The 137,687-nt window shown below is 52.4% G+C and overlaps 6 protein-coding genes and 1 long non-coding RNA gene across 23 annotated transcripts in view; 5 read left to right on the top strand and 2 right to left on the bottom strand.

Moving 5' to 3' along the window:
- The first annotated feature begins 1,014 nt into the window (after positions 1 to 1,014).
- PPARD (peroxisome proliferator activated receptor delta) lies at positions 1,015 to 74,293 on the top strand. Of its 2 annotated transcripts, XM_070585958.1 has the most exons (9): positions 1,015 to 1,210; positions 5,020 to 5,103; positions 44,106 to 44,291; positions 57,791 to 58,021; positions 67,750 to 67,904; positions 68,695 to 68,833; positions 70,130 to 70,332; positions 70,510 to 70,960; positions 72,014 to 74,293. In XM_070585958.1, exons 4-9 carry the CDS (start codon positions 57,892 to 57,894, stop codon positions 72,259 to 72,261), a joined length of 1,326 nt encoding a protein of 441 aa, XP_070442059.1. In that variant the 5' UTR covers positions 1,015 to 1,210; positions 5,020 to 5,103; positions 44,106 to 44,291; positions 57,791 to 57,891; the 3' UTR covers positions 72,262 to 74,293. The 2 variants fall into 2 exon arrangements, with proteins under 2 accessions (XP_070442059.1, XP_070442058.1); XM_070585957.1 differs by lacking the exon at positions 44,106 to 44,291 and having other exon boundaries at positions 1,050 to 1,210.
- Positions 74,294 to 78,869: 4,576 nt separating this feature from the next.
- On the top strand, positions 78,870 to 89,450 carry LOC103552598 (E3 ubiquitin-protein ligase makorin-1-like). 2 transcript variants are annotated; one of them, XM_008522700.2, is made up of 8 exons: positions 78,870 to 79,001; positions 83,688 to 83,807; positions 83,990 to 84,260; positions 85,777 to 85,893; positions 86,044 to 86,216; positions 86,333 to 86,443; positions 88,690 to 88,834; positions 89,050 to 89,450. In XM_008522700.2, the coding sequence occupies exons 1-8, from the start codon at positions 78,931 to 78,933 to the stop codon at positions 89,185 to 89,187; spliced, it is 1,146 nt and encodes a 381-aa protein (XP_008520922.1). In that variant the 5' UTR covers positions 78,870 to 78,930; the 3' UTR covers positions 89,188 to 89,450. The 2 variants fall into 2 exon arrangements, with proteins under 2 accessions (XP_008520922.1, XP_008520923.1); XM_008522701.2 differs by having other exon boundaries at positions 83,990 to 84,237; positions 85,790 to 85,893.
- Positions 89,451 to 91,360: 1,910 nt separating this feature from the next.
- FANCE (FA complementation group E) lies at positions 91,361 to 101,851 on the top strand. 3 transcript variants are annotated; one of them, XM_070584438.1, is made up of 10 exons: positions 91,363 to 91,806; positions 94,198 to 94,831; positions 95,418 to 95,462; positions 95,755 to 95,823; positions 96,117 to 96,260; positions 96,685 to 96,808; positions 97,033 to 97,111; positions 98,487 to 98,553; positions 99,642 to 99,767; positions 101,301 to 101,851. In XM_070584438.1, exons 1-10 carry the CDS (start codon positions 91,559 to 91,561, stop codon positions 101,400 to 101,402), a joined length of 1,638 nt encoding a protein of 545 aa, XP_070440539.1. In that variant the 5' UTR covers positions 91,363 to 91,558; the 3' UTR covers positions 101,403 to 101,851. The 3 variants fall into 3 exon arrangements, with proteins under 3 accessions (XP_070440540.1, XP_070440539.1, XP_070440541.1); XM_070584440.1 differs by lacking the exon at positions 91,363 to 91,806 and adding an exon at positions 91,824 to 92,717; XM_070584439.1 differs by lacking the exon at positions 99,642 to 99,767 and having other exon boundaries at positions 91,361 to 91,806.
- On the top strand, positions 101,622 to 107,417 carry RPL10A (ribosomal protein L10a). The gene is made up of 6 exons (XM_008522699.2): positions 101,622 to 105,217; positions 105,510 to 105,584; positions 105,674 to 105,754; positions 105,996 to 106,144; positions 106,764 to 106,936; positions 107,216 to 107,417. The coding sequence occupies exons 1-6, from the start codon at positions 105,213 to 105,215 to the stop codon at positions 107,384 to 107,386; spliced, it is 654 nt and encodes a 217-aa protein (XP_008520921.1). The 5' UTR covers positions 101,622 to 105,212; the 3' UTR covers positions 107,387 to 107,417.
- Positions 107,418 to 111,781: 4,364 nt separating this feature from the next.
- TEAD3 (TEA domain transcription factor 3) lies at positions 111,782 to 133,552 on the bottom strand. Of its 12 annotated transcripts, none has more exons than XM_070584442.1 (13): positions 133,241 to 133,552; positions 123,701 to 123,947; positions 121,651 to 121,715; positions 117,999 to 118,061; positions 116,905 to 116,916; positions 115,919 to 116,056; positions 115,760 to 115,809; positions 115,145 to 115,206; positions 114,450 to 114,583; positions 114,102 to 114,275; positions 113,791 to 113,931; positions 113,561 to 113,713; positions 111,782 to 113,368 (listed from the first exon to the last, which is right to left on the bottom strand). In XM_070584442.1, exons 2-13 carry the CDS (start codon positions 123,843 to 123,845, stop codon positions 113,255 to 113,257), a joined length of 1,251 nt encoding a protein of 416 aa, XP_070440543.1. In that variant the 5' UTR covers positions 123,846 to 123,947; positions 133,241 to 133,552; the 3' UTR covers positions 111,782 to 113,254. The 12 variants fall into 12 exon arrangements, with proteins under 12 accessions (XP_070440543.1, XP_070440542.1, XP_070440550.1 ...); XM_070584441.1 differs by lacking the exon at positions 116,905 to 116,916 and adding an exon at positions 117,764 to 117,820 and having other exon boundaries at positions 115,919 to 116,074; XM_070584449.1 differs by having other exon boundaries at positions 116,905 to 117,820.
- Positions 133,553 to 134,197: 645 nt separating this feature from the next.
- Positions 134,198 to 137,687, bottom strand: part of TULP1 (TUB like protein 1) — a 12,401-nt gene continuing 8,911 nt past the window's right edge. The window contains exons 14-15 of one of the 2 annotated variants that reach the window (XM_070584454.1): positions 136,375 to 136,546; positions 134,198 to 134,787 (exon numbers count right to left, since the gene is read on the bottom strand). In XM_070584454.1, coding sequence (XP_070440555.1) covers positions 134,654 to 134,787; positions 136,375 to 136,546 — 306 coding nt within the window. In that variant the 3' untranslated portion in view covers positions 134,198 to 134,653. Of the gene's footprint in view, positions 134,788 to 134,973; positions 135,251 to 136,374; positions 136,547 to 137,687 lie in introns of those variants that run through there. The other variant, XR_011529697.1, reaches the window with a different exon arrangement.
- Positions 136,540 to 137,687, top strand: part of LOC139077303 (uncharacterized) — a 5,276-nt gene continuing 4,128 nt past the window's right edge. Inside the window, exon 1 of the long non-coding RNA XR_011529698.1 lies at positions 136,540 to 137,687. This exon is cut by the window's right edge and continues 2,585 nt beyond it. This is a non-coding gene — a long non-coding RNA (uncharacterized lncRNA).

A 137,687-nucleotide genomic window follows, 5' to 3' on the forward strand; every position in this document is an offset into this window, starting at 1 on the left:
CGAGTTTCATCTCTACATTTCCGAACTGTGGCACTGCAACAGCCCAGCCTGGCAGAAGCAGGAGCTCAGAGGCAGAGATACTTCGGAGGATAACAATCTCCAGAAATTTGCAGAAATCTTAGGGAAGGCTTTGACTTTTACAATCCATTCTTATTTCCATCTTAAAGGGCTAGGAGGCTGATATCTGAACTACAAAAGCAATGCAATTTCATCCGAAATAGTAGGAAAAAAAGAGAAGCAGAAAAAGAAATTCATTCTAGTTCTACCGGTCAGATATCTGAGGGTGTGGCCTGAGGAGTGTTATGCGGGCGAGAGGTGAGAGGTAATCTTTACCTTTAAGACAGTGGAGAGGAGGGAGTTACCCGGTTGATCGTACACCTGTGAGTCAAGCTTTGTTCATAGCCAGATGAGGAACCCACCCTCTTCCTCCAGACAGCCTCCCAGCTGCTTAGCACTTTTTTTTATGATATACCTGAAGGGAAAGGTTGGAATAACAGGTCCTTTCCAGGTCCTAACGACCTGGGTTAAGAAGCGAGAACAGAATTGTCTGCAAAAGTAGGGAGGATGTTCCCCATTTAGGTGGGCAGTCGTATTCGATAAGTACATGGGAAGATAGGTAAGAAGTCCAGAACCATAAAATTCTAGTTGCAAAAGCCTCTTGATGGAGGATAGGTCTTTTATTAAAATTACAGGCAATGGAGTCTGGAGACCCGGGTTCTAGCCTCATCATTGCTTCTCACTGCAAGTCACGCACCTTCTCTGGGATTGTTTCTTCACTGGAAGGATGAGGAGGCTGCATTAGCCAACCTCTACGTTCCCTTCTAGCTTTAAATTCCGTTTTGTGATACTTGCCAGACTCGTTCTACTGGCCCCGACGCTCCCACCCGGCTCCTCCCACAGCCGCCGCGCCCGCATCCGGCACCAGAGGGCGCTGCAAGCGGGTCCAGGGCAGCGTGCGGTGGGCGGAGTCGCAGAATCAGCGGTCTCTGGGATGCGCGGTGATTGGCCGCGGCAGGGCGGAAAGGGGCGTGGCGGAGGTGGGGCGAGCTGCGCGGTGACGTCGCCCTGGCGGGGGCGGGGCCGGGCCGCGCAGCGTGTGACGCCACGGCCGCCGCGGAGCCGGGATTAATGGGAAAAGTTTTGGCAGGAGCCGGAGGATCCTGCGGAGCCTGCGGGACGGCGGCGGTGGCGCGGGAGGTGGCCGGGACAGGTCGGTCCGCGCGTCGGGGGGAAGCGGGCAGGCGGGCAGCGGAGGGGAGCGGCGCGCCCGGGCTGAGGCGCCCACCAGGGCTGGAGTGCAAGGCCCGGCGGGGAGTGGGGTGGGCGAGAGGCCGGGGTCCGCGGACCAAGCCGCCGGCGCTCCGGCCCGAGCCGGTCCGCGCCCGTCCGTTGCTCTCCTGGCGCCCCGCCCCGCTGCCCCTGCGCCCCCAGCCGTCTGGACCCCCATCGCTGTTTGTCCTCCCCCACGCGACTCTGTGCCCCCGCTGTGGGCCTCGTGGCTCGGTCTCCTCCCACTTCTGTGTTCTGAGAGCCCGGTCTTCGGCTTGGGGTCCTCTCCCACTCTCCTTGGCTCTGACCTCTTCCTTCATCGCATCTCTAGTGTCCCCACATCCGTTGCCCTCTCTACCCAGGGTCTGCCTGGGGATCTTCTCTGTCCCCCTCCTTAGCCTTGTCTCCTGCCTTCGTCCTCCCATCCTTGCCCTCTCAGTCTTTGCTCTGTTTTCCCAGCCCTCACCCCTCCTTTTCCCCGTTGCCTGGTCCCTCTCAGGATCAAGGCTCCCCGTCGTCTTCCTCACGGTGGTATTAAGCTTTTTCAGCCCCGTGCCTGCAGTCTCTGTCTCCCTAAGCCCCTCTTGTCCTGGCTCTTCCCAGAGGTCGTGTTTTTGCTCCTCTCTTTGATTTCCTTCTTATCAGTCCTGTCCCCTGCATTCTTGTCACCGCCCCCCACCCCCTCCCCTCCCAGTTCCTTGCCTCTGCTTCAGGGAGAAGCATTAGCTGCATACACGTCTCTGCTTTCCCTAGACCTGCAGTTGAGGTGCCCGTGGGGTGGGATGGGGGTGTTCAGCTTCAGACTGAAGTGAGGGGCTGAATGTCTGAGGTATGTCTGTGTGGGAGAATTTACTGGGGTGTTGCATGAGGGATGATGTCCCATTTTAGATCATTTTTCTAATCACAGCTTTAATGCTTCCCCTTTATGGGTCTGTTGACTTCCAGGAACTCTCAGGGAGAGACCGGCTGCTGAGTTGGGTGTGTGCCAGGGGTAGCTGGAGGCGTCATCCAACTGTTTTCCCCTTCCAGGAAACAGGGCTCTGTGTCTTTCCTCTCTGGATGTTTCAAACACATTTGAACTCTGATATCCTAGTCTACCTCAGCCCTCATTCTCACCCTCCACCCTATGCCCGATCCCAAAGAGCTAAGAGAAGTCTCTAGAAGCTGTGCTCCAGAGAATGCCTTTGGTCCTCAACCTGTTTCTTCTCTACTGGCTCCAGAACATTTTTTCCTGTTTGAGTGTTGAAATAGATTGCCAGCCGATAGCCCTGGGGCTGGCAGTTATCTGTCCCTTTTATTATTGGTGGCTTGCACCAGCTGCTGATTTTCCCTTGCGCATCTCTGACCCACTGAATGTGTCAGGGCCTCTGGTATCAGTCACTGAGCAGGTTCTCTTGAAGATTCTTCTCCCTCTGTTCCCCTTGGGAGCTTAATTTCCTGTGGATCCAAGAGGGAGGATGACACTGAAGTTCTGTTCCCTTTACCTGGGCGTAGCATGGGACATCAGGTCGATATCTGCCTGGGCAGGTTGTGAGGCTGCATTCGTTAGTCCATGTCAGGGAACTTGAGTTGCTTCCAGCCACAGAGATCATCCTCTCTGGGGCTGGAGAGCCCACCACCTCTGTGATGTGTCTGGGTGTTTAACCTTCTTGCCAGGCAGAAAGCTCTTTTCAGATGCCTTCAATTTGAGCTCCTTTATTTGGCGCTGGTCCCCTAGAGAGAGCTTCAGGAAATAGCATATCCTCTGTTTCTGCCCAATCTGATCTTGGAGGATTCTGAAAGCGTGACCCACTCTCAAGTTTAGAAATGAAGGCCTGTTGTTTCACCTGGCTCTGGGTTTCTAGGTCTCCTCTTTTGAGGATCGTGCTCTCCGTCTTTGAGCCAGAATTGCACACAGAGTTGGCATCCTTCAGGAGCTGTGGTGGAGAGCCAACTGAGCCAGCTAGACGAGACTTTAAAGTTTTGGAATCCTCTTGTGCACTGACCCTTTTCTGTGAGAGGAATAGGATCGTGGATGGCTGAACCAGTCCCCTTCCCACTGACCCTGGGCCCCCTCCTAAGCAGCACTTGGAGGGGATTTGGGCAGAATGGACCAAAAGGGGTCCCTTGGTTCTCTGAGGAACATCCCTCCAGAGTTTAATTGGTCATCTGATGAAGCTGAGGTGGTGCGTTTGGTGGGAATTGGTTTAGTCTCTGGCTGCCCAGGGCTTTACCTGGCTCTCCTGCAGTTTGCTCCATCTCTGTCTGTGCTAACCCTTTAGTGGTACCCTCCCCCGAGGCGGCAGGTGAGAAGGGCTTGAGGAGAGGGCAAGCCCAGTCCTTGCAGAGCAGCTTGGGCACCAGCAGCCCTGGCCAGAGAGCTTCTTGCAGTTCGTCCACCCTTGTCTTCTGCCTGGTAGTCATGAGTATCGACTACCAAGTTCCCATTCAGCGGTTTTTGCAGGGCCTGGGTCAGCTTGCCTCTCCTTTTCAAAGGTGCGGGCAGATAGGCCCCTGACGTTATTCTACGGATGGTGTAGCCCGTCAGCTCCTTAGTTTAGCAAACGAACTGCTCTTTGGTTTGTCTGCCTTTCTCCTTGCCTTACCGCCACTGCCTGCCTCCTTCCTTGGTGTATGCCTCAACCCACTCAGGAGGAATTGCCCTTACTCGGCTTTCCAGCCCACCTGTGGTCCCTCAGGTCCCTTCTCCACTACCTGGTACGGCCATTGTTGGGCACTGGCTGGGAAGCTAGAAGGCCTCTGCTTTGGATAGACTGCAGCAGTCCTAGCTGTCCTTTGTGCAAGCTGTTCTCAGGGCCTGCAGATCCTGGCGTGTCCTGCGACAGTTCAGCTCTTCTCTCTCAGGAGGAGTTGGACCAGTCTCTTCTAAAGGCTTCAGCTGTGTCCTGTCACCGAGGCCCACCTCCCAGGGTCTTCCCTGCCAGTTGGGAAGCTAAACTGGGGCTCTCCTCCACTGCCTTCATAGGGCCTGGAAATGCCAGGAGTCACCTCACTGCCCAGCATTGTCCACACTGGGACACACTTTCTTCTTCCTCCTTACGCAGCGTCTCCATGGACTTTGTCCTGCCAGGCTCTTGCTTGTGTCACATCAGAAGTTCTGTGCGTGATGCCCTTGTCTGTGCCATGTTGTCCCAGATTGCCCAGTGGCGGCTGCTTGTAGATGGTTTGGTGTCCCTGAGTGTTTTTCTGTGGCTTTGAATCCAGGGGGAGGAGCTGCTTGCAGCAGCTGGCTCCCACGGTGTCAGAGGAGAGCTGGGCACTTGCTTGAGCTTGGCAGGGAGGAAATGCCCCTCGGATCAGGTTTCAGACACGTAAGTCTTCTTCCTTGGCAGATGATTCCGGGCCTTTATAACTCAGGCTGGTGATTAGGGTGTGACTGCAGTCCTGTCTCCATGGGGCTTTGGTCAAGGAATCAAGGGTGACTCAGGGCGTCTCCATTTATGAGCTGCCACCCGTGGAGGGTGTTGGGCTCCAGCTCCTTTACCTTACCTTCTGCGCCGCCCTGGTAAAATCAGCAAAGCCAGTATCTGCCTACTTGGAAAGGAGCAGACTCCTTCCAGGACTGGGAAATATTTGCTGACTCAGGCTCAGAATCGCATCTCTGAGTATGTGTGTGAGGGACGGAGGAAGAGCCAGCTTGCCTTAGGAGCACTCTTTGAGCTCTGATGTTTAACTCTAACTTATTAGAGCTGCTTTTATGACCACTGGTGCCTCTCAGCTAACGATGTTGGGTGTCTTTCGATCCTGCAGTGTTGCCTGGTGTTTGGGGCATGCACATGGTACTCACGCAGCGGCTTCTGCTCACCAACAGATGAGGACAGATGCACCAAAGAGGTAATCTTTTTTCCTTTCCCGGGGCCTCTGACAACTGACTGACATGTCTCAGGTTTAGGATCCTGGCCTAGATGATGAAATCATTTCACCAAGGCGGAGTCCCACATCCCAGGTGCCTGTCATAGCACCTGCTACTCATCACGTACATAGTGGGCACTTACTAAATAATTATTGAATGTCACTGTCTTACATAGTTTTTTTGGGAGTATTTAGATTTTTACCTTTACACCTACTAAAACATAAACGCCACAAAGGCAGGGACTTTTTTGTTTTCTGTTGTGTCTAGGACAGTACCTGGCACAGAGGAGGTGCTAAATAAGTATGGAATGAGTAAATGAACAAACTTTCTTTTTTGCCCATATGAGTGTCACAAGGATCAGGCCACAAAGATCATGTCCATCATTCTCTGTCATTTATGCAACAAACATTTTTGAATGCCAGACACAGTACTAGGCACTAGGGAAGTGATGATAGTAGAAATGCAGATTCAGTTCAGTCCCTGTCACATGGGTCTGTAGGTTACTGGCGACTATGAGAGCTGGGCATAATACATGGAATTGCTTCTCTCCTGGGGTAGCTGGTCCTCACAGAGGGTGAACAGTGCTCTGGGCTTCCCATCGCCATTTCCCTGTTTGTCCTCAGGATGCCTGGTAGGTTTTGTAAACTCTCAGAAAGGGAGCTCCAGGGAATTTGATGTTCATTGTCTCAACTATTTGGGAGGCCGGGCTATGGCGGGGTCCCTGCTGGGGGCCAGGGGAAACATGGGGCTCCTGTCTCATTTGTTTTAATCTCTGAAGTTCGGTGGTTCCAGAGCTGTTTATGGGCTTCACTTCCCTTTCTCTGCCTTTAACACTCTGCGGGTTTTCCTGTTGCCAAACAGGGTGCTGAGCCCATGTGTCTGTCTGTCTGTGGGAGTCAGGTTGTTTGTGGATCTTGCAGGAAGGCCTTAGGAGGGGCCCCTCCTGTCCTCAAACCAATACCAAGTCCTTTCGTCTGAAGGAAATGTGAAGGAGGAAGGAGGGGGTGGTGGGGGCTTCTGAGGTTCCCTGAGAGGGGTGAGGTGGAAGTGCCCCCTGTGCAGGAGAGCTGCTGAATTGAGTTGGTTGCTTTGTCACCTGTTTGAGCAGCAGCTAGCGACAGTGGCAGCATGTCCCGTGGTCAGTTTTCCAGTTCATCCCTGAGCTTTGAGCTCCCAGTCCCAGCTAGAAGTTTGCTTTCTTAGTTTCCCCTGGCACAGATGAAGCTATAGCTTTGTCAGACTGTTCGTTGTTAATCTCAAAAAAAACGGTGGCATTGCCATCTTAGTCTTCCCCCTGTGAGGCACTTTCGGTGGCCACGTGCTGTGACAAATATTTCACATCTGATCTTTGGCTGCCCCCATGCTGCAGGTATGTGGAACCTAGTTGGGGAGAGAAGACATATGCACAGAAAGCTTTTTAAAATATTAGAGCGCTGGTGGGTCCTAAGAACATGGTGCTGTACAAGGGTACCCACTTAGAGGAGCAAGTTGTCACTGAGGCTTGGCTTTGTCCCTGAAGAAACTGGGTTTCGGATTGCTCCTTGGAAGTAAGTTGGTTAGTTTTGAAGTCAACTTTCTAATATTGTAAAACAGTGATTCTCAAACTTTTTGTCCTCAAGACTCCTTTACACTCTTAAAAATTATTTTAATTAATTAATTCATTTATTCATATTATTTATTTATTTATTTTTGAGGAAGATTAGCCCTGAGCTAACTACTGCCAATCCTCCTCTTTTTGCTAAGGAAGACCAGCCCTGAACTAACATCCATGCCTCTACTTTATATGTGGGATGCCTACCACAGCATGGCTTTTGCCACGCAGTGCCATGTCCACACCTGGAATCTGAACCAGCGAACCCCGGGCTGCCGAAGCGGAATGTGTGCACTTACCCACTGCACCACTGGGCCGGCCCCTACACTCTTAAAAATTATTAAGGACCCCGACAACTTTTGTTTACTGTATTAGAAATTAAAACTGAGGAATTAAAAGAAATCACTAGTTTGTTACTTCATTTAATATAATAATGATAAACCCATTACATGTATCATAAAAGACATTTTTAATGAAAAATAGCTGTTTTTCAAAACAAAAATTGAGAGAAAGGGGGGCAGATTAGAGAATGGTAGGGAGAGAGATAAAGAGGGGGGAAAAGAAGAGGGGAAAACAGCAAAAAGCATTTGCAGGAGGTCGAGATTGGAGGAACTACTTGAGGCTGAGAGAAGGCTCTACAGGGACTACAGTGTTAGCAAAAAGCAGGCTCCTTCTGTGGCTCCTGGGGGCCTGGCTTCTGGGTTCTAGCACCTCCGTCTTGCCCTGTCTCTGGAGCTCCTTCTGTCTGGGAAGAGGCCGAGGGAAGAGCTGGAGTGGCTTTCGTGCTGGGCAGACCTGGGTGTGTGACTCTGAGCTCTAGTGTGTGGGTTCACGACTTAATGATTAAAATGAGCCTCAGTGTGTGCTGGTTTGTCCCCGTCCTGCTGAGTTTGGTTCTGAGGTGAGGAGCTGGGAAGAAATGCCTTTCAGAACCAGTTCCTTCCCGGATTGACAGGCTGTGGTCCCGAGAGCCCAGCCTCAGAATGGGGAGCTGTCACCTTGTGTTAAACAGTTTTGGCATTCTGGCAAGTGCGTGGTCAGCACCCCTGCTTTTCTTTTGAGCCCAGTCTTCAAAGCCTAACTTCCACCCAGCCTTGTTGTCCTCTCAGCGGCTCTCCTGAGACCATTACTGAATTCTCCACAGCTAATAGCAACACAGCTTTGGAAGAGTTCTCTCATGAGGAGGATGCTGAGGGGAGACTCCCAGGTGTGTGGGAAAACCACCTCATGCTTAAGTTTATTTCTATATTGTTATACTAATAGGAATCTTAAAACGGATTTTCATTGCTTTCATTTGTAATTTGCCGTAACTCCTGGATCCGTGTCACTGCTTTTGGCACGTCCTCATCCAGGAGTCGTGACCTCGGCCGCAGAGTTACTTGGCTGCCGCTCCGGTGGAAGTGCAGGCCAGCTTTGCTCTCCCAACAGCAGCGCTCGCCAAGCAGGCTGCCCTGTGTCTGCGGGCCCACTCTCTCCTCACAAACAGGCCATCCTGAATTTGCCAGAGTGAGCTCTACTCATCATCCCCTTTTCCAAACAAGCAAGCAAGGTGTGGTTTTCCTCAGTTTCCCTGAATTGCCTAAAACATTTCCTTGTTCATAATTCTCACTTTACTTTCTTCGCCGCCAGTTCCGTTTCCTCTAGCACAGGGTTTCTCAGCCCCAGCACTATCGACATTTTGGGCCAGGTGATTCTTTGTTTTGTGGGTTGTCTGTGTGTTGCAGGATGTTTAACATCATTCCTGGCTTCTAGTCTTAGATGCCAATAGCACCCGCCACCCCTAGTTGTGAAAACCAGGAATGTCTCCAGACATTGCCACATGTCCCCTAGGAGCAAAATCACTCCTGATTGAAAACCACTGCTCTATCATTTCCCCACTAAATATTTCTGGCCAGCTAGGTCCCCTGGTGAACTCACATCAAGAAAACCAGTAAGATAAGCATACCGTTCTTACACTGGAAATTTACCCTCCTCAGTCACCTCACTGGGCCCTTGAGGGCTTTGCTGAGTAGTGAAATGGTTCACAGTGAGCAGCATTTTCCAACTAAGTAAGAAACCACATGATGTCTACACAGCAGAGGGACAGTGTCCGAGGTGTAAAGCCTTCTCCTGGAGTGGTTTTGTTTCTCACGCTTTGCTTCTCCAAGTCTTTTAGTGTCTGGGCAGAAGTCACCTTCTTGTACCTCCCAGAGTTACCACGTAGAGCAGAATTGGTAACATGTAGCATGTGAACTGTCACTAACCTGTCTGTTCCTGTGTTGGACATTGCTACCTGATTGGGCACTCTCATCATAGCAGTCTTCCTCTTCAAACTCAGATGGGTTCTTGGAACCCTCCACCCTGGGCACTTCTCATGAGAGAAAGCTTCCCTGCCTTCCCTGAGCTCAAGCTTGTCCTCTGGCCCACGTGATTTCTTTGCAACTTCCCCTCCTGTGAAAGCCTTCGGAACCACGTAGGGATCCTGATGGGTTCCCATTGACCCTCAGCACGCACATCCTGGACTCTTGAGTGGTCCACTGGGGGCCTCAGGTTGGAGAAGAGAAAGCTAGTGCTCAGTTTCGTGAAATTAATTCCCCACCCACTAGTTAATAGCAGGCAATTACAGGAAAAGAAAGACTCTGGTTCGGGTTGCTGCCAAAACTCCTGATCTGACTCTTCTTTCATGTGGACCAGATGTCTGAACTATGTTTCTCCCAAACTCTTGGAGTCTGCCTTTGTTAGACAGGGAAATGACCCCCAAGCATATCTAGGTCGTAACCCCTGGGACCTGTGGGTGCTACCATATATGGCACAATGGACTTTGCAGATGTGACTGAGTTAAGGATCTTGAGATGGAGAGATTATCGTGGATTGTCCGGTGGGCCTTAAGTGCAATCACAAGCGTCCTTTCAAGAGGAAGGCAAGGGGAGATGTGATAGAGAAGAAGGCAGTGTGACTACTGCAACAAAATGCTATGTTGCTGGCTCTGAAGATGGAGGAAGAGGCCAAGGAATTCAAGGAATGCAGCTCTAGAAGCTGGAAAAGCCAAGGAAACGTGCTCCCCTAGAACCTCGGGAGGAAGTGTGGCGCTGCCAGTACCTTGGTTTTGGCCCAGTAAAACTAATTTTGGACTTGTGACCTCCAGAGCTGTAAGATAATAAATATGTTTTGTTTTAAGCCATTAAGTTTGTGGTAGTTTGTTAGAGTGGCAACAGGAAACTACTCCAGGGCTCATCCGCCTCCAGGCGCAGGTGGTGACTTGGCTGATCCTTGTTCTTGTTTTAAGGTGATCGTAGAGAATCCCTTTCATGGCAGGTGGAGATTCTCGGTCTAGCCTTTTTCCAGACTAATATTCTAGAGAATATGCTCCTTGGGGGAACCTTTCACGGACTTGTTGGGAGCAAAAGAGAAGGGCTCAGATAGTATCTGATCTTTGCTTTTGGAGCTCGCCCCACACCTTCACTCAGATCAAATAAAGAGTTTCATCTCCTGCTCTCATGGTGGTTGTGGTAGGGAAAGGGGAGGGATTAAGTAAGTAAATTAAGTAAATCACATGTCAGGTGGTGATAAATGCTATATCGAAATATAAAGTAGGAAGGAGGTAGTGGCAGTTTTAAATAGAGGGTTTGGGGAAGGCCTTGCTGAGAAGGTAACGTTTGAGCTGAAAGAGGAGAGTGACCCATGTCTGGGAAGAAGGCAGAGGAAAGCAAGTGCAAAGGCCCTGAGACAGGAACGTGGCTGATGTGTTTGAGGAATAGTCAGGGAGCCAGTGTGGCTGTAGTGGAGTGAGGGAGGAAGAGAATAGAAGATGAGGTCAGAGGTGTGATTAGGGGCCGGATCGCCAATGACCCTGAAGTACTAGAAAATCTCTTGCTTCACGCAGCCCTTTGCCCCTTCCTTCCTTTCTCTCTCCTCACACTACCACTCCATCTTTATGCTTGTGTTCCTCAATTCCTTTCCAGAGGATATTTTGTCACGTCATACCTGCCTAGGGGATATCAGCAGGTAGACAGAATCAACTTAACATGTTAGATGAGGGGGGAAGAAGAGCAACCTCCTCTTTCTGAATATTGAAAGCAGTTACACTGTCAGTGGTGGCGTAGAGCTGAGTACCTAGAAGTGAGGTTGGCCACTTGCACCAGGCAGTTCTGGGGTGGTTTCTGGGGATCCTCACTTCCATCACCCTCCTTCTCAGCCCCATAAGGACCTCCAGGCCCCCGAGCCTGCCACTTCTTTCCACTCCACCCCTCCTGGTCTTCCCACTGGGGGTCCCACAGTTGCCCACCTGAAATGCTTTCCTCATGGCGCCCTCCTCTCCCTGCCCTTTCCTCCCAGGAGCTGCACTGCAGCCTGCCTTCTTCCCCATGACTCCCCCAGGTGGCTGCCGGAGGAAGAGAGCGAAGCACGAGCTTGTGCCACTGCACATTTGTGGTTGTCACCCAGGCTCTCGGCAGTCAGACCCCCATTCCTGGAGGGGCTGTTCCAGACCACAGGACTCTACCTCCTCCAGGTCTTCACAGTGTTGCTTGGATTTCCGAGAATCAGATCCCAAAAGGTCAAGTAAGCCCAGCTTGAAAACTCCCTCCCTCCCAGATAGTGACCCCATGACAGTTCTGGTGCTCTGGCACTTACTTTTTTGTTGTTGTTGAGGAAGATTAGCCCTGAGCTAACATCTGCTGCCAATCCTCCTCTTTTCACTGAGGAGACTGGCCCTGAGCTCACATCCATGCTCATCTTCCACTTTATATGTGGGACGCCTACCACAGCATGGCTTACTGAGCAGTGCCATGTCTGCACCAGGGATCTGAACCGGCGAACCCTGGGCCGCCGAAGTGGAACATGCGCACTTAACCTCTGTGCCACTGGGGCGGCCCCATTCTCTGGCACTTTCTAAACGGATAGTCCGTCATGACAAACGGTAGACTGTGCTGAGAAATGCAGGGTGGCCATTCGCACCAGGTAGTTTTGGGGTTGGTTTCCATGACAGTAGACTGTGTGGTGAGCTTCGTTGTCATCTGGGGGCCAGGTACACACTGTCTACACAGATTAAATCCTCCTGCCTGTGTCCCCAGTGTTATAGTCCTGGGTGACTGCCCAGAACCTGCTTTAAATAATGGCACCAAATTGATTATCATTGAAAAGTAAAAATTCTCTGGTTGTAAACAAATTGATAATAATTTCTGTCTCTGGAGTGAAGATCACTGGGTAAATAAATTCCCAAACTGAGAAATACATCCAATCAAAATTGTATTAATCCTGCCCTGTTTATATGGTGTGTGATTCTTGTGACTTTTCTTTTGGGGATCCCAATACCCCAGGGTACTTCAGTAGCTGCTTAACAATTTGCCTTTCATATCTTCAGTGTGTCTCCTTTTAGAAAAATATTTTGTCTGTTTTCTAGCCCTTTGCCTGACCTAGTAGGCATATCTGCACCCAGGCCAAGGCCAAGGCCTCCTCTGTCCTCTGAAGCCTGGGGTAGCCTTGTCTTCTCCCGCACTACCAGGACCATCTGTTTTTGATTCACTTTTGTACTCCCACCCTGGGCACGGTGTAGATAACCAAGAAGTACCTCTCTTGAGCTGGTTCAGCACTCCCAGAGCTTCTCCCTGTGCTGCTTGCTCTCTGTGGACTGCAGCCTGAACCTTGCCCTCCTTTCTGCTTTCCACTTCTGTCATGAGGAAGAACTAGTCCATCCATCTGATGTTCTCTATGAATCAGAGACCTCGTTTCGTCACAAGGGAGCAGCCAGTGATGCACGGTCACATCCTCAGTCCTGAGGGGTGCCCATTAACCATGATCAGAGATCATCTCCCCATAAATCGGCTCCTCGATGGGCAAGTGCCTTGTGCAGAGATGCTCACTAGGCACTTGTCAGATGGAAGGGTTGCTGGATGGCTGGCCTAAGTGGCCTTCTTCCCACAGAGTGGCCCTAGCACTAGCCTGCACCAGAGCCCTGTCTGCGAAGTCATTTCGTGGAGCAGCAGTCAGACATCTGTAGAGGAAACTGAAGCTGACATGTTCATTCTAGGACCCCTTGCCCAGTTGTCGCCCCTCCCTTCGGTTGAAGCTCAGTGGAGACAACTGAGATTTTTGGCTTTGGCAGAGTCTTTCCCAGTTGCCTCCTCCTCCCCGGCTTCCTCCTCTGCAGGTCTGGTAAGGCTCCCTTCTCACACCTCTGGCTTGGCATCTACCATGGTGTTTATGGTGGAGTTAATGCCCATGTTCGGGGCTCTGCTCTTGGACTGAGAGTTCTTCAGGAGCTGGGCTCACCTGTGTCTGGTTGCCTTCTCATTCTCAGCAGAAGCCAGTAGCTGCCCGGGGGCTGAGTGGAATATGGCTGTCACGTGTTGAATGCACTGTGCTAATCACTTTACATGCATCACCTTGTTCACACAACTCTAAGAGGGAGGAATCATCATGCCCTTTTTACTGATGAGGATGCTGAGGCTCAGACTGGTTAGGAAAACTGCCCAGAGCTGCACAACTAATCATGGCAAAGCTTGGATTTGAACCCAACTGATATAAAGTCGCTATCTTTGATCACCACATTTCAGGGCCTCCCCACAGAAGGATGGCTGGTGGAATCTAGTTCTTCTAGCTTGGGAATTACCTGCTTGACTGGCCAGATGGGTGTTGGCTGCAGAGAACACTCCCTGCTTTCGAGCACAGCAGAGTCCCTTGTTGGTCACTGAGCAGAAGCAAAACGTTGGCAGGCTTTGGGCCCCCCTGCAGAGTCTCCTTCCAGGTCAGTGGGCAGAGGAGGCCCTGAGAGTGGCTGTGCCTAGTGGCTCCCTGGATCTGCTTCAGGGCGTTGAGCAGCCCCCTAGAACCATGAGAAATAAGCAGCCAACTGGTAGGCCAGGTATGTAGGGTGGGAGGGACTCATAGGAGGAAAAAACAGTCTTTGCTCCAAGTGGTTAATCAACCTGCTTTCAGTCTGGTGAAGGGAGAGAAAGAGAACGTGGCCCAGATGTGCACATATGGAGGGAAGGAAGGAAGGGAAATTGCCTTTATTCAGTTTCTCCCTTGGGCCAGGTGTTACTCCGTAGATGAGCTCACTCACCCTCACACCAACCTGCAAGATGTGGGTATTGGTATTCCCATGGAAGAGATGAGGAGGTGTGGGATCAGAAAGGTTGAACAGCTTGCTTGAGTCATACAGCTGACAAATGACAGAGCTGGGGTTTGAGTCCTTTGGAGCCCTTGTTCTCAGTTTAGTAACTCTGCTCTTCCTGCTCATGTCTCCTTAGCTTGGGCTTTCCAGGCTGTTCGAATGTGTGCAGGTATGCCTCTGCAGGCTGTGAGCAGAGGCCGAGGAAGAATCGGGGGCTCTTGGTACCTGTCTTGCTCAGCAATACAAGTCCTACCTAGACCAGCAGGACTTGCTGGTCAAACCAGCAGTGGCATTCCATTCGTCTCCTTTCTTGCACCTTTCCATCCCTGCTTTATTTTTAGACAGCTGTATTTATTTCTGCTCCCACTTCCTGGCTGGAGGCAGGGGTTGGAGTACGGGGAAGGCATACTTGGCATCTCAGCGGTGGCCTTGGCTGAGCTCTGGGGACTGTGCCCACCTTCCTGGCTTAATGGTCCCTCCTCCGGCCGGCTCTAGGCCAGGGGATCCTGGATAGAGGGACAGCAGTACTGCTCGTTTCTTTGGCTTCTCAGAAGGGAATGAGCAGAACAGGAAGTAGCATGTAGCACTCTTTGTATTTCTAGCCCTCTCGCTGTTTCTGAGGATGAGAACTTTGAGATAATGTGGGGCAGTGGTTAGGATTGGGTGGGACTGAATTCAGGCTCTGCTCGTGGCCTTGGGCAAGTCACTTTATCCTTCAAGGCTTCCTCATCTGTAACAGGGGCGATAATTGTAGACCCTCCCTACCCCTCAGGGATGACTTGAGGATTAAAGGAGCTGTCCACGTCAAGACAGAGGAGGTGCTCATTGAGCCTGATTGTTTTATCCGATTATCTCCGCACCCAGCCCCACAGGGGGCTGCCAGGAAATGTTGATAGGACTGAACAGAACTTCAAGACTGTCTTCCTCTTTGTATCTGAATGTTGGCTGGAGCAGGTGTTGACTCCAGTCACTGACTGCCTGCGGGACCCCACAGGGTAGTTCCCATGGCAGCTGCCACCATCCACCCTGCCAGCCCCCGCCTGGGCCCTGGAAGAGGCAACCAGGGGAGGTGAGGAGTCTTCCAGCCTGAGGATGTCAGTAGTCCCCAGGCCCTGTTTTTGCTTTTGCTCCTTTCTGAGGCCCTGGCTTTTGGATGTGAGTTCTGGAGGGGTCGGGGCCCTGTGTCCCATGGGTACAGACACTGCCACGTGGTTCTGGGTGGTTGGGCCCAAGGTTTTAGGGGAAGGGCTTGCCACTGGCACTGTTTAGCTAGCTAGTAACAGTGAAAGACATCTTTGGAAACTTGTATTTGGGGGCTTAGAAATTAATCAGACGCCACCAATGGCCAGGAGAGGGGGAATTTGGGAAGCTGTCTTTTTTAGGATCTGGGGCTGGCACTTGGGTGCAAGAATTTCTGTGTGTGGGGTTTTTAATTTACTTTAAAATGTTTTTGGGACCAGCCCCATGGCCGAGTGGTTAAGTTTGTGCTCTCCGCTTTGGTGGCCCGGGGTTTCACCGGTTCAGATCCTGGGCGTGGACATGGCACCACTCATCGAGCCATGCTGAGACGGCGTCCCACATAGCACAACCAGAGGCGCTCACAACTAGAATATACAACTATGTACTGGGGGGCTTTGGGGAGAAGAAGAAGAAAAAAAAAAGATTGGCAACAGTTGTTACTTCAGGTGCCAATCTTTAAAAAAATAAAATAAAATCTTTTGTTATCTAAGTAGTGTTTATTCATTATAGACAATTAGAAAATACAAATAAGCACTGAGAAGAAATAGAAGTCATAGATAATAATACCATCCATCAGTGACTGCTGTAAATTTTGGTCTGTGCTCTTTCAGATTTTACTGACTTTGTATACCTATTTTTTGTTTCAGAAATGAGATACTCTTTAACATTTGGTTTTGTGACTTGCCTTTCCCATTTTTTGGGTGGTTTGATTACATCTGTTTGCTCTCTGACCTTTCCTGCCCTTTTTGAGAGAGCAAAGAAAGGCATTTTGCCCAAAGAGAAGCATTTGGGAAGAGCCGTGTGGTTGTTCATTGGGGTAATGGCTTAAGGAGTGGAGGGCAGAGAGGTGCGTGAAGTCAGTCTCTGCCTCTCCCCATCTGTCTTCGTCCGTGCTCGCCAGCCCACCCCCTGCCATCTGCTCTCCCTACCCACCCCTCTGCCTTTTTTATTTCTTCCATACAAACCCTGAAAAGGATACCACCTCCAGTCTGAAGGTTTCTTTCCATGGCTTTTAGGGAGAAACCTCTAGGGAGCTTCAAAAAAAGGTACACAGAGAGGACATGGGAAGGGTCATGCCTGGGCTAGGGGTGGGGTCTTGGGAAGAATGACAGAGAGGAGGGCCTGGGGTCTTGAAGCAGTGAGAAGAAATTGGGTGATGGGTTGAAGGCGGCAGCTCAGGTAGCAGGTCATTGATAGTGGGGACTTCTCACTGAGACAGCAAGCAAGCTGACCAGGAAGAGGCCTGGAGAATAAGGGGCCTGGATATGGGCTGGAAGTAGGGGAGAAAGAAATATGTCTTGATGGAACACACTTCTCCACCCAGGCTCTGCTCTTTCTATGAACTTCTGCCAGGTCTGCTTTCCCCACCTGGCAGTGCCCAGGCCAGGTGGTTTGACAGGTCTGGTATACCCAGCTACCGGGTCCTACTGACACCTGTGTGCCACAGGTGCTCCACATGGCATCTCCCTGGGCAGGAGGCAGGGATCTGAGCATAGTAGTCAGGCAAGGGGAAGGTATTCCCAGCATCCTCAGGATCCATAGCTCAGATTCCATTCTAGAAAAGCAGCTCAGAGCCAGGGAGAAAACTGAAGATGAAATATTCTGGGAGGAACAACCTATGCACAGAGTAAAATGGGGTCTCTGGCGGTAGGTGAGGAGAAGGCTTATCTGAGCCCTGAAGGGAAGTGAGACTTGGCATCTCAGCTTTTTTCTGGGCCGCTCTGGTCTGCACACGGGCTGGTGCTGCATGGCGGGGCCAGGAATTCATGCTTATGAACAGGATGATTTCCATAAGTCGTGTGTTCCTGTGGGCCTGACTGGATAATACTTGTTTTCCTGTGGATCATAGTCCTGGCGAGACCTGACAGATATTCTCTGGGCTGCAGAGCAGAGTGGCTTCCTGTATGTCCCCTCGAAGCCTACTCTACTCGTCTCCCTTCCTCCACTCCTAAGCTATAATTAAGTTCCTATGTGAAACCATATCCCTCAGCTGACACACGTTTGTAACCGCAGTCCTGGTCATTGGGCAACTCATCTGGGGTGACTCGTGGGGCTGGTGTCTCAGCCTCCAGACGGTCTTGGGTGGGTCTGAGTAGGTGGTGGAGACCTGCCAGGAAAGGGGTGGGTCCAGTGAGGCTGGGGCAGGCCTTGTCCAAGAGTCAGAAAGTGGGAAGTCAGGAGATGATGGGCTGGTGAACAGTCAGGGAGTGCCAGGGGACACAGAAGTGGAGGAGGTGGACAGGCAGCCTTGCAGGGCAGGAGAGCAAGGACAGGGACAAGCTTCTGAATCACTGAGCCACAGGCAGAATGTGAGTGGTTCACTTTATATTCTCTGCTTTTCTGTAGCATTGTAAAATTGAGATATACTTCACATAATATAAAATTCACCACTTTAAAGTGTACACTTCAATGGTTTTTGGTATATTTACTGGGTTGTACAACCATTGCCAGTATCTAATTCCAGGTCATTTCCATCATCCCCAAAACAAACGCTATACCTGTTAGTAGTTACTCCCAATACAACCCTCTCCTCATCTGTCCCCTGGCAACTGCTAATCTACTGTCCTTTTCTATGGATGTCCCTCTTTTGGACATTTTGTATAAGTGGGATCCATACAATATGTGGCCTTTTATGTCTAGCTTCTTTCACTTAGCATAATGTTTCCAAGGTTCATCCATATTGTAGCGTCTAATGGTACTTCACTCCTTTTTATGGCTGAATAATATTCCACTGTACGGGATACACATTTTGTTTATCCATTCATCAGTTGATGGACATTTGGATTGTTTCCATTTTTTGGCTGCTGTGAACATTCATTTACAGGCTTTTGTGTGAACATATGCTTTAAGTTCTTTCGGAAATATACCTAGGAGTGGAATTGCTGGGTCATATGGTAACTCTGTGTTTAACATTTTGAGGAACTACCAAACTGTTGTCCAAAGTGGCTGTACCATGCCCTCACTCATTTATTTGTTTATGTTTATTGGTTATTTATTTTTAATTATAAAATATACATAACATAAAAGTTACCGTTTTAATCATTTTTTTAAACGTACTTTTCAGTGACATTAAGTACATTCACATTGTTGTACAACCATCACTACCATCCATCTCCAGAACTTTTTTATATCTTGCAAAAATGAAACTGTACCCACTAAATAATAACTCCCCGTTTTCCTCTCCCCCCAGCCCCTGGCAAAACCATTCTATTTTCTGTCTCAGTGAATTTGACTACCCTAAGTATGTCATATGAGTGAAATCATACAGTGTTTGTCCTTTTGTGACTAACTTATTTCACTTAACATGTCTTCAGGCTTCATTCATATTGTAGCATGTGCCAGAATTTCCTTTCTTTTTAAGGCTGAATAATGTTCCACTGTTTGTACATACCACCTTTTGTCGATCCATTCATCTGTTGATGATCTCTTCATCTGTTACTTTTACCTTTTGGCTATTGTGAATGTGCTGCTGTAGACATGGATGCACAAATATCTGTTCATGTCCCTCCTTTCAATTTTGTTGTTTTACTCAGAAGTAGAATTGCTGGGTCATATGGTAATTCTTTTTTTTTTTTTTTTGGTGAGGAAGATCGGCCCTGAGCTAACACCTGTTGCCAGTCTTCCTCTTTTTGCTTGAGGAAGATTGTCCCTGAGCTAACATCTGTGCTGGTCTTCCTCTGTTTTGTATGTGGGATGCGACCACAGCGTGGCTTGACCATCGGTGCTAGGTTTACACCCGGGATCCGAACCTGCAGACCCTGGGCCACCGAAGTGGCGCACGCACACTTAACCACTATGCCACCGGGCTGGCCTCTGAGGTGGTTTCACCTTTTTCTTTTCAATCCAAATAACTTTCATTTCTTTTTCTCACCTAATTGTCCTGGCTAGAATCTCCAGTACAGTATTGAATAGAAGGGGTAAGAATGGACATCCTTATCTTGTTCTGGATCTTAGGCGGAAAGCTTTCAGTCTTTTAGAGCTGTTTGTTTTTGATAGATAATTCTTGACATGCTACAAAATTCAGAAGACATTCCCTCTTTCCCTCGCTTGTCTCTCGGCTGCCCTGTGCCCCCTCACCTTCACTCATGAGCCTGCACCTTTACCTTCTCTGTTATTACATCAGTATTTTCCAGGCAGATGGCTATCTGCCATACTCACTGGACTGCCACTTGCCTCACGTCTTGAACGTTGTCCCTCTTTGCATACCAGTGCCTCTGGAGCTTCCTCATTCTTTGTCGCTGCTCCCTCTTCTCTTGTGTGGGTGTGCCATTCTCCTGTTTATTCGTGGATGTGCAGGTGATTTCCACTCTTGCTGCAGTGAGTAACCTTGACGTGTGTCGTTTTGCATGCAGATAAGCAGATTGATAATGATACAGTGTGACAGATGCAGTGATGGAGATATGTGTGGGAACGTTGTGGGGAGGAGGGGACAGCTTCCAGAGGAGGCTGGTTGATGGAGCCTTAAGAAAGGCTCAGGGTGTGCATGGCATCTGAGGTGGGCCTTGCAGGCTGGGCGGAATTGCAGCAGGCTGAGATGTTGTGGGAAGGGCAAGTGTGAGTCAAGGAGCAACAGCTCAGATGTGATTATGGCTTAAAATGACTTTTATGAACTTGCAGTTTCTGTGGGTCAGGAGGCAGTTACACAAGGGCGTGAATACTGGGAGGCAGGTGTTATTGCGAGCCGTTTTAGAAGGCTGCTTCCAGCAGACACTTGCAGTGAGGATGGGATTGGTGGAACAGGCCAGTGTGGCAGGATGGAGCCATTATTGTAGATAATCTTCCACACTTGGCTGAGAAGTTGGGATTGATGTGAGAACAGTGGGAGCCACTGAAGGCCTTTGATCAGGCAAATAATATGAAAGCTGTCACCTGGGATAATTAATCTGCTAGCGTTAGACTAGTGGGGTCAAAATGGAGAGAGAGACGCAGGTAGAGACTTAGATTAGGAGATGTCTGTATTAATCTAGGTGAAAAGTTTCTGGCCTGTGATAACAGTAGCTATGTATTGGGTACCTTTACTATGTACTTTGGCTGCATTTTCTCTTATCTTCGAAACGACCACAAAAAGAAGGAATTGATGATTTATATTCAGTTTTCAGCTGAGGAAACTAAGCCTCAGCAAGGTTAAGAAACTTGCATTTGGTCCACAGCTAGTAGGTTGCACAGCAGCACTCAGATGTGCCTGGCCTTGAAGACGGTGCCTTTTGATGGCGGAGAGTGGAATGGTGAGGGTGACTGGAGAGGTGAGGTCTTGGCTGTTCCCTGGAAGCAGAAGGGAGATGCAGGAGTCTGAGGGGTTGACTTTTTGAACCTAGGTGGCTGGGACAAAGATGACACTGTAAGAGGAAGAAGAGAGGCCAGAGGGGACACTGGTGTCCTGGGGGAAGGTGAGTCATCCTGGAACATTGGGCACTTGTTGGTGGGGCCCTTCCCAATTATAGGGGCATCGTAAATGGTTCCTGTACTTTGTATCTGAAGATGTACCTTTGGCCAAAAAGGGCCCTAAAAGTGGGAGCTTGTTGGTGAAAGGGTACTGTGGGGTTGTTTGTTTGAAACTGAGTGTATGTGTTCCCTCAGCAGCCTGGACACTGTGTGGCGGGGCCTCTGCCACATTTTACTGGTCAGAGCAGTTACTGGGCCAGCCCAGATTCAAGGAGGGGAATTAGACTCTACATCTTTTTCTTTTTTTTTTTTTGTGAGGAAGATTCTCCCGGAGTTAGCATCGTTGCCAATCCTCCTCTTTTTTTGCTTGAGGAAGATTAGCCCTGAACTGACATCTGTGCTGGTCTTCCTCTATTTTGTGTGTGGGTCACTGCCACAGCATGGCTGACGAGTGGAACAGGTCAGTGCCCAGGATCCGAACCCATGAACCTAGGCTGCTGAAGTGGAGTGCGTGGAACTTTAACCACTTGGCCACGGGGCCAGCCCCTAGACGCCATATCTTTATGGGAGGAGTGACAAAGGGATTGTGGCCACCTTTAATCCACAGATAGCTAATAATAGAGAGTGGGGATTTGAACCCAGATCTGTGTGACTCAGACCCAGGACTCTTTCTCCCACTCCGCACTGTGTGCCTTTCTGCTTCTGACTCCTTGGGGGCTGCAAAGCTTCCTGGCTCATGTCTATTGCGAGAGGAAATTGACTTTTACTTTGGCCTCCCAGAGTGGAAGTTGCACCTAGTCGCCCCTTTTTCACAGGTTAGCATCCAAGATCACTGGGCCAAGAGAGAACCTTCCAACATCAGCTTTGTCCTAGGGATTTGCTAGCTGTCCCCCAGGCTTCAGCACTGATTGCCAGATGAGGATGGAATTTCCCCATGGAGTTTCCCTTTCTGCACTTACCCTTTGATCCACACCACTGGCCCTATGGGATCCTTGTGGCATTACAGCCAGATGTTCAGGCTGGCCCTGTTGCGAGTTCTCCCAGATGGTGTCTAGTCCAGTGATTCCCAGACATCGCTCAGCTGGCAGATTCACCAGGGAGTTTTGGAAAACATGTAGATTTCTGAGCCTTGCCTCAGGCCTCTTGAATTATAATTTCCAGGAATGAAGTCCAGGAATCTGCATTTGAAAGTTCCCCGTCGACTTGAGGGGACAGCCTGGTTGGGGAAGCACTGACTTCTCAGAAAGCTGCCTTTGAAGTCACTGATCAGAGGAGACCTTGTGGGCCTGAGAATGATTGTCCTGAGGACCTCATGCTTTACAACCAGGAATTGACTCCTGAATGTGCCCAGGTGTCTTCTGACCGCATCTGCTCAAATCTTTGATATTCTTTAGCGTTCTTTGATAGTATCTGAGCTTTATGGTGACTGCTGGTTTTCTTTTAAGTGTTTGCAGAGATTGCAAGCTTTGCCAGCAGTCAAACAGATCCTTTTTAACCGGGACTTACTTGGTTTGATTTATCTGGAGTAGAAAATTCCTTTGCGTAGCTGTCTGGTTATCTTTGATGCAAAGAATATGACAACCCTAGATACAGTCATGCGCCACATAACAACATTCAGTCAATGACAACTGCGTCTGTGATGGTGGTCCCGTGAGACTGGTACCATATAGTCTAGGTGTGTAGTAGGCGGTACTGTCTAGGTCTGTGTAAGTGCACTCAGTGATGTTTGCACAATGACAAAATCACCTGCTGGTGTATTTCTTGGACACGTCCCTGTCGTCAAGCAACTTCCCTGTGTATCCAAGTTAGCACAACAGTTGGATCTTTCTGGTTCTGTGCTTTGGACCTTCTGTGCTTTAGCTCCCCTTGGAGATTTTAAAACCCTGGCTGATTTGTTTTGTCAGTTAAACAAACTAACATCTACATTTTAGAATATTTGGAAAATACAGAGAAATATAAAGAAGAAAATAAAAATTATCTGGAACTTTCCTCTCAGAGAATTGCGGCAGTTAATGTTTTGATGGATGTCTTTCGTGCCTTCTCTCTCACATACAACAGACAGACAACTCTTCACAGCCCTCTTTGAAGACGTTGACGTCTTTGTGATGCTGTTATTTAGCGGCTTTAGTCACATATAATTCAGACACCATAAAGTTCACCCATTTAAAATGTACAATTTGATGGTTTTTAGTGTATTTTTACAGAGTTGTGCAACCATTACCATAGTCTAATTTTAGAACCTTTTCATCATCACAGAAAGAAATCTTGTATCCACTAACATTCGCTCCCCATTCTCTCTGCTCCCTCCAGCCCTCAGCAACCACACTAATCTACTTTCTGTTTCCACAGGTTTGCCTATTCTGGACATTTCATATAAATGGGGTCCTACAATATGCGGTCTTCTGTGCTTGGCTTCTTTCACTGAACATAATTGTGATACTGTTTTGAAACCTGCTTTAAGCATTTGTGTCATTGCCAATTTGAATATAGTTTTCAAGAATGCATTTTTAACAGCAGAGAAGTATTCCATCTTATGAGTCTGTCTGAGCTTTTTTAACCAGTCCTGCTGATGGCTATTTAAGTTATTTCTCCTCGTTTCCTGTTATATCTGATGCTTCCTGCACTCAGACATTATCTTGCGTGTTGATGTATTGGTTAATTGTCTGCATCCCTGACTAGCGTGAAAGCTCTTTGTGGGCACCCACCTCATCTGTCTTGTTAGCATTGTCTCCCACTACCTGGCATGGTTCCTGGCACTTGGTAGGTATTTGGTTTTAAAAGTGTGTGTGTATAGAGATACAATTTTGAGTGGATCAAAATGTAAGGATATTGATAAATTTAGCCAAATTGTCAAATGCCAGGGAGTTATGCTGGTTAGCCGCTCTCTGCCGTATATGTGAATGCCTGACTCCCTGACCCGTTGAATATGTGTTAATTTATAAAGGAAGTTTTGAAATATAGCACTCGCTGACCTGTGAACCAATTAGTTTGGAAGTTGATATTCACATGCCCCTTTCCGTGGGCCACAAAAGGCCTGCCTGTTGGGTAAGATGGTGGTGTATGGGAGCACTAACCTCCTAGGTCCTCATTGTGGCCCTGTGGTACTGCATCGTTTCCTGTTGCCCTTAGAGAGGCTCTGAGGCGTGCTGTGGCCACTTCCCCTGTTGCGTGTGGACATGTTGGAGCGTGAGTAAAGTTGAGTTGGTCAAGTGTGTGTAAGAAAATGTTGGTTCCAGCTGCTGTTTGAAATGAAATTTGAAGTCATCAGGAGAGACGTCACCCTGGGAGTTGTGTGTCTTCAAAAATAGAAATGAAGAAATACTTCCAGGAAGGCTGACGCAATTGGCCCAGTCTGCCCGCTCTGAAGGTGGTGGGCACCCACATGGCTGGTAAACACCACCTGAGTCACCCACTGGCCACAGTTCCTGCTCCTCTCCACACATTTCCTGTCTGGGAAAGCCTGCTTACCTGCCCATGATGAAGAGCCATCCCAGAGAGTCGCCAGGGATGTGGGGCAGGTCTCCCCAGGTCATGGCAGCAGCCTCTCACTCATGGTTCACAGCAGTTCTTTTCCCCAAAGATGAGTTGTGGCATCTGCGTGTTCCTTAGATAAGTATGTGGATATACACTAGGGATTTGAGGGGAGAGCTGGATGGCCAAGGCAGCGAGTGCTTGTGTGCGGCAGAGGGCTCATGCGTCCCTGTGTGGGGTCAGTTAAGGCCCTGGAAATTCACCTTCTCCAACAATAGCTGGTGGGTTATCCTTTATTCATCTCTCTCATGGTTTTCGGATCACGTTCCCCTTGGAGTTTTCTCCAAGCCTTCCTCCACTCACCCACGTCCCTCTCAGAAGATGCTGCCTCTTGTAACTGCAGAGACTGCAAGCCTTACGGATGCTTTAACTTCTTTGCTTCTCAAAAATCTCTCATGTGGGCCAGCCCTGTGGCCGAGTGGTTAAGTTTGCGTGCTTCACTTCGGCGGCCCAGGGTTTTGCCGGTTTGGATCCTGGGCGCAGACATGGCAGCGCTCATCAAGCCACGCTGAGGTGGTGTCCCACATGTCACAACTAGAAGGACCCACAACTAAAATATGTAACTATGTACTGGGGGACTTTGGGGAGAAAAAGGAAAAATAAAATCTTTAAAAAGATTTTTTAGTCTGTGTTTAGTCTCTCGCATAATTGTTCCTTGTTTTATTACTTCGGCAGTCACAAAGTGCCTGCTCCGTGCCTAGTACCGTATTAGACTCTGGAAATATGCAGCAGCAGGAGACTGGCCCTGCCCTGCAGGAGGTGAAACATCCCTCTTCTCCCTCGGCCTCGTTTCCCTTCCGCTCTGACGGCGCCTTTCTGCCTGGTTCCTCTTCCTCTTTCCCCTCAGTGTCAGCATTCTGGGGGCTTCTGCCCCTTTCTCTGCTTCTCTCACCTTCTCCCACGACGTGCTTGGCCTTTCCTCTGGCTCTGACCTTGTCTTATAGATACAGGTACTGAACTTCTTGCCCCAAATCCTTCTCTGCTGACTGCCAGGCCCACATGTCCACCTGCCTGCTGGAGTGTTCAGTTTTCAAGGCAGGACTCATCTTTGTCTCCCCTTTTCCCACATCTCCATTACTGTTCGTAATACGCCATTCTCTCAGTTCTTGGGAGCCTTATGACTGCTCGAACTTCTCTCCTCTGCCGTCCACAGCTGTCCCTCCCAGTCTCAGGTTTGTTCCCACTATTCTGACTTCACTGCCTGTAGTGGGTTGGGTGGTGGCTGCCCAAAAAATAAGTCCACGTCCTAATCCCCAAAACCTGTGAATGTGCCTTCTTTGGAAAAAGGCTGTTTGCAGGATTCTTCGCTGTGCTGCGGCTGTGTACAAACCTGTGTTCTTGGCCTCCTCTCTGGGCCTGGGCTTGTCAGTCCCTCAGCCTGAAATAGGGACAGTGTTTCAGTTTATCGTGATGACCTGCTCATGACTCTGTTTCATCTTCCCAAGTCCAAAGGCAGGGTTCACTGCCTTCTTCCCCTCCTAACTCCTGGGCAGGAGATGTGCACAGCTGTGTGCACAGCAGCCACGAGTATGGTCCTTGGAGGGGAGTCTGGGGTTGAATCCCGGTTCTCTCACTCATTAACACAGCGCCTTTAACAGATTATTAACCCCTCTGAGCCTCAATTTCCTCTTCTAAAAATGGAGCTAATGGATTGTTATGAGGATTAGATGATGTGGTGTCTAGCACTGTGCCTGACACTGTTTGCTTTATAATTGGAGAGATTCATTTAGCGTTTACATCGAGTATCCCAAACTTGGACAAGCCTAGAAGCTCTGACTCAAAGCCAGCCACAGCTCTCCTCGTCTGTCCCCTGTGCTGGGCCATGGCAGGGGGCTGTGACGATGGCTTACAGAGTTGCTGGTCTCAGAGGGTACATAGAATATGTACATACACGAGGTTGTATGACAGAGAGTTAAGAGTGTGGACTCTGGAGTTAGACCTGGGTTCAAATTCAGGCTCTGTGACTCTACCTCAGTGACCTTGGGAAAGTTTTTGCCTCTCTGAACCCCAGTTTCCTCATCTGTAAAATGGGAATGACAATGCTACACACCTTATACGGTAATTGGGAGAATTAAATGAAAGAATGCTCATAAAACAATCAGGACATGCTTGACTCTTTGTAAGCACTTAATAGATATTACTAGAAATGCCCAGCTTCCACTATGGAGAGCGCTAAGTGCATTGAGGCCCCCAGCCACTGGACAGCACAACTGTAGGAGTGGTGGTGGCCCTGGAATTGTGTAACTAGGGGACATGCAGAAAGAACATTTCCAATGTTGCCTCCCCCATGAGCTCGTGATTCTTCCCCTGAGCTGCACAGAGGAGCTTGCTGTTCTTGGAACCCCAGAGCTCATGGTATTTCTTTCGTGGGGCTCGTTGTCGTCTTTCTTGTGTTATTGTTATCCTTTACTCCACTGTGTGCTCCCTGAGAGCAGGATGGGGCACAGGGTAACTATTTGATTACTTGAATGGAACCTTGGGATTCAGCAGTGGGAGTGCTCGACCCACTGGTAGCAAACCATAGGGACCCTGTGGCTCCTGCCCCCACTTCTGCTGAGTCTGTTTCTCTGTGACTGCACAGATACAGGGTTCCTCCTTCCAGAGAGCTTTCCCCTCTGTTCGCAGGAGCCAGAAGCCTGAGGCACTGCCGCTCTTGGAGTCTGTCACCCCCTCTCTCCCCACCCAGCAGAAGCAGAACCTGGATGGGGCAGGCATCGAGGGGAAACACAGCTTTACTGCCAAGGTCATGATAAACCCTAGGGCCAGGACTTGGGGATGGTTCCTTTTTGGATTTTTTTTTTAAGAAAGAAATAAGAATTATTTACATTCTTGATACAGAGTGTTGCTAAGAATCTTTTCTTGAAACCTCTGTAGTAACCCACTGACCTTGTGACTGTATCTGTAACTGCTTATGGGACATCTTCACCTGGGGGTCTCCAGAGCTCCTGAAACTCAACTTGCCCCAAAATGACCCCTTTATTTTTGCCAGACCTGCTCTTCCCACAGTCCCCACCTTAATGGGGGCGTCCCTAGCCCACCTGATGGTTGCCCTCCATTTCTCTCCTCTCCCAGGGCCTCTTTTAGTCGGTCACCAGGTCTTGTTGATTCTTCCTCCTTAATAAATAAAGTCAGATTCATATTCAGGGATGGGACTAGCTTAGTAGTTTAGTTTCTTATGAGTGATTTCCCACCCCTTCACAGAGCCTCGGAGAAATGGGCAGCTTCTTGTTGCTTTCCTATACTGGGCAGCTCTTTGAGGCTCTCATCTTGATATTGGGGCTCAAAGCCACAGCCAGACATGAAAACCACTTCATATGTGGATTCAAAAGTCCACAGGGGGCCAGCCCCAGTGGCCTGCTGGTTAAGTTCAGTGCAGTCCACTTCAGCGGCCCAGGTTCGGTTCCTGGGCGCAGACCTACACCACTTGTCTGTCAGTGGCCATGCTGTGATGGTGGCTCACATACTGAAAAAAGAGGAAGAGTGGCAGTAGATGTTAGCTCAGGGTGAACCTTCCTCAGCAAAAAATAAATCTGTAGGTCATTTGGTGTCAGTTCCACTTACTGTTCTTGTTTCCATTTTTCTCGTCTTTCAAGTTGGCTGTGCGTCTAAGGATATCGTTTGTTTTATCTAGTGTTCTGTGTGACTGTGGTGGGAGGGGGAAGCTCTTTCACATTAATTGAGTCCACCGTGTTTCTCAGAGTTCAAGTTCCAATCCTCAGCGTAGTGTTGAAGTCCTTCCCCGTCCAGCCCTGCATCAGATGCAAAACGACCTGCCTTGCCTGTGTAAACTTAGCTTTTAAATCTTACACTTCAGCAAATTGAGCTGTTTGCAGACTGTGTACTGTAATGTTTGAAAGCTCAGGTTTTGGAGTCCAGCTGTTTGGTTTGGAACTTGTCTTCGTCCTTTTGTAACTTGTGATTTTGCAAAAGGTACTTATCCTCTCTGCCCTCAGTTTTCTCATCTGTAAAATGGCAGTACCTGGCCTGTGGTAACCTAATCCCCGTTAGCTCCCTCCACGGTTGCTGTCCCCAGGAAGCCATGCTCTCAGGCTTCTGCACCTTTGAACATGCTCCGTCCTCCCAGGAAGTGCCTATCCCTCCCTGACTGCCTTCCCTGATCCCTCTCACGGAGTGGCCTTTGCTCTTTCTATGCTCAGGGTCTCTTCCTATAGTAATTACCACTCTCTTGGCTGCTGCTCATTTACGTGTCTCCTTTCCTTGCCAGACTCTGAGCCCCTTAAGAAGAGGGTCTTGTTTTTCTTGGTGTTTGGAGCTCCTGGCGTTCTGCCTGTCACTTGGTGCCTGCTCAGTGTTGCCTTTTCAGTTGAATTGCCTTAACTTTGGTTGAGTAGAGGCAAGGGCTGGGAGTGGTATGAGACACAGATTCGGGGAAGTTTGTGTTTTGGGCAAGTTTTGTGCCAGATTGATGGAAGTGTGGCTGGGACACAAGATAGCAATTCTCAGTCTAGCTGAGGATGCCAGAGACTTAAAGCAAGCCAGTGGCCAGAAAAAGCCACTCAATCCTGCAAATTAGTGGTTTCCAGGCTTAAGAATGCATTGTATCTCCAAACTCAGCTTCTCTGAATGCCAGGCAGAGAAATGCAAACCAATGATAATCCGTAGTGGACCCTAAAACCTTTACTTTTAGAATCAGGCTGCACTTCTGAGAGGGCCAGTTGCTTTAGGAGTGGATGATTCTACGTGCAGGAGGCCTCGAAGGAGACCAGGGTGTGAGAGCTCAATGGCCTGGTGTTTAGACCTATGTGTCGCCCACACCCGTGGCTGCCCATTGCTTCCAGCCCAGTTATGGTTTCTACCACTGAGATTTCAGCAGCTAAAAGGGCGGACTGGATAGGCCCTGGGCAGAGGTGAGCAGGGCTGTGCCACCTCTCCTCAGCTTTCTGCGTTCTCTGGACGTATGGGACTCGACACAGGAATCGTCTCAGGAGAGATGGGGACTTGACCTTCAGGATCCCCAGAGGCTGTCCTTCAGACTAGTCTGGCGGGGTGATGAACAGTGACAGCACGGACTCTCATCTCAGTCCCCTTGACTGGGATTTCGGGAGTCAGCTTCACCTGACAGGTAGGCACAGGGCTGGGGGTTGGCGGACAGCTTGGGCTAACACACACGATTCCCGTTAGTTCTTCCCTGACGCCTCTCAGTCTGTAGTCATGAGTTAAGCACCTGTGTTCACTACTGTGCTGGGTGCTGTTGCTGAAGATACTGAAATAGTGATGACGCAGTCCCCCTCCTCAGAGAGGAGAGCTTGTGGTCTAGTTGGAGAGAATTCCTAGTGCACAGGAAGCTGCAGCCACCCTTGCAAGACGGTAATTCCGTGTGCCGCTGCTCCGTGCAGGTCCGCCCCTCGACACCCTGGCACTGTTGTTGGAACGGAGCTGTTCTCTTTCCGACGTTTGGACCATCAGTTTGTTTTTTCTTGGATGACTTCTCAGCACTCTCACAGACTGGTGTGGGATTAGTAGGACCACCTTTTATGTTTCCGAGGAATGGCCCCAAATGTGCCTTTAGGAACTTCTCCTTTCTTCCATTTCTCTAAATAATGACACATTAACTTTACAGTGTCACTGTTGATCTCCAAGATCTCCTGGGGGTAGATCACAAGGAGTTGCTGCTTTTGAGGCATCAGGGTTTTTCCTGTGGATTTTCAGATTGTTTCTTTGCCTTTTCTAGTCTGACTCCATTTTTCTAGGGGAGTACATCTCAAAGTGATTGCTGAATCAAGATCTCTGGTAGTGGGCCTTGGAATTTGTTCTTGAGGATTGGAGGAAATTTGAGCAAATGGAGAGCTGAAGCAGTTAGGGATGGATTTATGGATGGGGACTCCGAATGGGTTAGGTAGTCTGTAGTCTCAGGCAGTTGTAGAAGCTACACTGGGTCATAAAGGGCCCTGGCTCCTTCCTGTTCCCTGCTCTGTCATGCTTAGGGTGTGGCTGTTGTTCTATTTCTCCAAAATGGCTACCTTGGATCCAGCTATCACGTCCACTTTCCAGGCAGTAGGATAGAGAAAGAGAGAGGGAAGGATGATCTCCCCCACTCTCCCTTTTAAGGATACTTCAAGAAAGTCTTCTGTCTCTACCACTTTTTGTGACTGAGGGAAAGTTATTTAATATCTCAGAGCCACAGTTACCTCATTTGAAAGATGGACATGACGATACTTACCTCAAGAGGCTGAGGATTAGAGAGAATGCAGATAGAGAGCCTGGCAAGATGCCTGCCCACAGTGAGTCTCTCTAAATGGTGACCGCTGCTGTGGTGTGCCTTGGCACCGTTCCCTTTCCCTTCTTTCCCCTGTTCATCTCTGTGTGGTCTGTACCCTGCCCCTCATCTTCCTCTTTCTTGGCCCTACCTTGCTTTCCCCCCATGTCCCCTCTCTTCTCTACCTCTCATTTTCCTGCGCCCCCCACCTCATCCCTCATCATCCTCTTTATCCTTCACTTCTTCACTGTGTACTACCTCTTCCTTGTATTGCTTCCATCACTCTGTCTTCCTGATGTCCCTAATTAGTGGCAAATTATCATTATATGACAAAGACCAGAGGTTAGAGGTAGTGACTGGCCTTTGAACTGCAAATCGGTGATGAGTAATTTGAGAAAACTAAGTTTAATTGGCTTATTTATGAATCAGTTAAGAATTACACTTGGCAGCCAGTAAGCAGAGACCAGAAATAGTGGCTTAAACCAGTAGAATTTCAGGGCCGGCTCCGTGGCTGAGTGGTTAAGTTCACGCGCTCCGCTGCAGTGGCCCAGGGTTTGGATCCTGGGCACGGACATGGCACCGCTCATCAGGGCACGTTGAGGTGGCATCCCACATCCCACAACTAGAAGGACCTGCAACTAAGATATACAACTGTGTACAGGAGGGGTTTGGGGAGATAAAGAAGAAAAAAAAAATTAAAAAAAAAAAACAGTAGAATTTTGTTCCCTGTTAGGTTTTTATTTTATTTATTTATTTAATTAATTTATTTTTTGAGGAAGATTAGCCCTGAGCTAACATTTGCTGCCCATCCTCCCCTTTTTGCTGAGGAAGACTTGCCCTGAGCTAACATCCGTGCCCATCTTACTCTACTTTATACGTAGGATACCTGCCACAGCATGGCTTAGACAAGCGGTGTGTAGGTCTGCACCTGGGATCCAGACTGGCAAACCCCGGGCTACTGAAGCAGAACATGTGAACTTAACTACTTCGCCTCCAGGCTGGCCCCTCTGTTAGGTTTTTAAAAGAAATCTGGGGCCGGCCCAGTGGCGGAGTGGTTAGGTTCCAGTTCTTGGTGGCCTGGGGTTCGCCGGTTCGGATCCCGGGTACAGACATGGCACTGCTTGGCAAAAGCCATGCTGTGGTAGGCATCCCACGTATAAAGTAGAGGAAGATGGGTATGGATGTCAGCTCAGGGCCAGTCTTCCTCAGCAAAAAGAGGAGGATTGGCAGTAGTTAGCTCAGGACTAATCTTCCTCAAAAATAAATAAATAAATAAAAGTGAAAAATAAATAAATAAATAAATAAAAGAAATCTCGGGAGACAGTCTAGGGCTGGTCTCTCTGTTCTGTCATTCTTAGTGCATGGCTTCCAACCCAAGAGTTGTGCCATGTTATCTAATGTGGCTGCTGGAGTCCCAGTCATTGTGTCAGGTTTCTAGGAAGAAGTAGAGGATGACAAAAAGGACATATGCTTAGCTGTTTGTCTCCCCCTTAAGGAGCTTTCCTGGAAGTCCCACCCAATAACTTCCGCTTCCCATTATTGGTCTCCTATAGCTGCAAGGGAGACTGAGAAGTTTTTTAGCCAGAAACATTGCCCCTAAAATAATATTGGGATTTTGTAACTAAGGGAGAAGGGGAGAGTAGATGCTGCACAGTTTGCAAGGGCTGCCACCATTCATTCAGCATTCGTTTAGCACCTACTGTCTGCTAGTTATTAGGACCAGTCAAGGAGTCCCCATTCCAGAGAGGAGACATAGATAAGTAAACAAGTAGAGTACAGAGTGAGGATGGCAGAGGAAGAGGGGAGGAAGGCATGAGGAAGCCCACCCCGCACACCTGCCAGGGTTCTTCTCTGCTGTTGAGTTCCTCTGTGCCCTCTCCTCTGCTCTCTCCCTTTTGTCGTCATTGTCGTTGTTGTTGGAGTGGTTTTTGCCCTGTCATTCTGACTCCAGTCATAGCCCCTAGAACTTGAGGTAGTGGGAACAGTTGGCAGCTTAGGAGAGCCTCTGGGATGGGAGCCACGTGTTTGAAGAGCCAACTCTCAGGTCCATAGGCAGTTAGAGGCTAGTGGCAGGAGTACATCCCGTTCCTGGACATGCCATGGCGCTGCCAAGAGACTTTGCTGTGGGAGCAGGGTCGTCTTTGGGAGGGATGTTCCTGACCAGGCACCTGGCGTCAGCTACACTGGGCTGTCCCTGGCAGCTTGTCGTAAAATGAAACCTTTACAGTAGTAAAATCCTTCTCCAGGTCCCGTCAAATAGGTAGGAATGTTTTATCCACACTAATTAATCAAGAATCTCGGGATGCCATAATCATACGTAAAAAATACAGCTTCTACTTACTATAAAATTTCTGTCCCATTAAACATTGATATTCCTTCTTGGAACTCAAAGGGAATTTTAGGAATAATTTATGTGACCTGCAGTATCTTTGATTTTGATCTCAATTAACACCTAACCCCCTCTCCTGTCCTCCACCCCTCGCTCAGTTCTCTTTTGGAAGTCAGGGAGGCAGTGGGAAGCTTGCTGCAAAGATTTTTCTTTTTTAAGATTGGCACCTAAGCTAACAACTGTTGCCAATCTTCTTTTTTTTTTTTTTCCTTCTGGTTGTGTCATGTGGGATACCACCTCAGCGCGGCCTGACGAGTGGCACCATGTCCCCACCCAGATCCGAACTGGGGAAACCCTGGGCCGCCGAAGCAGAGTGCACGAATTTAACCACTCGGCCACGGGGCCGGCCCCCATAGATTTTTTTTAGAAGGTATATCCCAGCCCTTAAGGATTTAATCTTTCAGGGAAGACTGAAGGGTTAAAAGATTGTTAGTTCTGACCCAGTCTACTCCTTCTGAGTTTGGACTGTGACCCTGGGCAAGCTACTTAAACCTCCTGTCTTTGATTTCCTTATCTGTCAAATTGTAATCCTGGTGGTTATAGGGATTAAGAGGCACGTGGGAAACACCTGGTACATATCAGTTATTGTTATTACTGCCCCTCCCCACTGTGGTTGGACCGATAGATTGAGGCCAGAGTGTGGGAGGCGTTGGATGCCACATTAAGGAATTGGATTTTATTCTTTAAGCACAGAGAGCTGCAGATTTGTAGGCATGGATGTGACACCTAATGTCTGGGCTTAGCAGTGTCACCAGCAGGAGTCGGGAGGCTGCACTGGAGCAACGGAGTGTTGAGAGGCAGGGCCAGGTGAGGGGTGGGCAGGGCCTGAGCTAGGACAGCAGCGAAGTCAAGGAAAGGGGACAAAGGATGGTTGAAAAGTCACTAGTAAGGGAGGACCTGATAATGGCGTCTCAGCCTGTGTGACTGGCGGATGGGTGTCCCATTGACTGGTACAAGTTGCATGGAGGAGGAGCGGGTGGAGGTGGTGGGAGAGGAAAGAGGCACATGGTGGCAGCAAACTTGAGACTGCTGCAGTAGTTCAGAGGGGAAGCGTTGAGGACAGTCAGGGAGGTATTTGGCACTCGAGTGAGCGGTACTTGGACAGTTTGGATCTTGGGGGGACACTGAGGGATTAGGGGATAGCTTCAAGGAGTCTGACCTCAAGATTGAGACCCCAACCAAGAGTTCATCCAAACATAAACCAGGAGGGTGATAATGGAACCCAGCCCCACCTCACCTGGCAGCTGGAGTTTGTTGGTTGACCCTGAAGGTCCTGTAACTCCTCAGGGTCAGGGGTGAGGCTTCAGAATGGGCAGCCCTGAGATGAGAGACAGAGAAGGCAAGCCCTTGCAGAAAGGTTGCTGTGGTGTTTCTCCCCCTACCCCGGCATGTGGCCGTTTCTGGCCCAGGAAACCTTGCCTTGTGCTGTGTGAAGCTCTTGGAGCTGGGAGGACCAACAGCCCCTGGAGACCCTGTCGTCCTGCTTTCTCCCAACCTTGGGTTTGCATATTTGTCAGGAGATGGGGAAGCCAGGCCTCTCCCAGACCCAGATCAGTTTGGGCCACATGCAGGGTGGGCAGCCTCGATCTACAAGCGGCCCCAGACCCCTTGCTCCCCCTTTGGCTCTAGGCTCTCAGTTCCTAACCTTTGGCCGCCAAATGAAAGGTGGAATTGCCTCATTTCTTCCTCCTTGTGAGGCCCCAGGGGTTCCTCTGGGTGAGCTCAGAGGTTGTTTTCATCTCTCCTGCTTTGACTTGTGCTGAATTTCTGCCTCTGGGTCTGTTGCAATATCTGCCTGGTCTCTGGGGCCTGAGCCCAGGTTTCAACAGGCTGCCCTCAGTTTACCCTTAGGATGAAGTCTAGTCATTTTAGCTTATTTTTATGTTAAAATGTTTGTTAATATAAAAATAACATGTAGACATGAAAAAGTTAGATGACAGCGAAAGATTGGACCCAGGACCTCCACCCCACCCCCCAGGGTGAAGGTGAGGGCAATCAATTTCCTGTGTATTCTTCCAGAATCTTCCCATGCGCACACTCGTGTGGACGCTGTGTGTTCTTCCTCTTTCTGCTCATCTCCCCTGTGGCAGTGGGGAGCACGCTGAATTGTTTTAACACCTGTCTCTTTTTCTCTTGAGTGTATCTTGGAAGTCTTTCTGCATCAGTGCGTATAGCTCCACCAAATTCTTTCTTTAAACCTTTTTTGTACATATGATATTTGTATAGTCTAACCAATGATTTTCCAGTGAACATTCACATGAAAATGCCTTAGATTTGTCAAGTGAGCTGTGGCTTGTAAAACATCTTCACCACTGTTTTGAGACCCTCACGGCCGCGAGGAAGAGGAGCCAGAGGGAGCTCCCTGTGGCCCAGGGTGTCTGGGCAGCGAGGAGGCGGGCGAGGCCGGCGCTCGCTTAACGCAGCATAAAGCAGGCTGCTCCTCAGAGAGGCTCAGGTGGTTTGGGGACTGGGACCTAGAGGGGCACACGTCTGCTAGAAAGAGCACGCGAAGCAGCGTCTGCGGGGGGAATGCAGGGGCAGCAGGTGTCGTGGGGGGCAGAAGGAGAGAACTTCCCCAAAAGGGGTGGAACTGGAACCAAATCTTTAAAAAAGATTGAGGAGGGGTTAGGAATGAGACAAAAGGGAGGACATTTCAGGCAGGATGGCAGCATGGGCAGAGGCACGGAGATGCAAACATGTGGCAGAAGTTCGGGGCCCCGGCACACTCTTCCTTCCGCCACCAGCCTGGTCCCATCATTCAGTCACAGATGTTTAAATGCCTGCTCTGTGCCCAGCACCTTTGGGATCCAGAGAGCAGCAGAACGACTCAGTGCCTGCCCTCCATGGGCTCTCAGACTCTAGCCAGGAGATGCTGGATGCACACTGGCAAAACTAATTGATGGTGATGAAGGCCAGAATAGTGGTTACTTCTTATTGGGGGGTCCACTGGGAGGGGTGTGAAGAACCTTTTGGGGTACTGGAAGTGTTTTCTGTCTTTAGCTGGGTGATGATTTTGTGGTAGTATATATATGTAAGACTTTGTGGAGCTACATACTTAAGATTAATGCAGACTGAGTACTCTAACCGTGGGTATGTTATACCCCTGTTATAAAGCAAGCAAGCAAATAAATAAATAGCACATCCCCAGAATAAATAGATAAGTAAAATGCAATAGTAAGAAAGTATGGAAAGGGCTGTGCTTGGGGAAGCACAGGGACTTTAGGAGGACGTTGCAGGAGGCTTGAGGAAGTGGTATATAAGCTGAGATTTGAAGGGTGAGGAGGCGTCAGGTTAAGAAGGGGATGAGGTGCCTTGGTGGAAGGAACAGCCTATGCTAAGGCCCAGAGGCAGGAGAGCCTGGCGTGCTGGAAAGTTCGGGTGAACAGAGTGTAGAGTTTTGAAGGGATGAGATGAGATTCCAGACCCTCACCTTCTCTCACTGCGTTGTTTCAGAAGCCCTCTAGGGGATCTCTCTTCCTCTCTCTGCTCTTGTGGGCACTGGAACCAAAGCACCTGTCTGATTCTGCCCTCCCCCTTGCCTCAGAATCAAGTCCACCCTTAGTAACTAGGAGGTCAAGGCTGGCCACGTCCCAGCCCCTTATCTGTCCTTCAGAGAACTGGATGCCCCAGCCCAAGGGACAGGTCGCCATTCCCAGATGGGCTCTGTGTTCTCAGCCACCTTAGCCTTCCCTGGGAGTACCTTTCCCAACCTTCTGGCCCGGCTGAAAGAAGGGCCATAACACCTATTCCAAAATCAACCCTGCTTCTCCTGAGTTGAAAATATTTCTTCCTCTGAAGTGTGCACCTCTTATGTGGCCTCCATCACCAGCTCTTTGTACACTCGCTCTCTTCAAGGGCAGTCTCTGCCTTACTTCTTATGGCATCACCCCCTGTGGGTGTCTAAGTCAGTGCTTTTGTACATAGTCAGTGCCCAAACCAATCCCATAAATGATGTTTTAATTACATGGAGCTCTGGCTGGAGGTGGGTGGAAGGTTGCCGTGGGGGTCATTGAAATGCTGCCTGGGAAAGTGTCAGAAGTCTGGTGCTTCCAAATTCCTGACAGTTATTAACTTTCAGGATTCAGAAACCAGGAATAGAATTTCCTGGGAATTCCCCAAATCATAAATTATCCTATAGCTTTCATAACACTTTGTTTATCAGTTTTTAAATAAGAATGAGAGACCTAATAAACTATGAATTATTTTTCTGTGATAAAAATTTCAGAGGTTTTTCTGTAAGAGGAAAAAAAAAGATATAATAAATGCATGATTTATTATTATTTTTAGGAACAATATATTGTGACAAGATTATATATATTTTATTAACATATTAAAAAGATCTCTACCTAATGTAGATTTTTTTTTTTAAAGATTTTATTTTTTTCCTTTTTCTCCCCAAAGCTCCCCGGTACATAGTTGTGTATTCTTCGTTGTGGGTCCTTCTAGTTGTGGCATGTGGGATGCTGCCTCAGCGTGGTTTGATGAGCAGTGCCATGTTCGTGCCCAGGATTCGAACCAACAAAACACTGGGCCGCCTGCAGCGGAGCACGCGAACTTAACCACTCGGCCACGGGGCCAGCCCCTAATATAGATATTTGATAATAGAAAATGTTAAAGGAAGAGAACATTAATATAACATGAATGCCAAGTACAAATCATTTAATGATTTAAGGATAATACCCCAAATATTTAATATGTTAAAGTTATTCTTAAAGTGAAATTTTAAAATTTTATTTTTAAATTTTCAGACACTAAAATTCACCCTCTTTGGTATGCATTTCTATGAGTTTTGGCAGATTCATTGTCATTAACCATTGCCATAATCTAGATAAAGAACTGTGCCATCCCCCCTTAAAAATAATGACATTCTTTTGTGCTCCTCCTTAGTAGTCAGACCTCTCCATATCATTGACCCCGATCTGTTCTCTGTTCCTATAGTTTTGCCTTTTCCGGAGTGTCATATAAATGGAATCATACACTGTGTCGCCTTTTGAGTCTTTCACTGAGCATGATGTATTGAAATTTATCCATGTTGTTACATGTATCAGTAGTTTGTTCCTCTTTGTTTTTGAGTAGTATTCCATTGTCAGGATGTACCACAATTTGTTTATTCGTTCTCCAGTTGAGGGACGTTTAGGTTGTTTCCAGTTTTGAGCAATTTTGAATAACATTCATATGCTGGTTTGAACATAGGTTTTCATTTCACTTAGGTAAATACCTAGGAGTGGGATTGCTGCATCTGTAGTAAGGATGTGTTGAACTGCCACACTGTTTGCCAAAGCAGCTGTGCTATTTTGCGTCCCTTCCAGCAGTGTATGAGAGTTCCAGTTTCTCCACAACCCTGTCAGCACTTGGTATTGTCAGTTTTTGTTTTGTTTTGGCTGTTCTAATAGGTATGTAGTGGTATCTCGTGGTTTTAATTTTTTTTTCCCTAATGACTAAGGATGTTGAGCATCTTTCTTATGTGCTTATTTGTCATCTGTGTATTTTCTTTGGTGAAGTATCTGTACAAATCTTTTGCCCCTTCTTAATTAGGATGTTTTTTTCTTATTGCTGAGGTTTGGGAGTTCTTTAAATATTTTAGATAGAAGTCCTTTGTCAGATGCCTGACTTGCAGATATTTTCTCCCAGTCAGTGGCTTGTCTTTTCATTCTCTTAATGGTGTCTTTGAGGAGCAGAAGTCCTTGATTTTGATGTTTAGTTTATTGATTTGTTTTTAATGAATCGTGCTTTTTTTCTCTTCTTTTCTTTCTTTCCGTGTTTTTTTTTTTTTTTTTTTTTTTTTGCTGAGGAAGATTCGCCCTGAGCTAACATCTATCCCAGTCTTCCTCTATTGTTTAGTATGTAGATCGCCCACACAGTGTAGCCACTAACAGAGTGGTGTAGGTCCTTGCATCGGAATGGAACCCTGGCCACTAAAGGGGAGTGCAGTGAACTCAACCACTAGGACACTGGGGCTGGCCCTGAATCGTGCTTTTGATGTCATATCTAAGAACTCTGCCTAACTGAAGGTCACAAAGATTTTCTCCTATAAGTTTATAGTTTCTTATTTTCTGTTTAGATTTGTGATTTGTTTTTAGTTAATTTTTATGTAAGGTATAAAGCATAGGTCAAAATTCTTTTTTATTTTTGCATTTGAGTTGTTTCAATTATTTCATCTTCATTTGTTGAGTTCTCTTTATTGAATTGCCATTCACTTTCATCAAAAAATGATTGGTCATATTTGTGTAGGTCTGAAATGAAATTTTAAAATGTGCAAAGCATTAATAGCCCTTTCTGATAATCTTGATCTTTGTTTCATAACAAATATGTCAGACGTAGAAAAATTTCTTTCATTTTGCATTGATGTTGGTTGAATTGTTAAGCGTGTGTCCAAAAATATCTTCAAGTTGAGCACAAGGCACGTGTTATTTCATATAAACTCATTTCCTTTTTTAGTAGTGAAAAACTTTGCCTGCTTGGCCCAAGTTTGGTTTTGCCTTTGCTTTTAGTAATCAATGCTGTTTTTACCCATTCAGATTTTAGATCAGTTTCTGATTTTGTGTCTTCAAATTGCATAATACTCATGTCTTTTCTTTCTGTTTCTCCTGTAGCAAATAATCAAATGCTAGAAAATGCCAGGGAATATTATTGAGTAGTATTTGAATAACCTAACACATGGGTCTCCTAACAAAGTTAACAGCACTGCACAGAATTACATGTCAACATTGCCAGTATAAGGACATATTTTGTTTCCAAACTTATTTCTTAGAATACTACTTGTAGGATTTGTGGATACTATGAATACAAATGTATTCATACATATTTGCAAGAATGATTTACCATTAGCTGCATACGGGGCCCTGAACACACACTTATTACATGGCAACAGCTACAAACAAGACTTGGTTAGATTGTGACCACTTCTCTCCTCCATGTTCCTGACCTGGTTCCCAGAGATAGCAGCCTTGACTTTCAACTCTGCATGTTAGTTTCTTGCTCTTGCTTTGCACTTGAAGTCAGTGGATTTCTTAGAACCAGTAACATCTCTGGGTTGATTGTTAAGCTTTAATTATCACCAGTATTATTATATTTTTCTATCTTCTCAATTTCTCAATTGATGTTTCTCATACTTTGGGATTCAGCAAAACAGATAAATTTCTCAAGAAATGTTGGAAAGGAAGTTTTGCATGGAAACATTAATCAAGAGATGTCACAAGGCAGGACATGAGGAAAGCCAAGTGTTGTAGGGTTTCCTGGCAGCAGGTAGGTTCCACAGGGCAGCCACTGTGTCTCGTCCAGCATAGCATCTTTGGGACCTAGCTTAGTGCCTGACCCATGGAGGGTGCTCCAAGTTGGTGGCTGAACAAATCACTTTCCATCCAAAGGCTATTTGGAAGCAGTGTGTAAATAACTTTGACAAAGATGGTTCAGGTTGTAGAGTTTTGTGGAAGATGAACTTAAAAAACTCTGTGAGATCCCTATTGGGTCAAGCCTTGAATGGCAAGCAGGCAAGCTTGGAATTTCATATTCTGGAGACTGGAGAGAGAATCGAACATGATCCAACTGAGTCTTCTTTGACTCAGAGCCGTGGGGTGAGCTGAAGGCAGGACAACTCTTTTCCTCTCTGTTTTTAGTTTAATTAAAAGGTCAAAGCTACAGAAAATTGAAACAAAATACAGTGAACTTCTCTGTTTCCCTCACTAAGATTCACCAAATGCTAACAGTTTGTTACATTTGCTGGGCATTGTGTCATAGACTGTGCACATTCCATGTTTGTTGGATTGTTTCCTCGTGATTAGATTCGGGTTCACACTTTGGTGGGAACCCGCATAAGTGATGAGTGCTACCTGCTGCTTCCCTTCAGGAGGCCTGAGGTGCCCGCTGCACCCAGCACAGGTGATGCTGATAGCTTTAGTCCCCTGGTTCAGTCGGTGTCTGTGAAGGCTACTTTTGTTTTAAGGCAGGGGACTTTGGAAGGACCTTTTCGCTGACTTTTGGGAGTAACTGACAGCCATTTTGAAAAGAGACTGTTTCTGTCAGTTGCAGCTGCTATTGGGAAACATCTTGGTGTGGTTTAGAAAGCCCTGGGAGCAGGAGACCGGGATTTGGGACCAAGCTCTACAACTGTCTCTCCCCGTGGTCTCTCTGGGCTGAGCGATTGTACGTATAAGGAAATTGACGCTCAGAGAGGCGAAGCAGTTTGCCCAGGGCCACTCGGCTAGTGGGCAGCAGAGCTAGGATTCAAACCCACTTCTGTTTGGGCCAAAGCCCTGCCCTTGGCCTTGTGCCAAGCTGCCGCCTCTGAAGCGGCTGCTCGTCATTATGGTGGCACCCAGTGCTAGGTACTAGTGCTCAGAACAAAGCAGAACATAACCCTTGTGGGATCTGAAGTGAGAGGGAAGTGCCTCTCTCGTGCCAGGTTCCTCTCTTGCACGTGGCAGGCTGTCCTGCTGGAAGGCCTGGGCACCTCAGGCAAGCTGGTAGGTGGGCTTGGATGCTTTTCCAAGACCTTTGGAATAAATGCTTTCCTGCGTGTGTTACAAAGCTGAGTGAGCTGCTGGTCCCGTTCCAGCCCCCGCTGGCCCAGACAGGGAAATGCAAGCATCAAGTACCTGGCCTTGGCCCGCCTTAGGGTCAGTGCCCAGGATCCCCAAATTGGCCCATGAATCTCAAGGGCAACCCAGATGGGTGGAGGAAGGTACTGCCTCAGCCTCCTGGGTTCCTGGGGGAGGAGGGAGACAGGAAGTACTAATGGGGAAAAGTGTGCAGAGCCTTGCCAAGCAGGTTGCTGTGGGTGGGGAGGGAGACACTGCCTGCTGCTCTAGTTGCCCTGAGGTTTGGGTGGAGGTTTTCGAGGACACAGCCAGAAAGGGGGCTATGGCAGCGACTCTGGAGTACGCCAGGACTGCTCTTGCCAGCTTTCTGCTCTGGCAGCCCACCAGCCCACCTGTCATCTTCCCAGTTAGCAGTTCTCCCCAAGGCAAGCAGCACCTGAGTACTTAGTGAGTGGTGTCTGTTCCTCATGCTACCCTGGTACCCTTCCCCAGAGCAGTTGTGGGGAAAACAGTGGCTCTGGCTCAGTCAGGATGTGGCTTGTCAAGGCCGTGTCATCCTGTTGCTGTAGATGTAGGAGTCCAGGAGAGTCAGCCTTCCCAAGTTCCAGCCGCTTCTCCCTGCCCTGTTGATCCGCACAGGCCTCCAGTGAGAGGGCTGAATGCAGGGCCAGGGCCAGAGTGGCCTGACAAGGAGTAAGCTGTGCTGTGTGGGCCCTGATGGGAATTCTGGAGAGTTTTTCTGCCCTTGGTTCATGGCCTCCTCAGGTCTTGCATCTTGGCGAGACCCCCAGGGCTCTGGCAGCCGTGTAGGCAGGGCAGAGGGTGTTCCTGGGGAGAGAGAAGGCCAGCGAGAGAGCAGTGTTTACAGACAGACTCCACGTCTTCACTGGTTGAACACTCAGGGAGCAGTGGCCGTGCTTTACTGGCTTCTCTCAAGGGAGCCCCGTCTCCCTCCTGCTGGATGGGGCTGGATCCATATGAGGAGCCTGGTGTGACCTGCCGTGCGAGGCCTTCTGCTTTCTGAATGAATCCCCCAAGTGTCAGCGCTGAGTCACTCCTGTCCTGACCTTCTCCCGGCGCACCCATCCTCCTGGCTCTGCGGCCTGAGGAGTGAGATTGCAGGGTTTTGACCAGCTTTCCCACTGAGCACTCTTGCAGGCTGTCATGCAGGTGTAAAATCCAGAAGCCACCTTCAGAACGAGGGGAGAAGTGGAAGGTGAGGGCTTGGGCCAACTTTCTGACTCTCCACGGTGCTTTGAGGTTTAAAAAGTCTGTTCTGGGCTTCCTGAGATTTAAATACTCCTGTTTTAGTTGTCCTTTCACTCCCTCACCTCTGGTTCTCCTTTTCCTCTTTTGAGGACTTCATGCTTCTCAAATATTTGTTAGCTAGGCCCTTATCTGGGACCTTAGAAAGCAACCACCTGAAAAGGAAAGGGAGAACAGAAAGCGAGTACTTAAGTCTTTGGGATCCAACACCAAGAGAGCTTTGCTTCCTCTGGTGTCAACATTCGCCTTCAGTTCTTGAGCTGGTTTCACTCAAGTGCGATGCAGAGGTTTCCATTCGGGAGAAAGCAGGCGGTTTTGAAGGAGACTCCTAGCTCTTCTCCTCAGCTTCACTGCAAAAGGCATTGATGCTAGTTTTAAAAACACATACAACTACCAACATGTAAAAGCTTTTCATCTCCCCTGTCACTCTCCTCCTCCCCTCCCTCCCATTCCACACTGTTTCCCTTCACAATTGTTTGTTGCTGGGCAAGTATATGTCAGCGCTGTGTTGTTGTCTTAAACAAAAGGGGCCTGAGGCAGATGTGCAGTTCTGGCCCTGCTGTTTCCGCCCCATGTCTGTGCCCCCTGCTGCTCTTGAGGGTCGACAGAGAATTCCATGACGTGGCTGTGCCAGAATGTCACATCTTGAGCTAGACTTCTTCAGCCTTTTCTGCTTCATCTTGCTACTCCCTAAAGTAATGATGGCTCATGTTTGTATTATGCTTTTAAAACTTTTTTTTGTTTTTCTTACTAAATACAGCACATGTTCATTATAGAAAATTTAGAAAAGTCAGATAAACAATAACAGAAGGAATAAAAATTACCCTAAGAGATATCCATCTTTAACATTTTGGCGTATTAATTGTATAATACAGATGTTTTTCACATTTAGTATGTCATCGGGTCTTACGGTCTCCATTTGGGAAGACATGCGGATATTAGTCCCATCTCAGAAATGGGAAAGCTCAGGCACCGAGAGGTTCGAAGGTTGCCCAGAGATACACAGCATAGTAATGACAGAGCTGGGATATACTTGTCATGCATCGCTAATGCTCTCTCCACTGTATCCCACTATCTTCTCCCCTCCAGATGGAGAGGAGGATGCCGGGGGTCTGGATTTCAGCAGGGCCTGGGCAGTCACTGTAATCTATTGAATTGCCTTGTCCAAAGGTTAATAAACAGATGGCACCTAGAGGAAAGTGTCTCATGATGCTTTGGCCCCTCGTTGACTTAGGAGAAAAGATAGAAGATGTGCTCCTCACATTTAAAGTATCGCCATTCCAGCAGTTCAGCTTCATCTTGGATGTTGGAGTACAGGAGCCACACATCAAGAGGGTGTGATAAACTAAGGAAGAGGAGGGGTCGGGAAACTGTCAGTGACAAGTGCCGGAGTGACTGAGAGGTTTCGCCTGGAGACGATGACTTTGAGGAGAAAGAAGGTACAGGCCAGGAGACTTGGTGGCCAGTGGCCAGGCAGGACAGGACTAGGCGTGAAAGTTAGTTGGAGGCAGGGTCCACTCATGAGGATACGGAAAACTTTTTAGCATTGGAGGGGTGCAGGAATCTGGTTCGCGTCTGTCTCCACCTCCCTCTCCTGGGCCTGGCACCCTGCGTTTCCCCTCCCCAGAACACCCTGCCCTCAGTCTGTGTAAGAAATTCATCTGCCCATTCCTCGATTGTATTTTCTTCTCTGAACTCTTTTCAGTGTTTTCTCTAATGAGTGTATTTTACTTTTAAGATCGTTTCTGGATGACCCAGCTCGCCTTGGCCGTGAACCTTCCCTGAGGCGTCCAGCAGAGGCCATTTCCTCCTCCTCAGCACTCAGCCACCCTCCTCCCCTTCCCTGTTTGTGTACAGCCTTCCGTCTGGTATTGCAGGGACTGGTCTTATCTTCCTGCCTGACTGGAGTGTAAACACTTTAAAGGTACCTGAGCATTTGTCACCACCTCCCCACCCCCTATCCTGAGATACCTGAGGCCTGGGAATGACCGAGGTCCCCTTTACATTGAGTACTGCTCTTGGATTCTGCTGGGTGAGAGGATGTTAAAGTCAAAAGGGGAATAGAAGCACCCAACACTCCCTCCCAATAGGGAAAATGAAGCTCGGAGAAACGAACCACCTCCTCTAAGGTCACCTGGTGGGTTAGCCAAAGAGCCGGCCTGGACCACAGCTGGGCCCCTCAGCCAGCCATCTCTGGACTGCATGTTTTCCCCTCCACTGCATTTCTACCAATTTATTGTAATCCTAATGAGCTCCTCCTGTGACTGGAATGGTCTGGAGAGCAGGGCTGGATGCCCCTGGAAAACTGAAGCCCGGGCACCAGTGATCTGTATGGGCTGCTTCAGGCTGGGCCACGAACATAAATCTTTTTTCAAGTTATTTGTTAAATAAACGAACAATTGTTGATATTTATTGAGCAATTTCTATCTGCCAATCACTCCTCTAAGACTTAAGGATCAGTGTGAATCAAATAGACGAAAATCTCTGCCTTGTGGGATTTATATTCTTTTGAGGAGAGACAAGCAGTTAACAAATGAGAAAAAAAATACACATATATGTATGTGTGTGTATATATGTATACATACACACACACACATACATACATACAACTCCAGATAGCTCTGGAAAAAATGAAGCAGAGAAGGGAAATGGAATACCCGAGGGTGGGCTGGGGTGGTTTTAAATAGAGTTGTCAGGTGAACTGTCACGTTTGAGCAAGCCCTGAGGAGATGAGGCAACAAGCCATGTAGATAGATACCTGAGGGAAGAACATTTTCAGCTGGAGGGAACAGCTGCAAAGGCCCTGAAGCAAGATATGCTTGCTGTGTTCAGGACCAGCAAGGAGGCTGTGTGCCTCGCGCACAGTGTACCAGGAGGGGGGTAGTAGGAGGGGCTCCAGTTCCAGAAGGCCTTGCAGGCCAGTGTGAGTCTGGGCAGGAAGCTCCTGAAGGGATTTGATCAAGGGAAGGACAGAATCTGACTTAAAAGGATCACTGACTGCTGTGTGGACAGTAGTGGGATGGATCCAGAAGCAGAGAAGCCAGTTAGGGGGCTGTTACAGTAATCCAGGCAGGAGATGATATTGGCTTGGGCAGGGTCGTAGCAGTGGAAGAGGTGAGAAGTGATTAGATTCTGGGTATGTATTAAAGGCAGAGCCCACGGATTCGCTGACTCCACCATTTTGGTCTGGCCAACTAGAAGGTTGGAGTTGCTATTTACTGAGATAGGAAAGACCTTAGAGGGAAGGTCAAGGGCTCGGTTTTGGTTGGTAGGCTTGTGATACCATTGGACATCCTTGTGGAGATGTCAGAGAAGCTGGGCCTGAAATAAATATTGGAGTCATCAGTATATTGAAGGTATCAAAAGCCACGAGCCAGCATAAGATCATGCAGGGAGGGAGTGCAGATGGAAAATGAAAGAGACCTTTTAGAGACTGAGAAGGAAATTGCTGACTGGGACCAGCAGAGGAGATTGATAAGGAGCAGGAAGTGAGATCAGAGGAAAACTGGGAGCCAAGTGAAGAAAAGGTGTTGAGGAGGAAAGAGCCAGTAAGGTATCACGTGATCTGATGGGCCAAGTGAGATGAAGATAATACATGCACAGTACAGAGGGTTTAAAAAGTACAGTGACATAAAAACAATAACCCACCACCTTATTCATACAAGGAAGCTTCCTTCTCATTTTTGTCTATACCCATTTTTATGGGAATGATGCTATGTTTTGTATTCTGCTGTTTTTCACTTCACAAGCTATTAACTATTCTATGAAAACCTGAGTTTAGTGGCTGGATAATACTCCATTTTCTGGGGGTGCCCTAATTTGTTTAACCATTCCTTTATTACTGGGCATTCAGTCATTTCTGCTATTTTTCATTATTATAAATATTTTTCATTGTTATAACAATTGATTTCATTATTATAAATAATACTGCATTGAACAACCCAGTACATTTTTACTGTGAGGGGAATTCAGGGTCAGAGGATGTGAACACTTTGAGGTGAAGCTCGAACTTGGGAGCCATAGTTTCTCCTGGAGAGCTGACTGATCTCGCTTAGCTGTAGGGTTCTGCTGTCTGCTCTCCCCTTGGGGAGGTTCGGAAGTCACTCAGCCCTTCTGACCCCCATTTCTGCCTTCCCTCCTCCACCTGCAAGTCCCATTTCTCCTGGGCCAGTCAGAGTTTCATTTTCCCTCACTCGGCCTGGCCACCCGCTCAGTGCACAGCCCCTTTCATTGCCACCAGCCTCTGTCCCCTCACCCCATTTGTGCATAGGGCCTGCAGGAGTTAGAGCTCCCCACAGAGGGTTATTATAGTGTTAAAATAAAATAATCCATTTTAGGTGCTCAACACAGTTAGTTCTGTCTGCGCTCCTGTCACTGGGCCTGTTAGAGGAGCTTATATACATGGAGGTGCTTCCTGAAGTTTAAAGGACTGGCTGATGCTCTAGTCTTAGTGTTGTTTAAAAAGAAGAGGGTATGAGGAGTGGTGTCTAGTCCGTGCCCTGGAGCCACGTAGCTTGTAGAGCAGGGCCACTGGTCCACAGGTTGGTGTGCTGGTCATGAGAGCTGTGTGTCAGAAGCTGAGGGGGCTTGGATGGAGTCATCAGGCCCAGGAATGTGGCTGTGCCTATCAGTTGGCCTCCTGCCAAGCAGTGCCAGGTGCCACACCTGTTCCCCAGATATGTGTGTGTGTTGTAGCTGGGAGTCCCTCAGACCAGAACAGTGCTGAGAGGCTTGAGCCAGGGGAAGTCAGAGCAGGAATGGGCTTTGGAGATCCTCTGATGTGACGTTTTACTCACTGAGGGCACGGGTGGGGCTGTGGGAGAAGCACTCAACTCCACCTCATGCCTCGCCTCTTCAGCCTGAATCTTTCCAGGAACAGAACGGGCAGCTGCTTTCCAGACCCAGCCTTCCGGGGCTCTGGGAGGTGGCCTTCTCCCTCCTGCCGATGCCTGAGCTGGGTTTGCTGTCTCCCTGGCCTCTCAGAGCCCTGCTGGAATCATCTACATCTGTCCTCCACAGCAGCTGGAGGAATTCTTCTTTAAATGCAGCTCTGATCCTGCCTGTCCTCTTCATAACCCTCGCAGGCTCTCTGCTGCTCTTTGGATAAACACTCACATCCTCAACTCGCCCCTGAGGCCCCGTGTGATCTCCAGCCTCAGCTGGACCCGCCTCCCTGCCCTCTCAGCACTCCAGCTACACGGCCTTCTTTCCACTCTCAGAGGGTCCATGCTGTCCCCCTCCCTCTTGGGACCTTTTCACATCACCCTTCCCCCATTGTCCTGTGACCTACGAGCCTGCCTGTCAGCGAGAGGCTGCAACCTCAGGAACACCTCCCCGACTGCACACGCTAGGCCAGTGTGCTCTGAGTGTGCCCCACTGCGCTAGGTGTTTGTCCTTCAGAGCCCTGGTCACCATGCACAGCTACGGGTTGGTATTGGTTTCTTGACTAACACAGCCTGGCGCGTGATGCTGCGTTCTTAACAAACATTGGTTGAAGGAGTGAATGAAAGCAGCTGGCAGCAGCTGGCAGGGACCAGAAAAAGAGTGGCGGTACATTGATGGCTTCAGAGCCATAGCACCTGAGTTCCTCAGATGAGAAGCGGTCTGGAGAGGTCCCCTGGTGCAGCCCTCTGCCCCCGGGCACAGCCACCCGTGCCTCAGAAGCCGTCTCTGAGCGGTGCTGGTCCTCAGCTCCCTCGCAGCTTTCAGTAGGAGAGATCTGGATCTCTTCTAGCACCTGGGCAGGCCTTTCTTATAGCTCATCAGTATCTCTCAGTATATTATTCAATTTGCTGTGTCCAAAACATTTTGAAAATGTTTCTCCCTTTTCGCCCCATCATAAAAGTATCCCATGCTTGTTGTAAAGAATTTGGAGAGCACAGAAGAATGTAATTAAGAAAATAAGAATCACCTATGACTCTACCCAAGGGAGAAAAGAACCATTAACATTTTGGGCCATGTCTTTCCGGTTTATTTCTATGCATTATGTACATGTTTTGACATCATTGAGATTCTGTTGTTTGTGAAAACTAGGTTTTAGTATCTGCTCAGTGTTCAGTGGCTCCAGTCGGAGGCAAACGGCGGGGAGAGTCAATGGCTGGGCCTCTCCCCTGCTCCAGGCGGCCGGGCATATTCGGGGCCTCTTGCTGATCCCGGGTGAGGAGCCCTCTTTCCCACTCAGATCGCTTCCCCCGACACATTCTCAGTAGCTCCCTGAGGCCGGCTTGTCCTTTTATTTTAGTGTAGCTCCACTCCACGGGGTTTAGGGGCCGTCTCTTGGTGGAGCTGGAAGAATTATCGAATGTGGGGAGCTCCATGTAATCCCCTGAGACCAGCCAACAGTGGTGATTGCAGCAGCAGCCACAGTCCCTGTTTGCTGGACGCCTGCTATATATATATCCAGCACCACAGGCAGCTGCTGTGTGGTTATTTTCCTCGCCATGACTGCTTGGGTTAGGGGGCAGTATCCCACTATCCTGGCTGTCTTTTCTTTGGTTCCAGCACCCTTTGAACAAAACCAGCCTCCAGGCTAGTCCTTGGGTTGGCTTCTGGTGACCTGCTGGAGTGAATCCATTTCAGCAAGGCGGCCACACAGGCCTCTCCTGTGCCCTGAGGAGAGTGGGGTGACCTGGATTGGCAAATGGGGAGCAGAGAACACCGTGGAGTTGCTGGTCTGGAAAGCCAGGGCACTGAGCCAGCACCCTGATTAATGATTGATTGGAAAGCTTGGAAGAGAATCAGCCCAGCCCATCCTCCCAGGGCCTCCCTCACTGCTGATCCTGAAAGCACTTGTCGGGGACTTGGGGCAACGTCTGCCCTTTATCTGGAGGCTTCTGACCCTCGTGCGCCATGTAATCCCCTAAGACTAGTGAACAGTAGTGAGAATAGCAGCAGCCATGTCCCTGTTTGTTGGACGTTTACTGTATGCCCAACGCTGGTAAGCAGTTGCTGTGTGGTTGTTTAATCCTCACAATGACTGCTTGGGTTGTGTGGGAGAGTCCCAATCTTAGGGCTGAGAAATTCTGAGGGGAACTCTTAGTCTTCCCCTAATCAGAGAGAGGGAGAGGCAGAAGCAGGGTTTGAACCCAGGCCTGACACAAAAGCCTGTGGAATTAACTTCTATGGAGTATTGCATCTCCAGGGCAGTAACACAGGAAAACTGGTACAGTGGCAAATGTTATAACTGAAAACAGCCTGACTACGCTTAATGTGCCTGGTCTCTTTATTCATCCAACAAGTGTATGTTGAGCAGCCGCTAAGTGCCAGGCACTGTGCCAGGTGCTGGGAACCTGCTCCATGTTCAAGGGGTGATGCTGGAACATAGGGCGAGTGGGATGGGGCTGGAAAAGGAGCCAGGGACCAGAACCTGTGGCTGTCTTTAGCCCGCAGTGGTCATTTTCTGGCAGGGAGTATCCAGAAGGGCTTTGACCAGGGTGTTCTTGACAGGAACTGTTGGAGACTGGCAGCTAGACAAAGGACTCAGGGGTGATGGCTCCAGACTGAGGCTAAGAGCAGCTTCCAGATCCAACAGTGCAGGGACATACTAGCTTCTGGTCCAGTCTTACCCAGCACCACATGCGAGGCACACAACGTAGTGATTAAGACTTGAGCTCACCTGCCTGAACTCAAATCCTGCTGCTCTAGTTACTGTGTGGCCTTAAACTAGTTACTCTCCCTCTCTGTGCTGCAGTTTCCTCATCAGTTAAATGGGGCTAATAATAGTACCTGATTCTTAGGGTTGTTGTGAGGATTAGGTGTGTCATTATACATAGAGCCTAGTGTGTAGTAAGCCCTCAGAGAATGGAAGCTGGTACCATTGTGATGGAGGTGGGGAGCCCGACGCTTGGAGCTGTGCCCGCCTTGGATTCTGGTGCAGGGAGAGGCCTTTCAGGCTGCGCCACAGGTGGCTGAGCCCCAGCACACTGCCTGGCCCCACTCAGAGCAGACAGCCTGCTGTGGGCATCAGGGGAGCTCCATCTCCTGAGGATGGCTCGACTTGGTGGAAAGCTGCCAGGGGGCTTGCCTGCTGGCAGCAGACCAGGCCTCTCGAGCTCTAGGTCATTTGGATTAAGCTCCTGGCTACCCCTCTGCCCATGAAATTTACCTGCCCAAGGGGAAATGGATGGAGTCGTGCCCCTCCCCCTACCTTAGCTCCCAGTCACTTCTTGGGGCAAGAGAGTAGGTATTGGAATGGGAATACTGGGGCTGCTTGCACGGCAGGCTTGTGTCTGTGCATATGCAGGCAGCACACACGTGTGTGCACGCCAGAATCAGAGTCGTCCAGGCATTTGTTTTGTAAGAAATTCTCTTGCTAGAGACTCCATTTTTTGTCCAAGGGCAGCAGAGCAGCCCCCCTCGTTCTGGCTGCAGGACCCTTGTCCTCTCTGAGGACAGCACCACCCTCTTAAGTGGGACGAAGGTAGGACACAGTCAGAGGGTTTTTGGTTCTGGCACAGTGCTGGGGATAGGAGTAGCAAATCCAGGGCGCCTGAACCACATAAAAGTTAGCCGAGAGCCAGGGTGCGCTGTTTGAGTGCCGGGGCTGAAGCAGGCAGGAGGAGGCTAGGGTTCGCTGCAGGGAGACTGGGGGGCAGGCGGGCAGCTGCTGTGGAGATCCAGCCTGTGTGCCTGGGCCCAGTGCATGGGGAGGGCCTTGGGGGTCACGGTAGCTCCTGGCTGAGCAAGCTGAGAACCGTGGTGGCATGGGGGCAGCCTTGGCTCCTGGGTAGATGGGCAGACCTCAGCTGTAAATGGAACAGTCGAGACTGTGTGAAAATGGATGGCTTCTGGCAAAATGCAGGGATGGGCCACAGCACAGCGGTTCCATCTAAATATGAAACAGCACAAGAGATGTGTGTGGGGTTTACAACAAGCCAACTGCAGCTCCCCTCTCCCTTTAGCTGGTGTCCTTAAGAGGTCACAGTCAGAAGAGACAGCTCCAGGCTGGGGAGGAACACCGTCTGGAATCCAGGGACCCTGTCCCATATCCAAAATTCTAGCCAGAGCCCAGAACCGCGTCTGATTTCAAGAGGCAACCACTTGCACCCCCAGATACTGAGAACAGTTCCCTTGGTCGTGGTGAAATAACCTCCCAGCTGGTATTGTGGAAGTGGGAGCTGAGGCTCAGGGGTGTTGGGTGTGTAGGGTGGCCTTCAGGGGCCTGGCCAGGCTTGGACCCCAGGATATCTGAAACCCTGTGGTCTTCTGCTTCATCCTCATGCGTGTTTTCCGAGAGACACCATGTCAGGCTCCGCAAGCCTAGGCTTTTTGTCACTTGCCTCTTCTGCTCAGGAGAGCTCACTAGGCTTGCCTTATGGGGGCTCGTGAGGATTGTGCAGAGCCTGGGTGCTGTGCCCAGCAGGTGTCTGATGCATAGTAGGAGCTCAGTCAGCTCCTACCCCTCCCTCCAGGATTCAGTCCTGACAGTAAGCTCTGTCCCGTCTCCCCAGGGTCACTCAAAGGGTCAGAGGGTATGAAGGAATGTGTGATAAAATATTTTATCAAGTGTCTATACAAGGCAGTGTTAGAGTTTTCTTCCTCTGTTTCTCCCTGCTAATGGGGACCCTAAATCCTCATGTCCCTCTCCCCAGCTCTAATCACCACAGACTGGTGTGCATTTCCCCTGTGTCCACTGACACCCAAGCTGCACAAATCCACCAACAGTTTGTTCTCATCAGCCTCATCCCACTTCCTGCTGAGGTCAGTGCCACCGCTCTGCTCAGGGCTCTTAGAAGTCACAGTACTGGCATGACTCTCTCGTGACTATGCTGCCCATCCTCTTGATGCTAGTCCTCAGAAGCCTCCTGTAGCCCCTTCAGCCATGGGCCTGGTTAACCCCCCACCTGCCCCTCCCTCCCTCACCTCCAGACTTTTCAGTCCTGGAGCATGAAGAATCAGTGTCTCTGGTCCTTGTTGTTTGGATAACAGCTCATTTTTTGGAGTGTTTAATACATGCCACACACAGCAGTCACAAACTGCTCTTGGTGATCCTTTTTCCAGTGTTGTCACCAACCCCCTCCCCACAGTCCCATTCTCCTCTTTAGCTAAGTGTCCTTATATCTTGCTATTTCACTTAGGATTGTGTTCAGCTGCATGCAGGTGAAATCTGGCAAACAATGCCGTGTAAAACAGGCATTTAATTTTTCACCTAATAAATAGTCTGGAGATGGGCATTCCAGGGCTGGTTCAGCAGTTCTGCAATGGGAGCCGCAGCGACCAGGCTCCTTCTGACTTGGTGCCCCACGCTCTTAACTTGTCCTCTCATGCTCAGAAGGTAGCTGTTACATCTCCAGGCACCCTATATTCAGGCAGGAAGTAGGAAAGGGTAAAAACTTGTCTCTTTTATCAGGAAAGAGTTAAGGGTCTTTTCAGAAGGCCTTCCCAGTAGATTTCTGTTTACATATTGTTGGCCAGAATTGTGTCACATGAACACTGTAGCTGCAAGAGAGCTTGGAAAATTGAGTGTTTAGCTAGGCAGGTCTCTGATCCAAAGGAATCTGGGGCTCAGTAAGAAAGAAGGGAGAATGGAGTTGGGTAGACAACTGGGGGTGACTGCCCCAGGCCGTGCTTGTAGTCAGAGCCACAGGGGGGGAACTGCACCTCTGAGCATTTCCTTTGCTCTGGCTCCACTGATTCCCAGGTTTAATGCCCAGGGATGATCAGGAATTGATGCTAATCAATCTCAGATTCCTGGAGGGGGACAACTCACGCAGTGTAAGGAGTGAAGCCGCCTAGGGAGTGACAGCAGGAAGTAGTGGAGATGGTGCCAGTGGCGAGCGCATGTCCAGGTAGAGGGGCGGCCGCTGCTTGCGTCTTGAGGTGGGTGCCGGAGTTGTGCAGGCGTCCAGTGGCCAGGTCTGCACAGTTTTCAATAGAGGTCAGAAAGCCAGATTCTTTTAAGCTTTTTTTTTTAACTCTATTTTGAGAAAAGTCTAGGGTTACGGAAATATTGCAAAGATCATACAGAGTTCCCATATATCCTTCATCCAGCTTCCCTAATGTCAGCATCTTAAATGTCACACACTTGACAAAACTAAGAAATTAACACTGGTACAATACTGTTAACTAAACTAAGCAGACTTTATTTGGAACTTACCAGTTTTTCCACCCTGTCCTCTTTCTGTTCCAGGGTCCAGTCCACCATTCTGTGTTGCCTTTAATTGTTAGGGGTCTAGCTCTCTTCACTTCATTCTGCAAATTGCTCTCTTCATTATATCTTAAAGATACTTCCATATCAGTCCATAAACGTCGTCATTCTTGTTGGTGGCTGCGAAGAATTCCATGTGTCCATATCATAATTTATTTAATAAGTCCCCTATTAATGGATGTTTAGCTAGTTCCCCACCTCTTCCTAGTCCAATAATACTGTAATGAATAACCTTGTACTAATACTTTCTGTCATTTTGCTTAAGTGGAAGTATAGCTGTAGGGTACAACCTAGAAGTGGTGTTTCTGGGTCAAAGGGAGTGTGCACCTGTAATTTAGATAGTCGTAGCCAAATTACCCTCTTTAGAGGTTGTGCCAATTTCCGTTTCCACCTTTCCAACAATGTGTGAGATTATTTCCCCACATGCTTAGCAAAAATGTGCTAGCATTTGTTTTAATCTGATTGTATAAAGTGTACTTCATTGTTTTAATTTGCATTTCTTTTATGAATGATGTTGAGCATCTTTTCATATGTTTAAGAGCCAGATATGTATACCTTTCCTGTAAACATTTTTTATATCCTGGACCCATTTTTCTATTAGATTGCTAGTCTTTTACTTAATTAATTTGTTGGAAATATTTTAGGGAAATTAGTGCTTGGATGAGAGTTGCAAATATTTTTCCCAGTTTATTATCTGTTTTTTCTCTTATGATGGTTTTTTACCATATAGAAAGTTTATATTTTTATGTAATCAAACTTACTAACCTTTCACCCATAAAGTTTTTATGAGTTTAGTGCCATGCTTAGCTTCTTCCCACCTCAAGACTGCTTTTGTTTTGTTTTGTTTTGTTTTTCTTTTTGCGGACAATTAGCCCTGAGCTAACATCTGCCACCAATCCTCCTCTTTTTGCTGAGGAAGACTGGCCCTGAGCTAACATCCCTGCCCATCTTCCTCTACTTTATTACAAGGGACACCTACCGCAGTATGGCATGCCAAGCGGTGCCATGTCCGCACTCGGGATCCGAACTGGCAAACCCCAAGCCGCCAAAGCAGAACGTGCAAACTTAACCACTGCGCCACCGGGCCAGCCCCAAGACTGCTTTTATAGTTCATGTGTTTTTTTTTAATAGTTCATATATTTTTGTTTTATCTTAAAAATTTAAAATTTATTTGGGCCTTGTCTTGGTATAGGGTGTGAGATAGGGATCCAGGTTAATTTTTCCCGATGCTTCTTGGTTGTCCCAATACCATTTATTGAAGAATCCATCTTTTCCCTTTGATTTGAAGTGCTGTCTTGATAACATATTAAAATTCCATGTGTGTTTGCATCTATTTATGGACTCCGTATTCTCTTTTATTGCTTGTCTATTCATGTGCCTGTACCACTCTGTTTTAACTACTACAGCTTTACTATAATTCTTTTTATTCCTCTCCAGCTAATTCCCTACCATGTTTGCAAGAGTGCTTTTCCCCAGTCTCTTTGCTTTCTTCACATCCCATCTTTACTCTTAGTAGACAGCTGTCCTTCTACTTGATTAACTAGAAAGAGTGGGGCCACTCCATATGAGCTTCAACCCTCCCGCTCCCCAGCTGCTATGAAACTTCTTTGTCTTTTCCTCATCCTGCATCCTTGAATTATTCCCTTCCCATCAATCGTCCTGCCTCAGCTTCCCCCTTGAATCTTCAGACTGTCTTTCTCTGCAGACATCTCCTCTGTCCACAGCTTACTTGACTCTCTTCTGGTCCAACAAACCTCTTCCTGGCTTTGCTACTTTCTCAGGCCAGCATCCTCGTGTACATTCCTTTCCTTGACATATTTACCAAAAAATTAGTCTCCATTCACTGTCCCAGCTTCCCCACTACCACTTATTCTTTAGAGCCCAGGTTTCCATCCCAATCGCTTGGCTGAAACTTGTCTCACGAGGTCATTGATGACCTCACAGTCACTGAATCCAGGCAGTGTGTGTCAGTTTATCAGCCTTAAACTCTACAGCGTTCAAGACACTTGCCCCCTGCCCCCTGAAACAGCCCTTCCCTTGCCTCTGAGACGCTCTGCTGTCCAAGTCTCTCCTGCCTCTGGCCACTGCCCCATTGTCTGCGCTGGTGCCTCTTCCTCTCTCCTTCCTCGACATGTCACTCTCCTTTGGTGAACTAAATCCCTTTCTGTGGCTGTCACATCAACAAGGATGCCCCTAAATCTACAGATTCCCAACTCCCAAGCTCTTAGACTCTGGGGCGGAATTTCCAAACTGCCTTTAGGAGACCAACTAAGAGGTTACTGTGTCAGTCCAGACGAGGGAAGATGAAGACCTGATGCAAAGGAGTAAGAGGGGATCATTTACTGTCAGCTGCAAGTTGCCTTGCTGTGAAGCAGTGCTTCTCAAGCTTGGCTGCACATTACAGTCACCAGAGGAATTAAAAATAAAGATCTGGAGCCAGCCCTGATGGCCTAGTGGTTAAAGTTCAGCGCTCACTGCCACGGGGACCTGGGTTTGCTTCCCAGTCACAAAACCGCAGCTCACATAGAAGAACTGGAACTACTTACAAGTAGGATATACAACCATGCACTGGAGCTTTGGGGAGGGATAAAAGAAAAAAAGAGGAAGATTGGCAACAGATATTTGCTCAGGGCAAACCTTTCCCTGCAAAGAAAATAAAGATCCCAATGCCCAAGCTGCTCCCCAAACCAGTCAAATGAGCATCTCTGGGGATGGGCCCAGACATCCATATTTTTAAAAACTCCCCAGTGATTCCAGCATGCAGCTGAGTTTGCAAGCGTAGAGCAGGGTGAAAGGGAGGGAGGAGTCTCAGTTGACTCCTGCCATTTGGCTTTGATAAGCAGATGGATGGCCGTGTGGGTCACTACAGTAGGGATTGCCAGAGGAAAGGCGGGTTTGAGGGAAGATGGTGGGTTTTGTGTGGATAGGTTGAGTTGGAGCTGCCTGTGGGCATCCAAGAGGAGTCCCACAGACCTTGAATCTCCCTAAAGCGGGTCTTTCCTGCTCCTGCCGCAGGCCTGCACTGCTGCAGGACAAAGTCCAGGCACACTCCCAGTGCTGGGGCAGTTGAAGTGCGCCTACCTGGACACAGCTCACCTTCCCAGCCGTCCCTCCAAATCGGCTCTCCTCCAGCACCCCACTCCCTAGCCAATAGGACTCCTCACCGTGCTGCCTTTGCGTCTTTTCTCATGCTGTATCACCAAGACGAGTTCCGTGCCATCTCTGGTCAAAATCCATCCCACTCTCGGCTGGCCCCGTGGCCGAGTGGTTAAGTTCGCCCGCTCCGCTGCGGGCAGCCCAGTGTTTCGTTAGTTCGAATCCTGGGCGCGGACATGGCACTGCTCATCAGACCACGCTGAGGCAGCGTCCCACATGCCACAACTAGAAGAACCCACAACGAAGAATACACAACAATGTACCGGGGGGCTTTGGGGAGAAAAAGGAAAAAATAAAAAAAATCTTTAAAAAAAAACAAAAAAAAATCCATCCCACTCTCAAGGCATCTCCCATAGCACCTCGTGACCTTACCACCTCTGGCTGTGGGATTTGTGGACAATATTTTACTTGCTAAAGGTTGGAACTGCCTCCTCCTGGGTGATGTGAACAAGGGGGTCACCACCTAGTAACCCCCCTTGGCAAGATTCCAGCACAGAGTGCTTCTCCTCTTGCCTGATGGCTATGCCTTTGAGGATCTAGTTGCTGATCTGCTGTCAACTGTGAGCCCACCAGGCAGGGGGTCCTGTCTTTTTTTCCACACCCAAACACAGAAAAGATAGGACCCACTCCCTTCAAGATTTGTGCCTTAGGGGAGCAGTGATTCTTGGGCCTGAGCGCTGGTGGGGACAGGTTGGGAGTTGGGAGGTGTGATGCACAGCAGGATCTCCAGGGGGACTGGAGAGGTTTAAAAAAGCCCCTCAGGTCGTTCTGTGTGGCTCCTGTTGACTCAGGAGGCTCAAGAGCAGGACACAGCACAGGATGCAGGCAAAGGTGGCAGTGTAGTGTGTCACCCTATCTGGTTCACGGAGACTGCTCTCAACTCCACAGACCTGCTGCAGAAGCCAAGTGGACAAAGGGTGGGAGGGGAGGTGACTTCAGATGCAAAGAGTGGAGACCATGGGCTAGCGCTGCGGGGATGAGGCCTTCCTGCTCTGAAGGGGCAGGGGGACTCCCTCCATCCTGTCCCCCAGATGGTAGCCCTCAAGCACGCCCCACTCCCATCACCCTCTCCACCTCTTCAGCACCTCCCCTAACTTCTTCCTGTCTTCCCCTTTCCCCAGGCTGGCGGGAACTGCCCTGGAGAAGTCCATCTGCATTCAGACCTAGATGATGCCAGAGCTATGACCGGGCCTGCAGGCGTGGTGCCGAGGGGAAATCAGCCATGGAGCAGCCACCGGAGGAAGCCCCTGAGGTCCGGGAAGAGGAGGAGAAAGAAGAAGTGGCAGAGGCAGAAGGAGCCCCAGAGCTCAATGGGGGACCAGAGCACTCGCTTCCTTCCAGCAGCTATGCAGGTGAGGAGGGGCGGGCAGGGGACACGGGCAGAGGAGGCACAGCAGGGCAGAACAGGGAACCTAGCCCTCTGCAGCAGCGTCCTGAAGGTACAGAGTAGCAGAGAAGTTAAGGACAGGAGCCAGACAGCCTAGATTCACACCCCTGCTCTGTTGCCTGTCAGCTGCAGGACCTTGGGCAAGCTGCACCACTTCTTCCTGTAAAACAGACAGGGATCCTAGGGGCTGCGGACATGGACTTCTGTGAGAACTGAATGAGCTAGTGTTTGTAATGCATGTCACTGTCATTATTGTTCCCATCACCACTACCACAGGGGATCCAGGACCAATCTGCATTAACAGCCCACTAGAAGGATCAGTTGTACCTGGGATTGTTATGATCACTCAGAATACAGAATTCAGTTGATCTGGTGCTAATTATACACATCACCAGCTACATTGTAATTAGGCATAAATACTAAGCAGTTAGTATGAATGACTGTAATTAATAACACTTTTGTGTAGCTGGACAGTTTGTTTTGTTTTGTTTATTAAGATTATGATAGATTACAACCTTGTGAGATTTCAGTTGTACATTATTGTTAGTAATGTTGTGGGTACACCACTTCACCCTTTGTGCCCTCCCCCCAGCCCCCTTTTCCCTGGTAACCACCGATGGGTTCTCCATGTCTATATGTTAACTTCCACCTATAAGTGGGGTCATATAGAGTTCGTCTTTCTCTGTCTGGCTTATTTCGCTTAACATAATACCCTCAAGGTCCATCCATGTTGACGCAAATGGAACAATTTGGTCCTTTTTTATGGCTGAGTAGTATTCCATTGTGTATATGTACCATATCTTCTTTATCCAGTCATCAGTTTCTGGGCATTTAGGTTGGTTCCACGTCTTGGCTATTGTAAATAGTGCTGCAATGAACATAGGGGTGCAGGGGACTCTTGGGATTGCTGATTTCAGGTTCTTAGGATAGATACCCAGTAGTGGGATGGCTGGGTCATAGGGTATTTCTATTTTTAACTTTTTGAGAAATCTCCATACTGTTTTCCATAGTGGCTGCACCAGTTTGCATTCCCACCAACAGTGTATGAGGGTTCCTTTTTCTCCACAACCTCTCCAACATTTGTCACTTTTGGTTTTGGATATTTTTGCCAATCTAACGGGTGTAAGGTGATATCTTAGTGTAGTTTTGATTTGCATTTCCCTGATGATTAGGGATGATGAACATCTTTTCATGTGTCTCTTGGCCGTACTTATATCTTCTTTGGAGAAATGTAGCCAGACAGTTTTGAGCTTCTCTTGTCTTGCTTGTTGGTTCCCCTTTATTTATCTGCTGTCAGCAACAGTGTAGACATTTTTCTCTGGTACCTTGTACCATTCTGTCCCCATCTTCCTCATCATCATCGTGCTGTCCCCACCGTCAAGGGCACCCCAGAATCCGTTCCTCAGCCCCTGGCCTTCCCTGCTGCTGCTGTCACCCCTTCCCTGCTCCCTGTCCTGTCCCCCACCTTCTTTTCTTCTTCCTCCACCTAAGTGCCAGCACATCCAGCTGATCCTTGCTCCCTTCCCTGGAGTGAACTAGGATTATGAGAGGATGTACTGCCAGGAGGGGACATCCTGATCTTGCTGCTGGTTTCAGCTGAAGGAGATCCTGGCCACAGGTAGTGATTCAGGGCAGAAGAGTAGGCCCAGCCCACAAGGATGGGCTCTGGAGAAGGAGGTGGATGGTGTCAGAGTTCAGGCAGCGCGGGGGCTGTTGAGGTAGGACAAGCTCCTGCCTGGGCCTGCAGCAGAGAGACCCAAAAACTTGAGCCACACTGCTTTGGACCTGCGCAGCAAGCCCTGGATTTGCAGAGCTTCTTCCTCTTCAGGGTCCGTGGTGGGGAAGGGTGAAGGGAGAGCCATCATCCAGTCCCTCTGATCCCACCCAGACACCCAGGAATGACCAGAGTAGGTCTGGTGTGATTTCAGGGCCCAAGAGACGGTATCCCCCACCCCCCAGGATAACCGACTCCTTCTTGGGTGCGTGGCAGCAGGGATGGCTTTGGAGAGCAAGCCTTTCTCAAAAGAGAGGAATGGCTAACCAGGAGTGATCTGTCACTCAGTGCTAATACACATACTGTTCTGACCTTGAGACAGGCAAGGTGGGTTAGGAAGCAGAGGGAAGACACTGGGGGCTAAGAATGAGCAAGGGATGTCACTGAGGACACCAAGGGGAGTGAAAGCGGAAGAGAGGGCCACGATTTGTGGGGTTTGCGACCTCACTGTCTGCCCTAGCCCACCTTATCCCTGCATCTGTGCTCAGGCGCATAGAAGTTACCAGCAGAGAATGTCCCGTCCTGGGGTTTCCTACACTCCCTTGTAGGGACCATGTTGCCAAGTGATACTGCTGTTCACATGCAGACCAGAGTGTGGTGCCTGGGCACACAGGCAGGGTGAGGTGGGTGTGGTGATGGTGTCCCCGGGAGCTTTATGGGTGGGATTTAGGACTCACGGGGAGATGTCTGGGGCGGGATTGCCCAGCCACCCTTACAGCCCTGTGTATGATGTGGTGTTTAATAGATTCTGTTTATCAATAAATTGATGAAGGTGGAGGTAGAAAGACTTCCTTGTTCAGTAGTTGAAAGAGGAGGGGGTTGTTTAACATAATCACTATGTGTTAAAGCCATAGTGTGTAGAAAGTTCCCACAAATTCTACTAAACAACCCGCCCAACAGAAAAGCAGAAACAGGCAGTTCACAGTAGGACAAATACAAATGGCCAGAAAATATGAAATGTTTTTCAGTCTACTCGCTGATCAAAGAAGGTATCTTCCGGTGAGATGTCATTTAGCCTGTCAGATTGGCAGAGAGGGCTGTGTTGGCCAGAGGGTGAGGACATGGCCCTCAGCCAGTCAGGGTAGAAGGGCTGCTCAGCAGCACAGGCCAATACTTCAGTGTGCATTCCTTTGGCCCTGCTGTTCCCCGCAGGAATGTATCCCATGTAAATACTCGCTCAGTGTGCACAGAGATTTCCACACTTATTTACTGCAGCACTGTTCACAAAAGCAAAACCTGGAAGGCGCCCATCTGTGGGAAATTGGTTATGTAAACTGTGGGAGAGCTATACTGTGGAATGCTCTGTAGTCATTGAATAGGATAAGGTAGGTCTGTATATACCGACAGGGAAGTAAGTTCCTGACCAACTGGGCATCCCATTGTTTAAAAATCCTTATGTATCATGGAAGGCCCTAGAAGAGTACACACAAAAGACTGGTGGAGCTGGGGCTGGCCCGGTGGCCCAGCAGTTAAGTTCACATGTTCTGCTTCGGAGACCCAGGATTTGCTGGTTTGGATCCCGGGTGTGCACGTGGCACCACTCATCAAGCCATGCTGTGGTAGGCGTCCCACATATAAAGTAGAGGAAGATGGGCATGGATGTTAGCTCAGGACCAGTCTTCCTCAGCCAAAAGAGGAGGATTGGCAGATGTTAGCTCAGCGCTGATCTTCCTCAAAAAAAAAATAAAATAAAAAAATAAAGACTAGTGGGGCTAACTCAGGGGGTAGGATCATGGGTGGAGAGGATCTCTCATAAGATGCTGCATGCCCTTATGTGTTTTTCTCAATAAGCCTGCAGGACTCTCATAATTTAAAAAGCAACTGCATTGCTTTTCTTTACAAGGTTAAAATAAATTAATTATTATTATTGTTGTTATTTTTAAAAAGGCCAGCAGGTAAGGGGCTCTGGAGACAGAGCCTCGTGCTGTGTTGGGGATCACACAGACCAGGACAGGAGCCCCAGGTCTGCCACTGCCAGCTGTGGCCCTCACCAGTGCCTTCACCTCTCCAGTCTCAGTCTCTTCACCTTTAAACGCTGCATCCTGCCCACCTCAGGGCCGGCCGGGTGAGGAGTAAATGGTGGTATCTGACACACCATGGATGTGTCAGCACCTGCTGGTTCCTTGCCCCGCCCCATGAGTCTGTGACTTTGGCCTCTGGAGTCCCCTCAGGGACCCACGAGCTTGTGGTGCAGCCTCGAGCCCTGAACCAGCAGGAAGGCTGCAGAGTTTGCTTGTCTTCTGACCCTCCAGCGGTTCTGCAGTGACCCTGTGCATCTCTCTCCTGAGCTCAACACCTGCCGCCCAGCTCCTCCTCACTCAGGACGGGTCTCACCATTAGCTCTCGGCAGCAAGGAAACTCACGTGACGGGGTTGCCTGGCTAGGTGAGAGCAGGGGCAGCTGGAGCCAGTGTTCACACCCCACTCCTGTCCTCTTCGCCTCCTGCTTCAGTGATGAACATCCCCATCGCAACCGAGAAAGAGGTCAAGGGGCTTAGCTGGGGTCAGAGGAAGAGAAAGTGCCCTTCCTCCTGGCCTTGGTGCCTCCTCTCTCCTAGCAAGCACATGGTGGGTGTCCAGGCAGGTCGTTTAGCCAAGGACAAGGCTGCGTGCCTACCCTAAGGAGCCCACAGTCTAGACGAACAGGGCAACAGAAGTAAGAAGGCTGCTTGATAACCCAACCCCAGAGTCCTGCAGAATTGGCTCTGACTTCAGAAGCTGGTTGCCTGTGGGGTTCTGCCAGCAAATAGGCAGGGCTGGCACCTCCTGGCCCCCCTCACAGCTATGCCAACAGCATCCCTCCAGTGATGGAGACTAGATATTCAGGAGAGCTCTCAACCACACACAGAGGACGGGAATAAAGTCAGGAGTGTCTTATTTCCTGAACTTGTCATCTAAGATGGTGCAGTTAATACCTTACTCTCTGGGTGACGGGGTTAGTGTTTACACTGAACCCAAACATTGGAATGATGGCTTCGTGTCGCCCTCAACAGTGACGTGTCTCATTTATTATAATCACGAGCTATTGATCGGTATATATGGGAAGTGGTAGAGTGCAGTGGGTGAGAGCTCAGTCCCCGGGGTTGGATGGTTCCATGTCACACTGCTCACTCTGCCACTGTATTAGTCGGGCTTTTCTAGAGAAACAGAACCAATAGGATGTGTTGAGAGAGAGAGTTATTTTAGAGTTGGCTCATGCAATTGCGAGGACTGGCAAGTTGAAATTCGGCTGGACAGGCCAGCAGGCTGGAGACCCAGGGAAGCTGATGTTGTGGCTCCAGTTCGAAGGCAGCCTGGAGGCAGAACTCTGTCTTCCTTAGGGAGACTTTGGTCTTTTTTCTTAAGGTTTCAGCTGATTGGCTGAGGCCTACTCACATTGTGGAGAGTACCAATTTAAATGTTAATCACATCTAAAAAATACCTTTACACCAACTTCTAGACTTTTGTTTGACAAAAACTGGGTACCACGGGCACCATGGCCTGGCCAAGCTAACGCAAAAAATTAACCATCAGAGCCTGTCCGCATGTTGTTTAACCTTCTGAGCCTCAGTTTTCTCACCTATAAAATGGGGTAAGAAGACCTGCTTGAAGGGTTGTTTTGAGTTCACATGAGAAGTGTCCAGTGGAGTGCCTGGTGCATAGTAGGCATGCACTGAAAAAGAGGTTTTATTGGGGCCGGCCCCGTGGCCCAGTGGTTAAGTCCTCATGCTCCGCTTCGGCGGCTCAAGGTTTTGCTGGGTCAGATACCAGGCGTGGACATGGCACCGCTCGTCAGGCCGCTGAGGCGATGTCCCACATGCCACAACCAGAGGCACCGACAACTAGAATATACAACTGTGTACTGGGGGGCTTTGGGGAGAGGAAGAAGGAAAACAAAAAGATTGGCAACAGTTGTTAGCTCAGGTGCCGATCTTTAAAAAAAAAAAACGGTTTTATTGGTACAAACTCACAGCCTTTGCAGGAAAGTCATGTTTAGGTTCAGGTCCCAGTCCCACCAGGTGTTAGACAGGTGACCTTGGGCAGAGCACTTAACCTCAGCCATCCTGCGTTTCCTCGTCTTTACATAGTGGCACTTACTGTCTTCCAAGGTGATGTGAAATGCTACTACCAAGCATGAAGACATGTGCTCTGCGCTTAGTGGGGCTGGTGAACGCCAATTCTTGCCCCTTCCCTCCGCAGGGTGGTAGCGGCAGGCCCTCAGGAGATGTTTGGGAGGTCAGGCAGGGTGTGGCTAGGTGGCAGCTCAGAGACATGGCTCAGGGCCCAGATGATGGCTGTCAGGTGAGCAAGTGCATTTCCTGAGAGCAGAGGAAGGGGCTGGGTGAGAGGACGGTGCTGGGCTGGCCTGGGAGAGCAGCTCTGCAGGCGGACAGCCATCAGATGGCAAGCCCAGCGTCTCTCCCGGCCAGCATGCCTGAGGAGCACCAAGGCGGGGCTCTGGGTTGGGGGGAGGGCCTCTTGGAACCCCAGTATCCCACCAGGAGGTCATGGGGGAGGTGGTGGGACCATCAGAACCGGGTCCCTAGAATTCTGCCATCATTACTTTTGGATAGGAAGTGATGGTGATTTGAGGATAAACCCTTAAGCCAGGTGGTCAGTCAGGAAGAGACAGAACCTTTGTCTTTGGAAAACCCACCCCCAAACTACCACCACTCCAGTATCCCCAATATATGCACTCCACAACTAAACCTAGCCCTGTAGGATGTGTCCATTTCTGCCCACCCAGCCCCTCAGCTCCTTTCTGTGCTTGTGTCAGTTCTTGAGTTCTCTTATTCCTCTCAAATAGGCAGAGGGTGCCCTTGTCCCATTACCCTGCCACTGCCAGGCCCCCCTGCCCACTCCCAAGTTCAGCAGCCTACGCCTGTTCACCGCTGGGGGCAGGACCTCTCCCAGGGCTCTGTATCTCTTCCTGACTGGGGCACCTCTGGGACACTCGCCCTGGGTTTCTCCTCTCAACCCAGAGCTCTGCTGCCTGGGTGGCTAGTGGAGCTTGGCCACCTTGGCTTCTTCCAGGGTTCCCGGTGCTCCTGACGTCCTGAGCCGAGGGCCAGCAGCAGGCGAGGATTAGCGAAAGGAGGCGAGGTCTTGTTCTGGGGGCTCTCTGGGCCTCGGAAACAGAGTTTGGGTTTGGGCTTCTGTGAAGCTGTGGAGGAAGAGGGACAACAACTGGAAGAAGGAAGAGCATGGTCTCTGCCTGTGTGGGGCACACAGCTTGGAAAGCCACAGAATTGCGACCTTCTAATAAGCATCATCCTAACTTAAGTGGCTAATTTACACAGCACTCCCAAGTCCCAAGAACTTTCTCTCTGTTAACTCCTTTGCTTCTCCCTGTGACTCTCTGAGATAGATACTGTTGTCGTCTCCATTTTACAGAGGAGGAAACCGAGGCCCAGAGGGCAGAGCTGAGTTTTAAGCCCAGAACTCTGATTTGAACTCAGGCCATGTGGCTCCTGAGTCGCATTCTTACCCCCCACGTCTGCAGTTTCTGAGCACCTGGAAACCAACTTTGAGGTCATCCGAAGCCCTCACCTTTCAGCCCAGAGAGGGGAGCAGTCACTTTCCCTGATAGCCTCAAACCCGGGTGATGGCTCCTTCGTAGCCCTGCACCACTCTGCCTCCCCTCAGCTGGCGCTGCCGCTCACGATGGTTGCTCTAGTTTTCTTACCTCATTTAATTGAAGGTAGGGTCTGGGTCCTGCCCTGCACACAGGAGGTGCTCGTCAAATGTCCGCTGAATCAAAAGAGAGGGTAGCTTTGCCACGTGCAGTGCCAACAGCAGCCAAATGCCCAGACACCTGCTAAGCCTCCAGGACCACGAGGGAGAATGAGGAGGGCACCTCCAAGAGGTGGGAACAGTCCGGGGTGATTGTCACTGTGAACAAGACTCAGTGGTGGAGGTGGGCTTTGAGATCGAAAGGAACGTGTTTAGAGACGTTCCGAGTCTAGCAGAGGAGGCACAAATGCAAGCCACAAAAACATCTCTGCTTACAAGAAGAGCCACAAAGCAAACATGTACACAGACCACACAGGTCAGAGAAGGAAGTGCCGGAAACCTTCCCTGCCCAGCTTTGGAGCGGGTCTCTGCAGAGGGTGTTTACGTGTCACCTTGTTTTCTCCCAACAACTGGTAATGTGAGTTCGATTGCCCCTATTATGATGCCTCCAGGAGTGGCGGACCCTGCCCAGCCCCTCCAGCCAGTTGGTGCTGAGGCCAGGACGCCCAGGCAGCCTGAGGACCGCGTATTCCACAGAGTCCCTGAGGGCCTGCTCCGCGTCCCTCAGCAGTGCCCTGGTGGACAGAGTCCTGCCCTGTGGCCCTTACATTCTAGTGGGCCACCCAACACTGAGTAAACACACACAGACTGTCAGGTGGTGACAGAAGCTGCTGAGAACATCAAAGCCACTTTGCCCTCTCCGGCTGCAGGCTTCCCCCGCAGCACCAGGCCCAGGAAGTGGAGAGAGCCCACTGTCCCCCGTCTGTGTGCTGAGGGGGCCATTACATCCCTTTGACTGAAGGTTAGGAGCTAAGGCTCTGGGACAGGACAGGCCGTTTTAGGAACCAGGGACTGTCACCCCTACCCTCACCAGCCCAGGAAGGGAGCAGGCTGCTGGGTCATCTCTGCTGAGATCTGGTGCTTTTCCTCCACCTTCTGTGACTGGGATGGGGTCTGGCTGGAGGCTTTCCTGCTGTCACTCCTAGGGCCCTAGGTGGGGCTGGGGGAGTGGGGTGGGAGGTGTGGGAGGAGTGGAGTGTGCTTTGGTCTGGGGACGTTATTCCATAGTAGGGTAATCAAGATCTTTTGCAGAGACTGTATTCTGTATTGTAGAGAGAGAGGAATGCAGCCTGGAAAATGTTAAGTCTGTGCTCATCGGCATGGCTTGGGTCTCCCTAAGGTGCTGCTCCCTAAGCACCTCTGGTTTGGGTTTGGCCCCTGCCCCTGAGGAGGTTGCTCAGTCATCAGGGAAGAGAGGAGAGAATATCCGATTGGCAGTCAGCATGGCAGAGGCAGGACAGGTGGCATATGGGGTCATGCAACTGGCACTGGGCTGTGAGTCAGGAGACTGGGGCTCAGTGCAGGTCCCCTTTCCAAGGAAAGGGCTAATTTCTGAGTGTGCAAGGGAGCGATTCAGAAGAGACTCCCAGTGCTTCTTCCTAAGTCGTCTGACAGCACATATACCCCCACGTCATTGCCATGGCCCACACTCTCAACAGCTAGTTCAAACATCTGTACCTTTAATAGAAAAAACTTGGGGAAATCGTATGCTGCCCACTCAACATGACTGATACCTGTGCTCTTTCTACTCAAGAAGTTTCATGGGATTGAACTTGAGCTTCTCGAGAGACCCTTCACAGCATCTCTGGAGTCCATGCAAGAATTGAATTTCGGGGGGCTCAGGGGTTCTGCAGATGTCTGCACTTCTGCAGAACACACTTCACACAACCCCATGTGGGCCCACACAGTGGAGCCTCTTATGCCAGGAGAGGCACTTCCTGAGGACAGACTAAAGAGATTCTGTCTGCTTTCTTCCTCTTGCTCCCCTCCTCCCAAAACACAATCGTCCGCCCACACCCTCCTCCTCAACCGTGAGTTCAGCCCACGAAGGCTCTGACTTACACCAGATAGTAATAGCTGCCGTTTCCAGAACACCTGCCATGAGTCAGGTCTGGGGGAAGTGTTTGGAAACTTTTTGCCATCCTCCCAGAGGAGCTGTCCTTAACCCTGTGTTCTAGATGAAGAAACTGATCCTGAGAAAGGTTGACTCCCCGGAGACACATAGCTCTTAAGTGGCTGAGCCGAGGGCTATGTGATTCAGAAACATGGGCTCTTCCCGCCACCTTGCTGCCCTGTGGGCTCTAGTCACCTCCCCTGGCCCCCAGGCCCAGCAGAATATGAAGCCACCCCTGTGTTGTGTGTGTGCAGACCTCTCTCGGAGCTCCTCGCCACCGTCACTGCTGGACCAGCTGCAAATGGGCTGTGACGGGGCCTCGTGCGGGAGCCTCAACATGGAGTGCCGCGTGTGTGGGGACAAGGCATCAGGCTTCCACTACGGTGTTCACGCATGCGAGGGGTGCAAGGTATGGGCAATGGGGGGTGCTGGCTGGCCTTCAGGCTGTGGTCATATGGTGAGTTGACCTGCCAGTCTTTCCCTGGTGTGGGGCGGGGCCCCGACAATACCCTCTGGGCGATCCCCACCTGGGAGGCAGCCAGGCCCTGGGGCCCATTCCAGGCCTCAGCTCTGGGTCCTGGTGGAGAGGAGGGGTCCCTTTGTCAGAGCTTCCCTGCTGGGCACCTGCCCCGCTAACAGAGGCACTCACCTGGGCTCTCTTGGCTTCTGATAGCCCCTAGGGACCTGGCTCAAGAGGGCGGCAGGACAGAATGATGTCTTGAGCGGGGCCATCTTCCTGAGGTCAGGGTTTTCTGTGCCTCAAGGCCTGAAGGAGCCTCTTTAAAAAAAAAATGGAAAGTTACATTTCTTTTTCCAGTGGTGCTTTTGGGTTCTTCTTCCTAATGGTACACCCATCAAAATTTCACATAGTACTGTGTTAAACCACTACCTGGAAAATACCCAGAACTAGACACATTTATGAATAAATCAAGTTAGCTACCATACAATTTCCTGTCACCAAACTAACAAAGAAGCATTTGAAATAAATACGGTATATATCATTTTAATTATTGCAAAAGTTTTAGAGTTAGTCTTCTTCTCCCTCTTCCCTCCGGGAAAATTTCCCATTACGTCCAAATGTCAGGAGTTTTTACATTTTTATGCATAATTGGGCCTCCTGGCGCAACCCAGTGGGCAGAGCAGGACTCTCAGCCTCTCGCCTCCTTGTGGCTCTCCCTCACCTGTTCGCTGCTCCTCAGGGCTTCTTCCGTCGGACCATCCGCATGAAGCTGGAATATGAGAAGTGTGCGCGGAGCTGCAAGATCCAGAAGAAGAACCGCAACAAGTGCCAGTACTGCCGCTTCCAGAAGTGCCTGGCGCTGGGCATGTCGCACAACGGTGAGCCGCCCGGGCGTGGCCCACGCGGCCGGAAGGCCAGGCTTCAGGGAGCCCAGAAAGGGGGTGCCCTCATCAGTGCCTGGCACGTAGGAAGCACTGCGTAAATGTCAGCTGTTGACCTTGCTGGCCTGGATCCTGAGTCTTGGAGCCAGCACAAGCTGGCCTAAAGTCTTCCTTCCCCACACCGCCCAGTGTCCATCGTGGGTCCCAGGCTTGGAGCCATCTCCGCCTGTCTGTACCTGAGGCTCACCCTCTCTGGCCTGGAGGGGAACTGGGAATTGACCCCAGCTCCAGTGGTGTTGGAAACCATTCCCAGAGCCTCAAGCCTGTCTCAGATGACCCGGCACAATGTGAAAAGCCACTGCCAAGGCCTGGGATCCCCTCAGCCCTTCTTGGTTATTAAGGGTGGGTAGGAGCCAGGTGGGAGTTTCCTGGAGGCCAGCCATGCCCAGGAGACAGAGCCTGCCCTGCACTGTGCTCCAGACCTCCTCAGAGTCTCGTCTTCAGACCTCATAAAGTAGGATTTTGCAAACCCCACCTGCCTCCTCTTTACCCCTCTAGGTTAGATGCCCAGAGGACAGGGGAGAGCCTCCTGTTTAAACATTTCCACCCACAGACACCCTAACTGTCACTGTCTTGCATCTTAGAGGGTGGCAGGATCTGAGTGCTCCGTCGCAGCTTTTCCTAGGTGATAGGGTCTGGGGGTTTGATCCCTCCCCTCAGTCTGTATCTACCTGCGCCCCACTCCCTGGGAGGGGGAGAGGATTTCCTAGGAGATCTCAGGGCTGGCTGAATTCTCGTTTGTCCTCGGAGAAGCCAGATTCGTGTCTTGTTCCGTTCCTAATGACTGCAGTTTCTGAGAACTTACTTTGTGAATACTCTCATTTAGTTGTTCTGACAACCCGTGAGATTTAAGTATTAGCCCCATTTTTCTTAAGAAGAAAGGTGAAGTAGGCTCCCAGAGTCACACGGCCGGTAAGCTGCCAAGCTAGGACTCAAGCACGGGCCTTTTCACCAAAGCCTGTCTCCCTGCCTGCCATGCTCCCCCAGCCCCCAGCCAGAGGGGTCAGTCACTGTGCGTTAAGGCCCTGGTGTGCCGCGCCCTGTGAACAAGACAGAGTCCTGTCCTCCTGGAGCTTCTGTTCTGGAGGGGTTCCCCCACGTTCTGACTGGCTGGCTCTAGAGCTTTTGAGGACCCTGGGCTCAAAAAGTGTGTCTCCGTCCTTGGGGATCAAGGAGGTTAGAGGTGCTGGCCCCTGCCTGGGCTCCCCGGTGACTGTCCCCCCACCTCTGCAGCCATCCGCTTTGGCCGGATGCCAGAGGCCGAGAAGAGGAAGCTGGTGGCAGGGCTGACAGCAAGTGAGGCGAGTCAGCACAACCCACAGGTAGCTGACCTGAAGGCCTTCTCCAAGCACATCTACAATGCCTACCTGAAAAACTTCAACATGACCAAAAAGAAGGCCCGCGGCATCCTCACCGGCAAGGCCAGCCACTCGGCGGTGAGTGTTACTGCTCGGCCTGGCAGCATCCCAGGCTCTGGGCCCCACTGCCACCTGCCCGACTCCTGGGAGAACCAGGCCTCCTTCCTCCCCTAAGTTCATGGTACAGGCAGGGTATGGGGAGCACATGGGCGGGAGTCCCCCAAGGCCTGGCCTCTAATGGGGCCTGGTTTTCAGCCCTTTGTGATCCACGACATCGAGACATTGTGGCAGGCAGAGAAAGGCCTGGTGTGGAAGCAGCTGGTGAATGGCCTGCCACCCTACAAGGAGATCAGCGTGCATGTCTTCTACCGCTGCCAGTGCACCTCGGTGGAGACCGTGCGTGAGCTCACCGAGTTCGCCAAGAGCATCCCCAGCTTCAGCAACCTCTTCCTCAACGACCAGGTGACCCTTCTCAAGTATGGCGTGCATGAGGCCATCTTCGCCATGCTGGCTTCCATCATCAACAAGGATGGGCTGCTGGTGGCCAGTGGCACTGGTTTTGTCACTCGTGAGTTCCTACGCAGCCTCCGAAAGCCCTTTGGTGACATCTTGGAGCCCAAGTTCGAGTTTGCTATCAAGTTCAATGCCCTGGAACTTGATGACAGTGACCTGGCCCTCTTCATTGCAGCCATCATTCTGTGTGGAGGTAAGTGAGGGTGGGGCGTGTGGGCCGGTCCCCATAGCCAGCCCTCCTGGGGCTTGGGCTCTCACTGCAGGGGGCACAGCCTAAGCTGGGACAGCATGGGGCAGTGTCCATGTGATGATGATGGCAGTGGAATGTGCGAGGCACTCAGTGTACATGCAGGAGCAGCTCCGTCTTGTACAGATGGAGTTGAGATAGAAAAAAGACTGAAAGGAAATACGCCAACATGTTGATGGGGGTTGTTTCTGGTGTTGGAGAAATTTTCTGTATTTTACCTGCGGTTTTCAAATTCTGACACCATAAATATAATAATCATGCTAACAGTGGCATAGAGCTTACTTCATGCCAGGCACTGTTCTAGTACCTTTTCTGAGATTATACTCATTTGTTCCTCACAATAACCCTGTGCGGAAGGTACTTCTGTTATCCCCGTTTTACAGATGAAGAAACTGAAGTCCAGAGAGGCCGAGTGACCTGTACGTAGCCTCATCTCTAGTCTGTGGTAAAGACAGGATTTGAATCCAGGCAGTAGGCCAGCCGGGTGGCACAGCGGTTAAGTTCGCACATTCCACTTCGGCAGCCGGGCTGTCGCCAGTTCACATCCCAGGCGCGGACCTACCCACTGCTTGGCAAGCCATGCTGTGGCAGGCATCCCCCGTATAAAGTGGAGGAAGATGGGCACGGATGTGAGCTCAGGGCCAGTCTTCCTCAGCAAAAACAGGAGGATTGGTGGCAGATGTTAGCTCAGGGCTAATTTTCCTCAAAAAAAAAAAAAAATGAATCCAGGCAGTGAGTTTCTTAACTACAATACTATCCTGCCTAGTCAGGAAAGAAACAAAACAAAACAAAGGAGGCGGGCCAGGAGGAGGGCTCTGGGGACTAGAGCAGTCAGTGGGGCCGTCACTGACAGGGCAGGGCTTGGGTCTGTCACAGCAAGGAGGCCTGCGGTGCCCTGGGCCAAGTCACCCATGCGAGGTGGGCGTAGGGGGGTTCCCCTGCCCTTCTGAGACCTCACGTGCCTGTTCCCTCCCACACGTCTTCCCTGTGTCCCCACAGACCGGCCAGGCCTTATGAACGTGCCACAAGTGGAGGCCATCCAGGACACCATCCTGCGTGCCCTCGAGTTCCACCTGCAGGCCAACCACCCCGACGCCCAGTACCTCTTCCCCAAGCTGCTGCAGAAGATGGCTGACCTGCGGCAGCTGGTCACCGAGCACGCCCAGATGATGCAGCGCATCAAGAAGACTGAGACCGAGACCTTGCTGCACCCCCTGCTCCAGGAGATCTACAAGGACATGTACTGAGGGATGTGCCCAGGGCCTCCCGGCAGGCCTCCAGGAGACTGAGACTCGGGGGCTGGGGGACAGAGCTGGCACAGGCGCCACTCACGGGACTTTCCTGTTGGCCAGCCCCTGGGCGCTCAGCACGGCACCCGAGCAGTGGGGTCACGCCCCCGTGTGCTCAGACACAGGGCCTCTCGCTCCTGATCGTTTTCCCTTCCTTTGTCTCCCTCTTGCTCACTTCCTCTTTCCTCTCTAGTCTCTGCTCATTCTCTTCCTTTGTCTCTATAGGTTCCTTTTCCCTCTTCCCTCCTCCCTCACCTCCCTTTCTCTCTCTCCATTCCCACATCTGTCCCTGTCTCTTTCTGTGAGACAGTTTGTACTATTTCACCAGCGGCATAGAACACGACCTCTGCTTTTGCCCCCCTTGCTCCCCGGAGCAGGAGGAAGTGGGGCCTGCCCTCTGCACCAACAGTCACCTGCAAGGGTAAGGGCCTCACTTCTGCTCCTGTCTTCACAGTGAGGGACTCGAGTCATCCAAAGAAACACTAAGCTCTCTGGGCCCGGCTCCCTGGGGACGCCACGCAGGGTCTAGGCTGACTGCAGCAGCACCTAGTCCCTGGGTCCCTCCTCGAGGGCCAGGACGCCTCCCCCAGACTGTCACCACCCTTCGGGGGCTGGCGCCCCCTGACCCAGCCAGCGCCACCCAGCAGCACAGCCCCGCCCCACTGATACCCAGCGCTCTTTCATTCTTTTCACTGGTATTCCAGGCCAGTGTTGCTGATCGCCCCCTGCGCTGGCCGCTGGGGGACACCCCCCAGCCTGGAAGGAGGTAGGGTTCCCTCCAGGTGGGGGCCCCCATCCCCCATTGGAGAGGAGTGAGTCTCAAGGGAGGTGGAGGTTGGTAGGGAAGGCAGCCAGCAGTACACTTAATTCTGACCCCAGGCCTTGGGGTCGGCCCCCATCATGCTTTCCCACCACTCTGCAGCAGCCACCGAGTCCTGCCTCCGTTGTGTCAGCACTGCAGCTCCCACTCAGTGCCAGGGCCTGGCCTCAAATGTGACGCTCCTTTCTCCAGCCGGGAGGCACGGCACTGGCTCCAGCCTGGCTGAGGCTCACGCCCCCGACACATGCACGCACACACTCCATGGAGCTGCCTCTCCAGCACACACCACAGGCACTGAGGTCACTTTACCTGCAGCTTCCACACACAGCCGCCCCCAGACAGGTGGGCACTCAGAGGGACCAACAGGTGGACGGGCAGAGCCCTGACCTGCCCCAGGGCTGTGCCAGATCCCTTGGTGGGCAGAGGTGTCCTGCTGAGTCAGCTCACTGGGGGAGGTGCCAGGGGTGAACTGATCCTACTCATTGTGACACTCATTTGTCCCAGCAATTCTGCTGCCCTTCTTTCCCCTGTATTTGGCCCAGCTGGTCATGTGGCCTCTGGGGACCAGGGGCCTTGCCAGGCCCAGCCCACCCCTCTGGCCCGTTCCCCTACCCTCCCTCTCCGCCCAAGTGAAGTGCACTTGCCTTGGAGGAGGGCTCAAGCCTAGCGCAAGGGCTTTGTCTGAGCAGGAGGGCAGAGCCCGCCCAGGCTGCTTTTCCAGGCAGCAGACTGGCTGGGGTCTCTGAGAATGGCGGTGGAAGATGTGTGGTTAGAGCCCAGGCTTCCTGGGTCCTGTCTGGTCCTCCTTCCCGAGGGGCCTTTCCTTCTCTGCCCCAGGACCACTCTCTACTGGCAAGATTCTCCCCTCTCCCCGCCCACCCTCGCTGACCAGGGACTTGGGTTGGGTGCATCCTTTGGGCCAGTGCTGTGAAGAAAGAGATGCTGTGCCTGACACACCGCCCCCCCCACCCCCCGCCGCCAGCCGTGTGCCCCTGTCCCCACCCCGGTCTGACGCCGAGAGTAGCACACAGCTCTTCTCAGTGTCTGAACAGTCTCCAAAACTGAAATGTATATTTTTGCTAGGAGCCCCAGCTTCCTGTGTTTTTAATATAAATAGTGTACACAGACTGACAGAACTTTAAATAAATGGGAATTAAATATTTAAGAGTTGATTTAGGCTGACACAGTTCTTTATGTGTTTTTCCTGAGCGCTCACAGGATCCCTCCCCGTCCTCCGTGTCCAGTGCAGAGGAGGAAACTTGGTTGGGCAAACAAGACTTTAGGGTGCTGGCCGGGAGGGTGAGTTCCGGCCTGTGGGAGCTCCCATCATGCCCTCGCCTCCTGCCCTGCTCCCACTCCTCCATCAGCAAGGGCTGCAGGGCACTGAGAAGATGTCTTTCCTGCCCCGCCAGGGGAATTTAGGGTGGGAGGGGGAGAAAGGACGCACTCTGGGAAGGAGGTGTGGTGCCACGGCACAAACCGGGGTTGGGTGTGCAGGTTCTTGGAGGGCCTCAGAAGGATCCTGGAGGAGGTGACCCTCTCTGGTGGGGGGGCTTGCAAAGCCAAAGCCCATCAGTCACTGTCAGCTTTTTGCCACCCTCACGAGAGAGCAGGGCTTTCCTCTCCTTAGCCAACGCCCCAGTTTTCTCTTCTCGCAGGGGTGCCACCTTCACAGAGTCTCCAGGCAAGCCCAGCCCTCGGCAGCCATCCTCTGGCTGCAGTGTGAGGCAAGCTCAAGGAACGTTACAGCGCTTTCTAGCCAGGGGAACAACCACCGCTAAAATATTTCAAGATGGGGCATTTACCTCAGGGGATTCTTAGGAAAGTATTGAAAGGACTGAAAGATCCAAAGAGGGAAAACAGGTCATCCAGACATCAGTGACCGGGAAGCCACTCAGCTCCAGGGCTGGGGGGGAAAGTGTTATCTAGAGGCCACCATCCCTGGAATACCCGCTGACCCTGCAGAAAGCCCGCCGCCTGTCGATTTGCCTATAGAGTCAGAGCCCATGCACACTGTACACGTGGGGCTGCCAGGGTGCTCGCAGCCACCACCACTGCTGCTACCCCTGGGACCTCATCACTTGAGCAAGAAGCCTGGAGTTGGGACGCAGCTGCTCCTGCCAGAAGTGCCATCCGTGTTTGGGGGTGGAGGGGCAGCTTCTCCCTTCTTCCTGTCTTCCAGTCTGTTGCCCATACCTTCCATTGAAAAAACAACAGTAAGGGAGTCTAGGAAATGTAGTTTGCAGACTTGCAGCCCTTGCTGTGTAGAGGAGTGCCTGGAAGAGTAGACATGGATCCAAAAGCCAGCAAATAACTCGCACACAGTACAAACCCCAGCCCCAGCTGAGCTCTCTCAGGTTGAGGCTCGCAGCTTAAGGCGGTGGTCAAATCTGACACTTGCCTCCCTGTTTTCTCTTTCGCTGGCCAGGTAGACAGAGCAATCCGAACTCTGTCGAGTCTCAGATGGTTCCTCTCAGACAGGAGAGCGACGTTCCTAAGGGAATGGGAGGGAAAGAGGAGGCGGCTTGCTTAGATCGGGGGCATCTCTGAAATTGGTAGTCTTGCTTATGATGGAATCTTCCGGTTTGCTTGGTTTATTTTTCTCACCTCCCTATCTTTTCCCACACCACCATCAGGTGGGAGAAAAATAGTTGAAGACTGTGGCTCAGTTGTTAAAAGCCAGTCCTCTTTCGATCACTAACGAGGTAAGATCAGAGGATGCCAAACAGCTAGATGTAGCTCAGTTCAGAGAGCTGAAGCTAAGTCTCCGTACCGCTTTATTCACCTGGCTTCTGGGGCTGCAGAGAGCTAGCATCGTGTTACTCTGGCCCCTTGTTAGGACTATCACTAAGTGATAATCTTTATTAAGCACCTATTTTGTGCCAGACACTATACATACATCACCTCCAATCCTCACCACGACCCCATAAGGTAAATATTACCACCCGCCATCTTACAGGTGAGGAAGCAATGAGAGGTTAGGGAGTGTGCGTGGGGTTAGGCAGCCAGGAAGAGGCACAGCCAGTACTGGTCCAGGGCCTTAGCATCTCTGCTTTCCACTTAGGAGCAAAACCTTGGGGACAATAGTTGGTCACCTGGTCTCTTTTTAATGATATTCAGGACAAATGAATCAAATATTTAGACTAAAAAAGAAGAAAGCAACCTTAAGACAATTAGAAGATAGTATTCCAATAATTCTGTAAAACTCTTCTGAAATAAAAAGTTTATTTTTTAAAAAAAAAAAGGGGGAAGAAAGAAATGGGATCCAAGGATGGTAATATCCCCAGGGAGCCTGGAAGAAGATGATGCAGAACGTATCTGGAGGACAGATAGAGGCGGTCCAGAATTCCCACAAAATGACAAACGTGAGGAGACGAGCCTGCGTGAAAACAAATAGACATAACAACCAGTGAAATTAGAGCCCCAGGGCTTCCAAAATATGATGAATGATTATAGGAGAGAAATAAGTTTTATATTATTAAGAATATAAAGAAATCAAAACCATAAGAAAGGAACGATTTGCTTCTTTTAAAAAAAAATCTTTAAAGAAATTCTTGGAACTTCCAGAAAAAAAGAAAAGAAAATGAGTCAAAAAACAGATGAGACACAGTCGAAGAGATGATTTTTGCACCTCAAGAAAGATCTGAAGACATTATCCAAAAGATAGCACAGGAAAAGCAAGATAGAAGTTGTGGAACAGAAGAATAGAGTACACATTCTCAGACGCTGCACAAGGCGGTAGAAGTTGGTATAATCAACTTGAAAAACAATTTGGCAAAATCTCGTAAAGTTAAAATGTGCCGGTGGATGCTGCGGGGCGTCACTGGCTCCCACCCCTCCCAACCCAGACGCTAATTTCCATGGCTGCCGAGCTCACAGCTGAGCTCCTCCCGGCAAATTGCCTTTACTGGAGGGTGCTGCCCCGCCCAGGACAAGCACACCCACACTGCCTCCTCAGGGGCAGCCCATAGCCAACACAGGCAGACGAGGCCAAGCCTCCTTTGCCCCAATTTGGGACAACTTGAAGGATCAGCACAGCTCCACAGCTGACGCTTCTGTCTCAACTGCCTTGTGGTTTAACTTCTCTCTCTCCCCAACCCTGCTTCCTTCAATCCCTTACAGGTGTTGTTCCACAGAGCACGCCCCATGATCTTCTGCAAGCAAACCTCCAAATCTATTTCCTGGAGTGGGCAACTTCACACAATACCCTAGGGTGAAACCCACCAAATTACATCGAGCCTCGTGTACATGTTCATTGCAGCAACAGCAGAAACTTGGAAACAACAAAAATGTTCATCAACAGGAAAATGGATAAACTTGACATATTTATACAACGTTTAAAAAAAAAAACCAGAAGAAATAGATGGAAAAAAATTTTTATATAATCTTGAAGTGGATAGACCTTTCAAAAGTCTATCATAAAATGTTTTTGTCACACAAAAAAATTTTAAATCAACCATGTAAAAAAATTTGTGACATAATCAAAGGGCTAATTTCCTTAATATGTAAAGAGTACCTACAAATCAATGAGTAAAAGGTCAACAACCTGATAGAAGAATGGGCAAAGGATATAAACAGAGAAAGTAACACCTCTCGACCCACATACGAAATAGAGGAAGATTGGCACGGATGTTAGCTCAGGGATAATCGTCTTCAAGCAGAAAAAAAGAAGATTGGCAACAGATGTTAGCTCAGGGCAAATCTTCCTCACACACACACAAATATGTCCTTAAACTTTCAAGTGCATATCTCTTATTTAGTCTTTTTGAACTTCCCCAACTTACCTCCCATGTGGGGCAGTGCAGCCTAGTGGAGAGAGCATGGGCTTTCGGGGAGCAGTAAGATGAGAATTGAGGGAGGGGTCTTAGGAATAGTCAGAGTTGGAAGGGCTCTTACCCTACCCCTACCTCCCACCCTCGGTGGCCCCAGCCGTTATTCTCCCCACTGCAATCTCTGAATGTACCAGGCATTTACACTGCCCGAGAGAGGCTCTGATTGGCTGGTTTGCTACCATTTAATCTGGAATGTCCTCATGGACAGAGCTCCAGGCAAGCTCCCTCCCGGCCCCTCTCATGGTGGCCCTCACTGAGGCCTCCACACTCTTCCAATTCTTTGTGATCAGGGTAGCAAGTGGCTTCATTGACAGACACAGACCAGGCCACAGTGACTTTTCATAGAAAGAACATCTTGGGCCTGGAAGCCGGTCCCCCGGGGCCTCTTGCATCTGTCCATACATGCCACTCTGGAACAGCCTCCCCTGGGCCCCGCGTCAGGCTCACACTACCCCCTGGAGGCTCGGAAGGCTCCCAGCTCGCCCTCTGATCTCTCTGACAACCTCAGCTCCACATATGGGGTTTATGCAGCCCTTGGGGTGAGAGAGGCTCCCCCTGGCCTCCTCAGTTAGAAATTCCCCTCATATATCACAAGTTACTTCTCCCAGGATCCCAGCCTCCCAAGTCCTTGGGTCCTCAGTCCCAGGTCCTCATGACCCCCTCCCAAGCCACCCCACCTTCTTGGACCCTTAAAGTTCTTAAACCATGCCCCAATTTCCTCCTGAAATCATTCAGGGATCTCTGAGGGCCTTCATGCCCCACCCCACCCACATCCTGGAGCCTGGACTGGGCGGCAGAGGCCCCAGGCTCCCAGCCGTCCTGCCTCCACCCTCTCGCCTGCCTCCAGGCCTGGGGCCACGGGAAGGGGCAGGCCTGGCCGCAGGGCCCCTCCTCCCTTTGGCCCTGCCGGGAAAGGGAGGGATAAAGGAGCACCAGAGGAAGCCTGCCTGATTCTCACTAGGGCCTGTGGCCAGCATGGATCCTGGAGGGCTGGATGGCAGCGGCCGTGGCAGGGAGAGCAGCCCCCACTCCCAGCGGCCACGCAGGTAGGGGTCTTGCTCTCACGGGAACACAGGGAAGGTGGGAGAAAACACTTTGGGGTTTGGCCCGGCCATTAAAAGCCTAGTCTCTAGGAACTTGGGGTGCCTCTAGGGGAGGAGGGAGTTCCTTGCCCTCTACCCCAGCTTGGGAAGGGTCTAGGTCATCTGCCACTCCCTCATAGTCCAGAGGAGGAGACTGAGACCAGAGAGGGGAAAAAATATACCAAGGTTGCACAGCTTAGTCAGGGCCAGCTCAGGGTCTGACCATTTAGGGCAAGGATTCCTCTCTTGCCTTCTTTCTCTCCCGCCCAACTAAGGCTTCTCTGCCCGGGAGCACCAAGCAGCTCCCTGCAGGTGGGATCTGGTCACCTGTGCAGCCCGAGCGCTTAGCACCATGCTAGGTGTTCATAAGTGTTTGAATGGAAACATTTGGGTTGCACCACGACCACGAGAGTCACCCTTGTCTCAGGCACGCCGGCGCCCTCAGCCTTCCTTCCAGCAGACTTTCACGCCTTCGCGCAGATTCATATTGCCAACAGCTGGAAGAGATCAGTGTCCCAGAGAGAACTGAAGTTGGGGTGAAGAAGGGATTAACTGTGGATCTGGGGGTCTCGGTGTCAAGTGGTTTTCCCAGGCTGGGAAGAAAGGCAGCCAGGTAGCAAGAGGGAAGCGGAAAGGAAAAAAGAAAAAAGGATGGAAGGAGATTTTTAATCGTTCCTTCCTGAGCTTTGCTGCAGGGCCAGGAAGGTGGCAGCCTGGACGAAGCTTGGACCCCCGAGTTTTAAAAGCCATGGTCAGGGGGCTCACTTGGCGGGCTCCACCGCCCCACTACTGTCCGCAGTCCTACCTTCCAGCCCCCCAACAGTCCAGTCCTGATTCCCAGGCTCACTGCTCAGGGGCCACTCCTCCAGCCCCCCGGGCACCCAGCCCCTGTTGCTGCCTCCCCAGGACTGGGTCACCTGTGACTTCTGGCTGCTCTGTCCCCATCCCTTGGCCTCAGAACTTGGCCTGAGAAATCCCCCACATCCGGCAGCCCTCACCCCTGACAAGTCAATCTTGGTTAACTAGAGATCCATTGGGCTGAGTGGGGACACCTGGGCTATCGTCCCAGCTCTTATTGCCAGTCCCTGGCCAATTACTTGAGCTTTCTGAGCTTCAGACTTTGAAAACCAAAAAGGACTCCTGACTTCTAAGGCTTGTTTTGAGGATTAAATGAAATAATTTGACATTTCCCCAAACAAAATGTTTCATGGATGTGTCAAGAGTGTATGGGTGGGGGGGCCTAGAAACAGCAGAAACGAGTTGAAACAAGGCTGGGTTAAACAGGCTCCCCTGTAGGACTTATCAGAGCCTTTAGTGTGTTCATGGACAATAAGCAATACACCACATGACTCTAAGAAAATGCAGAAGGAAGAGCTCTCAAATCGATTTGGTTGCAAAGCTCCTAGCCCCTTTCCTTGTGGCTCATCTCATGGGCTGAGAGCCCCCTGGACCCGTCGGAGAGCTTTGTCACGGGACCTCTCAGCTTGTGAAGGAGCTAGCATGGTGGCCTCTCGAGGCAGTCCTGGAGGTCAGCCTCACTGCTGGTCTTTTGGGAAAGGCGAAGCTCTCCCAGCGCATCTCTCCTCCCAGAGGCTTCCCATTGGTGGACGGGGCACAGGGGCCCTTCAGGCCCTTCCTCTGAGGGCTACTGGTCCTCCCCTAGGAGATGAGTGGCTCCTCCCCTCAGGCTCACCCAGCCCTTCCAGGGCGGCTCTTGTCTCCACCCCCCTCCCCCCATGCTCCCCAACTTTGCTGTCATGCGCTCATCTGGTCCCTCCTCTTGTCTACTCCCCACACCAGGCCAGACAGCTAACATTTTTACATGTAAATCGCCTAACAAACATTTTGAAGAACCATGTATCCCCCTCCACGCTCAATCATCTCATGTTTTTTGTCATAAACGTAAATAGTTGCAAAGTTTATAATTTCTAATGTATTATAAATAGTCCCAATTTAAAATAAGATGATTACATGACTTTTTTTTTTTAATTCCAAAAGAGATTTTTAAAAGATGTTTTTAAAGGGACGTTCCGTCACTCAATCAAATACTTTTCACTGTTTCTGACTCCTTCTTCTCTAAGGCTGGCACGTCGGGCAGGCTTTTGAGGGATGTGTTCAGAGCCCTCAGCCCACGAGAACTGGCCGTCAGTGTTCCTGTGGCGGGTTCTCCACTTCCCCAAGCCGGGCGGGGAGAAGCATCACAGGGCGTCGTGGGGTCGTGGGCTGGGGCTCGGCGCAGAACCTCAACCTGAGTGGTCCTGGCTGCTTGCTTCGGTCCTGCCGACAAACTCCCAGCAGCAGCTGACCAGAAGCAGCGGTGGACAGCGTGGATTTAAATAAGGACATTACCCTTTTCGTGTATCCAGTGGCATCTAAATATCAGAGACTGTTAACATTTAATGTCATCCATTTAAAAAATAGATAAACAGGCTCTTACCATTTTACATAACTCCTTTTTCTCCTTGAATGCCTATGCTATTCCACTTCCCCTACGGAATTTTATCTTAACACAAACGTTTTTATTCTCAGAAGTCTTTTCCTGATCACAATATTATATGTTCCTGCAACAAAATTATTTGTAAAACAGAAATTTAATTTCTTTCGAGACTTAGTTATTAGTAGTACTCAATTGATCAAAACAACTTAAATATATCATACCCTTTAACAGTTAATTACTAAATAACAAAAAATTTTCTTTAGAAAACTTCCTCCTGAGGTAGACGGCACTGTTGCTTCTCCCCACCCCCCCACCCCCAAAAAAGCACTCACGTATCTGTGGATAAATATTACTTATTGCTAGAATAAGACAGGGTTCAACATCAATCTCTATTTTTAATTTTTATAAATGGAAGCACTGAGAAATCTTGATCACAGAAATAAGTGGATGGAAATGAAAGGTGATTTATTATAGTAGGGGCACTCAATTATCTGAATTGCCTCTGAATTAAATGCCAAAAATTACAAAGTGGCCTATCAAAAATTACTGTTGAATGATCTTACGTTACGCCCCTGGTCCTCTCAACAGCTTCCGCAAAAATAACAACAATAACCACAACTGCTATTATTATTATAATAAGCGTATTATTATATAATATAATCATTGTCATAATGATTATTACTACAAGCACCCGCTCCAAGGCCTTGCCTGGCCACCCTGTCTAAAGTAGGGCCCCACGCTGCCAGCGTTGATTTGTCAGACCGTTTTCGTGTCTGCATTTGTCCTGGTTACTTGTGCCCATGTTTTAGGTCCTGGACTGGGGGAGGCCAGTAAGGCAAATTGTGTGGGGTTGAATCCTGTCTTTATTTAAAAGATCAATATTTTGTTCATGGTGAATTTTTTTTTGCATTAATTTTGATCTTTAAAAAAATTGCTCTAAAATATTATTTCCTGCTCCTGAGGTTTTTTTGGCATCCCCTGAAATTTTGTATCCGAGGTGAGGGCCTCCCTTGCCTCCCCGTCGTCCTGGCCCTGGTTTCTTGGTTCTCTGCTCCATCACCTCATCGGGGGCTCTGTAGGCAGCTTCCATATCATGCAGGGGCTCCCTATGTTGTTGTGAATGAAGGACCCATGTGACCGTCAATCTGGCACCTTCACCAACAAGGTCGGGGGCCTGGCACCCATCTTTCCCTCCCTCTGCCTGCTTCTCTGCCAGGGCCTCACTCTCAGACATTCTCTGGGGGATGGAACTCTCCATGCGGACCCTCAGCTTGGGCTGGCAGTCTGTTCTTGTGGGACTAGAATCCGGGCTCTGTCCTGGTCCCTGCTGCCCTGGCCGCTGCAGGTGTGCGTTCATTCCCCCTCCAGGTAGGGAAGCACAGGACGAGGGCAGAGGTCCTCTCTACCCTGTACCTGACCCAGAGCCAGGACACGTAGTAGGTTCTCAATGAGCGTTTGCCCACCGCCTCCTCCCACCCTTTCCACCTCACACCCTGACCCTCACAAGGCCCAGTAAAGGGGAGGAGCAGAACAGCTCATATTTACTGAGGGCTTTCTATGTGCCAGGAACTTGACACACACTGTCTCATTTACATTTGACCCGTGATGTAGGTACTAATCTTATCCCCATTTTACAAACGAAGACACGGAGGCATGGAAAGGTTGTCCAAGCTCTCACAACCAACAGGTCATGCTACCGGGTAGAACTGGCTTTACATTTTGTGGGACCCACTGCAAAATGAAAATCAGGGCCCCTTGGTCAAAAATTTAGTAATTTCAAGACGGCAACAGCAGAGCATTAAAAGCAAGTGTGGGACCCTGGTGTGACTACTCAGATCCACACCCAAGAACCCAGCCCTGGTACCAGAATTTAAACCCGGAATTCTGACTCCAGAACCCACAAGATTCTGGGCTTGGAGGAAGTAATAGTCATCGCTGTGATTTACCGAGCACCGGCTTTGTGCATTGTGCAGAATCTTAAACCCTTGCAACAAGCCTGAGGTAGCAATGAGGCATCGTCACCCTCATCCTTAATGGTGAGGAAACCAAGCTTTAGGGAAGCTGAGTTCCCCACCCGGGGCTCCTCAGCGGGGCCGGGATTTGAACACAGGACCAGCTCCAGAGCCTGTGTCCTGATATCACAGCCTCTCTCTAGAAGGGTCACAAAGGCAGGAACCAAAGCCGGGCCGAGTATGACTCCCACCGTCTCTTAGGCACTTTGCGCGAGGGGCCTGTGGCTGGGGGCCGAGCTGCCGCTTTGCTCAGGCTGGGAAGGCGCCCCAGGTCTGCAGATACTTCCAGCGAGGCTTCTGCTTCCACGGAGATGGATGCAGGTGAGCACCTCTTCTCCTCGAACGGGGAGTGGGGTGGGGGACGCAGAAGGAATCAGCCCCTCAGGGACCACGCCTCTTCCCAGAGCCTCAACTCCCCTCGCAGTTCCAAGTTCTAGGCTGAGCTAGCTCTGAGCCCTGGAGGGGCTGTCGCTGTCTCCTCACCCTTCTCCTCCCCACTACAGCTATCAGCATCCACAGCAGCCCCCCAGCCATCTGGAGTGGGGCCGCCGCCATTCAGAGCCACACGTCACCCTGCCAGGACCCTGGCTGGGGCTGACCCGCAGGGGCTCCGAGCCCACCTACCTGCCCTCTGTGGCTGTGGGTTGGGGCTGGGCCGGTGCCTGCGGGGACACGGAGCCTGGCCTGGAGGGGATGGCCAGCAAGGCCGTGGAGTTTGGTGCCAGTTCCTGGAAGTCCCTGTCACCATCATGTGAGTCGTCTGGGGCACTGCAGGTGGGCACAAGTGGGACCTGACATCAGGGTTCCTGCTCTGGCTCAGAGCATGTTTGATGTTCCCTCCTCCCCTCTCCCTCCTCAAGATTGCCAGCTAGAGGGAAGTTTCCTCCTGGCTGCATTGCTCTCTCTATCTAGAAGCAGAATGCCAGGGTGCCTGTGGAACCAAACCACCTAGTTTCAAATGCCAGCTCCACTAGTTAGTAGCTGTGTGATTTTGGACAAGTCGCTTAACCTCTCTGGGCCTCAGTGTCCTCATCTGAAAAGGACACTGATAATAGTACCTGCTGCACAGGGTCGTGTGAGGGTGGGATGAGTTCATACGTGTGATGTGCTTAGCACAGTACCTGGTGCAGAGTAAATACTAAGTGTCAGTGGTTATTTTTTAAATTATTGCTCTAATGCAGTGCTGTCCGATAAAACTTTGCCACATATGTAGTTTTTGTAACAGCTTTATTGATATATACTTCACAAACCAAAAAATTCACCAATTTACGATGTACAATTCAATGTGACACAGTATATTATATTCAGAGTTGTGCAAACATTACCACTATCTAATTTTAGAAGATTTTCATCAGCTCAAAAAGAAACCCATTGGCAGTCAGCCTCCATCCATTGCCCTTCCCAGCCACTGGCAACCATCGGTCTCCTGTCTCTATGGATTTGCCTATTCTGGACATTTCATACAAGTGGAATCAAGCAATGCATGGCCTTTTGTGGCTGGCAGCTTCTACCTTACATAATATCTTCTCGGTTCATCCATGTTGTAGCATGGAGCGGTACTTCATTCCTTTTTATGGCCAAATAATATTCTACTGTATGTATAGCATACGTACACAACACCTTTTGTTTCATTCATCTGTTGATGGGCATTTGGGTTGTTTTCGCTTTGGGGCTGTTATGAATAATATTGCTATGAGCATTTATGTACAAATTTTTGTGTGGGCACATATTTTCATTTCTCTTGGGCACATACCTAGGAGAGTGGAATTGCTGGATCATGTGTTAACTCTATGTTTAACATTTTGTAGAAGTGCCTAAATGTTTTTACACCATTTTACAATTCACATAGGTAATTTAAAATTTTCTAGTAGCCACACTAAAAAAAGTAAGAAGCAACAGGTGAAATTAATTTTAATAGTGTATTTTATTTAACCCAATGTATCAAAAATTATCTATCCAGTATTATCATTCCAACATGTAAGCAATGTAAAAAGTTATTGATGAAATATTTTAGAGTCCTTTTTGGTACTAAGCTTCAAAATCTCGTGTGCATTTTACGCTTACAGCACATCTCAGTTCGGACTAGCTCCATTTCAGGTGCTCGGCTGCCACATGTGGCGAGTGGCTGCCGTGTTGGACAGCGCAGTTCTAAATAGTTGTGTTAGAAACTTATAATTCTGCCTGGACTCTGAGCTCTTTGGGGGTAGGACTTTGTGCACCCATGGGGCCTTGTGTGCCATAGATGCTCGGTAGATGCTGCCTGAATGAGTAAATGAGTGAATGGATCCAGTTTTCTCTGATAGCTGCTGACGGTGATCACAGCTACTCCCTGAAGCCTCAGCCTAAGTCAGACCCTATCCAGGAGCTCGTGGCCCCACTTCAGAGCCTGGACCTTGAGGGGCAGCAGGTAACGAGGGAGGGCGAGTGGCAGAGGATGACATGCTGGACCTCTGGGATGCCCCGACTTGCTGGAGGAGGACTCTGTGGTCCCCAGGGCTGTATTTGGGGTGGCAGCGTGTTGGGGGGAGATTTGCTCTGACCATACCCCTGGCTGCAGAGGGAGCAGGACAGTCGGGATGTTGTGTGTGGCATCTGCATGGACAAGGTGTGGGACAAGCCAGAGGCTGAGAGGATCTTCGGCATCCTGCCCAACTGCACCCACGCCCACTGCCTAGGCTGCCTGCGCACCTGGCGGAAGAGCCGACAGGACTTCCCGCTGGATGTCATCAAGTCAGTGCCAGGGAGGGGCCAGCAGGGAGGGAAGGAGATGGCCCGGGGGGCTTGGAGGCCGGCCTGTGGGCTTGTGACTGTTCTTCTCTTGCTTCCTGCCCTACCGCACCTTGCAGGGCCTGTCCCCAGTGCCGCGTCCACTCCAGCTACATCATCCCCCACAAATTCTGGGTGAGCAAAGGGGCTGAGAAGGAACAACTCATCAGGAACTTCAAGGCTCGGACCAGGTGAAGATAGCAGGGGGAACGTGATTTGGGGCTAGGAAGGAGGGGAAGACGGCCCCTCATCCATTCTGGTTCAGCCACGGTTCCCAGCCTGGGATCCCCCAAATCCTGAAAATTCAGAGTGATGGAGATGGCAGGCAAGGGTGTGAACTGTTTCCACTATTGCAGAAAGCCCAGTAAATAATGGCGAGTGACTGAGACAGCCGCTGAAGAGCAAGGCCCAGCTTCTCCTCTAGCCTCGCTCGGGATCCATGCCGGCAACTCAGCCTCGCTCGGGGCAAGGAGAAGCTCTGCTTGGCTTTTATTTATTTTTTAAGCAGGAAAGTAAATTGACACGAATACGTGTTGGTTGCTTAGGTCATCTTTGAAAACCTGAGGTCTCTGGGGCTGGCCTGGTGGCACAGTGGTTAAGTTCACACATTCTGCTTCTTGGCGGCCCGGGGTTCACCAGTTCGGATCCCGGGTGTGGACATGGCACCGCTTGGCAAGCCATGCTGTGGTAGGCATCCCACATATAAAGTAGAGGAAGATGGGCAGGGATGTTAGCTCAGGGCCAGTCTTCCTCAGCAAAAAGAGGAGGATTGGCAGTAGTTAGCTCAGGGCTAATCTTCCTCAAAAAAAAAAAAAAAAGAAAATATGAGGTCTCTGAGAGGGAGACTAAAAGTCAGCCTTGGGAGACAGGGAAAAGTTGGCTGCGTTTTAATCTCTCGGGGAGGGTAGGCATTGATGCAAAATCTGGAATTAGCTATAATTCCAGGTTCTTAATTCCACTCTCCCAAAGGGTTTATTACACTTGAAATATGCAAAGTATCTTTGGATAAAGGGTGGGATAAAGGGGGTCTTGTCTCTACCTGTGAGACGTTCAACCTTGTTGGGAAGACACCTGGGTTTGCCTGTAAACTGTAATTGCTGCATCAACAAGGTCACTGAGAAAAAACTTGGGTGAGTCTCTCAGATGGGGTAGTATTTGAGCCGGGTGCCGGGAGAGGCGTAGGGGCTCCTCAGGAGGAGAAGGTGAGAGCACCCCAGGCAGAGAGCGGTCGAAGTGGGGAATCCTGGCTGCGGGGACGCCAGAGGGGCGCACCCAGGCCCGGGGAGGACGGGAGACGGTGCAGATAGGGTTCGTTATGTATGACAGACTTGGCGCCTCGTAACCTGCATGAAGCGGGGACACTTCCTGTCCTCACGCCGTGGAAGAAGAAACTGAGGCATGGTCTGCATGACTTAAGTAAGGAAGTGGGGTGTGAACCCAGGTGTGCTGACTCATAGCGGGACACGTAGGAGTGGTAGGGAGGATACTGACTCGAGAGGAAAAGGGCCAGACCTGGGTGGCCAAACGACCGTGAGGTTGAAAGGAAAATTTAAGATGACTAACGTTTCCAGCAGAGGTGGCCACGGGACTGATACCTCACATGAGACCCGGGGGAGGGAAGCTGGTGGGAATTTGGACAGGTCGAGGGTGGGCTTTTTGCCGGTTATCCGGATGGAGGGGTCCTGACTCTACGTTCGGTCAAATGGGAGGAGGAGGGAGAGGAAGAGCTAGTCGTTTAGAGGGAGCCCCAGGCTTCCGGCTTGGGCTGTCCCTGGGGTCCTGCATTCACACTGGGGCTGCGGGAAGTGGGGAAGACTCAAGTGTGCTGGAGTCTAGCAGTGATAATGCAGGACAAAGGCTACAGACATGCGCGCTATCCTTTTTTCCTTCTCATCTGCCTTTCTCTGTCATCTCTCCTTCTTTGAGGAGAATGCTGGTCCTCCTCAAGTGGATCACGAGTTGCCCACAAACCCCTCCTGTATTTGACCTTTCATGGAGTGAAATTTGAAATCTCAGAAGTGGGAAGCTTCTTAATCAATTTCATTAACGAGCAATTACCAGCTCATAAGGCCACCCCTCAGACCAGGACATTGTCCTAACTTGGTTTCGGAGACACATTTTAGGGTTATCTGCTACCCTCCTCTCCTTTGGGTAGCATTATTGAAACTTAGTTCAGCGAAGGAAAAGAGATTCCCGGGATTACAGCTGGCCCAAACAGAGACTGTGGGAATTAGAGAAAGGCATCCCTTAAGACACTTGACTGCCATCTGCAGGAAAGTAGTTGTAATAAATGTAAAATCTATCCTGTGACGCTTGTGGTGGTGCCTTTGTGCTGTGTACAACCTACCCAACCTTATGTGTCAGCCTTGAGTGCCCCTACCTCCTGGGGCAGCAGGGCTTGAAGGCGATGATCCTCTCTCCTTCTGCCGTCTCACAGCCAGATCCACTGCCGGTTCTTTGTGCGGGGGAACGGCCGCTGCCCCTTCAAGTCTGACTGCATTTACCTGCACCAGCTCCCAGATAATGCCTCGACATCTGACCCTCCCTGGCCTGAGAGTATGCAGCTGGCCTCTGGGAGTGAGGTGGTAACAGCAGGGACATGGGGCAGGGGAGGCTAATGGTCATGGTTTATAATAAGTGTGACAAATGTCTGATGTCTAGAATGTTAATGGTGACTGCTTAGATGTGGCACCTTTGTGCTATGTACAACCTGCCCAACCTTATGTTCAGCCTTGATTCTCAGGGCAACTGGGGTTGAAGCTGATGGGTTTTCACTGATTTCTTTCTCTACTCCCAGGTGCTGGGCACAACAGCGTTCCTAAGGGGCGCCGAGCCAGAGGACGAAGTGTTCTTCACCAACTGTGCCCTGGCCATGGCCTTCTGGGGTTCAGAACTCTTACTGGATCCTAACAGTTCTTACCATGGCCTCCTGTAACCAGGACCAGTGTGGGGGGACAGGGCTGAGGGGCAAGGGTTGCTTGGTGGTAGGTCTTTTCCCTTTGGGGCTTGGTGGGGGATGAAAGAAGTAAGCCACTCCCCCCCATGACCTGCAGCAGTGACACAGCTGGGGATGTGGGGAGGGGTGAGGCTCTTGGGAAAGAGGAAGAGTTCTCACCCTCTTCAGGGACTTGGTTTTTAACTTTGCTCTTTTGTAGAAGGATTCTGAAAGAAAACCAATAAAATGCACTCAAGCCGTCACCGCTGGTGTTTGAAGAGCGTCTGTTCATAGCCCAGGGGCCCCACCCGCACCCCCACCAAGGGGGGCTTCTGCTTTCAATCTGAGGCACTCAGCCTCTGGAAAACCTCACTTTACACTCACAGGGAATGAGAACGGAAAGGGCAAATAACATCTTAGCATTGTGAAAATAGTAATGACGTCACGGATCCCATGACTGGGTCTCGAGGATCCCCCAGGGCTCTTCAAGCACCTTAGAACTTCCCTCCCTGCACTCCTTCCCACTAGCTGGAATGCAGACTTGGTGGGCGTGAGCCAGAGCCACTACAGGGTGCAGCGGGTGGTTGAGGATAGGCAGGGCACTGAAGGCTGTCTAGCATTCTCGGCCCTGCCCGTTACTTGTCAGGGCCTCCCAAGCCCCCCCCCCCCCCCCCCCCCGCTCCCAATGCCAACACTTGGTCATTTGAACACAAAAAACATCCATGAATTTGGAATTGCTAACCTGAGATAGAGGTGCCGGGCAGAAACTTCTTTCCTGTTATTTTGGCCTTTGCAAAGCAGGCACTATCTAAGAAACACTCCTTAGTCTTTCCCAACAGCTCCTTCGAAATCATTTTTGAGAAAATAAAGATTCTGGCTCCATGGAAATCAGATGTAGCTTAAACAGCTCCTATGGCTTCCCGTACTGTTCAGGGTGACAGACAAAGCCCTCCCTATGGCCTCAAGGCCTCACAAGACGCCCAGGTACCTCTGATCTCTCCTACTGCTCCCTGCTCCTCAGTAAGTGCATTCTGCTCCAGCCACGCTTCTGCCCAGGGCTTTTGCATTTGCTGTTCCCTCGGTCTGAAATGGTCTCTTCACACACCTCGACCGGCCTTGTGCCCTCATTTCCTTCAGGTTCATCTTGCTTGAACACCTATTTAAAATTGCGTCACTCTATCTCCCTTCCCTGCTAAGTTCTTCTTGAAAGCACTCATCATAATCAAACCTTCTATAGTCTGCTTATACAGTTGTCTGTCTCCCCAGTTGAGTGTCAGCAACAATGTCCCCTGTTGTTTCCCCATATTCCCAGCCCTAGGTGCTCAGTAAAGATTTCTTGAAGGAATGGATATGTTTGTGGCAGCAGAGCTGGGAGGATGGGTTTTACAAGCTGGCACCCAAAGTAGGATTTACGAGGTGCTGTGGGGCTCTTTTCCCCTCTCCCTTTATTCCTATCCTCTGCAGGGATCCCTCGCTTTGCTGGAAGACTGCCTCCTCCGGCAGATTTCCTTAAACTGAAACCCTGGGAGGTGGAGCCACCCCTGGCCCCTTATAAGCAACCAGAGCAAGGCTGCTGCTTGGCCTTTGGGAAGGAAGCTCACAGCAAGGTCTTTGGCAGATAGATGGCAGTAGGTTTTACTGAGACCTCATTCTCAGGGATATTTGTCCATCAAATATTTCTGGAGAAGACTGAAACCCATATGATGGCAGTTGATGGCCTGTGGAAGAGGTGACGTGAAGGTAAGGTGGTAAATTGAGATCAAATCCTATCGCATGGCCCGTGATCTACACGAAACATGGGTGTCAGCTAAAATTAAATGATGCTTGGATCCCGAAGTATAACAGGATCGCTGACACTCATTCTGCATCCCTAGGTCCCCACTTCAGGGAGCAGAGCAGGAGGGAAGAAGGTTCGGGTCCACAGCCCAGGATGCGCCCCTCCATCAAGCCCTGCCCACGCGCTATCTGGAGCACGACCACGCCCACAAACTCACTCCTCCGTTGTGCCCCCGCCCCTAATCTGGCCCCGCCCCGTCCACAGAGACACTCAGGGCCCTCGCCCCGCCCCCTACTCCGTTCCTCCCACCCTCTGGCGGGAACCATCCCTGGCCACGCCCCTTCCAGCCGCCCTCGCGCCCCGCCTCGAGTCCGGCCCCGCCCCCGGCCGCCACGCCCCCTTTCTTCCTGTCCGAGCGCGCGCGAACCTCACGGGCTCCCGGAGTTCCGGGCGCCAGGAGGGAATGTGGCGGCCGCGGGACTGGGCCCAGTGCCGCACCGGGGCCGGCCTTGGAGTTCTCCCGCGTTTCTCCAGGCCTCAGAGCTGAGACCTGAAATCAGAGCGCGGGGCGGCGCGGGCCCCGGAACCCCCGGCATGGCAGCCCCGGAGACGGCGGGCGCTGCGGCGGAGGGCGCGGAGGCGGCGCCCTGGGCGCACCTGGAGGCCCCGGTGCGCTTCCTGCTGCAGGCGCTGCAAGCGGGGCCTGACGGCGCGCGGCGCGGCCTGGGTGTGCTGCGGACGCTGGGCGGCCGGGCGCGGGAGCCCTTCGACTGGGGCCGCGTCCTCGAGGCGCTGTGCCGGGAGGAGCCCGTCGTCGAGGGCCCGGACTGTCGCCTGCAGCTGTAAGTCGTCGGTCGCGGCGGGCGTGGCGCGGGGCGCCGCCCTGCATCCTCCATGCTCGCGGCCGGCGGGGGCTGGCGCCACCCCCGTTTCTAGATGCGGAGACCCAGGCCTGCGAGGTTGATTAACTCCTCCCGGCGAGGGAGTCTCGGGCGCACACCCCTGAGGAGGGGCGTCCAGCAGGCCTTCACTGAGCACCTGCTGTGTGCCGCCCAGTGCCATCCCCCGACGGGGGGCGCACGCCTTCAGCGGGGTGTAAGTGAGTAATTAGAAGTCAGAGGACGCAAGTCGATTTTGATCGTGTGCTTCCATCTCTAGAAGAAATAGAACTCCTGCCTCCAGTATCAGTATACTTACGTATAAGCGTACGCGTGCTGAAATACGTTACAAAGTGTACAAAAATAGAAATTTAAAACGCGATAAATAATCGTCTGATCGTGGTGGCCTTATCAGTTTTTTTAAAGCATCATACGAATTTTAGGGCAAGATCACTTCTTTCAGAATGGTGTTTTTGGGACCGGCCCCGTGGCCCAGTGGTTAAGTTCGCGCGCTCCGCTACAGACGACCCAGGGTTTCGCTGGTTCGGATCCTGGGCGCGGACATGGCACAGCTCATCAAGCCATGCTGAGGTGAAGCCATGCTGAGGTGGCGTCCCACATGCCACAACTAAAAGTACACAACCATGTACTGGGGGGCTTTGGGGAGAAAAAGCAGGAAAAAGAAAAAGATTTGCAACAGTCGTTAGCTCTGGTGCCGATCTTAAAGAATGGTGTTCTTGGTAATTTCTAGTCTTTTGGGTGACTGAACTCTTTTTTTTTTTTTTGCCTCTTTATGTGGCTGACAGAGAATTCCTACTAGGAGCAGAAGTGTCAGCCCTGCCATTTTCTTGTTATTTGGTGTGCTTCCGTCATGGGTATGCAGTTTCTTTTCAGGCATCCTTATAAGCCTTGTGTCCATTTTGTGAGTGTTCTGTTTATTAAAAAAAAGATAATAGAGTATCCATAAATCCACTTAACTATCATAATTAACTGGAATATACAGAAAGTAAAAAAAAAGTGAGCGAGATGCTGCCTTCAGCCTCTAGGGAATTGAAGTGCAGTCCCTCTGCTCTTCTAGGATCCCCGTCCCTCAGAATGAGACTGGGCACTGGGATAGGGAGGGCCAATCCATATGTTAAATATTTGTAATACTTAATTTCTTATATGTTAGATAAGAAGAAGTAGAAGTTCTGATATTTTCTTCCCACACTCCACTTTGAATTTCTTTCAAGAGAAGGGTCAGGAAAACTTTCTGAAACCCCACACTGGAGGCTATAGAAATGCTTGTCCAGCTGTCTGGCTTTTTCTGGACAGAGTAAGGGGAGGGAGAGTTAATCTAAGGTCCCGGGATAGAACAGTACTTCAGTATAATTGGCTTCTTTTGTAACCCTATGTATTTTATTTTATGCATTTAACACTTATTCTGATATGGGGATCCGTGCACAAAAAAAGAGTTCAAAACCCTTGGAGTAGGGTCTTCCTGACCTCTCTACTCCCAAATATCCTCCGCTGCAAACTGACCGTCTGTTTGACTTTTACTCTAGTTTTCTCTCTCACTTAGTGTTTGTTTTCCACAAGGAAATAAAAGTCACATTTTTTCTCCCACACATCCCAAGTGCCTCTGTGTGCGATGATGACCAGCCCTGCAAATTTGTGTATAGAGAGGAGCAGAGGTGTGATGAGTGGTGGGCCAGGGCACCCATGACGTGCTTGCCACGCCACCAAGCCTCAGGTCGCACAGCATCTGGATTTGTGCCTTTGCAACATTTCAGACGGCTACATTGCTCTGTCCACAGCAGCCCTTGCTGATCTCTGGACACTTATTTTCAGTTAGTTAATTCTTTCAATAAATGTGCACCATGTGCTTGCTATGGACTGGTGCTGTGCTGGGTGCTGGGTGCTGGGTGCTGGGACACAGAGGAAGCAGACACTGCCTCTGCCTCAGGAACTCAGCTGGACAGATGAAACACTGTGTGTTCCAGGGGTTGCCAAGGGGAGCACAGGGCCACAGACTAAGCATTGCACAGCATCCTGGAGTATTATTTTTACGTAAGGTTTGGGAAAGGACTTTTTTTCTTTTTTACATAAAACAACGATGGATGTATTATAGAGTAGGTTCCAACATGACTTTTTGAGCTGAAATCGGAGATGTCAAAGAGCAGGGCCTAGCGTAGAAGAGATGTTCAGTGTGCACTTGTTGAATGCCTCTCATGCTCTTCATTCACACTGACTCGCAGGTGCTGCCTCCCAGCCCCCTGTCTGTCCATTGGCTTCTAGCCTCTAGCTCTCCCCATTCTGCCCTGTGCTCCTTTCAGCAAGATGCTCTTACCTGCTTGCCCTCCCTCTGTTACCCAGGAAACCGCTGCTGCTGCGATTGCCCCCGTTATGCCGGAGAAACCTGATGTCCTTGCTGACGGCTGTTCGGCCGGTGCTGCCTGAAAGCAGGCTCCTCCCTGTGCTGCAGATTGCACAGCAGGACTCGAGCCCTGACCCTGACGTCTGGCTCCGGGCCCTGGCGGAATTGCTGCGAAGGGATCTGCGTGGTGGAGTCTCCACGGAGGGAGCGTCCCCACTGTCCACAAGGTGCCAGAGACAGCTCCGAGGCCTGTGTCGGCGGCTGGGCCAGGGGGGCAGGAGGTTGAAGTTGTCCCAGGTTCCAGACCCTGAAGAGGAAGAAAAGGAGGAGGAGGACAAGGGCTCCCAGCAGCCCGGGAAACGCAGAAAGGAGCCAGAGGAGGAACCTGCCAGTCCTGAGGGAGAGAGGGCCCCCAAGAGGTTCCGGCGTTTGGACAGGGAAGACGGGGAAGAAGAAGAAAGCCAGGAGGAGGAGAGACCTGAACATGAAGCTTTGGAATTCCTGGCAGCTGGAGAAGGCACATCACCCATTGAGGACCAGCCTGTCGCAGGGGCTGAGCCCAATGAGGCTGGTCAGAGTCTGGAGGATGCTAAGGGCCTGGCTGAGAGTTTGGAGTTGCCCAGAGCTATCCAGGTACTAGGGAGAAGAGGCTGGGTTTAGAGCCATCCTTCAGGAGGGGGGTGTTTATCCAGGGCAAAAGCCATCTGGGACCCTATTTCCCAGTTGGAACGACTGTAGTCCATGGAGCAAGGGGAAGGAGGGTGAGGTTGAGGGAATGTAGTCTGCCCCCCACTCTGAGGAGGGGGTGGGGAAATGAGTTATCGATGTGGGAAACCCTTGGCCTGGCAATCTATACTGGGAGGTTAAAGGGTGCCAGGAAGAGGAGAGGCTCCGGAACCACCCCTGCCACCCCATCCTATTGGAGTGGGGCAAATCGTGCCAGCGTTCAGCCGGCCCTCCCAGCCCAAAGCCTGGGTCTATCCCTGTTCGGGTGGATGCAGAGAAGGCAAGTTGAGGCAGCTGGATTTACATGGCATTGTCTAGTTTGAGTTCTTAAGCACCTTTCAAGGTTTAGGCTTTGTGTTCTTGGCTCTCTTGAATCATCTTTGCCCCCCAGCTCCCGCTGACCTCGGGCCTTCTCAGGAGAGGGAGCCGGGGCTGAGTTTGGGGCCACGCTGCCCTGGGAGGGACTTGGCAGTGACTGGGCTCTCCTCTGCAGGACCAGGTTCCCAGGCTGCAGCATCTGCTCAAGACCTTCGGGGAGGTGACTGGCGCTGCCCTGTTCCCTGGAGCCCTTCTTCCGCCTTCTGCCTGGACCTCAGCCGTGCCCAGGGAGCCCCAGTGGCGTGAGGCACAGGCGGTTTGGGAGGGGGGATTGGAGTGAAGGTCTGAGGACAGTCACTGCCGGGGTACAGATAGGTCATCTACCCCAGACAAGTGCCTCTCTGGTAGCACCTCCCAGGTCCTCAGCCACCCTCTCTGCCATTTTGAAGGGGTGGCCGCAATGACTTGTCCCCATGGCTCTCCCAGCCCTAACGTGGGATTTGCCTTCCCAGGGGTTGGAGGGGTTGGAGGGCACCCCCCCGGTCGAGCTGCAGCTTCTTCACGAATGCAGTCCTGGCCAGGTGAGTCCAGAAAAACTGCCCGGCCCTGAGGATACAGGATGCATCTCTTCCCAGCCTTTTCCACTGATGTTTCCTGTTTCCCTGTCTCATGTGGGAATTTGGGAGGGGCTTTTGTTGGGTGTTCTAGTCTCAGAGGCAGGGGTGCGTTAGTCCTTGGTTCCTCCCCGTAGGTTGTCTCTCCCAGCCTCACCTTACCCTAGTGTCCTTGCCCTCCCCCTCCTGCTGCCTAGTTGGCTTGAGACAGCCCAGCAGAGACAGATGAGTGTCCCTGTGCCCGTCTTCCTCCCTGGCAGATGGACCTGCTCTGTGCCCAGCTGCAGCTCCCCCAGCTCTCGGACACAGGTCTCCTGCAGCTCTGCACCTGGCTGCTGTCCCTGTCACCAGATCTTAGCCTCAGCAATGCTACTGTGCTGACCAGGAACCTCTTTCTTGGGCGAGTAGGTGCACTGGGATGCACTCAGAGCGCCAGGGTCAATGGGGGAGAGTCTGAGCCCTCAGAAGGGTGATACTTGGAGAGGAGGTTCCAGCCTCGTGGGCATCTGGCCTCTCCGGGCCGCCTGGGGCAAGGGGAGGGCATGGTCCCCCAGGCCATCTACCCACATGGTACATAACTGCTCCTTCTTGGGCCTCAGACCCTTCCATAAGCTGAAGGGATCTGGGACTCGGGATCAGGGATTTGGGAGCTGGGGCAGGGAGCTGTGTGTCTTTTCCACTGGGTGGGTCCATCTGAGTCCGAGATAAAAGAACTTTTTTTTTCTCTGAACATTTATCACCATCTGAAATACAGAATGTGTCTGATAAACATTTATTGAAGGTAAGAAGAAGTGAATGAATTAATTTCTTCCTCCCCATTGGCTGTAGGTTCTCTCCCTGACTTCCTCAGCCTCCCGCCTGCTCACGACTGCCCTGACCTCCTTCTGTGCCAAGTATACCTACCCTGTCTGCAGAGCCCTCGTTGGCCCCGTGCTCCAGGCCCCGGAAACAGGTAATTCTGGGACCAGCCCCAGGCCTGGTAGTTCTGCCTGCTCTTTTCCCAGTACGCTTCACCCCAGGGTGGCCCTGGCAGGATTTGGGTGCCCAATGAGTAAAGACACCTGTTGCTTCCCTGACAATGCCCCCTATAATGAGCCAGGCATTCTGTTCCCCACTAGTCCCATCCTCTCCTGCCATTTTCCCCTAGACTTCTCCTCTCTGCTGTCCCCTACCCAGGTCCAGCTCAAATAGAGTTACTGTGTTGCCTTATGAAGGATGAGGCCCTGGAGCCAGATGTGCAGGTTCTAATGCTGGGGTGAGTGTACGGTCTCCATGCCACCCCCTCCCACCTCCTTCCCCTGGCCACATCTGCTCCTGGCATTCTGGAGTGGGAGCCGCCTGGGCACCAGGACTTGCCCCAAAAGACAGGCAGTGGCACAGCAGACGCCTCTCTCACTGTTGCCTGACCCTGGCCTGCACCTCCCATCTGTGGGCCTGTGCAAGTTGCCGGCCTCTGCACCTTTCCAAGCCCATGGTTTCAGTCGTCAGCGCCAGGTGCCTTGGGGAATGCAGAGAGGGGGCTGGTGCTCCCTGCTCTTGAGTAGTTCACAGCGTAGTTGGCACATGGCACAGAGGTCGGGACCACTGGCTCTGGAGTCAGACAGACATGGTTTCAAATCTCAACCTTGCCTTTTATTTAAATGTGTAAGTTCAAACAGATTATTCCGTCTCTCTGAGTCTCCTTTTCCTCATATGGAAAGTGGGGATAATAATTCACTCTAGAATTTTTCTAGATATTAAATGTGATAATGCTCAGCACATATCTGGCACCTAGTATGTGTTCAAAAATTATTATTAAATTGGTGTTAAATTTGGGTATTAAAATTGGGGAATCAAGATACAGACATGTAGAAACAATAAGTAGGTAAGACCCCATTGGACACTGACATGAAACGTAAAGTGCTAAGAATAAATGAGAAGAGGACAGTCTCAAAAATAGTATCAGCCGCCACTTACAGAGCACTTTCTCTGTGCTTTAGATTCGTTATCTCAGTCTTCATGCAACCCTGAGATAGGGGCTACTGGCACCTTAGAGATGGAAAAACTGAAGCTCAGAGAGGTTAAGGGATGTGGCTAAAGGTCACATTGCCAGACAATGAGAAAGCCTGGGATCCAACCCAAATCTGCGCACCCAAGAAGCCACACCGTTGCCATGTGACATGCTGCCTTTCCAAACAGTCTGAGGGCTGCCCAGTAGAAGGGCAAGCGCAGCTGGGGTGGACCTCACTGCGGTGGGCTCTGCAAGGAAGGCTTGCCTCCTCCGGGAAGCCTCATGTGTGTCACCTCACTCCATCATCCTCCTCTTCCCTGGGTCACCCTCACTTTCGTACTCAGCATGCACTCTCCACTCCTCGTTATTTTTCAGGGGGTCTTTGTATATCTCACTGCCAAATCCTTCATTGTCAGCTCCCGGGGGTCTCGGGTTGTGGCCTTCCCAGCACTGAGCATGGGCTCTGCAGCAGTGGCTTCTGGGCAGCCACCAGCATCAGAGGGGCTCTGACTGCCTCCTCTGTTGGCTGGGGATCTTGGCTGTCCCCAGGGCCTTGCACTGCCTAGCAAGGGTGGGAGCAGTAGCTACCCAGGCTTGGCTGGGAGACCTGGCTTTCCTCACCGGGGCCTGTGCTTTGCAGACAGATCCTGGAGCTGCCCTGGAAGGAGCACACGTCCTTGGTGTTGCAGTCGCTCCTGGAGCGGCAGGTGAGCAGGCTGCCTTGGGGAAGATGGACAAGGAAGTGCTGCAGTGTTTGCATGGGCGTGGCGCTCCTGGGTTTCCGGTCCCCTTGGAGATGGAGGAGAAGGCAGGAGAGCTGCCCTGTAGCAGGTGCCCTGTGAAGGGGAGAGTCCTGGGGCTTGAAAGGCTGGGAGCAGGGGCCGCCTGCATGCTAGATCCCAGCCCCACCTCTTACTGCTTGTGTGGCCTTCGGGAGGGCTTTCTGATGTTTGTGTGTGAGTTTAATTTAAGTTTTGAATAGGTAATAGATTCATTATGTTCACCATTTTGAAAGCTCAAAAGGATATAGTGAGAAATACTCCCCAGCCTTGCAGATTCCCTCCTTGGGACTAGTCAGTGTTACTAGTTTCAGGGGACTCTCCCAGAGATGCTTTATATGTACAAGGACACGTGTTTAAACTTAGTTTTCCCTGGCTTTTTACATAGATGGCAACACACCAAGCTCAGTGCTCTGTCCTTTGCTCTTTTCACTTAACACTATATTTTGGCAGCTTTTCTGTATCAGTACCTAAAATTCTGCCTCATTTGTTTATAACTTAGGTAGTTGACCTAACCTCTTTATGCCTCAGTTTCCTCATCTAGAAAAGGGGAGCAATGATAGCACCTCCCGCATAAGACCGGGGTGAGGTTTAAGTGGGATAATTGGCATAAAGTGCTCAGAACGGCACCTGATGCGTAATAAGTGCTTATTAAATTATGATTGTGAAGAGCTATTCTGCTGGCAATACCCCTTGGGACCCGTCACTCCTTTATGTCTTTCACCACTAAGCCAGGCTGGGGATCCTTGGCCTCCCCTTGGTCCTTGTCCGTGCCTTTGCAACAATAACCACCATTTTCTGAGACCTTTGTGCCAGGCTTTATGAGCGTTATTGCATTTAATCCTTTTCACAGTCTTCAGAGTTACATATTGTGAGCCCCATTTTACAGATGTGGAAACTGAGGCTTGCTTTGGTTAAGTGACCTCCCCAAGGTCACCTAGTTAGGCAGTGGTGGAATTGGGGATTGAATCCAGGGTCCTGTCCCATGCTGCTGTCTCATCTCCCAATGTGTGCAGGTGGAGATGACCCCGGAGAAGTTCAATGTGTTGATGGAGAACCTCTGTAAAGAGGGGCCAGCGGCCACCACATCCCTGGCCTATGCCAAGCTCGTGCTGACAGTATTGACCAAGTATCAGGCCAACGTGAGTGTTGATAGGGCCGCGAGGGCTGGTCCTGCTGCTCTGAGCCCGCCACGAGGGTGTGCAGATGTTTGCCAGGGAGGAAAGCCTGAGTGTTAGGCAGAGAAACCCCAAGGTCAAGCCCAGGACTGGGGAATGAGACTGCTTAGGAATTCAGCCAGCCAGCCAGCACCACTGTGGGCCGGATGCTGTATGGGGCCTGGAGAATCAACGGTGACCATAGTGTAGTCTCTGTCCTTGAGTTGACTCTCTCCCCCACTGCCAGGCTAGCGAGAGGGGAGAGAGATGACAAGCAGATCATTGTAACATCCGGCAGGAGACAGGTGAGAAACGTGCACAGGGCATTTGGCAGCAGAGGAAGAGGGCCGACTAAACCTTGTTTGTTGTTGGGAATTGGGACAGGCTTCCTGGCTCTTAAAGGGTGAGTGCTAGTCAGGGGGCGACACAGAGGGAAGGGCATCACAGGCAAAGGAAACAGTGTAAGCAGCGAACCTCTGAGGGGGTCTGGGTAGTTCCTCGTAGCTGGGGCCTCACAACATGCGAGTGGGTGGTGGTAGGGGATGAGGTTAGGCTTAAAATACACGGCCCCTGCATCTCAGGCACCGTTCTGAGCCCTTTACATATGTTAACTCACTAGTTTATTCCACGTGTTAGCCCTATGAGAAGATACCGTTATTAGCTCCATTTCATAGGTGAGGAAATTAAGACTCAGAGAGATTAAAGTAACTTGCTCGAGGTCACATTGCTAGGCCATGGGAGCATCTTACGGAGGGCCCTGTGGTTTATGGTGAGGACCTTGGACTTTATCTTGAAGGCCAGGTGTTCTTGGCTGTTGGCTCTTTACCCTTTTCTTGGCAGTCACAGGCCCATTTGATGATTTGATGAAAGTTATAGCTCTTCCCAGGAAAATGAAAAGGTGAACACACATCTTATGCCCAATTTCGGGAGGCTCCTGGATCCTCTGGAGACCCTCTGTAGAACCTGGAAGAAGGACCTCCGATGTGAGGCATCCCAGGGCCTTCACCTGGAGTGACTTGGTCAGATTTGCATTTTATAAAGAAGCTTCTGGCCTCTATAAGGAGTGGGGCTTGGAGAGTGAAGGTACAGGGCAGAGACTTTTCAGGAGGTGTAGCAACAAGTCAGGGAAGAAGTGTGGCCCAGAAGGAAGGTGGCAGCTGCAGTGGAGTGTCTCTGAACCTCAGTTTCCTCGTCTGTAAAATGGGAAGGTAATGAGGATTATATGGAGTCATACGTATGAAGTGCTGCCACATAGTAAGCCCCCAGTAACTGTCACCTGTGATTAGCCTGGCTGACTTAGGAAGTTGTGCAGTTAGTATCTGACCCCGGGTCCGCTTGACTCCAAAGACCTTGCTTAACCACGGTGAAATAGTGAGGTTCGACCGCTCAGGGAGTCATCTCCTTCCATCGCCCTTGTGTCCTGGATTCCTCTCTCCTCCCTAAACAGAGCCCAGGGGCAGAGGGGAGAGGGGAGGGATTCGCTGCTGGAGGCCTGACGTGATTCTTCCTTCTCCCCAGATCACTGAAACCCAGAGGCTGGGCCTGGCTGCAGCCCTCGAGCTCAACGCCACTTTCCTGAGGAAGTCCCTGCAGGCTGCCCTCAGACACCTGGCCCCCTGACCATCCACCAAGGGACTGCCTCCTGGAGCTTCCTCACCAGTTTTCTGAAGGACGCTTCTGCCCTCAGCACCTCCCCTTGACCCCTGGCCTGGGGGTAAAGGCTGAGCCTGCCATCCCAGGGATCCACGGCCTCCCTGCGCCAGGCTGCAGACAGGCCATGTTGGCCTCCCAGCCAGCAGGGAGGGTCCTGGGCTAAGGGGGCTGGATGAGGCCAGGGGCTGCTGACGCTGGGCTCACTCCTTGTCACTTCTACCTCAGGCTGCAGGGGCAGAAACTTTCCCATAGGCCTCAGTAGGGTCAAAGCAAACCCAGAGTGGACGAGTGATGCTCCAGGAGCCCTGGGGGACCCGTGTGCTCAAGTGTATGTTATGATCCTCTATTCTTGTTTCGGACTTGAATAGTAGTTTATCAGTAGTATTTAATAAAAATCAGGAAGTTCAGTAGTCTTATTAGAAGCAGTGCCTGTCTTCTATTAACTCTGGGTATTTGTTGAAAAGCAACACGCACCACCACCACCCCTCCTCGCCCCACCCTGCTCAGTGACGAGGGGCATCTTTTTCCTGGTGAAGTGTTCTGTGAGGGGAAGTTGGTAGAGTTCTGAAGCTCATTCTTTCACCTTCTGTGGGCCAGATGCTGTGTGATACCACTCAGCTGAGACCTATCAGAGCTGTCTGTTGGGTAGGCGAGGCGTGCACCGACCCCTGGGGATGGGTGTTGAAAGTGGGAGGGACTCAGTCTGGAGTAGGGGAAGGCTTTGGGGCAGATGACGTTTGAGGAGGGATCAGAGGCTCTCCTGGGGTTAGTGTGGGCAGAGAGGAGGATGGGCCTGTTAGACAGAGCAAAGGGTAGAAAGGATGTGTGATACTGCGGGCATGTCTGTTTTACATCTTTACATTCCCTTGGCACTTACCCAGGTGCCTCGCTCCTAGGAAACACTTAACAGGAACTGAGGGTTTTGCAGCTGTTCAGATTGTGGTGCGGCGACTGGTGCAAGATGGAGGTGGACGTGGCAGCAGGAGATGGTGGAGACGGTCCCTGGGAGCAGGCGAGGCTTGGAGAAGCTGGGAGGCAGCAGCACAGCCACAAAGTATGGTCTCAGGGTGGGGCTGACTGGTTTCCAAAACTCTCCTACTTGGTCGGATCTCTGGCTGTTCATTCTCTTGGATCTGGCGGTGGTTTTCTTTGTGTATCTTTTGCCCTGATTGGTTTGCCTGATACCTAAATTAAGACGTTGGCTCTGGAGTGGATTCTGAAAATGACTACAAGTTTCTTGAACAAAGAAGACAGAAGAATTTCAAAATCTCAGGAAGCTTCTTTTTATTTTACACATTCTGTCATTCATTTGGGGGACTATATTAAATGCGTGATGATCTCACCATTCATAGCTAAGTTCTTAAAACTAGACTCTCTGAGGGGCTGGCCCTGTGACCGAGTGGATAAGTCCATGTGCTCCCCTTCAGCGGCCCAGGGTTTCACCGGTTTGGATCCTGGGTGCGGACCTGGCACTGCTCATCAAGCCGTGCTGAGGCGGCGTCTCACATAGCAGAACTAGAAGGACCCACAACTAGAATATACAACTATGTACTGGGGGGCTTTGGCGAGGAAAAAAAGAACATTGGCAACAGACGTTAGCTCAGGTGCCAATAAAAAAAACTAGACTGTGATTCATGTTTGAAAACTTTTTCCAAACATTTAATGGCTTTACAGGGGCTGAACATAAAAGTACTTATACATAAAAGTTTAGTGTATGCATTAAGAAATACGGTAATGTCTTACTTTAACATTTTAAGGGTTGTCCAGGGTTTAGTATGATGCAAATAATATGGTGAAATAATAAGGTGAAATATTTAAAAATAAGTTACTTAAAAGCAAGGGAAGAATGTTAAAATAATTTCCATGTTTTAGCATAAAAATAAAATAATTTGAAGTTATGTTAATTTACATAATTTTGCAAATTAGAATTCTCTCTTTTCAAAGTACACTTACTTTAAAAACTGATGGAATTTTGTTGCTGCTGGCATGACTGTTGCCCAAACTGGGTGAATATTTTGAGAAAAGGAGTTAAAAGCTATACAGAAAATGCAGGCCCACAACGTATTGGCTGTAATTTTTAGATTCCGCGGGCCTCTGTTATGGTTGCCAAATTAATACCATCCTAGCGAGAGTATCTAACAGCCAGTATTGGAAAGCCGGCGTACATGTCCTCTTACTCAGATGCTTCCCCTCTCTTCCTTTTAAGCTCTTGAACTCCCTAAAATAGGACTGTATGTTTCAAACCTATTTCTTACTGTAGCTGCATTTAGAATGCTGTGGCGGGGGGCCAGCCGAGTGGCCGAGTGGTTGAGTTCTCTCGCGTGCTCTGCTTCGGCAGCCCAGGGTTTCACCGGGTTGGATCCTGGACACGGACATGGCACCGCTCATCAGGCCATGCTGAGGTGGCGTCCCACATGCCACAACTGGAAGGACCCACAACTACAATATACAACTATGTACTGGGGGGATTTGGGGAGAGAAAAAATGCTGTGGCCAAAATATGTTTATTTTTATAATGTCTGCAACTTAAATACTTCAGCAGAGTCAGCATATTTATTCATTCAACAAATCTTTGAGGACTTACTATAGGTCAGATACAGCAGTGAACAAAAAAGCCCTGGCCTTCATGGAGCTTACATTCTTGTTTTTTATCTAAATATGTTTGTGAACAAGAATTTACATTCTAGGAGTGCTCAGCTGGTATTTAATCAGCAAGGTCACACTCCCAAAGCACCTACTATAAGCCCTTCAGGAATTATTCCTATTATATAACATATTCCTTTATATAACATGTTAGAAATGGGCTCTCATCATTGAAACGGCTGACATTTGATACCTGTGAATTGCCTAAAGATTTGGGGGGTATTCCCCTCCCTTAGAAACAGGGCAGAGATCTGGCAAACGACATCCTTTCAGAATGGCCCTTAGGGTGAGAGTGAGAGCCAGGATGGATTTTGGAGGATTTTAACTGCCTCGTGGGGACCAAAAGATTAACAATTATGCCTTCAGGGGGTTGTTGCAGCTGCCTGAAGAGAACATTTCATGCAAAGGCTGAAGCATCTAGAGAAACACAGAACAGGGTTGTCATTGAGGATAACAAACAGATTGTATGAACTGTTTTTGTGCTGCTTGCTAACCATTTTGAATAGCCAAAAAACCCCACAACAGGTAGATGTCATTGAATCAAGTATCAGGTGAAAGTTCATTCCAGTACCTTCCCAGCTCTTCCCCACTGCAAGCTTTGAGGAGCCGGAAACAAAACTTTCTAGACCTTTTTCTTCTCACAACTTCCTCGGAAGCTGTGAGGCCCGGTTAGAACAAGATTATGAGGGACAGAGGTCAGGAGAAAAGCCTGCTTATGAGAACTGAAGCAGGTGCGGAGCGCAGGAGGAAGTGGGCAGAGATTGCGGGATTTGCATGCTCTCAGCTGTCATCAGAGTGCGGTACCCAGTACGTGTGACCACTGAAGCTCGACCCCTGGCCCCAGCCTCTTCCCTAAGGGCCTGGCAGCAGCTAGTGAAGATGGGGATATTCACAGGGTGCCGCGGGGCGCCTGGACTGTAGCATCTCAAGTGGTCCTCGCGTGGGTCATTCGCCGCGGCTCACAGCAGCGCCCTCCAGCGGCCGGAGATGGCGGCGCTCTCCTGGATTGAGGGACGCGGCTGAGCTCAGGGGAGAAACCACAGGAAGAAGGCATCTCTCGCGAGAACGAAGTCCCTATTTGAGCGCATGCGCAAATCCCATAGTCTCTTTCCGGTTGTTGCGGCGTGAGGCATCATGAGGTGAGCGGCGCTTAGGATGCTATCCGTGGTCATCCTGGCTTCTGGGCGCCCCTCTGGGGACGGAGACCCTGCGGGCGGAATCCGGGTGGGGGGTCCTTACCCTTGCTTCGCTGCGGGGCATTTCTGGCCGGGCGCCGGCGTTCAAGTTCGCGCGCCGAGCCTGGCCGCCGTTGGAGTCCCTCTTCCCCGGGGTTGCATCTGGTTCTTGGGCCCAGATCGCCCGGCGCGTGGGGTGGGGAGCCATGTCCCCGTGTCTGGAAGCCTGAGCGCTCGTCTCGCTTCTCTCCCGCAGCAGCAAAGTCTCCCGCGACACCCTGTACGAGGCGGTGCGGGAAGTCCTGCACGGGAACCAGCGCAAGCGGCGGAAGTGAGCGCGGGCTGCCGCGGGGCGGGCGGCGGGGAGGGCGCGCCGGGGGCGGGCGGCCGGCTGACCGGCTGACGCTGCCTGTCCCCAAGGTTTCTGGAGACGGTGGAGCTGCAGATCAGCCTGAAGAACTATGACCCCCAGAAGGACAAGCGCTTCTCGGGCACCGTCAGGTTGGCACCTCGGCCCCCTGCTCCCCGCGGGCGTGGCTGGACGGACCCCCACCCTGGGTCTTGAAACAAGAGGGGAGGCGTGGGGAGGCCTTGGCCGAGCCCGCCGGCTGGTCTGAGAGGCCAGACTAGCTGCCGGTGACCGGACGCGCTGGGTAAGGCTCCGCCGCGGTCCCAGACCCCGTCGCCTGCGCCCGCGCCCCGGCCGCGCGTGACCGGCCCCGGCTCCGTCCCCCAAACGCAGGCTCAAGTCCACTCCGCGCCCCAAGTTCTCCGTGTGTGTCCTGGGGGACCAGCAGCACTGCGACGAGGCCAAGGCCGTGGACATCCCCCACATGGACATCGAGGCCCTGAAGAAGCTCAACAAGAACAAGAAGCTGGTCAAGAAGCTGGGTGAGCGGCGGCGCGGGGCGGGGAGGAAGGGGCGTTTCTGCCACGTGGGTTTTAAAGTGACGGAAGGGCCGGAATCACGGGGGAGAGGCTGTGCTGCGGGTGGTGAATTTGACTGGTGGTGTTCAGCCTTGTAAGGGTTCTTCGCAGTTTGCTTTGAGGATTGGGTTTTAGAAGGGATGGGCCAGGCGGTGGTTCTTTCTAAACAGCTGAGAGCTCTTAAATTGACGGGTCTCGGGGCTGCCAGGTTCTGGAGTGGAATTCCACCTACAGCTCCCGTTCTTTCTACTCTTGATGTGGTCTGAGCACCAGGATGCACGTTGTCATGGAGGTAGAAAGTAGGAAGGAGGACCTTGAACCCAGGCAGGCTTAACCAGAGTGTGCCTTTCCTATCGCGAATTGTGTGGGTCAGCCTGGGCTTTGTGAACGTTGCTGCAGAAGTCCAGAGGATGGAGGTGATCGAACTGGAGCGAGGAGAGAACTAAACATAGACTGGTACCTAGCGGGGGTAGAGTGTGCTGGTTAGAGGCCGCGTCTGTGACGGGCTCGCAGAGCCCCTCCTGGAGGTCTGCCTGCAGGACTCAGATCCTAAAAGCATCCGACGGCTTCCTTCCTTTACCAGCCAAGAAGTACGATGCCTTTTTGGCTTCGGAGTCTCTGATCAAGCAGATCCCACGAATTCTGGGCCCAGGCTTGAATAAGGCTGGCAAGTTCCCCTCCTTGCTGACCCATAATGAGAACATGGTGGCCAAAGTTGATGAGGTCAAGTCCACGATCAAATTCCAGATGAAGAAGGTAGAGGCCTGGCTGGTTGCTGGCTTGTGGTGGTGGCGGGGCCCTGAAGTTTATCCGTATTCTTCCCGTGGGAGCCCTGGTTTTCGAGTCTCTGGATACTTAGAGCACATGCTGGGCAGGATTGAGGTTTTCCAGATAGCACTGGTCTTTCTGGCTTGGGGCAAAAGCACCGCTGGTTAGGTCCCTGGAGGGGTGGGCCATGTGTTTGTGGATGGCGCCCATTCTCCTGCCCCTGTTCTGTTTAGCCTCTAACCAGATTTGACCTTCCTCTCCCCAAAGGTGCTGTGTCTGGCCGTGGCTGTTGGCCACGTGAAGATGACAGATGACGAGCTTGTGTACAACATCCACTTAGCTGTCAATTTCCTGGTATCATTGCTCAAGAAGAATTGGCAGAACGTCCGGGCTTTATACATCAAGAGCACCATGGGCAAGCCCCAGCGCCTGTACTAAAACTGAGCTTAATAAACTAGTGCCACCATTACCTGTCTGCCTGGGACTTGGCGGGGGCAGGGGAGGGGTGCTTTGTAACCTGGTGTTGCACCACAGCACTGTGCTGATGCCTGCCGCTTCTGGCACCTCAGCGATCAGTAATTTTACCCATACTACAAACCAGGAAGGGCATTCTTTCTGCCTTCAAAACCGTGCGGTGTAATTCAGATCTCATGACAGTGGGGCTGCTAATCTGGACTGAAGCTTTTTTGATCACTGAGGGGACAAATCAGAGCTAGGACTCTGTCCTGTACTCCTGTTGCTTACTAGCGGAGAGGGGGAGGACATTGACTCAGCCATTGGCAGCACACTTAAGTTACGACCTCAAGTTGCTTCCCTGTGTGTCGGGTTCTTAACGTGGGCTTTCTGTGTGGGGTTTTTAGAAAAATTTGTTTAAAGATGACCTGAGCTAACATCTGTTGCTGATGTTCTTTGTTTTTCTTTTTTCTTTCTCCCCAAAGCCCTGTAGTACGTAGTTGTATATTCTAGTTGTAGGTCCTGGTTGTGCTATAAGGGACGCCACTTCAGCGCGGCTTGATGAGCAGTGCCATGTCTGTGCCCAGAATCTGAACCAAGGAAACCCTGGGCCACAGAAGGGGAGTACGAGAACTTAAACCCGCAGGGCTGGCACCTGGGGTTTTTGTTTTTTGTTTTCCAGTCCCTCTAAATCATGCATTTGGGGTCTTGGTCTGTAGGGATGTGAGGAAAGTTGTTACAAATGGAGGTTGGGTTCCAGCAGGCCTGGGGTGGGCTTCCCTGGTGCTTCAGAGGAGAGTGGGCCACTAACCCTGAAAAATGGGTCTAGTACTTGCTTGCCTGACCCCCAATTGAATACCCTATGTTCAGGGTCGTAGGTTACCACCTAAGAGGTTTGGAGAAATGCAAGTAGAAGACATTAGTCATTTATGGCCCCTGTCGATGTTTTCTAGGCGAGTTTAGCGAATGGGTGGAATCGGCTGTGGTAACTTTCAGGCGCTTTACGGGGCCAGGCAGGCTCCGTCCCCTCCCTGGCCTGAGGAACTTCGCTGTTAGAGTTCTGGCCTCCAGCACCCTGTACTGGAAAGGTGGCTTTTGGTGAGGTGGCACCTGTGTAACCTTTGACTGGAATCTGCTTCATTTAACTTTGGTCAATAAAGGGAGCAGTCCATCCCTCCGCTTTTTAACAGAGCTGAAAGGCTAATCCAAAGCATAAATAAAAATGCTGCACCTTCTCCAAACAAGCCGCATCTGTCCTTTTGAACCTGAATAGAGAAGGGCACGAGGTTTTCATCAAAGACCTCGAGCGTTTTTTTGCCGTTTCAGCTTTTAAGTTACTAGTAATTTGGCTTGCAGGTAAAATAGCTACGACCTAATCTTGTGATGAGCACTGAATTCTGGTTCTCAAGGTGTCAGGCCCAGCTCGCTCTTTCCTCTGGGCTGTCACCACAGTATTGGAGAGAAGGGCCAGTGCATCTCCATCCATGGCACTCCGCACTCTGAAGGTCGTGGCAATCTTGTGTCAGGCAAGATTTTCCAACAGCATTTGCTCACCCTGTGTCTCTATCACATTCTAGCAATTCTCACAATATTTAAAACTTTGTCATTACTGTATTTGTTATGGTAATCTGTGACCTTTGATGTTACTATTGTAATTATTTTGGGGCACCAGGAACTGTGCCCCTATACACCGGCAAGCTTAATTGATAGATGCGTGTGTTCTCAGTGCCCGCTCTCCCCTGGCCTCCCCTATTCCCCGAGACACACAATACTTACAAGCTAAAGTGAGAACATTTATGGTGTTTTGATGACTAGAAGAATGTTATGCCCTGCCTCTGTCTCCAAGCTGCTTACAAGGCAGTGAACTAAGAAAGTCCAGGCATGAGAGCCATGAGGCACAGGCGTAAACCAGCGGAAGTCACAACGATGTCGACGTGGCCCCGCTGCACCTGTGGTGCCAACCTCAGGGCCTTGGTAGGCACACGATCTGGTCCGTGAGATAAAAGCAAACCACCTCGTGAACCTAAGACCAGAAAGACGTTTGTTTGCACCGGCAGCGGTGCTGTCGGCGGAGTCATCATGGAGCCAAGGGTTTCGGAGGAGATTTCTCATGACCTCAGATGCATGCTCCACAGTGCGTTGGGTGTAAGAAGACCAGCCACGTGACTGTGGGCTGAGGCCCTCCCACGGCCCCCGTTAAAATCCCAGCTCCGCCTCTCAGGAGCGATGTGAGCCTGTCGAGTGGGTCTATGAACTTCTCTCAAACTCTTGTTTTCTCACCTGAAAGTGCAGACGCTGACAGTACCTCCCTAAGACAGTTGTTCCAGCGTCAGAGTGTTACATGTTTCCATAGTGCCACGGACCGAAACAGCGGTTACGACATGCTGAATACGCAGCGCTACATACACCTGCGTCACAGGCCGGTACACAGGTCCTTGTCTGGCTCAGTCGGACTGAGGACGTCTCCTCGACGGTGCTGAGGAACGGGGAGAAGAGCGTGCCCTCCAAAGCAGTCCCACGCTCCCGTTTGAAATGAGTCAGGGATCAAAATCCTTAAAAAATAGTTTTGGAGACTCTAAGGCAAGATAAACGGGCATGTTTTAGAAATATTTGGCAACTGGAGTTTTCCCAGATTGGTTTGAATCACGTGAATTTAAATCGAACCCACTCCCCTTTAGGAATCAATGAGCCTGATGTATTGGGGTAGGAGTCCTTACAAACCAAAGCTGCAGTAACAAACACCCGCTGCTTTCTGCTGGGCTCTGGGGAATCTGCTTAGAGCCACGGTGCCGGCCCTCGAGAGGCCCAAGGGCCACGATAAAGAGAAACGGAAGGACTAGGCTGCAGAACAGAAGGCAACGAGAACACGGTGGGGACAGCTGATTTGACCGTACTGAGGGTTGAGCTATTTTAATCCAATCCCAGCCTCTAGGAGGATTAGTCTAAAGCTTAGTGTGCACCTGAGTTAGAATGCTCCAGTATCTGTGCGGCAGGGAAATAAAGAGCCCCCGTGAGACCCCAGGACAGTGCTCGGCCTTAACATCGAACTGACAGGAACATGGCCCTCCTCCCTCTTCCCTGGGAACGTCGGAACAGAGAAAGGGAGGGGCAGGAAAGACAGAACAACAGGCCTGTTCTTTGGGGCCCAGCTGTCTTGGCCCTTCTTTGCAGCTTCCCACAGAACCCTGAGCAGGGGGACCCACTCCCAGGAGAGCCCTGGGCTTTGGGCTCAGATGACTCACCTTCTTATCCTGGTTCCTTCTCTACCTTGGGACCTTGAAACTGGTCATCACGCACCTCTGGATCTGTTACATTTGTGTGTGGGGGTGAGGGGAGGGGAGGTGAGGGCTGTTTACTCCAGAGAGTGAACGAAACACCCCAGGTGACGATGCTTCCAGCACCCAATAGACGTCATCGCCTTTTAGCGGGGAGCATGGATTTTGCATCCAGCCCTAGGCTGGCACATGGCGGGGCTTCAAAAACCAAGTTCTGCCTCCAGGACCCCCGCCCGCGTGGCTGGGGCTCCAGGCACCCTCTCCATCCTGCAAGTGGCTGTCTGGGGTCCCTCCAATGCATTAGACCAGGACAAAAGGCCACCTGATTAAATAGTATCCCAGGTGCATGGACCTCGAGTGGGGCAGAGCAGGTTCAAATCCTGGAGTTCCCCTGATCAGCCGAGTGAGGAGAGCAGTTAACCTCAGTCCATTTCCCCATCTGCAGAATTGGAGGCTGGATTAGAGGGATCTAGAAGACTCTAGATTCTAGAATAGGGTTGCCAGATTTAGCAAATGAAAGTACAGGACGCCCAGCTGACTTTGAATTTCAGACAAAATACATGTCCACTGAGGATGCCACCTCTCCACCACCCCCACCCCCACCCCAGTGGTCCCTGCTGTGTGAGCACAGGAAGGCTAGGAGTGGGGCGCAGGGCTTCCCCAGGCATTCAGGAGCTGGGCGGAACCTGGCGTCCCTGCTGGCGGCCACCCACTTGGAAGAGCACTCATGTTCCTTGAGGCTCTTTCCTCATGTGTAAAGTGCAGACGGGGCTGTGAGAGCCAGCAGGAGCCACCGTGAAGGCTGGGGGCATTTAGCAGGGGGCCCACCTCAGCAGCTGTGTGATCTTGGGCAAGCCACTTCGCTTAGAGACAATGCAACATAAAGCGCTCAGGCCAGCACTGGGCAGGGGGTGGGAGAAAGGCTAGAGTAGGCAAAGCTTTCAGGGGACCCTTGAAGCATATCTACTTTGAGTGTGGGTAGGGCTCGGAGGGGGGGGGGTCCCCGGCAGAGACAGGGTGGGGTGACGTGCCAGGACCTCACCCAGGAGGAGTGCGCGCCTGAAGCTGTTCCAACCCAGAGGTCTGGCAACACTGCTCACATGACTAACCCACAAACAAATAACTTTAATTATTCTTTTTTTTCTGAGCCGGAGCTGGGCCTTGAGGGCCCCTGCCCCAGCCCCACGCCACATTTATGATACAACCCATCACAGCTGGATTTAAAAAATACACAAAAAATATATAATATACATTATAAAACCTAGGTTGGGTCTGGAGGTGGCCTGAGCGATATGCAAACGGTGAGGACCTTTGGGAAGCTCAGGAGCGGGGCGGGGGCGGGGCACAGTACTTCATATGAAACTCATAAATACCCAGAGGCGGCTGGGGGGCAGGCCGGCGGCGGAGGGGCCGGGGGTCCGGAAGGGGCAGCAGGGGGAGGTTAAGCTTCAGCCCCAGAACAGGGTCTGGGGAGTGGCTGCTCCAGGCCGGGGAGTCTGAGGCGGGCAGAGAACCTCAGGGAGCGGTGCCCCCCCCACCGAGGCTTGGGCAGGAGAAAATACCAAAGCCTTCAGCCCCTCCTGGTCCCCAGGCCACTGGTCTGCCCAGAGGTGGGACTCCACCTTCCCACCTGCCCCTCCAGCCTTGGGCTGAGCCTGGGCGTGCCCCTGGGGCTGTCCCCAGTCAGGAGGCTGCTGGGGGCTCGCCCGGCTCTGGGCCAGGGCAGCTTGGGGGAGGTCAGCACAGGAGGCGCCTGAGACCCCCCCCCCAGACTACAGGCTGATAGACAGCACCCACCAGGCGCCTCGCCCCTGTGTTCCCTCTTCCCGCCTGGTCAGCAGCGGCTGCTCCCTCCTGCCAGGGGGCTCTGGGAGGAGGCACTGTCTCAGGGCTCCCCACCCAGCTGGCCCCAGCCCCTTGGTGCAGCCCCTCTCTCCTGCCCCCTGTGGCCGCCCCACTCCAGGGAGGTAGTGTAAACCTGGGCTCTGGGGACAGGCAGCCCTGGGTGAGAACTCCAACTCTGCCCATCCCGCAACTTCTCGGAGCCTCAGCACCTCATCTGAGACACCCGGACCCACGCGGGCCTGGCAGGGTCTGAGGATGGCACAAGGCATGTCAGGGACCGGGCACACAGCAGGTACAAAGGAAGTGTGGGCCCCTCTCTTCTTCTCGACCCAACCCCAATTCAATACTCTCCTTCTCAGGGCCTCTGTACTCCGACTCCCTCGGCCTCCGTTCTACCCTCACCAGCCCGTCACACTCCCCCGAGGGCCCAGTGGCCATACACGCCAGAGCCCAAAGGTGTCCTCCCATTCATTCGAGGCTGGGCAGAGCTGGGTGATGGTGGCTCAGCGGCCCGGGCAAGCTGCCCCACTGCTGAGCCCTGTTTTCTTCTCCACAATTAAAGCGCAGAACAGTGGCAGGGAGTGTGTGTGCTGGGGGTGGGTGGCGAGGCCTCCGGGGTCCTGGCCTGAAGCCTGGCAGGTGGATGAATCCTCAATCCTGGACCTCCGGGGTGCCAGGCAGGTGTGCGGAAAAGATGCCCGTCCTGGATCCTGGTCGGGGGGCAGAGGGTGCCCTAGTCTTTGACAAGCTTGTAGACGTGATGCTGGGCCCCATGCTCGCTGGTGGAGACTTCGAAGACGAAAGCAATGACGAGTAGGGTCTCCTGGGAGTCCCGGCTCGTCACGACCTGGGGGATGAGTAGGCGGGTTCGGGCGTTCAGGCAGCACACAGACCCAGGATGTGGGGGCTGAGCAGACCCTTCTCCTTTCTGGGTCTCAGTCTCCTCATCTGAGCGACGGGTCTGGCCACCCCCACTTTGAGGTCCCTGCGCCTGGGGCCATGCTGTGATCCCCCTCCCCGACCCCCGCTGCCCCCACACCTGCAGGATGGTGAAGTTCTCCAGGACGCTGTTCATCATGTACTTCTCGGGCAGGTGCTTCAGCTTGTGGATGAAGTTGATCATGTACTCGCACATGGGCGAGCGGTGGATGCGGTACACGAAGCGCCCGTTCTCCAGCCTGGCGTACTCGGTCTGCGGAGAGCCGCAAGGGAGCGTCGCTCGGCGTGCCCGCTCCCAGCCCCACCGCGCCGCCCCAGGCCCCCACTCACCTCCACCTTCTCCACCACCTGCTTGCCGAAGGAGCACACCTTGGTGGAGACGCTGATGGTCATGCTGTCGGCCGAGCTGTACTGGGAGCTGACCCCATAGAAGGCTCCCGGGCCCTCCTGGATGGTGCTGTTGAGGTCCGCCTGGAGGAGGGGGCGGGGGTGGCGTCAGGTGGTGGTGGAGGCCAGAGGGAGGCTTCCTGCCCAAGGAGCCATCTCCAGACCTCTGTCCAGAGGCCACGGGGAGAGAGGGCGGGGTCAGGGGTCAATGGGGTGTGCACGCACATCTGCGGGGGACGTTGTTGGCAGCTTACCCAGAACTTGACGAGGAAGAAGGCATTGGGGGGCCCCTTCTCATAGAGCTCCTTCAGCCCACCCTTTTTCTCGGGGAACTTGTCATAGATCTGGCGCACGTCCACGGCCTCCAGGGGCGGGTCCGAGAAGGCGGGGTTTGTCTGGCCGATGTGCACAAACAGGTGTTTGCTGTACTGTTGGGAGGCCGGGCCGGGTCAGGAGGCGCTGCAGGGCGCAGGCGCGGGGCGCTGCACCGGGACAGCACCGCCCTGTGGCTTCCCCACCCCATGACCCTGAGCCGCGGCCCTGGACCGCCGTGCCAGGGTCTCTCCTCCGCTGCACAAACCCTCCCCCGCCCCCAACGTTACCGTGTCAGGGTCTCGCTGCACCTCCATGAAGGCGGAATACTCGAGGAGCCGCAGCCGCGAGGAGGCGATGGTGCGGTCCTGCCACACGGGCACAGAGGCGGCAGCTGGGGGGAGCGGGGCCAGGGGCTCGTAACCTGGGAGGATGAGACGGACGCTCAGTGGCATGCGCGCGGGTCCTGGCTACAGAGAGCTGCCCCCAGCCTGCACGGAGCCTTCGTGCAAATTAGAAAACAGCGCCCTTTTGGGTGGGAACATGGGCTGGCTTTTGACTCCCTGCCAGGTCTCCTTGTTCAATATACAACACACACGACATGGATGGTGGCCCTGGGAGTCCACATCAGTGGATTTTTCCTTAGGTCAATCTCAATGTGTGTTCAAACCAGAAAATACAGATTAGTAAAAAGAGAAAAATAAAAATTACCCAGAATTCCAATACATATATACACATATAAATGTAATACTTTTGGCGGTGTGTACTTGTAAGAGAGTTCCGGAAGCAACATTGTAAAAGGTTGGGCTATTTCAGTGTAAAAAGAGGGCTCTTCCCAGCCTGTCCCAATCCACTAGAGATGCCAGCCACTCCTTCCTCCCAATGCACACGCACACACACACACAGTTGGGCCGCAGCTCTCCTGAGCAGAGGCACAGGTGGCCAGGGATGGGCGATGGTGGTGGCCGCCCAGGAGGGAACTTACTGCTGAGCGTTGGCGGCAGGGGCGGCTGGATGGGGTAGGCTGGCTGTGCAAAGGGCTTGATGCTGCAGACAGGAGCAGAGCTGGGTTAGAGGGTCTCCCTTCCCCACCTTCCACCAGCCCAGTCACTTGAGGTCTCCTGCGGGACTCCAATAGGGAGCCACCCAGCCTTTCAGCGGAGGCCCAGAAATGCATGCTGACAAGCTAACTCATGAGCTTTTCATTTTCTTCACATTTTAGCTTCTGTGAAATCCTGCTGCATTGCACAATGGATGCGCACATGTGTGTAGCATTTCAACCCCGCCCTGAAGAGCTGCTCCTTAAACCAAGGTGTGCGTCTCAGGATAACCAAGTGTACGCGACTCCCTGACTCGTGGACTGAGAGACTGGCTCAGGGATTAACCAAACGAAAAGGAATCGAAGGGCGGAGGACAAGCGGCTGAGCGGGCTGATGAATGAACAGACAGATGCACTAGCTCTCTGTCTGGGGAGCCCCATCCTTCCATTGTTGAATTCAAACTCTGCTCAGCTGTGGCTGGGACCCAGCTGGGAGGGGAAGTCCAGCGTGGCTGCCCAGGGAAAGGAGGGGGTGTGGGAGGGGTGCACCCCAATACTCACTCCTGAGAGGGTCCAGGCTGCTGTCCCAGGAGAGGGGGGCTGCTCCAGAACTGCAGAGATGGGACAAAGCCCAGGAGCCCCTCAGTATCCATGTGCCCCCTACAGCCTGGCCCCAAAGGCACTCCCTCACCCCAGCCCCACCTCCCAGGACCCCTGTACCCGTGAGGAAGTGGAGAAGACGGCCTGGGGCAGAGGGGAGGGCGGGCTGAACTTGTTCTGGAGGACGCTGGCGGACACAATCTGGGCGGAGGACATGGATGCCATGCTCTGGAGGGCTTTGTCCTTCGAGACCTGGTCCTGGAGAGGGGAGGGGCCGTGTGAGGCCTGAGCCAGGCCAGAGACAGGACAGGGCTTGCCTCAGGGACCCCCTCCCTGGCCCTTGGGGATCCCGGAGTTCAGATCTGGACGACAGCCCCAGCTCTGCTGTGTGGGCTCAGGAGAGTCCAGGGTGTACCTCACCCCTCTGACCACAAGCTACAGGAAGAAATAATTTCATTTTATTCCGTAACCCAGTATATGTCAAAACAAGTCCTCTATTTTGTGTGTCACGCACTCTCATATTTCCTATTCTATTTCATCAGTGGTTCTCAAAGTACGGTCCGTGGACCAACAGCACCAGCATCCCCTGGCAGTTTGTTAGAAATGCACATTCGTGGGGCCGGCCCGCTGGCGCAGCTGTTAAGTGCGCACATTCTGCTTCGGCGGCCCGTAGTTCGCCGGTTCAGATCCCAGGTGCGGACATGGCACCGCTTGGCAAGCCATGTTGTAGTAGGCGTCCCACATATAAAGTAAAGGAAGATGGGCACAGATGTTAGCTCAGAGCCAGTCTTCCTCAGCAAAAAGAGGAGGATTGGCAGCCGATATTAGCTCAGGGCTAATCTTCCTCAAAAAAAAGAAAAAAAAAAAAGAAATGCACATTCTCAGGCCAGACCTACTGAATCGGAAACTCTGAGGGTGAGGCCGGGCAGTCTGCCTTCACAAGGCCTCCAGGCGATTCCGATGCACGGTGAAGGTTGAGAACCACTATATTTCACTTGTTAAAAATGATATTTGCAAACCTCTCAAGCTGATTTCACAATCCGTAATTTGAAAATCTGGTATTAGGTGCCCTCCCTGTCCCCCAGGGGAGGGGCAGTGCCACTTACCAGGTTCATGGCCTGTGAAGGAGAGGAGAATAGGTTAGAGGAGACAGACAGGAGGGCCAGACGGGGGGGCCTCTCTTTCCACCTCCCTCCACTCAGTGCCCACCTGCTCTCAGCTCCCCAGGAGCCCAGGGAAGCTCAGAGGCATCTGTGGGTCCTCCCCCACCCCACTGCCACCCGGAGGGAGTGCTTGCCAGCTGGGGGTGCCCTGGAAAGGGGGGGCCGAGGGAGGACAGGCTGGAGACTGAGGCAGTGGACCAAGCCAGCGCCCCTGGATGTGGGCCTGTCCACGTGCTCTGCAGCTGTGCTCAGGCACGTGGGGCTGGGGTGGAGGCCCAGTCTGCCAGGCAGCTGTGGTCAGGGAGAAGCTGCCGCAGCCTACAGGGGCCCTGATAAGGTCCCAGGCCATGAACCCCAGGCTCTGAGATCCTCAGCTGCAGAGCAGCCAGGATTGAGCATCCAATGCAAGGAACGGCCATGCCCGCCACAGCAGCTCTGCCAGCCAACACCCCCCAGTGTCTCCTCCCTGCCCCCTTGAAGTCCCATGCAATTAGCAAGCAGCAATTAGGAGGAAGGAGAAAAAAGGAAACGGAGAAGAAGAGAGGTGGGCCTTAGTGGCCCCCAGATGGTCTTCCTCTCCCTCACTGTCGGGCTGGCTGTCCCCTTGGGTCCCTGCTTAGTCTCCAGAGGCCGTGGCCCTGTGTGGCCTGAAAGAGCCTTTGGGCTTCTTCCTGCTATTTGTGTTTGAGATATCCCCCACTCCTGAGCTCCTCAGCCCCCTCCCTGCCCAAGGCTGGGGTCAGAGAGCAGCAACAGGCCTGGGCAGGGCCAGGCTGAGTGGCAGGGGACCCCATACCTTCAGCTTGGACTGAATCTCCCGAGATTTCCGCCTGGCTAGAACCTGCAAGTGGCTAGAGACCTGTAGAGAGAGAGAGAGAGAAAGAGAAAAAGAGCAGCAAGAGCAGAAGAGGAGGCAAGAACAGAGCTTCAGCCAGAAAAGAGGCACAGTGGGCCGCAGAGCCGGCCAAGGCAGAGGCCTGAGCCGTGCAGGGAGAGCCGTGGAGGCGCCGGAGGCCCCAGGCAGGCGCCCAACATACCTTGATGCCAACCTGGTACTCCCGCACCTTCTTCCGGGCTAGAACCTGTATGTGGCTGGACACCTAGGGGCCGCCCCACGCCCCGCCAGAGAGGAAAACACAGATAGTGAGGAGGCACAGCATGGGGCAGGCACGGGCAAGGAGCATCCCAGCCCTCACCTCTGGGACCAAGTGTAAGTGGGAGGAAATGTGGGCAGACACCCCTGAGCCCTGACAATTCTGCTCTCTTCTTGGCTCTGTCTTCATCAAGAGCCTAGATCAAGAGTGGCTTCTGGGGCCACCATGTACAGTTGTACAGGTTGTTCACCGCACAAGAGTACTTGGCCCAGTGAGGGCTAAAAGCCAGCCTAAGCTCTGTTGGCCAAGCTACATGTCCTGGTGCTGGGCTGCATCTAACCCAGAGGAAGGGTATCTTTTCCTTTTTCCAAAAAGGGGTGACTGGTTCTCATACTCAGAGGAGATACTTTTTGCTAACTGGCATCACAGAATCTAGCAATGGCCATAACGCTCCTGCTGGCCATCAGATTACACATCAAGGCCACGTCCTCTACGAAGGATCCTTGTACCACTGCGAAGGCCTCCCAACAGCTTGCCAGCCTCCAGACCCAGGCCTGCTCCAACTCCTGCTCTGCTCATGCAGCATCTTCCCTCGACACGCCTTCCTCCTCCTTGGACTAACATGTGGCAGGATGCACATGTGTACACAGTAGGTACTCTTAATTGCATTTCTTCTCCAGACCTCCTCCCCGAAGCCTCCCTCTCCTGGCAAACCTGGGCTCACCGTGGTCTAGATGTGCGTGCCACGGGCTTGCACAACAGACCCTCGACCTTGTCAGGGATCTGCCCCTGAGCCTCAGAGAACCTAAATGTCACTGTTTCCCGTGAAACACAAGGGGATGCCTGGGTCCTCCCGGCCGCTTCACACTTTCCTCATCAGCAGTCGCTGATGGCTGTTTTTATCCCCACAAAGAAACAGTTTCTTTTTCCTTTTAATCACGGACTGAAAGTTACTATGTATGTGATGCTGGGCAGCCCCCACGCTCCTGGTTAGGACCCAGCTGGGAGCTCCTCCCATTGCCTCTCCGTGCACAGGGATCAGTCAGCACACAGCAAGATTATCGCTCACTTCACGTCCTGACAATAATTGATGACTACCGAGCACGGGCTACTATTATTCTCCGCACTTGACTCGTACCAACTCATCTGACCTTGACGGCAACACTAGGAGGTCGGTACAAATGTTATCCCCCATTTACAGATGATGAAACCAAAGTACAGAGAGGTTAAGCAGCTTATCCAAGGTCACACAGCTGGAAGCTAAAGCTGAGATCTGAACGCAGAGGGCCTGACTCCAGAGCCCACTTGCTCCACCGCCGGACTACACTGCCAGGCCTCTGAGACCCTCGGCGCAGAGGTCCCCCTCCACGTGGTCAACTCTGTGACAGCTCAAAGCCACATGGGACTCGATCCTAATGTAATGCCTAGCTGTTTTCAACGTGGAGGCAGGGTACTTGCTATTCATGGCTGTATGTATCCATAAAAAAAATAAAACTGCATTTCTTTTTAACCAAAAGTAGAATAAAGACAACCAAAAACATCTTCCCTGTCAGCTGGTTGCTCTTTGTGACACACAAAGATATGCCTCGCCCCCACAACCACAGGACAGCTCCCCTGTTAAGGAGCCATCAGACACCCGAGTTCTAAGAAAGAACAAAGTTAGAGGAGGTCCACCCTTTGAAAATGACAAAGGCCAGCGGTTTTTTAAATTTTGAGCTTGCTGACTTGGCTGTACAGCCAGCCTCCTTGGGACACTCGGCCAGGAGCAGGGATAACGCTGGACCCAGAGTTAAGAGGCTCTTCTCCCCTCCCTGGGCCTCGGGTCAGAGCGACTGAGCTTAGACATCCCTCGGCCCCGCCCCCTCTGAGGAACCGGCTCCTACCAGCACATCTTTCCGGAGAAGCAGGACACGGTGCCCTTCTCCTGAGCCCGGGATGGCTTTCTGTTCATAATAATAACAGCAAGGGGAGCAGCAAGTCGTGACGCAGTGCTCACTTTGTTCTAAGTCTTCGCACGCTGGCTAATTTAACGGCGAGGCAGAGAGGCCGGGAGGCGGGGCACCCCCTCTTCAGAGGCGGGGAGCAGGTATCTGACCCTGGGGGGCTGATCGGTCATATTCCTCCTGCAGCCCCAGGCTCCAGGGAACAGGGCCCTGGTCTGTCTGGCTCCCTGCTGTGTCCCTCGTGCCTAGAACACAGTAGCAGCTCAATAATTTGCTATGTGAATAAATGCTGTGCGACATGAGCTGGCCCAGGGAGAGCGGGTAATAAACTCTGAAGAAATGAGGGAGTGTTTCTGCTCCCATGCTCAGTGGGACCTTCCTTTGAGACCATGAGGTGGGACAGGGCAGGCTGGCCATATGCACACATGGGGACCTGGCGAGGTGGTTGCAAGGTCCAAACCCCACCCAGACAGGGAGGCTGGGAGGGCTGAGGGTCAGAGCTGGCGCCCGCCCCTCCAGGGACCTCCCTCCAGCCTGCTGTCTCCCAGGAACCCCACACGCACCCCACCCTTCAGGTTTCCCCTGCAGGTGTACTGTCACCACACTGCTGCCCTCCCTAGACTGGAAGCCACCCAATCATCTGGCAGATCACCGCCCCCCCCCAACCATTGTACTCCCCAGCCACCATGGCTGTGGCTCCAGGGCCCTGCCTCCCTCTGGCCCCCTCTAAGCCCTTGCCCCAGCTGCTCCAGGGCCAAGGTTCCTAGACAGCTGCCGCCCACCACTCCCTGCTCTGTTCCCTTCCACAGCCCCCAGCTGCCCCCAGGGGAACCTGTCCCTCGGGCCTCTCCCCGCCCTCAGCTCTTCCCACTCTGCCCTCCCCCACACCACCCTGCTAACTGAGGCTCCTTCCTGCCCAGTGGGTTGAATCCTGGGTCCACTACCTACCAGCCGAGTGACCTTGAGGAAGTTACTTAACTTCCCCGTGCCTCGGTTTCCTCATCTGTAAAATGGAGATAATTACTGTACCTACCTCGTAAGGCTGCTGTGAGGATTAAATAAATTCATATAAAGTAAGCTCTGCATGGGTTCACAGTTACCACTTGTACATCCAACTTCCTCAGCCTGGAGGAATCCTCTCCCTCTTTTGTGCCTGGCTAAATCCTATTCCTTCTTAAAAATGCATCTTGAGTGTCACCTCCTCCAGGAAGCCTTCCCAGCCCTCCCTCCTCCCTTCTCCTGCCTGGTCCTTGTTAGATGCTTGGCCGGCCGCACACACGCCTCTTTCAGCCATGCCACCCTGCTTTGTCCTCGTCTGTCCACCTGTCTGTCCTCTTGACTGCTCAGGGTCACTCAGAGCAGTGACCATGGAGCTGTCCCATGGGGCTGATCTGTGGTCACAGAACCAAAGGCCTCGGTGGGGTGGTGGGTGGTCAGAGAGGACAGTGCCCTTTTCTCTAAGACCTCGAGAGGAGTGATGGAGCAGCCTGGGGGAGTGACATCACCAAGGGGAGGGCCGGGGAGCAACTGGGTGAGGGGCAGCTCTCTCGGAGGGGTGGGCTGGGCTGGTCACTGGGAGAGCTGCAGGCAGGAAGGGGCTGGGGAGGCAGCTGCGAGAGTGCGTGTGGGCAGAGCACGAAGCATCTCTTTACCTGTTTTCTCGTCCGAGTCTTCCCCGTCCTCAATTTAATATAACGTGCGATCAACTCATTTCGACCTAAATTGGAGTGAGAGGAAAAGTGAGCAGTGGGCAAAAGGGGAGCTGGTGGCTGGAGGCACCCCCCACCAGCTGGAAGCCACACCAGGCTCCTCCTCCCAACGCTGCTCTTGTGTTCCCTCCCCACTCTCCTCACTCCAACCGGCCCAAGGGGCACAAGCAGGACAGGGAAGGGTTGGGGGGGAGGGCCCAGGTGCTCCCCCCACCACCTCCAGGCCCTGGGGGGGCTGGTTGTGGGGGACAGGGTGAGTGGGGGCCGCAGAGTCGGAGGAGGGCGGGCGAAACAATGTCGGGCGACCTGATGGGTTTCCCCGCAGACAGACAGGGCCAGGTGGGGCCCAAGGGCAGCAGGACAGCTGGGCCCCCACTCCCAGCCCGCACAGGGCTTCCTTCTTCCCTGGGCTCCATCACCCACTCCAAGTCTCTGAGTGTCTGCATTCGTGTGTGAGAGTGAGGTCTGCCCCAGGTGGCAGGCATTTCAGCACATGTCCCCATGTACGTCTGACAGTCCTGTCCTGGCTGTCCTGGCCACAGGGGGAGGCCGTGGACAAGCCCCTTCCCTTCTCTGGGGAAATGGGCAGGAAGAACCGGATGGTCTCCCACCTGCCTCCTACACAGACAGCCTGTGTCAGGATGCGTCACTGAGTGCGTCACTGTGTCCTTGAGCCTGTCACCCCCATGTCACCGGTTACCAGGGTCTCCCCTGCCCTGCGAGAGAGCCCAATTGCCTATCGGCCTTGAGGGGGGCGCTCTGTGCAGCACCACAGACCCTTGAGCGCCAGAAGCTGGCCAGCATCCAGGGCACTTGGCCCCAGGAAGGGGGTGCTTGGGACGCATGGCTAAGGCTATGTCCACATCCTTAGAGTGTATACCTCTTACCCCCCAAATCCAGGCCTCCTGTCCCCCGGCCCCATAGCCTCCCCAGAACAGCCACATTCTCCAAATTCCTCTTGGATGACAGAACCAGCCCCACTGCCCCTCCCTTCCTGCCTGCCCCCTCCACCCCACTCCCTCGCCCTGTCTAAAAATACCCTGTGGGGCTGCCCCAGCCATCTGGGAGGGGAGCCTTGGGGGCAGGGAGCCCCCGCCCTCCAGAAGGCGCCATGGAACATCTGCCTGGCCCGTGAGCGGGGCTCTGGGCTGAGGGGCGTGCGGGCGCAGAGGGCGGGGGCAGCGGGACAGGCGGCAGCCCGTACCACTCGGCCCAGCTGTCTCCTTCCTGTGCCCCGCATGGTACTGGATGCTGGGAGGGGACAGGCTGAGGGCCTGCCTCACTCAGCCACAGGCTATCACCCAGGGTTGGAGGGAGCTGGCAAGGAGCCAGGCCCAGAAGGGTTGAGTTATCCCAAAAATGCAGCTCTGGGAGAGCCCTCTCAGGGCTGGATGAGACAGGGACACTCCCTTCTGGAGGCAGGAGGTGGGCAAGATGGCAAAGAGAGGGGCCAGGAGAGACTTGGGTGGGGGTGTGAGGAAAGAACGAGGCCCCAGCCCTTGTCACGGTGTGGCCTTGCACCACCCTGCAGCCCCTCCCCCCTGCCCCCCATACCCCAGAGGGAACTCACACTGGGAAACCCCCGCTCTGTGCCGGGACTCCCACCCCAGGCCTCCCCCCTCGGCTAGCCTACATCCTCCCAGGGGAGGCACCCTCTCCCAGGCCTAGCCTGGAGCACACCAGACTGACCCAGTTTCCTGGGCCCACTGAGTCACCCCGAAACCTCCAGGCCAGCAGGCGGGAGGAGAGCAGGAGCGGACGGGGGTGTCAAGGTGTGGGCCGAGCTCTGAAGGGGGCAAGCCCGGCTTGTTTATGAGGAGGATCCAGACACACAGGCTTGCACGCCCAGACTCGCCCAGCCCATGGCGGGTTGGCAGGACTTCGCCAAACCGGTTGGGTGAGGGGGCAGAGAGCAGGGGGAGGGGCCGGCGAGGGCCAGGCCACCTCCCCCAGTCCCGGCCAGTGTCCCTGTGCCTACCCACACGCACCGTACATCTTGCCCTCATCCGACAGGATGATCTTGCGGCGGCCGCAGGGCGGGTAGATGGCCAGGGCCTCCTGGAAGCTCTGCTCAATGTCTGGGCTCCACACGCCCTCCGCGTCGTTGTCCAGCCCCTTGTCCAGGCCCTCGGGCCCATCTTCCCGGGCCTCCCCGGGGCTGCTGCTGGTGTTCCAGCTGTTGGACGCTATTGTGCTGGTTGCTTTGGGCTCCGGGCCTGAGCCCACTCAGCAGCCTGAGCCTGGGGGCAGAGGCAGAGGGGTTAGGGCCAGGGTCCTCCCAGACCACAGCAATCTCCCACCCCAGGGGCAGGTGCTCCAGGGTAGGGTGGAGGTAACCAGAGGTTATGCTTATCACACTGTGTGACCTTGGGTGAGCTACTTCACCTCTCCGAGCCTCTGTCCTATGAAATAAGGAGAGTCTCCTTGAGGTCTGATGGTTAAAACTAAACAAGATTGAGCCAGCCCTGATGGCCTAGTGGTTAAAGTTCGGTGCACTCCACTTTGGCAGCCCTGGTTTGGTTCCTGGGCACAGAACCACACCACTCGTCTGTCAGCAGCCATGCTGTGGCAGTGGCTCATAGAAGAACTAGAAGGACCTACAACTAGAATATACAACTATGTATGGGGCTTTGGGGAGGAAAAAAAAAAAAAGAAAGATTGGCAACAGATGTTAGCTCAGGGTAAATATTTCCCAACAAAAAAAGAAAAATAAGATCATGACAAAATGCTGACCCCAATGCCTGGCTCATGACACTTAAGACACAGTACTGGTGGTGATCAATAACCACAATGATAACGCCTATCTATATCCACACAGCACTTTCATATTCATTCAATCCTTGAAACCCAGGCAGGGAGGGCGAGGAGCGACGCCCATGATTCAGATGAGGAAAACTGAGGCCCACAGGTCACACAGCTGCCAAAGGCTTCAGGAGGAGCAGAGAGAGGAGGAACACAAGGGCAGCCCAGTGTCTCCTGGGCTCTCAGAGGGGCTCCTGGGCTCCCACTCTGCCAGCTCCTCCTCCCTGTCATTGGGATCACCAACCAGGGACCCGCACCTCTCACTCTCCCCCCAGCATCAATGCAACCCTGCTGAGGATGCCCTGTGGGATGAGGAGGGTCCGGGACCCAGGAAGGGGGTGGTTTTGCCTTCCCCATAAGAGAACTCACAAGAACCCGGGCAAGAAATCTAATCGTGGGGCTGGACCTGCCCCGGGAATTGCAAGAAGGGAGCGACGCTGGCGGAGAAGGTGCCTGGCCCACAGCCTTGCTCAACCCCACCTGCTCCTCCAGCCCACTTCCTGTTCCCGCTCCTGCCAGCCCCACAGCAGCCCGTAAACTACCCACACGCCAGCCTCTGCCCTGGCCCACATCGAGGACGGGCCTGGGCTCTGTAAACTGTGCTCCCTGCATACACCAGGCTCGGTTATTAATTTAGACTGTACCCTGCCAGTCCCCAACACACACAGCCCCAAGTCTCCGGCCAACCCCCTCCGGCCTCAGAACCTGCATGTTCAGTGCACATCAGGGGCCTGGGAGCCTAGAGCCCGAGATGGCTAGATCCCGCGGCTTGGCTCGGGGCCGCAGGAAAAGCAGGCAGAGAGGCGAGGGACCCTCTCAGAAGCCAGGGAAGAAAGTTCTTTCCCCTCAGACATGAATTCCAGGTTCTGCTAAATGGGTAGGGGTTCTCCCTGTGGGGCCACCAGTTTGCTTAGGGAGGCCTGAAGGGGGCCACTAGTGGCATGAGATGGGGAGGGCCTGAATATCATATGGATATAGAGTTTAAACTACATATTACTGCTAATGACAGCATCTGCCATATGGCAGGCTCTGTTCTGGGATTTTACCCAAATTTACTCATTTAATCCTCACAATAACCTATGGGGTAGATACTATTATTATTCCCACTTTACAAGTGCAGAAACCAAGGAACAGAGAGCTCAAGCAATTTGCCCAAGGACACACAGCTAGGAAGTGCTAGAGCCAAGGGGGGAACCCAGTCAATCTGGCTTCAGTCTTTTAATCAAGAAGATGGAGCTCAGATGTCCCACCACCTGTAGTGAGAAAGGAGGCCCAGTTGTCATGGCAACCACCTTGAGTCTGCCCAGTGGGGTTCAGTCCAGGGGGCCTCCCTCAGCCCAAGTGGTTGGAGCAACTTCGAGGCCCCCCACACTGCTGTAGCCCTTTCTGTGAGGCCTCCAAGACCACCAGAAATAGCTCTCCTGCCCCAGAGGGCAGCCAGGGAGAGAGGAAGCCACATGCCTGGCCAGTCAGAGGGGCTGGTAGAGGGGCCACACTCCTCTACCCGCAGCCTGTCTCTCACCGCAGGACGCTGTCTCCCATCCCCAGCCCCTCCTCAGCCCCAAGGCCAAGTTCTTGGAATGCAAATGTGAGGGGCGTAGGGAGTCTGGGGGTCCTAGAGATGCCAATATTGAGGTGATTGGGATTCAGGGCCTCCCCCAGGCCTGACACTGCCATGGGCTGTCAGAAGGGAGACAGAAGGGGGGCTGCAGCAAGTCAAAACCCCTCCTAATAGAGCTGTCAACCCACTTCCCCCCAAATCCTTTCCTGAGGCCTCCCTCAGAGCAGCAGGGGCCCAGCGCATGGGGGGCCCTAGCAGCCCCAGACTTTTAAAAGCAACCTTCCTGCCTCCCCCAAGCCTCTGCCTGCCTCCCCTCATCCAGGCGGTGGCCCCCCCTTCTCGGGGTGATGTCAGCCCCGCCCCGCCCCCCGCAGGAGCACTGTGGCCAAATATGGCGAACACAGCAGCGCTTGGGAGCTGGGACAGACTGGGGGGGGGGGGGGGGGGGGGCGGGGCGGCAGCCCCTGGCTGGGACTGCTGGCAGCTGGTGAGGGGGAGGGGAGCCGAGGGGGCGGCTACAAGGACAAGTCAAGGAGAGAACAGGGCCCACCGTCCCTTCCGCTGGCTCCTGGGCACATGCAAGACTCACTTTCTAGGAACACTCCTGCGGGCAGAGGCACCCACATAGGGGCCCGCAGGTGACCCCCACCTCACACAGCCATGCACAGGGGTACCTGTGTGCAGGTACACTGTGTGGTGTGGGGCTGACACCCAGATGAGAATATCTGTACCCACAGGCTGAGGCACACCAATGGGCAATGGCGGGCAGGCAGCTGCGCCAGGCTGGGGGCTGGACTGGGGTCTCTGTGCTATGGCATCACTCAGCAGGGGCTGTGCACCAGGATTCTGGACAGGCTGCTCTGGTCTTCCCAGAGTTACTGCTGTTGTGGAATGAGGACAGAGACTAGTTCGGGCTCACCCTCCTCTCCTTAGACCCCCAAGCCACGGGGACCCAACGCTGGGGGTGAGAGAGGAGGCTAGGCTCCCCAGACAGCTGCAGGGCTGGCCTGAGAGGCACATGTGGGACTCAGGCACGGTGGACGGGGCTCTAGAGGGGGCTGCTTGGGGTGAGAGGGCAGGCCCCCTGGGATGGCCCCAGCCCAGGATGGGGTCTTGTCTTGCCCCTGTGGAGAGGGGTTGGGAGGGGTGGCAGCTCCCCCAATTGCTTGTTGACGCGCGCCCAGGTATCTGGAACCTCTGCCTTGCTGGGCTGTGCCACCAAGAGGGGCGGGAGAGAGGGAGAAAGGCCCAAATGAGGGGCATGGAGCTTGAGACAGACAGAAGGGAAAGGGGAGACAGTGTCGGGGAGACGGCGGGGTAGGGTAAGGAGATGGGGAGACAGACTCAGAGACGGACAGACGAGAAAACAGACAAGAGAGACAGCAGAGTCCCAGAGTGAGGGACAGAAAATGAGAACCCAGAGAGCGAACTTTGGAGACAGACCCAGAGAGAGACAGAGACAGACAGAGAGAACAGTAGAGCGCTCAGGAGAGGGAGATAGGGCCCTGACCGACAGATCCAGGTCTGCAGAGACGGAGACACACAGTGAGGAGGGTGACAGGGGCAGGACGGGGAAAGAGCAGCAATCTCAGAAACAGTAGGCCTGTGAGGGAGGGGCGAGCGGGAGGGGACCAGCAGAGAGGGAACGAGAGGGAGAATGGGAGAGGGTGCTCGCACACGCGGGAGCCAACAGAAAGACCCAGAGGCCAGGGCGGACCTAGAGGGAAGCAGTGACAAGAGAAGCCATGGCTGGGGGCTGGGGGCTGGGGTCAGCCACCACAGGGCCCTGTTCAGGACATCCCCACTCCTGTCTCATCTGCACTCCGCCCCCCCCCCCCACCTCCTGTTTCCCTCTGCAGAGGGCCCCTTAGGACAACAGGCTGGACCTCCTGTGCTCTCCCTACCTTTACCCTCAATCTGACCAGCTGCACCCGCTTCCCCTCTCCCGGGGCCCTCAGCCTCCTGAGGGCAGCAGGCGCCTCTGGGTGGTGGCAGGGATGGGAGCTGGGAGGCTGGGTGAGCAGGCTTTGGGGCCCTGGGGAAGATAAGGGGTACCTTGCTGCCCACTCCCCACCCTGGGGCCAGACCTGCTGGAATAACTGGCTGGACAGCTCCAGAGACGAGGCCAGAGTTGCCAGAGTTGTGGCTGCTGCAGAGGCCCTAGACCCCCACCCGCATCGGCCCCGCAGCCTTCAGACCACCCAGCCCTATACCTCCCTTTCAAGGGGGGGGAGGGGTGCAGCCTGAAGCTTGGGCTCTCCCAGAGCCTCTGATGCAGGCAAGTCAAGTTGAGGCAGATGCTCCCCAACCCCCTCCCCTCCACTTACCCCTCCCCATGAACCAGCCCAGGGCCCTATTGGATCTAGTGGCCAGCAGCCGTCTACTCTTGCAGGGACCCCAGCCCCCCAAGTGCTCTGGCTTCATCACCACTCAAAGTGCAGGAAGGTCAGAGAAGTGGGCAGTTGCATCCCAAATCCCCCGCCCCCAAGCCAGGGCCTGGATGACCAGCCAGGGGGCTGAGGATGGGGAGGGCAGCTGAGGAGGGCTAAGGGAGCCTCATCACCCCCTCTGCCTTTCCCTCCTTCTTCCCCACCCGCCCCCACAGCGAGGCCAGCTGTTCTCCAGCTGCCAGAGGCTCCCACCCTAGCAGTGGCCACGTCTGGTCTGGTTGGGACGGGAGAGCAGGGCGGGTTGGGGATGGTGTCTGCCTCCTCCACCGCCAGTCCAAGGACCCCTGAGGGACCCTGCCAAGTGGCCGCACCCTGCCAGGCTGGGGAGGGGGGACTCTCCTCCCTGGAGCAGGGTTGAGATTTTTACAGGAGGAAGCAATTTGCAGAGCCCACTAGGAGGGAGGTGGGGGGCCTCCTCCCCTCTCCTCTGCTTATTAATGTGCTTCCAATTTGGGAATCAAAACTCTCCGTACCCATCCACCCCCACTACTCGGGCAGGGGCTTCTGGGGAGCAAGGGGGTGTGGTGGCCCCCAGCCTGCCTTCTCCAAAGCGCACCCCCACCATCACCCTGCCCCCCAGAAGTGTAGGACAGTGGGAGGGTCGAGACTCAGAGCCCTCAAACCTCCTGCAGAAAGAAAGGGCCCAGTTCCCAGACCTCCCTTCACCCCAACTCAAGACAGTCTTGTCGCTTCATCTTGTCCCAGCGAAGGCCAGGTACCCAGGTTGGGTGGGCAGGGAAGCAGCCAATGGGTAACCTGGGAAACTGGGTTTCAGGGTTCCCAATTAACATGTCAGTGGGCCTCCCCAGCCCAGGCCCCTTGTCCTCTGGGTCACCCACTGAGCTGCCACCAGTCACTGAGTCAGTCCCTGCGTCACGAGAGCCACAATGTCATCTGTAAACACAGAGGCTTTCTCTCGGCCCCTCCTCTCTCTTCCACACACGACCCTCTTCACAGCCACTGTCCTGCATTCACCATGAGCTGCACCTCTCTCCTTTCTGTTTTGTTTTTAAATTTATTGTCATAAAATATACATAACATACAATGTACCATTTTAACTGTTTGTAAGTGCACAATTCAGTGGCATTAAGTACATCCCTTCCTTGTTTTTAACAGTTATCTTTTTCACGGTCCTCCACATACACGCCGCATGCATCGGGGTCACAGGCTCCCAAATTTGTCACACACAGTATCCCACGCTGTGTCTGGCACAGCCCTGAAGGATGTCACCCACACCATCCTACAGTCCCAAACAGTCTCAGGTAGTGACCACCCACAGAGTCAGTCTCAGTCACACCCCACACAGTTTCTCTCACACGCGGAGCCGCACGTGGGGTTTCTTTCTCACGTTCGGTTTCACCTACACACCTGACTTCACACTCAGCTTATGACAACAGCTTCTCAGCACACAGAGAGTGTACTGAATATAGTCTACCTGTCACAATGGTTTCTCCTCACACACACACATATATCATATTGTCACCCGGTTTTTCTCATACATAGTGTCATATACAGTCACACACGGACCATCAGAGTTTCTACCAACCTGACCCCATCTCATACGCTGTTCACACACATACAGCACCATAAGTAGTCACGTCACAGAATCATATATCCCAGAGAACGCCACCCATTCTGCTTCTGATGCACACAGCGTCACAAGAGCGCAGCGTCCCTCGCACACGTGGAGCATTAGAGTGCCATCCAGGGTCAGGCACAGGCTCACACCGTTGGTCAAGCAGACAGTTTCTTTGATAAATGTACCCCAGGTGATGGCCACTCACACACAGAGAATGTCACCCATACAGATGCAGCGTCACACAGGGCCACATTAAGAACATCACTCATTCGGTTTCTCTCACGTCCATGCAGTATCAATCACACACCGAGAATGTCACAGTTTCTCTCTCACATGTGAATGTCACCAAGTTACAGACCATGTCACATCGTCACAGCCAGTTTCTCTCAGGTATATGTCCAACCTCACGTGCAGTCACACATGCAAACTGGTTTTACCCGGTTCTCTCACACACGCATCCACCCCCACACAGTCTCACCCACACAGAATGTCCCACTCAGTGTCTCTCTCACACGCATCCAGCGTCACACACGGTTGCACTCTCATTTCCCTCTCACTTCCTGTCCTTTCGGGCCTGGCACGGAGTACAGGAAGCAATCAGCACTCTAGGAAACCCCAGGGGCTGGGGCTCTGGGGATCCGAAGAGAGACAGATTCTCTGGTCCCTGCCTTCAGCCTTCTGCGGGACCCTGAGAGGATGGGCAGAGCCCTCTGCCCTCTGCCCTCTTCCACAGACAATCCTAGGCTGGCATAACACCAAGAGGGAGGGGAGGGAATGGGGACAGGGCCAAGTGTGATCTGCTACGTCTGCCCTAGCTCTGACCAGAGACCGCCCGCCATGGTCTGGCACCACCTGCTCCCTTCCCCGCTCTCCTCGCTGTGAGCAGACCCCTCTCCCCTTCCTGAGTGAGGAGGCAGGCAGGACTGATAGCTTCTTCCCCTCCCGGCTTCCACGCTGAGCCCCTAGGGGGGTCTGGGAGTCGGGCAGAGAGGCCCTCCATCCACGCGGCTTCTGACCACTATTCACGCCGTCCAGCCTTGCCGACCCCACCTCTTCAGAAGGCCAGTCCCGCCAGCTCCAGCTGGCACCCCTGTCCCTCGGCGCCTGCTGCTGCAGCCTTTTCAGCCACTCACCAGTGTAGCCACCCCTCAGTCACCCCCCGGCTGCCCTCACCTTCTCCTGAGACCCCTGGGATCAGTCACGCACCTCTCCAGACCCCATCAGGTTCAGGTTCCACAGTGAGAGAAGGAAGGCCCACTGGGAGAGAGAGACTCTGGGAGGAACTCGGAGAAAAGGGACCTGCGAAGTCACTTATCCCAACCAGGGAAACGGAGGCCCAAAGAGCTCCACCAAGATGACACAGAGGTTAAAGGCCCAGCTGGGACCAGCGCTCTTATCTCTTGACCTCTGCTGAGATATCTCATTCTGGTTTTAATATTTCCTCAACTGGCAGAATGGACCAGGGTCTGCAAACGTGAGGGTGAGGGCGGGAGCAGGGCCTAGGAGAGAGACAGACAGACAGACACACATACACACACACACACACACACACACACACACACACACACACAGAGTTCTGTCCTGCCAACACTGACCATCCTACTCAGCCATTCCCCAGCCCAATGCATTAATTAGCATTAATTACTGTTACCTCCCTAGTGGGGTGGGGTAAGGCCCAAGAGGCTGAGACTGCCATTGGCTCCCAGCCTGCCTCTGAGGAGGGGGCATCCAGGGCCCCTGATGTCACCCTCACCAGATAGCCTAGTCCTAGAAGATATGTCTCTCCATGCCCTGCCTGGAGGGTAAACAGGGATCCAGAAGACCACAGAACCACATCCTGGTGTGGCAGCCCTAGGAAAGGGGTCTTGGAAAGGGAGCTACAAGAATCGGTGAAAGAGGAGGACATAATTCCCCCAAATCTCCAACTTTAGGGACTTAGGATTTCCCTCCTTGCCCCAGGCTGCCCCCAGCATCGGGCCAGCAAGGTGTCCTGGCCCCCTTCACTGGGGTGGAACATGAGTACACAGAATCAGGCGGCAGGAGAGCGGATACACAGAGTGCCTCGGGCACCAGCCCCTTGGAGATGTGTCCAGCCCCCACCCCCACCCCCTGCTCTCCTGGGCTACAAGTCCAGGCCTGACCTGGTTCTGCCTCTACCTGGAGAGAGGGAAGACACAGAGGGAGGTGCCCCCTGAGAAGCCCTCCCCCAGGGCCCCTTGTCCAGAAAGAATCTCTCAGCCCTGGATCAGGGCCCCTCTCCCAGAAAGGTGACAGAGTGGGGTCTCAATGACACTGCCCTAGGGCCTGACTAGGCTAGGAAACCAGAAACTGACAGGCACTCCGGTCCTTCCCTCCCTAGGCAGGAGTAAACGGCATAGGGCATGACAGACAATGGTGGTGATCGTCGGGGGACAAGCCTTCTTCAAACCTCTAAAGTCTAAACAAGGGCTCTGAGGAAGTGTGGCGAAGAGAAGGCCCCAAATCCAGCCCCTTGGGAGCCAGGCTCACAGGGCTCAGGGCTGGAACTCCGAACTTCCACCTCGGCACAGGCGGCAGAACTGGAGGGAGCTGAAGCCCCCGCCTCTGCTCTCGGGGGCACCCGCCCAGGGGCGCAGCTTCGCTCCCAGACGCCGTCCAGAGCCCAGCGCAGCCGCGGGCGCCGCGCGCACGAGCCGGCCGGGCGCCGGGAGGCCGGGCCGAGGCCTGCGCGGAGCTGGGGCCGGGCGGGCTCCGAGAGCGCGAGCCGGAGTCCAAAGGGCGGCAGGGCCCGAGCCCGGGCGCCCCGGGACGAGCTCCCCGGTGGCAGGCCCCCAAGCCGTGAGGCCCGCAGAGCCCTGCCTCGACACCCCACGCGCGGACGGTGGGACAGGCGGCGGCACCGGGGACCATCTCCCGGCTCCCCTACCTCCCGGGACCAACTCGTCCGGGTCGCGGGGGGGCGCGAGGGGTGGGCGGGGCTTCCCGGAGAGCTTTCCCCCCTTCCCTCTAAACTTCCCGGCACTCGGATCCGGGGCTCCGGCTCCGGCTGGACAATAGCTCGGGGACCCAGCCCCCCTCGAGCGCCCCCCCACCCCCATCCAGAACCAACCAACCAAACCACCTCTCCCAGCAGGGCCTCCTCCTGGCGTCCGCCGGGCTTACCTGGTCCGAGCTCGGGGGGGCGCTCCGGCCAGGCCGCTCCGCCGGGCCCGAGGGAGCTGCGAGGGGGGCCGGGGAAGGGGGGTCGTGGGGAGGGGGCTGGCCGGAATGTGCGGAATGAGCCGGGCTGGAGCGGGAGGCGCCGGGCGCGGAGGAGGGAGCGAGCGGGACGGAAAGTTTGTGTTGAGGAGCCGGGGCGGGGGGTGGGGGCTGCGGGGAAGGAGGGGGCGGGGCGCGCAGGGGGCGGGCACCGGCCGGGAGGGGCGGGGCCGCGCGGGCCGCCCCCACCGGCTCTCGGGCTGCCCACCCCGCGGCTTCGCGGCCCGGGCCGCCCCCTGCTCGCCCGCAGGTGCGGCGCTCCCACCCTCCGCGGCGCGCCGGGCCCCACCGCACCTCCCCGGCACCCCGCCGCAATTTGGGGCTCCGGCCTGGGCGGGGCCGAGGGCGGAGCTCCCGCCTCGGGGGCAGGACTCCCGTCGGTGCCCGGGCCCGGGTGCCGCGTCACGAGGAGCCCAGCGGAGCTGGAGAGCCCGGGCCTCGGGGCTCCCTCCCCCCCGCCGCCCAGGCCCGAGCCGCCCAGGCGGAGCGCCCGCTCCCGCCCGAGAGCCCGCCCCCCACTCCCGGGGCCCCAGACCCGGCCCCGCCCTGGCGGCTGCGCCCGCCCTGCCCGGACCCGGTTTGTCTGGTTCTCCCCGAGAGGCTTGTTTCTCGAATTTCTCCCTTTCCCCCTCTTCCCGGACCTCCGGGGCCCTCCCTCTCGGCCCGGCTCCCCGGGGCCCCCATGGGGGGCGTCTCGACACTGCGAGCCCGCCGAGTTTCGGTAGGACCGGCGATGGGCGCGGGGGAGGGGACGCGGGAGCGCCCGGGGCCTGGGCGGGAGCGGGGGGAGGCCTCCAGCCCGCCCTCCGGACCCCTCCCGCCGCCGCGTTCTCCGCACGCGCTGAAGAACCACCGTGCCGCTGGGCCTAGGACGCGGTTTTATTGGGGATGTGGGTACCCGGCCCTCGTCCCTCATCACCTACCCCCTCCTCCGAGCCCGCCCCAGCTCCTCGGAGCCCTAGCACGGTCCCAGAGGGGGTTAAGACAACACTGACTACTGCTCCTGGACAGGAAGTGGCTGGGGCGCGGGGCAGGGGGCGGGGGCTGGGGAAGCGGCGCAGGCTGGCTCCGCGACCAGATGTGCGGCTCCAACTCCAGATGTTCTTCATCTCCGTCCAACCCGCCGTCTGAGCTCCTCCCCTGCCTCCTGTGCCAGGCTGGGGAGTGGATGGAGGTCATCCGGAGACCGTGAGGGGTCAGCCCCCCGACAGGGGAGGAGTCTTCCGTGGGGGCTTTGGTGAAGGGACTCTGGCGAGCCTCCACGGAATCCTTTGCCCCACCCCGGCAGGCTCTGGGGGCGCCGGGGGGCTGCTCGGGTCACTCGCAGGCCAGCTTCCCGTCGAAACTGGAGAGGGCTATGGCGAAGGCCTGCAGGGCGCACAGCGGGTACCGGTAGTCCAGGGTGAAGGCGTCCTCGGCCACGCGGCCGAACTGCAGCACGATGTAGTCGGCTGTGGGCACAGACGGGCGGGGCGGGCTGAGACCTGAGTTCCCCGTCCTGGCAGAGGATGCCCTCAACGTTGCGGAAAGTCCCCCTCCCTTGCACTGGGGCCCCAATCCTCAGCCACCATCTCAGTTATTCACCCTCCACCCCCGACTTCTTATCTCGCCCAACCACCCCGACCCTCCAGCTTTACCATCCATCGGACTGTAAGACCCCGAGGGCAGGGACCCTGCCTTATCTTCTGCCGCCAAGGGCTATGCATACAACAGGCACTTAAGTAAAGGAACCTGTCAAACGTCCTGAAGCCTAGAATCCTTCTTTTCTGACGTCTCTGTTGTCTTCTGACCCCATTCCTTCTTCTTTCCACCCCTAGACCCCAAGTCCCATCTTAGACTGCCAGGCTCAATGCCTTGACTAGCCCCCTGGCTCCCTTCCTCATCCAGGGGCCCCACTCAGCCGCTGTCCCATATCTGGTGCAGGTTCCCAGCCCCAATGCCAACACCTCCCCCAACATCCATAGGGAAAGGAAGTTGCTAAAAATACCCCCAACCTCGGGACCAGGCTCCACCAGAAATGTGATCTGGAGAGCAGCTTTCCAAGGCCTGGGGACAGGTGACACTGGGAGCACACCCCTAGGATGGAGTGGGGGATGGGGAACTCGCTCATTGTTAGCCAACCCTGGGAACCTCGAGTCCCTTGGGAGATAACTTTCCATTCCCAGACTTCCTTCCCCTGGTGGGGACCTCTCCCCCAGCCTTGGAACAGGGACATCTTTCCTTAATTACGTTCCAGGTACATTTTGTTTCCCTAACTCCTTGAGGGCAGGCCTTTGACCTTACTTGAGAGAAGGTAAGAGAGTAGCCACTCAGAAAGGCTGGATTAATATTCCCCACTCCTGAAGGGCAGCCATCCTGAAGGGGTTCAGAGCCAGGGCACTGGAGCCAGACTATGTGGGTTCTAATTCCAGCTCTACGTCTTACTAGCTGTATGACCTTGGGCAAGTAACTTAACCTCTCTGTGCCTCAGTTTTCTCATCTGCTACATAGGGACGATAATAGTACCTTCCTCACAAGGTTGTTGAAAAGATTTATGGTTCCATGTCCGTAAATTCCTGAGAACAGTGCCTGGCACATAGAAAGCCCTGTCTAAGTGTTTGTGAAACAAGATTGGAGGGCCAGTGTAACTGCCTGGAGGAGCTGAGAGACTTTGGGTAAGAGGCTGTCCTCTCTGAGCCTCAGCATCCTGTTTGGCCACCAAGGGTTTAGCTATCAGTGGTTTTCAAACTCCAGCAGCTTAACTCTCTCCCTTCAACACAGTCTTACCCGGAATATCCCAGTGTCTACTCCGGGGCTCTGGTCAATGCTAGAATGAGGGCCTGGCACAATGGGCCCCAAGACACCGGCTCGGGACATCTGAGGCTCCTGGGAGCACAGTGGCAACGGCCCGCAGGAGAGAGTGACCTCGTGGATGTTTCAACTCCAGGGATGAAGGACAGCTTCAGGCCAATGCGTGTGAGCGTGAGAGAGAGAGAAGGCGGGGAAGGCCCTGAGTGGGGGTGCCGGGGACAGCCCGGTCTGGGCCCTCAGATACTCACGGTCGTCGGCATGGACAATCTGGAAGTTCTTGACCGAGGCCTGGGTGACTCGGCCTTGGAAGTTGAGGGTGTAGGAGCCGCTGTCCTCGTTCCAGACAGGTGGCTTGTTGTGCAGCTCGATGAGGCTCTCCAGGGTCTTGTTCTGCCAGCGCACCAGCAGCCCATCGCTGGCCTGGGTGCCCAGGGGAGAATTAGGGAGAGGACAATTAGGGGTGGCTGAGATATCTCAGGACTGACAGGGGAAGGGGCCTGGGGACCTATGCGCGCGCCCTTGAGTGTGTGTGCAGGTGTGCAGCCTGGAGGTGAACATCCATTCAGGGTATCCTTGAGAGCAGGCTGGGTCTCTGGGGTGTCCTTGTGGGCAGGGTGGACATCTGGGAGAATGCGGCTTTGCTGTGGGACACGAGTGGAGGGCTGAAAATGGAAAGTAGCATCTGGCACACAGTAGTTGGCTTTGTGCCCTTGGTCTTAGGAATGGCCACATGCTGGCACCTGATTGCAAGATGAACCAGACATTCTAGGACCTACAGGGAGCTTGCAGTTGAGCTGGGGGACATGGACAGGTAACAGTGGTTAAAATAAAATGGCCTGGAAGAGAGCTTCTAGAAGGAAGAAGCGGTGTCTGTATGATGGTGCTCTTGAGATATTTCTTTCCTGAGTTTCCCTGTCACCTGTTCATGTTCATGGCTTAGAGTCCACTCAAGATCACGTCCTCTAAGAAAGCTTCCTGACCGCAGGTCCGACTTAGATGTCTTAGCTCTGAGCTCTCATAACACCTCGCTCTTACCATTCCTCCCCCTGTGCTGTAATGGACAGAATTAGATACTCTAAGGGCAGGCACAGAATTTTAGTAACGTCTCTGTGCCTCAGTTTCCCTCACCACAGGGTGTTGTGAGGGTTAAATAAGCTAATAGCACCTGTAATGTTATTTAGATCCGTTCCTGGCACAGCCGAAATGCTCAGTGAGTATCAGATATTGTTTGGATGGTAACCGTTGTGTTGATTTTTTTGGATCTTCAGTGCCTGGCTTTCATAAATGATTGTAGAAAGAATGACCTGTGAGATGCTGAAGAGAGACCCAAAGCAGCACTGGGTAGTTGTCACAAAGCCCAGACACACGTGGGAGGCACTGCCTCTGCAGGGTCTGTGTGTTTATTCGAGGCACGGAAGGAGCAAGTGTGGGACCCACAGGCTCCTCCAGACCAGAGCCTCCGATGGCTGCTGCCCCACGGGTTGGCTCGCCTCTGATTACGGTGTGACTTTCCAGCCAGGAAGGATGTGTGATCAGCTGACACGGGTATTATTTTTCATTG

Source organism: Equus przewalskii, chromosome 19, assembly GCF_037783145.1.
Source record: "Equus przewalskii isolate Varuska chromosome 19, EquPr2, whole genome shotgun sequence".
In the NCBI taxonomy this organism is placed as follows: Eukaryota; Metazoa; Chordata; class Mammalia; order Perissodactyla; family Equidae; genus Equus; species Equus przewalskii.

Coding starts and splice junctions, on each gene's coding strand:
- PPARD (XM_070585958.1), top strand. CDS start 57,892: ATGGAGCAGCCACCGGAGGAAGCCCCTGAGGTCCGGGAAGAGGAGGAG. Junction 67,905..68,694: donor ACGCATGCGAGGGGTGCAAG/GTATGGGCAATG, acceptor GCTGCTCCTCAG/GGCTTCTTCCGTCGGACCAT. Junction 70,333..70,509: donor GCAAGGCCAGCCACTCGGCG/GTGAGTGTTACT, acceptor CCTGGTTTTCAG/CCCTTTGTGATCCACGACAT.
- LOC103552598 (XM_008522700.2), top strand. CDS start 78,931: ATGGATCCTGGAGGGCTGGATGGCAGCGGCCGTGGCAGGGAGAGCAGC. Junction 85,894..86,043: donor TGGACCTTGAGGGGCAGCAG/GTAACGAGGGAG, acceptor CCCTGGCTGCAG/AGGGAGCAGGACAGTCGGGA. Junction 86,444..88,689: donor AACTTCAAGGCTCGGACCAG/GTGAAGATAGCA, acceptor GCCGTCTCACAG/CCAGATCCACTGCCGGTTCT.
- RPL10A (XM_008522699.2), top strand. Junction 105,585..105,673: donor AACCAGCGCAAGCGGCGGAA/GTGAGCGCGGGC, acceptor CCTGTCCCCAAG/GTTTCTGGAGACGGTGGAGC. Junction 106,937..107,215: donor TCAAATTCCAGATGAAGAAG/GTAGAGGCCTGG, acceptor CTCTCCCCAAAG/GTGCTGTGTCTGGCCGTGGC.
- FANCE (XM_070584438.1), top strand. CDS start 91,559: ATGGCAGCCCCGGAGACGGCGGGCGCTGCGGCGGAGGGCGCGGAGGCG. Junction 97,112..98,486: donor GTGCAGGTTCTAATGCTGGG/GTGAGTGTACGG, acceptor TGTGCTTTGCAG/ACAGATCCTGGAGCTGCCCT. Junction 98,554..99,641: donor AGTCGCTCCTGGAGCGGCAG/GTGAGCAGGCTG, acceptor CAATGTGTGCAG/GTGGAGATGACCCCGGAGAA.
- TEAD3 (XM_070584441.1), bottom strand. CDS start 123,845: ATGGGCCCGAGGGCCTGGACAAGGGGCTGGACAACGACGCGGAGGGCG. Junction 121,716..123,700: donor CTGTCGGATGAGGGCAAGAT/GTACGGTGCGTG, acceptor ACTCCAATTTAG/GTCGAAATGAGTTGATCGCA. Junction 114,276..114,449: donor TGCAGCGAGACCCTGACACG/GTAACGTTGGGG, acceptor GCCTCCCAACAG/TACAGCAAACACCTGTTTGT.